This window comes from Hyaena hyaena, unplaced genomic scaffold (genome assembly GCF_003009895.1).
Source record: "Hyaena hyaena isolate Hyena2069 unplaced genomic scaffold, ASM300989v1 scaffold_1, whole genome shotgun sequence".
Classification (NCBI taxonomy): domain Eukaryota; kingdom Metazoa; phylum Chordata; class Mammalia; order Carnivora; family Hyaenidae; genus Hyaena; species Hyaena hyaena.
Window position 1 is genome coordinate 9,552,620 of NW_024080633.1, and position 125,568 is coordinate 9,678,187.

A 125,568-nucleotide genomic window follows, 5' to 3' on the forward strand; every position below is an offset into this window, starting at 1 on the left:
AAAAGAAAAAGTCTTGGTTAAGGAGAGAATACGAATAAAGTGGTTAATTTTGGAATCAGTAATAGGTTCTTACAATTCAAACTCGAAGGTTTCAATGTAATCCAAGTTAAGTTTCCAAACTATTCCTATTTTGTAGCTGTTAAGCATATGGAAGGGAATACAGTCTGGTCAGAAAGGGGTCCAATCTAGGTACTGACCCCTGCTAAATTCCTCCAAAAACATGTTTTTATCAAGGTCACTGTCAGTTAAAGCCGATCTCAGAATAAACACACAGTATCTCTAAAGTGTCCTGCAGTATAAAGAAAAAGTATTTTCTAAAAGATACCTACAAAATCCACATTCACCTGAAAACATTACACAAAAATAATAGGTTCAGACCCAGCAAGGAGGTCTTAGAGAGTTTACTTTTTTACTTTTACTTTTTTTACTTCTTTTTAAAATTCAAATGTTTATTTTTGAGAGACAGCACACATAAGCAGGGGAGGGGCAGAGAGAAGGGGCAGAGGATGCAGAGGAGGAGGCTGTGCTCCCACAGCAGTGAGCCCGACGCGGGGCTGAACTCACGAACCGCTGAGGTCACGATCTGAGCCGAAGTCGGACACTCAACCGACCGAACCCTCAAGTCGCCCCAAGAATTTACTTTTGTAAATGTCTAAACACCAACAAATTTACTTCGAATGATATCCTAAGGCAGGGACTCCTCCTGGAGAAGACATCACGGAGGAGCACAGGGAAGGGAGGGCCCCGGGCGGAGGCCGGAAGCAGGCTCTTGCCCGCTCGCCACCCCCTCCCCTTCACACTGTCCACCTACCCCGAGAGCTTGCACCCCTGGGCTCGCTCCTGAGGGAGTATTTTTGTGTTTGGGAAACAGAGCGACAAAGTTACAACAACTCGAAGCGTGTATGCATCCGCGCGCACGTGCAGCCAGCAGCTGTGAGTCACTGCCGGCGACAGAGCGGCCGGGGCACGGCGCCAGCGCTCCCTGACCCGCCCCACATGGCCGTGTGCCTCTCGGCACCGGGTCTATTGGTTGCTGCCTTAACCGGAAGCAAGTCATGTCTGAAAAACCCTAAGTATCCCCGTTCTCCCTCCAAATGCAAAAAAAAAAAAAAGCCCATCGGAACCCAAATAACAGACTGCACGGATCTGACGGCAGCTTCATCCTCAGCCCCGTGAGAGCCGAGTCCCAGAAGCGCGTGAGGCCGTCAGGGCCAGAGAGACCGCCAACCACGGGGCGCCTTCCGGAAAGGCACACGGGTCTCTGGCCACCGTATCGGAGCCCAGAAAGCTGCCTGGAGTGACAAGATGCCTGGCATCGCCTGAGGGAGCCCGGGGCCCCTGCGCCGCCCGCTCCCATGGGCCCCAGTGCGGCCGTCACTTAGGTGGCGGCGAACACCCTCCGCAGCCCGGGAGCCCGTCCCGGCGCCTCCTCCACACCCCGCGTGCAGCTCGCTCACCCCACGTGCAGCTCGCTCACGCCCGAGGCCAGTGAGAATACGACGATGTATGTTCCGCCGCAGACTGTTCTCTAAGGAGCGGATGCCTTCTGTCCCACACGCACTTTAGTCAGTCACTACTTCAGGAGAAACTATCAAGGAGATGGGACGTCACGACTGCACGTCCCTGTCACCACCCCCCACCCCTCCAAGGTGCATTCCTGCTGCCGGCGGCATCCCCAAGCGTCCGGGCAGAGAGGAGCGAGCAGCTGAGCCCCACACGCATCGGCCACACGTCTGGCAGGTGCTACAGCCCTTTCCTTTCTCTCTCTGGGCCGTGTTCTCTTAGAAAAACCATCTCAACTCTCAAATTACACACTAAAGTAAACTTCGGCCCCCAAAACTCCAGGATCTGGGAGAAAAGAAAGAATGGTTTACACAGAAATTTCCATTTCTACTCCCTTAACCCCAGGTAAAGAGAAGATAAAGAACATGACTTCCAACATATTAAACTAGTCTATAAGAAGTTCTGGGTTGTGTTTTTTTTTTAATTTGAGAGAGAGAGAGAGAGAGAGACAGCGAGCCCCCCAGCATGAGCAAGAGGGAGGGTCAGAGGGAAGGCACAAGGGGGCAGGGAAGGGGCGGGGGGTGGGGGGGAGTCTGAAGCAGACCCCTGGCCCGCACGGAGCCCCACACACGGCTCAATCCCAAGCCCTGGGACCCTGACCTGAGCTGAAATCCAGAGTCAGATGTCAACTAGCTGAGCCACCCAGGCACTCCAGAAGGAAAGTTTTAATGTCTCAGACTTTAATGTAGTAGAATGTGGACGATAATGACCTTCAGGCAAAAGACTTTATAACCAATTTCTGTTTCCTGTTGCTGATTCATTGTGAAATGCAGAGGAAACAGCCAACTAACCCCAAGCACAGGGAGGGTGTGAAGCCGTCCCAAGGAAGGCACGCGAACCAGAGCCTGCCGAGCTCTGGCAAGGTAACAGGATTGAAAATTCTCAGAGACTCTGGCGACACTGATTCTTCAAGGACACAGTTAATAACTGTGATTAAAATCACTAAGAAAATAAACTCAAAAGCAGCCCAAGCCCGCATCACGTGACTCGGGCGCGGGGGCACAAGGTGGCACTCTCGGGGCGCAGGAGTCCGGCGAGCCCCCGGGGAGGGCTGGGGGCTCCCCCGCGGCCTGGCGCGGAGCCGGCGCTCTCAAGAACCGGGGTGGCCTCCGGCGAATGGATCAAACTTCTCAAGCTCCCTAAGATCTGACTGCTAAACCTCGAAGTGCATCCCCTTCCACAAGACGAACCAGGCCAAACGCCCTCAAGTCTCTACAGGCACGAGACGTTGCACACGGCTCCCGCAGCAGGCGCTGCTCCCGGCCCCACCCCAGGTGTGCAGGCTCCCTGCGAGCAGAGAACCAGGGAAGGGACCCCCGCGTCCCGGGACAGGGCAAGCCCCCTTCTCCACCCCGAAAAAGTAGTGCCCATTCAGATTATTCTTTGTGCCCTGATGCCGCTCTAAGTACGGGGTTATGGTAACGAACAAGCCCAACCAAGCGCCTGTCCCCATTGAGTCCCAGCACCTGGCAGCCCCTTGGGGTGAACAGAACCTGGGCGGTGACACGATGACTTCATCAGCCTTCGTTATCTCCGGCTACGACTCATCTCGGAGTCCCCCTCTCTCGCCAGCGGGTCTTGTGCCCACAGGAGCCTCTCGATCAAACAGAGGAGCATTTCGCCGAGTGGCTGCTACGCGCCAGGCACGGCACTAGGCACACTTACCTGGAGCTCTTCCTGTGACCTTCAGGCCGCCTGGAGAAGGCGTCCCGCCCCCGTCTCACGAGTAAAGAGGCTTAGTCACGAGGCCAAGTTAGTAACAGCGAGTGAGGACCGTGCAGGCCCCGGCCGTCATTTACGGACTCTGCACGCGCAGAACAAAACCCTCGCAGGGAAAGAAAGGCAGACGGTCAACACCGACGCACCTGGTGAGCACAGCGCCGCGGGGGCGGACTGGGGAGCTCCACCCTGGTCCAGGCGTCCTTCCGGATGTTGTAGGTATAGAGTTCGTTATACACAAATGTCTGCAAAAGAGGAGGAGGATTTCGTACCTCGAAGGACACCCCGATGCAAGTGGCAGTAAGTGGAACGTGGGACCTCGGGCACTAGCTTTCCCCAGGAAAAGCTTCCTAAAGCCACACAAACCCCCTGCAGCAAGCCTGTGGCCGGCCCCCTGGGAGCCTCTGGGATAAGGACAAAGAAGACCACCCGCCCACCATGCCTGTTAGCACCTGAGATACCGAGACCCCTCACCGCTGCTCCCAAGTCATCTCCTCTCAGAGTCAAGCCTGCTTTTTAAAGTGCATGAAAACTCAGGGTGGAAGAGGAGCAAACGGAGGGAAGGTGAACTCGTGCTTTCCTGTTTCATACTCCACTCCGAACACAGGTCTCTTACGCCCGTTCAGAAGTGAAAATTAGCTCTACCATTTAGGAGCACTTTCTTACCCTACTCAGAACAAGGCTGGAAACCCCCCGCGGGCATGAACCATCAGCCCAAGCGAGCGAGGTGCCGGTGCACCTCCAGCAGGCGCTACAAGGAGTGACCCCAGGGGTCAGTGAAGGGTCCTGGTGGCCTGTCCAGAACAAGGGCGCGTGCCAGCCCTCCAAGCCCAGGAGGCGGGGCCAGCGCGGATTTGATGTCACGGCTCAAAACGAGACCCATGGAAATTTGAGGGAAAAAGAAAAAAAGATATACTTTACTTTTTGGCCATTGAAATATTCACCTCCGAAAAGGATTAATTCATCTTTGTCAGGATGCGCAGAGAGGGAGGCATGTAGCCTGCAAGAGACAGAAGCAGCAGCTGGTGAGCACGCGGCCGGGCCATGCGGCGCCTGGCCGGGAGCCCACCCCCCTTCCCGTCCAAGGGCCACGACACCAGTCTCTGGGGACAGCCCTGCACCTGTGCGACTCACACAGCACTGGGCTGAAGACCAGCGGGCGAGGAGCTAGGAGCTCCTACCTCAGTGCCCAAAACAGAGCAGACCCACACTTTAGGGGTCTATCTTCTTAAATCACAATCACAACTGTTCTCAAAGTCCAGTGTTTGAGCGTTTCAATACGGTACCTCCCACCTAAAAAATACAAATAAGGGTCGCCTGGATGGCTCAGTCGGTTAGGCGTCCAACTCTCAATTGTGGCTCAGGTCACAAGCCACACTGGGCTCTGTGCTGACAGTGCGGAGCCTGCTTCGAGTTCTCTCTCTGCCCCTCCCATTAGTGCTCTCTCGCTCTCTCAAAAATGAACATTAAAAAAAATGTTTAAATGCCAATGACTTCATGCTTATATCACACGAGAACAAAAGAGGAGCTGTAAGGAATCTATACCCACATCCAGACCATCTCAGTAGAAAGTAAGGAAGGACAGTGCTGGCGGTGGGGGGGGGGGTTCCCCGGGGCGCACACTGTGACACTAACTTGTAGGGCATTCTTCAAGGAAAACAGTTTCAAGGTCCAGTAAGTTAGAGAAATTCGGGGCGCCTGGTGCTCAGTCAGTTAAGTGCCCAACTTTAGCTCGGGTCATGATCATGCGGTTCATGGGTTTGAGCCCAACGTCGGGCTCTGTGCTGACAGCTTGGAGCCTGGGGTCTGCCTTGGATTCTGTGTCTCCCTCTCTCTCTGCCCCTCCCCCGCTCACTCTCACATTCTCTCTCTCTCTCTCTCTCTCTCTCAAAATAAACTTAAAGAAAAAAATTTTCTTTCCTGTGGAAAGGTAACAAGCACCCCGGGAAACAGCACCCACGGCAGGCCCAGAGCACACATGGTCACAGGTGCACACGCCCGGCCACAGCTGCCTCCTCGGGCCTGGGCCCGGAGCCCTGAGGCTCGGAGGGAAAGGAGTGTATGGCCCTTCCTTCCCCTTTCAACCACATCACAGCCAACACCTGTGGACACACGCTCACAAAACTCAGTAGCTTTCACGGTGTTCGCTAGAACACGACGGAGAATGGGGAGGTGAGAAGCCGCCAGGGTTAGCGACTGAGAGATCTCCTCGCATCTCAGCTCCGAGCACCGCTCCCTGGGCAGCAGGTGTCCCCAGCCCACCAGGGAAGCACCAACATTCCAGATTATACCCTAACGTTCAACCTGGCTTTGGAGACAACACGACTTTAGAAAAAGCCTGAAAATGTCACCAAAAGTAGGGGGGGGGTACATCCACGTTCCAAGTGGCTCCCCTGGGTGCTGCACATGTGAAGCCTTGAAGACTTGCTTCAACGATTCAAAGGAAAACGTCCATCTACCACATGTGGACATGCTGGCCTCCATGAGAACTTGCCAAACATGGGGAAATAAACCCAGTTTCCTAACGTTGTTTCTCACGTGAAGACAGGAAACCGGCAAGGCGGGGGGCTGCTGGTAGCCGTCTGCGTACCCCCGTTCTGCTCAGGGGCCAAGCGCATGGTCTCCCCGCCTCGCAAGAGCTGAGGACTAACCCCATGTCCCAGGCCAGGCTGGCGGGACCCGAGCCTCGGAGCCGTCGCCTGCGCCTCCCCCCCCCCGAAAAGCTGGACCCCCAGGCCGCCATTCGGGCTGACAACAGCTCTGGAAAACACATCTCGGTTCCAACAAGAGCACAGGGAAGAGCAGTTTTTGTCCTGAGGGAAAGGAAACAAATCATCTCTGAAGCAGTCTCGCGTGCTCGTGAAGTTAACGCAGTATCCCTGCTCTGAGGAAGGCGGGACCTTTTCTAGAGTCATCTGGCCCTTCCTGGTTCCGGACTCCAGGAAGGCAGCATCTTCCCTGCACTCCGTCAGCAGTAAACAGAACCCTAATCAAACCGTAACACAACTGGGATTCAGAAGCCTAGGGGACAGGAGTTGACACAGAAGAGCAAGAAGTCAGAGGAAAACCAAAGCCTGCTCCTTCTGGCTCGCCCCAGAAGCATCTGAAATCCTGCAGAGACTGTGGACTTCATCACGTAACTCACAAGTTCTTTTCAAACGGCATACACACACTTCCGTCTGAAAATCACGCTTGCCATCACAAACAAACGGCAACAGGGACTGTGATTTGGGCTCTAGGCCTGGATGCACACTTCTGAGACGTTTTAAGGACCAGAGAGCTCCCTGGGGCAACGCTCTAGTCCGTGGGCTGTGACTGGCCGGAGAGCGCTCTCGCAGCACAATCCCTGCGGAGCGGCGGAGCCGGGGGACCCCCTTCCGTGTTCCCTGTGACAAAAGAGCGCAAGAGCCGCAATCCCGTTCCGCAGAGGAAAAGTGAAGCACTGCCTTGTGGGAGCTTATCTGGACCGGGAGTGGGCTCTCGTCATGAAAACATCCCGTGTGCCTGGTTACTTACGACAACACGGTGCCAAGTTATTTATTTTTTTTTTAAACGTTTATTTTTGAGAAGGGCCAGGTGGGAGGGGGGGCAGAGAGGGAGACAGAGGATCCTAAGGGGACTCCATGATGACAGCACAGAGCCCAACGCGGGGCTCGAACCCACGAACCGTGAGATCACGACCTGAGCCGAAGATGGACACTTAACCGACTGCGCCCCCCAGGGGCCCCCACATGGTGCCAACCTAAAGTGGTTTTCCAACATACACAGAACCATCAGAGACTAGAACGCAGAGCCCCTGCTCACTTACCTTGGTGAAGGCGGGGGGCACGGTGTTTCCACAATCTGAGTCCTCGCGGCATCTAGTTTCTGGAAGTGCGCAATGAGAGTCTCCAGGTCTTCCTAGGGGCAGACAAGCAGTCACACCTGAGACGTGCTCTTAAACTCTCCTTTTTTAAATGTTTACTTTGAGGGGCGCCTGGGTGGCTTAGTCGGTTAAGCGTCCGACTTTAGCTCAGGTCACGATCTCGCGGTTCGTGGGTTCGAGCCCCGCGTCGGGCTCTGTGCTGACTGCCAGCTCGGAGCCTGGAGCCTGTTTCAGTCTGTGACTCCCTCTCTCTCTGACCCTCCCCTGCTCACGCTCTCTCTCTCTCTCCTAGAAATAAATAAAACATTAATAAATAAATAAATAAATAAATGTTTACTTTGAAAGAGAGAGAGAAAGTGCGCGCGAGCGGCAGAGAGACATGGGGCTCAATCTCACAACTATGAGATCAGGACCTGAGCCGAATCAAGAGTCAAATGCTCAACTGACTGAGCCCCCAGGCGCCCCTCAAGCGTGACTCCGTGTGACCTGACCAGGGTCCAGCACATCTGGGAACGTGAATGTGTTCCTCCCATTTCAAAGACACAGAGTCTGACGTTTGCAAAGGACTCAGAGCTGGGCCTCACAGGCAGTTAGATGCATGCACGCAGCACACACCACCTCATTTCAAACCCTCACCTCCACACGAACAGTCTCCATTCAGACAAGCCCGCTCTGACTTCCTGCCAGCACCTTCCACCGCTTCTCAGAAAGCAGGCCGGGCCGCCCACGAGATGCTCTGCTGTCTGCACAGCAGGGTCTGAGGCTGCCCTTGCTCATTTATTTGTTCCCACCTCCTTTCCACCAAAATAATAAAAGATAAGCTCCAAGTAAGGTCTGTCGGTCTGTTCCGAACGGCGCCTGCATGCAGAGGGTTTACAACTCTCAACTGCAGCCAATCTGGTAAGGAGCTCTTTATGTTTACAACTGCGGAGACACACTTAGAAGTCAAGGTGCCAACGGACCTGGGTGGCTGGGCAGCACTGGAACCTGGCCTTCCTGCTCCCAGTCCAGAGTCTGTACCCCTGCACTTACTGCTGACCCCACACCCCCAGTGTGTCAGGGGGACGCTACCTTCTCTCCTGGTCCTCACCTTGCTCGCGCCGGGATCTGAGACGCGGCCCGCCCCCTTCCCTGCGTGTCTCCCTCCCCTCCCCCACAGCTCGATCCTCCAGTTCCACATTCCGCAACGCAGGCACCTGAACACGCTTCCAGACCATTCTGCCCATTTCATTTCCCACCCCACCTCCCGCTCCAAGCTACAAGGGCTTCCTCTCAGCTCCTTTTATCAGAATGCCTCAGTCCTCGGCCCCCCGCAGCCCTGTCCCCCCACCCCGTGCACCCCCAGGCCCCCAGGAAGTAGCCACATCTGGAACAGAGGGTGCCTTACTATCGAGCACCTGTCTGTACTTTCACCACCGGCAAACATCTCCACGTAAATATTTCATGTCCCTGACGTCACGCTGTGCGCCCTCCTGCAACCTGCTCACGGCCGAAGTCTGACACACTGGCTCCTCCCGCGTCCGCTGCGGCAGAGCTCCCACTCGGTCCGGCTTCTCCACCCACCCCACTGCTCAACGTCTGGGCCACAAGCAATGCTACTGTGGCCACGTCTGTACCCGTGTTCGTGAAGCTGGGAGTTTTCCCAAGGCAAGTACCTGCCATGTGGCACCTTCCACGTCCCTCAGTGAGGACAAATCCGGATTCAAAGGGGGTTCTAACAATTCCCACCCTCACAGCCGTCCACGAAAACACCCATCACCCTGCCGCTTTATGTGAGCAGCTGCCTAAAGGCTGCAGCCCTGACGCAAACCCGCTGTGTTAGCTACGCCAAGACTAGTTACTGACCCGCTGCAACTTTACAGAGACCCGGGTGGAGAGGGACTGCTGGGCGTCACAATCAGCTCAGAGCTCCTGGTCCCGTGTCATTCACCTGAGAAATCATCTTCCTGGAGGCAGAAGGGATGGGGGGGAGGGGGGGGAGCCTGTGTGACACACAAGTGGAGCGGTCCACCAGGAATCTGCCCACTGGGACTCTGTCCGCCAGGGTCTGAGACAGGCAGGATCCCAAGCTGTCCCCTCAGCCCCTGGCCATCAAGGGACGGAATGCGCTCTCACGAGGTTACGTTATAGGACACAGCTGACTTGAAGAAAGGGAGGCTATCCTCTGCGGGCCTGACCTAATCAGATGACCAGTGATCGCGAGGGTGTGTTGTGAGGATTCGTGGCGGCAACATGCAGAGTCCCAGGCCCCAGAGCCGACAGGTTCTCTGCACAGGGAGGCATCTAAGTCCTGAGCAGCAGAGAGATGCGAAGATGAGGGAGCACCTGCTAACAGCCATTGAGTGCCTACTATGTGCCAAGCACTGGCCCCACAAACCGTCTTTCCGTACCACCACCCTACCACGGCACGTGCAGCCACCAGCCCTACTTCCCACGCGAGAAACTGAGGCACAGACGTTGCGCAGATGGGTCGCGCTCCTCTGAGGTCCTCCAGCTAGTCGTGGGTGAAATGAGTCAGACCCGGGCCTGTGCATGCAGAGCCCCTGGGCTTACCCCGCGGAGACCCTGACAGCATCCGAGCCCAACCCCAGTGTGACAGATGAGAGAACAGAACCGTGAATGGCTCAGGAAGGAAATGGGAATGTGGAGCCCAATTACAGCCCCACCGCTTCGCAGCGGGTAACTTGTTAGCTGCGGATCTCCTAACTGCCAGGTGGGCCAGCCAAAGCTGCCTGCCTCACTCGGCTGGGCGGACCGGAGCCCAGGCAGCAGAGCCCCTGGCACAGGGCAACCCGTCATTAGCCACTGTGAATCGCCCAGGCCAGGAAGTCCACGTGCCACCGCCAACGGAGAGCAGAACACTCAACGCTAAGTTCAGCACGGATCCATGTGTAGACCCGGCCGGGCGGACACAGAGGGAGACACAGCGAGAAAAAGAGGGAGAGAGAAAGCTTGAGAGCGGGAGAGAGCGAGGGGGAGAGAGGAGAGAGCGCTGTTCCCGACAACCGTTCTGCAATCCCCGGGTGCACTTGCTCCCACCGACGCTCCCGGCTCCGGGCTGCCGTGAGGGGCACGCACCCCTACTTCTAAGGAAGGGGGGAAGGCTCAGAAGCAGAGGCGCTCGCCCCGACAACACCCTCGCCCGGTCCTCTCGCCCCCGGGCCGCGGGAAGCCCGACGGGACCCGGGACCCCAGCGGCGCGCACGGAGGGGCGGGTGGCTCGCGTGGAGAAGGCGCCGGGCCCGGACGCCGGCCCCGCTCACCTCCTCCTTCCGCGAGCGCTTGGACACCTTCTTCTCCATCTTGGCGGCCGTCTTCTCCGCCCCGCGGCCCTTCTTCTCCTTCTTGCCCTTCTTGCCCATCGCGCCGGTCCGAGGTGGAACCAGGACCTCCAGGGAGGCGGGCGGCTGAGCGCGGGGCGGCGCGCCGGAAGTACGCGCTCGCAGGGGGCGGGCACGGGGAGCGCGTCGCTTCCGACGCGCCACACGCGGGCTTCCGGTCGGCGGCCCGAACCCCCGGAGCCGGGGCGCTGGGGCCCGGGGCACCGGCCTGGGGCCGTCGGGTTGGGGAGCGCGTCGGCCGGACGCTGCGGGCGGGCTCTGGGAGGCCGCGCCTGCCCTCTCCCTGGGGCCCCGCCGAGCGAGCCGGCTGGGCCGCGAGTGTTTCCCGGATGGGACCAAATTGCTTCGCCTCGCAGAGCGACCCGGCCGGCTGACTCGGGTCGGGAGCCACATTTGCTCCTACCTCGGACCCTTTTGCGGGTTTGGTTATTGCCTCGACCTCGCTCCCCGGGCAGATGTTCATACACTCACAAGGGTTTCCAGGGAGGACGGCCCCTCCCCCCGCACGGTATCAGGTGCTGAGGATCCCGTGCGAAACGGGGAAACGCGTCCTGCCGTCCGCTGTCCACCCGGTTTCCCTAGCTGTCCCGCGGTAGAGGACTTGCTGCTTCGGCGGCCGGGGGGGGGGTGCTGATGACCCCCCTCCAAGAGCAGTCAGCGCACCAAGCCTGAGAAATTGAAACAGCCTGCTAGGAAATCGTGCTCTAGGATTTAACGGAAATATCCGTATAAATGAGAGAACCGTTTATTTGAAGGGCATGGAATGCTATGGCTTGGACAGGGTTCAGTGAAAATTCCTAACGTTACTTAGAAAGTACCATCTTTGGGGCGCCTAGGTGGCTCAGTCCATTAAGCATCTGACTCCTGATTTCCGCGTAGGTCATGATCTCAGAGTTCCAGCCCCATGTCTGGCTCTGACAGCTCAGAACCTGCATGGGATACTCTCTCTGTCTCTGTCTCTGTCTCTCTCTCTGCCCCTCCCACCTCAAAATAAATAAACTTAGAGGAAAAGAAAATGTCATCTTTGGGCTTGTGATCAAGGAAATAGAGCGAGGACAAAGACAAGCAAATATTTGGCAAAAAGAAAGCATAAGTCAAGAAATGACCTACCTTCTTCTCATATGAGTGGACTGCCACAGGGCTCAGCCTTAAAGAAATTACCTTGAATCTGTCAATATTAATACAAGGAGACCTCACTAAAATGGGGTGGGGAGGCTAGAAGGGGGAGCCATACCACTCAAGGTCAGTTACAGGAAGAATTGTCAATTATTGACCCTAATGGAAGAATCATCAAGAGGAAAGGAACATCAGTTACAAACACCATAGGGAAAGATGTACATTTGCGTTTTCTGCAAGAAATAGACCACCCCAGCAACTCAGCCAGTGAGAAGTCATCATCGCCCTGGACTCCTGGTTTTCTCCTATGGGCTTTTGTTCAAAGCAACCCCTCCCAGCTTCCTCCTCCTCCATAAAATATGGTTTTGCCATCGCTTGTGCATCCTGAATTGCGATCCTCTGCCATCGCTGAATAAACCCCCTTTTGCTAGTAAAGCAACTGGTTTATTTTTTTGTTTAATGTTTATTTATTTTTGAGAAAGACCGTGAGCAGGAGAGGGGCGGGGGGAGCAGAGGATCCAAAGCGGGCCCTGTGCTGACAGCAGCAAGCCCAATGCAGGGCTTGAAATCATGAACCGTGAGCCCATGACCTGAGCCGAAGTTGGATGCTCAATCACCTGAGCCACCCACGTGCCCCAAGCAACTATTTTATTTTTTTAAGGTTAACAGATCCCATCAATTACTAATCACCGAAAAGCCAGGGCTGAATGCTTTTCCAACCAACCCCAACCCTTGTCCATAAACCTACTTATTTAAAAAGAAAACCGAAGTTTGGGGAAACTACGGGAGGAAGAGGAAGAGCAGGACTCCGGCTGCCACTATGTCCAGCGCTGCCTGTAGGAGATTAGGAGCCCACGTGCGATAATAAGTGGAAAACAGAAGTTTATCAGGAAAGAGCTACGACGTTTCTCAGTGAGTCTCCAGACATAATCATCTACGACAATGAGCTACAAAGGGCCAGGTCCTTACCATTAGCCCCACTTCCCTTCTAGTGCAATATGACTTTAAGAACATACCTAATCCTTCTGTACTTTTCTAAGAATGTCGGGTAACCTTGAGGCCGTGCACTTGAAGCCAAAGGGCCCTTGAGTCGCAGCGCGTCTGTAGGAAATACATTACAGTGGTCCCCTCTTGATGGCTGAGAAAGGGAGAGCATATTCCCTTTTAAGATTTAGAAGGGTCTGGTCGATGCAGGGCTTAATGCTTTTATTATCCAAAAGAATCTTGAAGCTGAGTTGGAAGGCGCTGCGATATTTGTCATGGTGATTTACGTGAGCTTGAAATTCTCATTACCCGGACACAGAGAGGCTAGAACATTTAAAATGAGACCAGAATCCTAAAATAGTGAAAAGATTAACTACATAGTCCTATTTCAGTGAAATCATACTTTCGAAACTTTAATGGATTATCTTACATCTAATACATCATTAGTGGCTAAAGTGTATCTTTTGTGTGGTCAGGCGCCCTCTGCTGTCTTCAAGTTGAACCCCAGAAGAGAAAAAGTAAAAATGGCGCAAACGCATTACCCTCGCAGCAAATAATCAGTGTAATGGGAAAGCTTTCCCAAGTGTGTGGTATAGGTGATGTGGTGCTTTGCATGTTTCCCATCTGGAAAAATGAGAATATTAAACTAGCCCACTCACTACACAAAATTCTTGGGAGAATCAAGCGAAATTACAACAAGAAAAAAAAACTAGAAAAGTTTAGCAAAAAGCAAACTTAAGAGATGCTGTGTACTGTGAAATGATGTTATGAACCTGAGTTGGCTGACAATCATATCATGTAACTGGACTGCAGCACGTGAGCCTTGTTCCAGAATACGAGATACAAAACAGAAGCCACAGCCACCAGCTTGCAGGAGGTTTCGTTCTAACAAGACAGAGAAACATATGATGACGTTCCTCAAATGCTTTGTGAAATGAAGCAAGGGATTAGGAGAGAAAGGGAAATCAACCCATTGCTTCATACATTTGTCCAGTTTTCTAGAAGCCTGGAGGGAAGAAGTAGATCTAGTCTCCTTGGTCCATCGCAGCTGAAAGCAAAATCCTCTCTTCTCTGGCGTAAGGTGTGCTTCTTAATTTCCAAATATTTGGCAACTTTTTTGTTCTTTTTTTTTTTCTAATTTAATCAAGGTATTTGAAATCTCTAAGAGTTCTCAGTCTCCTTTTGATGTCGGTTCAGGTGTATCTTACAGATTGTCATACGTTGTGTTTTGATTTTCATTTAGTTCAAGATACTTCCTAATTTCTCTTTTGATTTCTTCTTAGGCCCCTGGGTTACTTAGAAGCGTGCTATTTAGTTTCTCGATACTTAGAGACTTTTCCAAAGATCCTTCTGGAAAGGTTTTTTTCCCCCCTCTAACTGCCTTTATAATTTCATCTTCATCATTATTGTCCTGCAATATCATTAAGATATATTTAGACATTAATTTTTTATTTCTCTTCCCCTGGGTTTGGTAGTCTTCATGAAGCTGAGGACGGCGGCTTTCCTGTGTCCAGGAATTTCTCTTTCATTTTCTCCTCAGAGGATGCTGCTCCTCTCTTTCCTCTTCTCCTGGAGCTGCAGTTACATGCATGGCATCCCACGGGGCGCCTGTGGGGCTCAGTTGGTCGAGCATCTAACTTCAGCTCAGGTCATGGCCTCGCAGTTCACAAGTTCAAGCCCCACGTGGGGCTCTGTGCTGACAGCTCAGAGCCTGAAGCTGCCTCGGATTCTCTATCTTTCTCCCTCTCTTCCCCTCCCCTGCTTGTGCTCTGTCTCTCTCTCTCTCAAAAATAAATAAAATATTTTATTTTATTTAAAATAAAATTTTAAAATTTAAAATTTATGCATTTAAAAATAAATACACAAATACAGACATCTCTTCCTGTTCCAGGTCTTTTAACTACCATGCCCATTTTCCATTTCTTTGTCTGTTTGTACCATATTCTGGATAATTCTTTCTGATGTATCTACTAGTTCACGGGTTCTTTGCTCAGCTCCATCAAATCTGTTGAATCTGTCCACATAATTTTTAATTATGATTAGTGTATTCTCGAAGGTTCTATTTCTTTTTTCAAATCTAGGTCACCTGTTATAGCTTTTGGTTCTCTGCAGATAGTTTAAAGCTTGTCTTCTATTTCCTTAAATAAAGTACGTATATTAATCAGTGTGTGCTGCAGTAATTCTGCTCATTTTCTTTTTTTTTTTAATTTTTTTAAATGTTTTATTTATTTCTAGGAGGGAGAGAGAGACAGCGTGAGCAGGGGAGGGTCAGAGAGAGAGGGAGTCACAGACTGAAGCAGGCTCCAGGCTCTGAGCTGTCAGTCAGCACAGAGCCCGACGCGGGGCTCGAACCCACGAACCGCGAGATCATGACCTGAGCGAAAGCCGGACGCTTAACCGACTAAGCCACCAAGGCGCCCCAATTCTGCTCATTTTCTTTCGAGAACAGCTTGTGTGTGTCCTTTGGAAGATTTCAGCGAAAGCGTCTTTCTCGAGAGGGGAATTGCTTTAGCTTCTGCCAGAGAACTACGGCCCTGCAGGCTCATGACATCCTGAGCCCGGATTCGTAGCCTAAGATCTTGCTGACAACCCAGGCAATGCAAGTGTAGGCTGAAAACCCAAGGGTGGGCTGGGGTATGGTTATGAAACCTCAGGATCTTTCCCTCCCCCAAGCTCAGCACTGAGGCGACGTCCTTGTGGCCCCCAAAGTATTGCGGGGCAGGGCCGCTCACTCTTAGCAAACTCCACTTAATCTGAGAGCCTCTGAATTCTTTTAGATCCCGTGTGGGGCAGCCTTGGATTGATGAATTTTTCCCCTGCCCTTAGAGGCTGTCAAAACTGACTGTAAACGTGGCAACATTGCTCATGCCTGGAATCAAAAGCCATTTGCAGAACTTAGTTTCTACCCAATGCTTTTGCTCCTAGTTTCTGTTAGGTTCTGACTTCGCAATGCTTTTATTGGCAATATTTTATTTGCTCATTGTTCATTTTGAAATGTCATTTTTTAATGTTTTTTTAAAATTCGTTTCTGAGAAAGAGAGAGAGAGAGGAGAGAGAGAGAGACAGCATGAGCAGGGAGGGTTAGAGAGTGAGGAAGACGCAGAATCTGAAACAGGCTCCAGGCTCTGAGCTGTCAGCACAGAGCCCGACGCGGGGCTCGAACCCACGAACCGTGAGATCGTGACCTGAGCCGATGTCGGGCGCTTAAACGACTGGGCCACCCAGGCGCCCCCCATTTTGAAATGTCTTTAAGAAGACTTGTTTCAACAGTTGCCCATCATTTTCAGTTGCTTGGAATGGAGGATTGGTCCACCTAACAGTCTACCACGCTACAGCCTAGCTTCGTTTTATAAATGGTGTTTTTCAGTATGTCATTTGGAAACTACAGACAGGCCTAAGGCGGAAACTTCAAAGTCCCCCACAGGCTCCCCTCCCGTGTCCAGCCACGCTCAGCGTTTGCAGGTCTTTCCTGTCGACTGATGACGAACAAACCCCGTGTTGCCATTTCCCTCATCTGCGCGCCCCCCTTGCGCGGGACCTCCTTCGTTCTTGCCCTTGGCCTGTCCTCTTTATCACTGGACCTCAGAGGCACCACGCGAAGATCAAGGACGGTTTGTAAGTTGCCAGATACAAAAACTGGGAAGAAGGAAACGCCAAAACGTGGACAACAACACAAAAAAAATGGAACAGAAGACGGGAGCCAGGCTGGATACGGTCACTGCCAGTACGGAGGCAACCTTGAACATGGCATGGATGGCAATGAGTCCGCGAGCAGGCGGCAGTAAAGCCACGGGCCAGGCAGGCTCTTACACGGAAGGTCACTAGTGGCAGCACCTTGAATCTCAGGTGCCCGGCCGTGACGTTAGATGACCCTGCTAAAAACGCCTTCTTCTCAAGAAGGGCTTTCTGTAACTGCTCACCCACGCGGCTCTGACTAACCCTTCGCAGAAGCAGTAGTGAAACCTGAATTCTAGGTACGGACCTCACTCATCTTCTCCCCTTCTGGGTCATGCTTGTGAATGGCGCGATTAATAGAAAACGTGTGCAAGTCAAGGTCAGGCTCTGAGGGCTGGATTCTTTTACGACAATCAAAGACTGACTGGTGAGTTGGTTAAGTGTTGCCCAGGTTTTCAGTGGCATGCCAGGGATAACGCTCGTAGTGTCTGATTTCCAGGTAAATCAAGGTTTCCCCACCAGCGCACTTCCTCTAATGGTTCTGAGAATACTCCGGAAACGCACCGTGTCAGAATTACCCGCGTGCGTAGCTCTCCTCCCTTTGATCTTAACCTCCCTGCCCCCATGTCTTGTTCACTTTTGGGCCCCCCCCTCAGCGAGGTCACGCTGTTCGTTAAATGTTAACAAGTTATGACTAAACAATGAATGAGTGAAGCCCCCTAATGGCTGACGCGGGAGGCGGAGGGCGCTGTGCAGCAGGCAGAGGAGGGCGCTGTCCCCGGACCGCACTCCGTACTGTGCACGATCATCCCTTTCCAGGGACTAAGAACCGCACACGTTTGAAAGCCCAGGCGAGAGGAGACAGGACTTAGAAGGCTCCGGCAGAGGAACACGGGAACCCGCTTTCCTTCCTCCCTTTCTCTCCCACTTTCCTATTTATTTATTTTATTTTATTTATTGTTTGGCCCCAGCCCAAGGAGGAAGCCCTCTAATGGGCACAGGGGAATCGGCGCGATAGGAGACAGCTAACACCGAAACCAGAAACACAAAGTAGGTTCTTCCGGGAAATGGGTAGAAGCCGATTCAAGGCAAATTCCCAACACCAGTGACGTCATGGGAGGCCCTCGCACCCTTGCTCTGCCTCCCAGGGCCTCCCACGGAGCCCCCACTCCCCTCAGGGCCCCTAACCCGCCCTCGAAAGGTGCCCGATGTCCCAGTCTCTCAAACAGCCCCTCTCTGCAAAGAGGCGGCCAGCGAATGACTTTATCCTTAACCTAGATGGCTCCGTGTCACACGTCGTCCTGGAGACGCCAAGTAGAACAAGGAGACGCCACCTCACACCCATCAGAACAGCCAGAATCCGGGGCACTGCCGGTCCCAGATGCTGGGGGTCGGGCAGCATCTTCTCACACCAGTAACATATTGAACACGGTCAAAAAAAAGCAGCAAAAGGGGCCCCTGGGCGGCTTAGTCAGTTAAGCGTCCGACTTTCGCTTAGGTCATGATCTCGCGGTTCGTGGGTTCGGGCCCCGCGTCGGGCTCTGTGCTGACAGCTCAGAGCCTGGAGCCTGTTTCAGATTCTGTCTTCCTCTCTCTCTGCCCCTCCCCCACTCATGCTCTGTCTCTCTCTGTCTCAAAAATAAATCAAGTATAAAAAATTTAAAAAAGGGGCGCCTGGGTGGCTTAGTCGGTTAAGCGTCCGACTTTCACTTGGGTCATGATCTCCCGGTTCGTGGGTTCGGCCCCGCGTCGGGCTCTGTGCTGACAGCTCAGAGCCTGGAGCCTGTTTCAGTCTGTGACTCCCTCTCTCTCTGACCCTCCCCTGCTCACGCTGTCTCTCTCTCTCTCCTAGAAATAAATCAAACATTTAAAAAAAAAAAAGCAGCAAAAGCCTGTAAGACCAGAGCTGGGAGTCAGACTGCAGCGGGTGGGGCCTCGGCAGCCAGTGCCCCCCCCGCCACGGGAAGCAGGGTGAGGGGCACACACGTGGCCTCCTAAAGGCAGCTTCCGGCGGCCGAGCGCGGCCCCAGCACGAGGCCCACCGCCGCCGGGCTGCGCGGCCAGCAGGGGGCGAGGCTGAGCCCTCCCGGGGAAAGCCTTTGTCCACAGGCTCCCACACAGCGTTCACCTTGATTTATATTAATAGGCATAGAAATATAAGATAAAATAAAATAAAAATAAAGTGAAATAAAGTAAAAATAAAAAATTAAAGGAACAAGCAAAAGAGAGAAAAACGTTACCACACTTAAAAAAACAGGGCCGGGGCGCCTGGGAGGCCCCATCGGTTAAGCGTAGGACTTCGGCTCAGGTCATGATCTCGCCGTTGGTGGGTTCGAGCCCCGCGTGGGGCTCTGTGCTGACAGCTCAGGGCCTGGAGCCTGTTTCAGTCTGTGACTCCCTCTCTCTCTGACCACCCCCCTCCTCCCAGCTCTCACTGTCTCTCTCTCTCTCTCAAAAATAAAATAAAATAATCTTTTTTTTTAAAACCAGGGACTGGGGCACCTGGGTGGCTCAGTCAATTAAGCATCTGACTCTTGATTTCGGTTCAGGTCATGAACTCACAGTTTGGAAGTCTGAGTCCCACGTTGGGCTCTGGGCTGACAGCACGGGGCCTGCTTGGGATCCTCTCTTTCTCTCTCTCTCCCTCTCTCTCTGCCCCTCTTCTGCTCACATGCCCCCCCTTTCAAAATAAATAAACTTTAAAAATTAAATTAATAAGTTAAATTAAATTAAATTTTATTACCAGGGACTCTGAACTGGGCATCCCTCCCCAATTCCGACCCTTGGCCCCACCTGGCCCCTCCTACCCCCGTGGGGAAATCACAGGGCCCTGCATTTCGTGCGCCAGTGTTCGTGGAAGTAGAAAGCCATGTCTCATTTTTTCTCAGCATCAGACGTGCTGCTCTGTGGCCCAGGTGCCATTGCACAGAGACAACCTGACCCTGTTCTGGGCCAAGGACGTGGGCAAAAAGGGCCAAGTGACAGAAACTCAGCTTAGAGCAGCAACGGCAGATTGGGCTTCCCTCGATGTGAGCCTAGCGGTCGTAGTGGGCCACCAGCTCCCCCGGCCCTCCGCCCTGGGCTCTGAGGCTGTGGACACAGTGGCCACAACAATGACAAAGGAGCCTGGGAGGTGAGCATCACCCCATCACCCGCACCTCACAGCCCAGTGGCCTTTAAAGGCACCTGCGGGGTGGTGGTGGCCTGGGTCACACGCGACGGGAGCCAGCATGGCCTCAGTTTCCCCAGGCTCCTGGTGGCTGATGCAACACTACTTGAAAGTTGGTCATGAGTCCCGAGCTGGCAGACTCCAGGCCACTAGAGGGCAGTCCCGCCACGCAGAGGGCCTCCAGAGAGCCACGTGCATCATACCCACGTGTGTCGGGTCTAGACACCGTGTCTGGGCATCGGGACGTCTTCCTGGTCATGGACTCAGCCTGCTGTGATGCTCACACCAGAGGTCCTTGGTGAGGGGACCGCCACCGGCTGGCGGTGAGGGGACCCGGCGGGCAGCCGGCGGGGCGGAGGGGCCGTTCTGAGCTCACTCTGACCTCCCAGATGAATAATGTGTTAGAAGCTGCCTTTTTGTTTTCCTTTGTGGCTTAAGGGGGGGCTCAGTGCAGACTTAGCGATCGGTTCACAGGATCAGTTGAGGGAGGAAACAGACCCGGGTGCACACTTGTTAGCCGGCCTGGCTCAGCCGCAGCCCTGGGACCAGGTGGAGTCTGGGAAGAGGACTCCAACCAGGTCCCCGGATGTTTGCGTTCTCTGGCGTCACCATCGCCCAGTGTCTATGGGAACCCATAAACTACTGTTTGATCAACTGTCCTAAAAGCAAACCATGCAGAAAGGACCCTGACAGCTGAGGGGAACAGCAATGGCCAAGGGCTCAGGGCAAAGGCTGTTGATCAGTGATCCTGACCTTCAGCATTATCATGTCCATCATCAAAGCGCACAGTGCGCCAGAGCCTCAGCCATTACCTCCAGTGACTCCCGCAGAGCCACACGCCTTTTTCCGCTGGGCTGGTGATGAGCTTTCCGGCACCTTCCGCCCTCTACCCACCTGCCTGCCGTTCCACCTGCCCCAGGCCCCTGGCACTTTCACCTGTGGTCACTTGGTTTTGTTGGGTTTTTGGTTTTTGCTTTTGTTTTTGCTTTGTCTTTAATCAGACACATTCGCTCTCCTCTTGGAATAATTTTAGATTTGCAGAAAAGTTGCAAAGATAGTTTCAAGAGCTCTTGTGTGTTCAGCTTCCAGGCTGAGGGCGGGTTGGTGAAAACAGAGAAACCTGCATGGGGGCAGGGCTATTAGCTAAACTCCAGGCTTCAGGCGGATTTTGCTTTTCCACAATGTGCTTTGCCTGGTCTCATTCAGGACCCCACGCGGGACACGACACCGCATTTAGATAACGGCTCTCTTCTCGGAGCCCAGACCCTAAGCCGCCCACCCAGCCTGGGGCCTGGGGCTTCCATCCGCTCTTGGGAGAAAACACCCCCGTGAGTGGTAGCCCCAGGGTCTCCTTGGTGCCTCTGGGCTACGGGGAAGGTGTCTGGGGACACCCACTCTCCCTCCTGCCTCCATAACCTTTCTCCTTCCTGTTCAGGGACCACCCGCCTCCTCCCGTAACCTTGCTCGCGAGATTCTATGTATCAGCCATTCACCGCTTAGTGAAAACCACAGGCTGCAGTGCTGAGATATGAAGACAGAGAGTCCTCTAGGATGAGAATCGTCTAGAATCTGGGGTAGGTGTAGGGATTAAAGCCTCTTTGAGAGTCTCGTTACTTCGACAGGGCCCCTCACTCCTGTGGCTGTGGCCCTCTCGGACCCCCAGGATGCCTGGAATAGCATTTCAAAGCATCGACCTACAGAGCCTCTGTGCTAGCTATGCTCCCCGCCTTCCAGATTCTTCCCCAAATCCCACAAAGTGCTGACACGGGACATTTGAGACTCACTCACACGCAGCAGGCAGCGGCTGGCAGGACGAACTCTTTACCGAGGCTGGACGCTCTTTAAGGTCAGTCTCCCAGCCACCCCGATGCCTTTGTGCAGCTGCCCCCAAATCATCGGGTCCGGCTCCAAAAAATCAAAACAAACCCCCGAGTAAGGTGCAGAAATCGACACGTCTCCCAGAAGCGCGTCGAGGGGGACAGGGAGTGTTTGCTCGTCTGGGCGCCCAGCCAGACGGCTGGCCCACCGTGTTCCATCAACCGTAAAGCGGGGCCCAAGCATTTCGAGCCCTGAGCTGCCCGGGACCTGAGGAGCCCTGCTGCCCGGAGTCAGTGACCGGATGCCCGGCGGGCACAGCTGTGGCAGCAGCTCTGAGCCGCTCGGGCACAGGTCACCGCCAGCCCCGCCGACTGGAGAGCGGAGCTGGGCCACGGCGACAAGGGTGAGGCCCCGGAGGAGACCCCGGCGCAGGGCCCTCGCTGCCGGTGCGGGCTCGCGCGGCCCTGCTGGGCGCCGGGGTGGGCAGCCGGCCCCAGCTCCCCCTCATCCTGCGCAGATACAGTTAATTCTGGACAGAGGACAGAGTGCTACGGGCCCCCCCCACCCCCCGCTTGGGCTGCTGCGCCCCATCAGCCCAGGAAGACCTGTACGCGGACCCTGCGCCCAGCGCCCCCTCGGGCTCTGCCCACGGCCACCTCCACGCCCATCCCGTCTCCATCTACGCTGGACCATGAGGCCAGAACAAACACCTTCCTCGCAGGCCGGTGCTGAGCGAGGCTCAACCGCCAACCCGGAGAGAGGAAGCCTGCGGTGGCACGCGGGGCGCGGGCTCCTGACAGCAGGTGCACCGCGGTGGCACAGGTCGCCCCTGTGGGGAGGCCGCGGGCGCGGGGGCAGGGCTTCCTGGGCCTTCTCTGTACCTGCTGCTCCATTCCGCTGGGAACCTAAGGCTGCTCCGAAAGATGACGTTTATTTAAAACAAGGGAAAGCAGGCCTCTGTAGCTCGGCCGGCACCCCTCCCACTGCGGGCTCTGCTTCCTGTCCCCTTGGGGCAAGTGTCCGTGTCCCTGCCCCCGCCAGACGCCACAGGGTCCCTGCCAGCGCGCCCGCGGGGCAGGCGACTTGGTTTATAGGACAGACCGGGGCCCCGCAGCCCCCACATGCAGGCAGGGCCTATGCGGCCACTGGGGGCTTGGAGGACGCGCCCATCCCCCACCCGTATTCATCGGTGGGGCGGCCGAGGCCCGGTGCCCAGTGCCCAGTGCCGGGCGAGGGCTGCAAGGCCGCGGTCAAGGTGTGGGTCGCGTTGGTTTCCTCACAGCTCTGTCCTGGCTGCCCTTCCCTGCCTGTGTGCATCCCAGGGTCTCTGTGGCTACAAATTTCCTCTTATAAGCACCCTAGTGAGATTTTGGATTTAGGGGCTCAGCTTCACGACATTTTTAAAAACATTTTTAAAATATTTAATTTTGAGAGAAAAACAGACAGACAGACAGGCCATGAGCAGGGGAGGCACAGAGAGAGGGAGACACGGAATCTGAAGCAGCTCCAGGCTCCGAGCTGTCAGCACAGAGCGATGCAGGGCTTGAACCCACAGACTGGGAGCTCATGACCTGAGCCGAAGTCAGATGTTTAACTAACTGAGCCACCCAGGTGCTCCATTATTAATTCATTTTAAATACCAAGAATAGGGGCACCTGGGTGGCTTCAGTCGGTTAAGCGTCCAACTTTGGCTCAGGGCATGGTCTCACGGTTCGTGGGTTTGGGCCCCGCGTCGGGCTCTGTGCTGACAGCTCAGAGCCTGGAGCTGCTTCGGATTCTGTGTCTCCCTCTCTCTGCCCCTCCCCTGCTCACACTGTCTCTCTCTCTAACTCTCTCTCTCTCTCTCTCAGAAATAAATAAAAAACATTAACAATTTTTTTCTTAAAAATAGCAAGAATAATCCTGCTACATGTTACCATACACCATCTATTTTTAATGAAAAGCAACTATGTTTCTGTTTAATAAAAAGTAACAACATTTAGTGAGGAGCCGAGCCCTGCTCTGTTTTTGCAAATGTCTAAATGTCCGGCTTCATAGACAACTGATGGAATTTTGAGATCTGCTTGTGCGTTTAATCTGTTGGGCTGAGCATGTCCTGTGGCCTCTGGAAAACTCCACTGCACATTCACGAGAGTCCTTGGGATGTTTGTTTTTCTTTTTAGTTGTACTATCTGATCTCACGTGGGGCCTTTGTAATATCCAAACACTATTCTGCCACCATCATCTCTCCAGAATCCTTCATCGACTTTGTGACGGCAGAAGGAGGTGAGAAATAAGTGAAACTGGAGCATCCTCTGCCAACATGTGCACTTAACATAGCACAGGGGCTCAGCCAGTGCAAAAAAGCGGGGGGGGGGGGGGAAGAAATAAAAGGCATAAGGTTTGAGAAAAAAAATAAACTGTCATTATTCACATACCACATAGTGTAAAAAATCCAAAGGCATTTACCAATAACCTATCCAAAGTCAGAGGTAAACTTAGCTAGGTTGCTGGATACAAGAGCAACATACAAAAACTGGTTGTTTCCTTATATGCATACACTACCAACAGATACTTATATAAATTTTAAAAATCTTTAAAGTTACCATTTACAAGAGCAACAAAAAACATCAAATGCCTAGGAAAAGACTGAGCCGACACGACCCGTGCCCTGGAGACGGCAAAGCACCATGAGGAGAAAACTAGGAAGTCATGCGTATGGAGGGATCGTTCTGAGTAACGAGGGAAGACTCAGTGCTAGAGAGATTTCGATCTTCCCACAAACCTAAAGATTCAATAGCACCTCAACGAAATCGCAGAGGGCTTTCTGCGTGTACGCATGCGCGCACTCACAGACTGACCAGCGGATTCTAAAATCTAACTGGAAATGCAAAAGATTGAGAGGAACAAAGGCAAAATGCAAAGCCAACTTAGATATTCTTTATCATTTTCATTTGGAAAAAAAAAAAAAGACTAACGAATCTTTGGGGCACAGAGCGACGTCAGAGCCGCTGGTGTTCTTTGCTGAGGGGCGGTGCTGTCGGAATGGCCCCCGGGTCTGCACTTGGCAGTTTCTCTTCCTTCTGTACCAGGACTCATGCACACTGCCTGAAATCTTTGGCAAACCATTGAAAAATGACAGCATGAACAATAGACCAGGGGGGAAGTCGGGTTGGTGGGAAGCAGCTCTCCAGGCTTGTTTAATCGTGTTGGGGAAGCCATTAATCCCTTGGAGTAAGAGCCCAGCAATTCTCAGGTCCCTCCGGTTGCTTCATGCCTTGGGAATTAACACACAGGATCCTTCAGGTCTCAACAGACCCGGAGAAGGGGACGAGATATGCCCTGAGCAGCCAGGGCCACGGTCCCAGGGATGAGCAAAGGGGTGCGCCACCCACGAGATGGTCAGCGGTTGGTCTGACTGTACACTGCTCGATACAAACACGGGCTTAATGAGTTTGCAGAAAATCGCTGGACGAAGTGTGGCTGAACAGCTCTGCTGTGAGTGGTGCTGGGGGGGCCTCTGACGGTGAGCTCCCTACAGCAGCCCTCAGCCCACGGCCCCACCCGCTCTGTGTGACCCTGTGGCCCCCTCGAGCCCTTTCCCACAGAAAGCGAGCCGATTACCTCCTCCCTGGGTGTTTGCTTTTGACCTCCTCGCTCTGTTCTTTGGGGGGACTCCGGGGTTCCCTGAGGGCTCCTTCCTGGGGGAGCAAATGAAAATAAGCTCACGGGGCACCTGGGTGGCTTAGTCGGTGAAGCGTCCGACTTTCGCTCAGGTCATGATCTCGCGGTTCGTGGGTTCAGGCCCTGCGTCGGGCTCTGTGCTGACTGCCAGCTCAGAGCCTGGAGCCTGTTTCGGTCTGTGACTCCCTCTCTCTCTGACCCTCCCCTGCTCACACTGTCTCTCTCTCTCCTAGAAATAAATAAAACATTTAAAAAAAAAAAAAAAGAAAAGAAGCTCACATTAGGTTTGCCGTTTTTGTGAACCCAGAGAAGCCTATTGCTTCACTGGCCTTCTGTCTACTTGGCTAGTGGACACATCTTTCCAGCCCTGGGCAAAATCGGGCCATGCTCTAATTCTCCCGGTCGAAGCTCTCGGAGGTTAACAAGCACGCCGGAACGGAGCGGAGGGTCGAGCCCGCTGTGCGGGGCGGGGAGGGCGGGCGTGCTGAGGCCCGGCTGCGCCTGCCCCCCGGGCTTGGCTGCTACGGGTCTCTGAGCATCCGCACCTCCCCGGCTCCCCGAGGCTCTCCCGCCCGGAAGGAGCGGACCAGCCCCCGCTGCCAAGATGCAGCTATCATTTATCTCATGGTTGCAAAGCTCCGCCAAGCGGAGGTACCCTGCCCGCAAAGAGTTATCCTGTGCAGGCCACGGCCAAGGCCGAACTCGGGTTTGGAAGCGGCGGGTCAAACAAGCCAGATTTCCAGATCACGAGCGGGGGAGACCCGACGGGGGGAGCACAGCTCCTGGATTCACTGTGTCATTTTGTGACAGTTGGAAGGAACTTCATCTGCTCGAGCAGCGCCCTGAGTGCCCGGAGCGCCGGGCGCCCCCGCAACACACTGCGGCCTCTGTTGCCTCCGGCCGAGGCCAAGAGCACTTCGTGTGTCTGAATAACTGGCCGGGAAGCGGACAGCAATCCGTGCCAAGAAACAGACGACGGGGCTGGCTTTAACCCCCTAGCGGCTGCCGGAATGCCTCGCTCGTTTTACAAATATTTGCCGAGTGCCCGCGTGGGTCGGGCCTTCTCTAGGCTCACGGGACCCTCGGCCGGGGCTCCGTTTCTGGAGGAGAAAAGGAGTCACAGACGGTTTGGGATAAGACAGGTGTGCGAAAAAAAGAAACAGGGAGCTCGGGGGTTCGTCCTGGCGAGGCCGGGAAGCCTCTTGACGGAGAGATCTGGGTGCTAGGGGCGGCTCGGGTGTAGACGGGGCTGGGCGGAGAGGTAGGGCCCCGTGCTCCGGGGCTGCCAGCACGCGGAGGGGTGTGGATTTCGTCCTAGGCACCGCGGGAGCTGCTGGCGAGTGGTAAGCAGGGGAATGACATGAAGGGGGGACGCTACCTTTTAGAGAAAGAGCACTGTGGCCGCCGTGGGCCGAGGGAAGGATGGCGAGGTCAACAGGGTAGCCGTGTCCTGAGCCTCAGAAGGAATCTGTGGATATGTGACCTTGTATGGGGGCGAAGGGGACTTTGCAGACGGTGTTAAGTGGGAGTCTTGAAGTGAGGGACCATCCTGGGCTATCAGACTGGGCTCGTCATGGGGTCCTTACAACAGGGACAGGAGTCAGAGTCAGAAGGAGCCGGGGAAGGGCCCCTCCTGCCAGCTCTGGACATGGAGGGAGGGCCACAGCCAAGGATGCGGGTGGAGGTGGCGGAAACAAATGGTGAGGAAAATATAGAACAACGGGGGGGGGGCGCACAGGTTCAATGTATTAGAAATAAGAACCCACAGGGTGTGCAAGTGTCCTGGGGCCACCACTACAAATCGCCACAAAGTGGGGGTTTGAAATCCAGAGCTGTCTCACAGTTCTGGGGGCTGAAAAGTCCAAAATAAGGTGTTTCTGGGGCAGTGCTCCCTCTGAAGGCTCTAGGGGGGACCCTTTCTCAACCCGGTGGCGGCCGGTGATCCCTGCGGCTCCTTGGCCTGCGGCGGCTTCATGCCAGGCTCTGCTTGCCTTCACAGGGGCCCCTCTGCGTCTTCATCAAAGGCACCGGTGCTGGTGGGGCAGCCTCTCTCCAGTGTGACGCAGTGAGCTGAAAAGCATCGGAGTCCTGACCCCTGGGCCTGTGAATGTGACCTGATTTGGAAATAGGCCTTTGCAGATGTGACTAGATTACAAAACCCAACAGGGCATAGGGACACAGGTCATGCGAGAGCAGAGGCAGAGGCTGGAGGGCTGCGGCCGCAAGCCCAGAGGCCCCCGGAGCCACCGGGACTCGAAGAAGCAAGAAGTGGGCGAAGAATTTCACGAGCTCACTGATAGTGGGTCAAACGTTGTTCTGAGTGTTTCTGGGAAGATAGTTTTGGACGAGATTAACGTTTAAATGGTAGACAGAGTAAAGCACACTGTCTTCTAGAAGAAGGGTGGGCCTCATCCAATCAGTTGAAGGCCTGAGGAAACAAAACGTAGGCCCTCCTCCGAGTCGGAGAGATTTCTTCCTGCTTGAGGCCTTTGCGCTCAACCTGACACATGGGTTGTTCTCTCGATGGGTCCTGTCCGCACACCTCTTCCCGCGCTGTGTCTCCAGAGGGGGCCTGACTGGGACAGAAGGGCCCTGCCCACACCTGCGCGGCCTCCGGCTCCTCATTCCTGGAGCTCTAAGCCCAGGTGGGTGGGAACGCGGGGTAACACCCCCCAGGTACCTTGAAAACCCCAAGCCAGATCGGAAGGGAGGCCACACCCAGCTCCTGAGCCACCTCTTTCCTGAAGCCGTGCTCTTCCTGGTGCCCATGTGCGCCGCTGACCCCCAGACCGAGGAGCCTCACCCCTAGCCTGCCCTGCAGAAGGCCGGCTGCTCTGGACTCGCCTCTCCCGGCTGCAGGGGAGATGCCGGAGGGACGCGGGTTTGCCTCTGAGGAGAGAAGACCGTCACCGTCATGGTGGGTCCCCGGCTTCTCTACTGTTTTACTGACAGCCTCCCGTGGCCTCCAGGCTGGCGGGGGGGTGGGGGTGGGGGTGGGGGGGAGTCTCTGTCTTTCAGATGAGCGCTTTGAGGAAGGAGCCGTCAGGCGGCCACGGCCACGGCCACAGGCGCCCCGGCGGAGATCAGGGGTGGCGCGGGCTGCCTGCCCCGGGTCGCTGGGCCTGGAGCAGGAGCCAGCAGGAAGCAGGGACATCTGGAGGTTCCCCTGTCTGTGTGGCCCCCCCGGGAAAGTCCCCAGTTCCATCAGTGGACAAGAGCTGCCCCACACGCCCCCACCCCGGGTGGCCTGGGGTCCCACGGAAGTCTACATTCTCGTGGCTGTCTCCTCTCAGTCTGAGAACATTCCAGCAAACAGAGCACAGTGTGGGGTCGTGGGCAGCAACAGCCGACAGAAGGGGACCTTCCCGGGGATGGAGGCCCACCCCCACTGGGGCCTCCCGCCCCCCTACGGCGGGCGGCATTGATCCTCGCTTCCCACGGCATCCGCCACTCTCACGGGCTCACCTCCGCGGCGCCCCAAGGCTCCGGCCTCCTCCGCTGCAGACCCTCGTCGCTGCCTCGCACACGGGAGGCGGCTCGCAGCTGCGCCCTTGACACCGGGAAGGTGGGAGGCTCAGTCCCCCCGAGCCGACCACGCCGACGCCTCGTTCTCCCCGGGCTCCCACCACGGGCCGCCGGGCCCACGCAGCACGAGGCTCCCCGGGCGTGATGCTGTTAACAGCCCACGAGCCCTTGTCCGCGCAAGGCCGGGGGCTCTCGGGGAGCAGGGCTGGGGCTGGATCCGTGGTGGGGGACCCTCCAGCTCCGCGTGCTGGGTCCCGCCACCTGGGGCACGTGGCGCAGTGCGGGGTCGACAGGGGCCGTACCCAGTCCTCCTCGGCCCTCGCATCAAGGGGTAGGGTCAGCGGCTCCGGAGGCCGGCGGCTTCCACTTCCTGTCTCTTGGAAGGGCTGTCCTTGGGGCCCAGAATCGCACGTCACTAGTCCAGCCACGGTGAGACCCGACCACGGTGAGACCGGCAGGCTGCGGGGCCCCTCACGCCAGTCCCGTGGGGAAGCCACACGGAGAGAGATGCCTGAGCAGCCCTCACGGCTCCAGCCCCCCGCCCCCCGCCACCCTGTCCAGAGGCCAGGCGTGTAGACCAAGAGGCCGGGAGAGGATCTAGACCCTCTCTGCCGCTGTGTGTGATGCCAGCAAGGAGCGTCCAGTGGAGCCCAAGTGCCCAGGGCCAGGAGCCCTCATAACGTCTTAAGCTGTTGACTTTGGGGCTGATTTGTTACATGGCAATTGCTAGAACAGGTGGCTTGGTGACAAGGAGATACATTGTTAAGCACGACTTCCTCTGGGTGCCCAGTGGATGGCATTCTGTGCAAAGAAGCAGATGCACTGTCTCCAAGCTGGAGGGCGCCCAGTGAGGGTACACAGGGTGCACACAGAGCACGGGCCAGTGGCACCTGCCTTTGCGCAGTGTACAAACTGTGCAACTGTACTGAACAGCCCTGCATAGAGGCCTTACTACCAACAGGAGGAGGTAGAAAGTGTCCATTTCAGACGGCTGCTCCATCACTGTTCCTCACCACGTCTGGACTGCTGGTCATCGCTCCATCAGTCACAGCAGGCCCCTTTCCTGTGCCGGCCTATTTGGGGGGCTGAGGAGCTCAGCCAAGTAGGGACCTGGAGGGTTGCTCTGACAGAAGCAGGTCCGGGCACCAGGAGAGTGCAGAGGGTGCCCGTGGAGGTGCCGGCAAGGCTCCGCAGCCCTCCGATCGGGACTTGACCCCACCTCCTGGGCACAGTCTGTAGTCAGGCTTGTGCGGCCCTGTGCCGCCCGACAAGGGCTCCTTTGAAGTCTGCTGCCCGGGATGATCACAGGGGCCCTGATCTGGAACCAGGCACCCACCCCCGCCCCTCTAATCCTCGGCCGCCTCTGCTGCAGGCGGATGTGCCTCTCCCGCCTCTTCCCCGGCGATCCCAGCCTGCCTGGAGCCACCCACCTGGCACTGTGGTCCAGCCCGCTCTGCCCAGGCCTGAAGGGACCCGTGCGGCCACCGCCCATGGCCCCTGGGGACCCCTCGGCAGCTGCCCGCTCACTGCCCACCGGCCACCACTTGGTGGTGCCGGGGCCTGGAGGCCTGAGCGGGAGGGAGAGTGAGGCCAGGGAAGGATGTGTCCCTGGCCCCTGCCTGCGGGGAGGGGGCCGCACGCCCCTCCCACGGCTACGGGACTCTCTGGTGCCCCTGACCTGGGCGTCCCGCTCCTACCCCCGCAGCCCCCAGGGCCCTCGCCCGGGTGACCTGTTCCTCCGCACCGCTCCCCGGGGCCACCTGTCCCGCTGGGACCCCGCTGGTGAGGACTTAGAGGGAAAACAGACCGGCTTCCACACCTGGTGAGGGGTCAGTCCCCCCTCTGCCTCAGAAAACCCTGACACAGGAACCTAGGGAGCTCCCCCCGCCCCCACCAAAGACAGCTGTCCACTGTATCCTGTGTCCTGGGGGCCGCCGGGGCGGGGGCTGTCTGTGCGCAGGAAGGAGAAAGCCGCCCCCGGCCTCCCCCACCAGGCTCCAGCGGGCTGGGGTGACCCACGAGGGCCCAGCGTGGCTGTGCCGGGTCTTGTGCGGGGGCCTTGGGCCAGTGACAGGGGCTTTCTGCGCCCCCCCCCCCCCACCGCCGCCCCGTGTAACAAGGGTAACAGACGACCGCATAGCCCGTGTGCCGTGACCACGGCCGCGTCGGGCTCCTCTGAGCACCTTTTCCACGAGGCCTCATCCTGCGGCCTGTCCTCAGGGGCCAGTCTCAGGAGGAACCCGGCTCAGTCAACTTAGCCTGGTCACCCTCGGTGCCAACTGGGTTCCCTCCCCCCGGCCCCCAGGGCACGTGGCCACCGGCCGCCTTCAGCCAGAGTCTGGTTGGGCCCCTGGTCCCGAAGTTCCTCCTGGAGATTTGCATCTACTGAGCCGGACGCCCCCGGGCTCTGAGTCCCCACAGTGTCCCCAGGCGGGCGGAAGTCTCTCTCGGAGCGCTGCGCCCGTCCCTATGCCCCCACCCCCACGGTGCCTCTCCACCTTTGTCTCTACCCACTGTGGCTCCTCGGTTCGAACAACGGAGCCGCACGCGGAGCCCCGCATGGAGGATGGATCTCTTGAGTTTTGAGAGGGAGAGCCTGTTGGGGGTGCCTGAGGTTGTCTTCACACCAGACGGGGCAGGGGCCTGCCCGCTTCTGTGGACCCTGTGCTGAGAGTCCTTCCCCGGAGCCCAGCCCAGCAGAGGCCGCAGAAGTGGAGGCAGGGAGGCCCCAAGGAGCCCGAGGGACGGGGACGTGTGGGTGTGACGGGCTGAAGGGGGCAGGGGGCTGGCTTGCTCAGCATGGGGATCCTGGGGTTGGACTCACCTGGGGTCAACTGTGCCTCCCAGGGGACACCTGGTGATGTCCAAGGACATTTTGGTGGTCGGTACGGGGGGCGGTCCCAGGGCATCAGCAGGTGGGCCCGCTCGACATCATGCATCACGGATGCCGACAGCCCCCACCCCGAGGATTACCAGCCCCGAATGTCGTTGGTGTGGTGATGTGACGTCGTGTGACGAAGGGCACAGCTCCAACCGCTGTCACTGTGGACCTTCCTCCTCCTGGCGTCATGAGGCCGCTAACTTGCCTCAGGCCCCAGACCCCTGCTCCGCGTGAAGCTAAGTGCAGAGACATGGGCGCTGAGCAAACCCAGTGTCAAGGCCGCCTGGGCCCCTGTCGGCGGCGAGGGGCTGCCCACTTACCCCACAACCGCGTTCCGGGGCCTGGCCCCCCCATTACTCAGGCTGTTCCAGGGCCTGGCCCCCCCATTACTCAGGCCGGTGAAGCCTGGAGACACTGTCCCTGTCCCTCTCGGGGCCGCCGTCCCCCCCCCAGCCCCGCCGGGGCCCTCGCTGCCCATCCGGGAGAAGTTCGTCACTTGCCCCCCTGCCTTCTGTGCCCACAGTGCCGTCCCGGTCCTGTGGGCCCCTGGCGGGTGCCCCCAGGCAGAGCCCCTCGCGGGCCCCCTCTGCCACACGCCAGCCACCTGCGGTCTGCGGTCTGCAGTCCCCGCTTCCCCCTCGAATGGCATTTCCCAGTTCCGGGGAGCAGAGCCGTCCCGAGGCGCTTGCATCAGCCGGCGTTTTGCATGAGGGGCGGGGTGGGGACAGAGGGGGAGGCTGTGGGTGCCTCCACCTGCTCCCCCGTTCACTGAGGCGAGGAAGCAAACGTGCCCCGGGGGCTCTTTCCCAACAGAACCTGCTCAGCCTTTTCCACGCAGGCGGCACTTGCGCAAGTGGAGATGGCGGTTGGGCTGCGGTCAGAGGCTCCCTGCAGTCGCTCCGACACCCCCCCTCCGCCCTCACCTGGGGCCATGAGTCACTGATCCCACGGGGGTGGGGGGGTGGGGACAGGGGTCTGGGAGCGAAGACAGTCTGCCCCGTGCGGGGACAGCACAAAGTCTCCCCCCCACCCCCACCCCCCACCCCCGCTCTGGTCAGCAGCCAGGCCCCCGGGGGGCATCTGGGCTTGGTTCTCCGTGGGGGGGGCACTTGGCAGCTTCTGGAGACATTCTGCTCGTCACCGCTTGGACCGGGGGTGGGGGGTGGGGCGGCTATAGGCATCTAGATGGTCCCGTCAGCGGTGCTGTTCACCACCCTTCAAAGCGCAGGTCAGCCCCCCCCACGGACAGCCACGAAGAATGATCTGGCCCCAAATGCCCACAGCCCCCCGGAGACAAAAGGAGCGTCATGTGCTCCTTCCACTGCTCGCTCTGCCCTCGGCACCTGCGCTGCTCACCTGTGACCCCAGACCCGCCTGGCAAACCGTCCCCCCCCCCCCCCATTTCTCTCTGGGCCTTTACTCGACCACCTGTGTGCTGCTGGCCCCGGAGCCCGGGCTGTGGGAGATGCCTGGACCCGGGCCTCATTGCACAACCCAGGTTCCCGTGCCCCGGGGCCTCGTGCAGATTGCTGCTTTCTTGGGATGGCTTCGTACGGGCAGGAGTTGAAATGTCACATGCCTCCAGGGCCCAGAGCAGAAGAGAAAGGATCTGAACGGGCAGGTGGAGGCAAGGTTTGGCGCCCGGCGGGTTGAAGGAAGGGGCAGCTGCTGGGCAGCTCCAGACGTTCCCAGTGCCTGCGGACCAAGAGCCTGCTACATTTTTAAATTCCTTTTTAAATGTTTTTAAACATTTTTTAATAGTTTTTATTTCTTTTTGAGACAGAGAGAGACAGAACATGAGTGGGGGAGGGGCAGAGACAGAGAGAGAGGGAGACACAGAATCTGAAGCAGCTCCAGGCTCTAAGCTGTCAGCACAGAGCCCGACGCGGGGCTCGAACCCACGAACCGTGAGATCGTGGCCTGAGCCGAAGTCGGACACTTAACCGTCTGAGCCACCCAGGCGCCCCCATTCCTTTTTTTAAAGAGAAGTCAGAAATGATTTTTTAATCTGTTATTTCCCCATGTTTAAATGCGAACGCAAACTCTTTGAAAATACTGTGGAGGAGAAAGAAGAGTCAGGGGGTCCAGTCAGCCCCCAGCTGTCCCTTGCGCGGCCCGTGGCTCGTCGGGGGGCGCCCAGGTCCCTAAGTCATGGTGACGTGCACCCGCTCAGGTGACGTCACACGCCCGCCTGTCCCGGGACGCACACTCGGGGGCCGGGGCAGGGGACAACATGGCACGCGAGGAGGGAGGGGCAGGACCCAGGCGCGGGTCCCAGTTGGGGTTTCCGACTCTGACTGCAAACCAGCACCTCCCCACCAGCCTCCCCGCGGTCCCTCCGGGAGCCTGTAAACTCCGGACCCTGGGGTGCTGCCCAGGCCTCGCCAAACCGGAATCCTGCAGGTCTGACCAGGAATCTGTTCTCCAAAACACTTCCTAGTAACGTTTTCTATCTTACTGGGGTGTTGGGTTACTGAGTGTATGTGTTTGTCCAGACTCACCAAGTGCCCTCCTTCCTTGTGTTTAATTTTATACAAAGAGGGACAGGCAGGAAGACGGGAAGGAAGAGGGACGCCGAGGCGATATTTGCATACAAGTCGGACCCACGTCTCCGCCTCCTGGCACCGTGCGCCTGGTGTCCCGGGGGCATCTCAAACGTCGGTCATCCCGTGGTCTCCCCATCACTGTTCTCGGACTCACTATCAAATAGACTTTAAATAGACTCACCTAATGGGAAAACGAGCATACATGTGAGGTAAGTGTCAAAACAAGCACAATGTGACAAGTGCCAGTCCGGGGTCTTTTCGGCTTTTCCCATTTGGCAAAGGATGGTCTATGGACACAGAGAAGGAAAATCAAGAGCGTCCACACCCAATGCAGCAGAAGCCTCTCCTGCACGATTCAGCGTCATTTTACACAGGGTCTGGAGGCCCTGAGGTTCCTTTGGGGATTACCTCCGAGGCGCCGATCTGTGCTTCGGGAAGGGTGCCCTGTGCCCTGCGCCCCGCTGCCCGCCTGGACTGGCCGCTAGCCTGGGAACGAGCCCCCACCAAGCCAGACAGCGGGGGGAAGGGCCTGAGGAAGCAGCTCAGGTGAGCCGGCACTGAGCGGGGGACAGGAGAGTCAGGCGACCCAGCAATTCCACTCCCTGGTGTGCACCCCAAACAGATGAAAAGTGGCGTTCCAATCAGCACGATTCACAACGGCGGAAACAACGCAAATGTCCGCCCACTGATGACTGGATGAAAAAGGCAGAACCTCACCGTGGACTACGACGCAGCCACGAAGAAGAACAAAGCGTGGCATATGCAGATCCACCCTGAAAACGTGCTCAGCAGCAGACGCAGTCACAGGCCGCGTAGTAGGCGAGTCCATGCATAGGAAGTGTCGAGATGGGGCCAGGAGCTAGACCCTGCTGCCAGGGGAGGGCGCAGGCGTGGCTGCTGACGGCCACGGGGCATGTTTCATGGGGAGGAGAATGTTCTAGAAGCAGACAGAGGTGGTGGTTGTACACAACTGTGAATTTACTAAATGCCACTGAATTGTACGTTTTAAAGTGGTCGAATTTATGTTGTGCAAATTATACCACAATTTAAAGAAATCCTTTTAAAAAAAAGACACTGGGGAAGGAGGGGCTGGAAGGCTTGGTGCCTGAGGCTGAGGCCAGACCACAGAGCAGCGGGTGCCCAGACGGGAACAGTCTATGCGAGGTCAGGGGCGCCGGGCTCAGGGGGGCACGGGCGGTGCTCACGCGCGGGAGAGAGGGCGTCCCTGAGGCCCGGGCACCGAGTTCCCAGAGAAAACCCTCCTGCCTCGCACTTGCTCAGGGCGGGGACTTGGGGGTGAGCCCTGGGGCCAGGCGGTCTCTGCCACCCCCTCCTCTGAGCAGCGGCTCGTCCTGAAGGGACCACGGGCAGGGGTCAGTGCGTCTCCGGCCGAGACAGACTCACAGACGCCTCCCAAACCCGCTGGTATCAACGAGCGGACCAGCCATCTGCTGCCTCATGTGAATACAGGCGCTCACTTAATCCCCCTGCCGGACAGGAGCATTAGCTCCATTGGGAAAAGGCACCCACGCGGAAATGAGGAGGGGGCCGGCCCCACGAGGGAGGGGCAGCACCACGCCCACGATGGGCTCCGGCGGAGTGACCTGGAACCGTCCAGACTACCGCACCCGACATGCTAGGATCTGAGTACACATGTCACCTGGAGCCCCCGTTGTGGGCGACACAGTGACCCCCCCCCCCAAATGTACCTCTACCAGGGAAGCTCATAAGCCCATAATAAGCTCTCTCCTTATTTGGAAAGAGGGTCCCTGCAGATGCAATTAGTTACGTTTACATGAGGTTATCCTGGGTCAGGGCAGCCCTAAATCCAATGTCTGGAGTTCATTATATCTGAGACACAGACACAGAGCCTGGAGGCACTCGGTGACCGTCAAGGGCCCGGGGCCGCCAGGAGCTGGGGGAGGCAGGGAGGAGCCTTTGGAGGGAGCGCGGCCCTGAGAGGCCTCGACTGTGGCCTCCGGCCTCCAGAGCTGGGAGAAGACATGTTTCTGTTGTTATGACCCCAGCCTGTGGTCATTTCTGCGGCGGCCCCGGGCCACGGGCGCAGCTCCCCGCCCCAGCCTCCTGAGTGTGGCCCCAGGGTGTGGCGTCCCTCATACACCTGTTTGCTGATGCGAGACGGGCCCCCCGCTCACCCGCAGCTTCTTCCCACCGCCTCTCACTTCCCCATGGGGGCAACAGGTGCGGCCGCGCCCCACGCGGCACCAAGCAGGGACTCGCGGGGCCCGCGACCACGGGAACCGCCGTCCTCGTCCCTCATCACGGAAGCAGCTGGAGCTTGCCTCGGGCCACAGTGCCGTGACGGGGACGCTCAGGGCAGGCTCGCTTCCAGCACAGCCCCTCACAGGAGGCCCGGCTTGGAGCAGCCCGACCCCGGGCAGGGCTGAGGGAGCCCCGGAACGCGGGGAGGCAGGGCTGCCGGAGCGAGGGGGCAGCAGCTTTCCAGAACCGAGTGAGAAGCACCCCAGGACTGTCCTGGGGCCACCGTGGCAAAGGACCACAGGGGCCCCTGGGGGCTCAGTCGGTTAAGGGTCCGACTTCAGCTCAGGTCACGATCTCACCGTTTGTGGGTTCGAGCCCCGCGTCGGGCTCTGTGCTGACAGCTCAGAGCCTGGAGCTGCTTCGGATTCTGTGTCTCCCTCTCTCTCTGACCCTCCCCTGCTCACGCTTTCTCTCTCTCTCGGAAATAAATAAAAACAGGGGCGTCTGGGTGGCTCAGTCGGTTGGGCGTCCGACTTTGGCTCAGGTCATAATCTCACGGTTTGTGGGTTCGAGCCCCATGTTGGGCTCAGTGCAGTCAGCTGGAGCCTGCTTCTGATTCTGTGTCTCCCTCTCTCTCTGCCCCTCCCCCACTTGTGCTAGGTCTCTCTCTCAAAAATAAATAAACCTTAAAAAAAAAGAAATAAATAAAAATATTAAAAAATTAAAAAAAAAAAAAAAAAAGGACCACAGACGGGGCAGCTCAGAACAACAGGCTTACTCTCTCCCAGTCTGGAGGCCGGAGTCTGAGTTCAAGGTGTGGGGGGGCCACAGTCCCTCCAAAGGCTCCGGGGGAGGGTCCTTCCTGCCTCTTCCCGCCCCGGGGGGACCCCAGCCCCTCTGCCCCCGACCTCGCACGGCCCTCCTCTGGGTCTGCGTCTCAGAGCCCCCACCCGGCTCCAGCATGAGCTCAGCATAACTTGATGACGTCTGCAAAGAGCCCATCTCCGAACAAGGCCACATACACAGGTGTCGGGGGATGGGACGTGGCCGTCTTTCAGGGGGGCACAGATCAGCCCGCAGCCACTGTAGAGGAGCTCAGCCACTCAAAGCCACAGACAGGGCAGCCGTGTGTGAACTGCACCCCTTTCTCGTCCTTCCTCGGAGCCGCCCTCCGGTGACCCTGCCTGGGAGCCACGGACAGGGCGCCCGCGGAGCAGTCTGTAGGCTCAGCCAAGGGGAGCACAGGCTGGGGCCTGAGTGCCCGGCGTCCTCGAAGGGAAGGAGGCAAGTTCCCCCCCGCCCCCCCAAGGCCCGTCCCCGAGGCGGCCTGGCGGCAGGGACTCCCACCGAGGCCCGGCCACCTGGAGCGTCCCCGCAGACGGCCCGTCTCCGAGCCGGGCCTCCCCTCCGGCCCCACCACAGCAAGGCGTCGGAATTCCCTGAGGGTTTGAGTCCTTTGACACAAAGCTGCCCAAGGAGGGACGTGGGTCTTCCGGGGTGACAGGCGCCTGGGCCAGGACAGAGCAGGACAGAGCGCTGGGCAGGCCGCGCGGGAATCCCTAGGCGGAGGGCCCCACGGCGTGGCTCGGAATCACGAGCTAGAGGAGTCCGGTCCTCGGCACCACACCCCTCCAGCCAGCCCCGCGCTGGGCTCCCCCCTCCTCCCCCTGCTTCAGCAGTTTCTGCTAGAGATGGAACAGGGACAGTCCCCGGGCAAGATAATTTCTCTCTGATAAGGGCGGTGGGGATGACCTCGGGGTTAGAGGCCCGTTGAGGAAGGCCTCACTGAGAGCCTGTGGCAGACCCTGCGGCAGAGGGGGGGCCAGGGCGGGTGGGGGGCAGAGCGGCCCCAGCTGCGCGCGCTTGGCCCTGCCTGCTGAGGTGCAGCCGCCCGGGGGCCCTCCCTTATCGGGGGGCTTGTCTTAAGTGTGACAGGAAGCCATGCAGTGTGACTGCACGTGCCTGGCCCCGCCCCTACGACCCTGTGAGGGGTCCAGGACGTGAGTCCCACCTCAGGGGCAGCCTGGCCGCTGTTTCGTGTGGGTGTGTGGCTCTGCAATTCAATCACATGACCAATGCTGATCCAGAATGGAAGCTGCTGGAATACCACCGGGGGAGCAGGTCGGCGCTGCGGTCACGGGGGAGCAGGGAGAAAGATCACAGCCACGCAAACCTCCGAAAGTGACCTTTATCCGGAAATGGGGACATAGCACGTGTAACCAACCAGGGAAGAATCTCAGGAAGAGATTGTCCTGGACTCAGATGGGCCCTAAATCCAAGGGACCGTCCTGATAAAAGCGATAGGAAACACACTCAGAGACAGAAACACGGGAGGGGCCACGTGAGGACAGAGGCCACGGTCGGAGGCACGTGGCCGTGGGCCAAGGGTCGTGGAGCCCCCACAGCTGACGGTGGCGGGAAGGCTGGCCCCGGCATCTCCCGAGGGAGCCCGGTGGTGGCCCTGTGGCATCACCTGACTTCTGCCCGCAGAGCAGGATGGAACAGGCCCTGTTGTTCAGCCTTCTGTCCTTTGTTCCCGTGGCCCCAGGGCGCGAACACAGGGACCTTTGGGCCAGATGCCTTCTCACTGAGCGCAAAGCACCTCGCGCGGTGCAGGTGATGGACCTGGCCACGGAAAAGACACAGCGAATGCGACTCCTGACGGGAACACTCTCTGTCGTGGGGGGGTGGTTCTGCCCGGAGCCCCTCCCCGGACGGACCGTCGCACATGGGGGAAAATGTCACCCTCCTCAGGCTCCCTTTTCAAGCAAAAGTCTGTTTATACTGGATTCGTTTGCCGGCATTTTCCACCAGGCCAATCTCACCCACAGCTGTGCCGAGGGGGAGGGGGAGGGCGGAGGTCCCGGGTCAGGATGAGTCCCAGGCCCCGTTCCAGTAAAGAGAGTTATTTATGAGCAGGAGATCCTGAATGTTCCCTCCGTCACAACGTTACACATCTTCACGCCTTCTCGCGGGGGCCGTTTAACCTTGTGACGGCTTAACTGCCATCCCCAATGGCTGCGCCCGGCGTCTGAATCTGTTCTGTAACAGTCCCACTAAACACCTTGCTTTTGCTTTTTTTTTTAATGCTTTATTTATTTTTGAGAGAGAGAGAGACAGTGTGAGCGGGGGAGGGTCAGAGAGAGAGGGAGACACAGAATCCGAAGCAGCTCCAGGCTCTGAGCCGTCAGCACAGAGCCCGACGCGGGGCTCGAACCCACGAACTGTGAGATCATGACCTGAGTCGAAGTCGGACGCTTAACCGACTGAGCCACCTAGACGGCCCGTCCTTGCTTTTGTTTTTAATTTTTAATTTTTTAAAATGTTTTTTATTATTGAGACAGAGAGAAACCGAGCATGAGTGGGGCAGAGGCAGAGAGAGACACGGAATCCGAAGCAGCTCCAGGCTCTGAGCCGTCAGCACAGAGCCCGACGCGGGGCTCGAACTCATGAACCGTGAGATCATGACCTGAGCCGAAGTCGGACGCTTCACCAATGGAGCCCCCTAGGCGCCCCACCTCTTGGCTTTTAAAGCCCCTGGTGGCCGCGCCCTTTCCACCTACTGTGAGGTGACATGTCCTCACCAAGACCCACCCTGGGCTCAGGCATCAGGTCGGGACGCTGCATTTGGCCCAGGGGGGTGGCTCACCCATCTGGATGCCCCTTCTTTGGGGGGCCACGTGGTAGGTAAGGGGCCAGTGGACTAACAGCCTCCAGGACGTCCACGGCCCGACCCCCAGAGGGTGTGCGTACGTCACAGAGCAAAGGGGCTTCGCAGCTGTGATGGAGTTCAGGACCTTGAGTTGGGGCGACGGCCCTGGAGTGTCCACATCGGCACAGTGTCCTCACAAGAGATTGGCAGGCGGTCACGTCGCGGAGCAGCAGGATGCCGAGCTGGTGGCTTTGCACACGGAGGAGGGGCTGCCAGCCAAGGAACCCAAGTGGCTTTCGGCAGCTGGAAGGTCAAGAAACGGATCCAACCCAGGGCTTCCAGAAGGCACCGGCTGTACGGACTCCTGGCCGTGAGTCCCAGCAGCCCTGTGTCGGACTTCTGGGCTCCAGAACCGCAAGATGATAAGGCTCCGTCGAAGCCACCGGTTTCGTGGCCGTTTGTCACAGCAGCCTGGGACACGTGACGATAGGAAAGAACAGGTTTGTATTTTCCTTGAGCTGCTTCCCGCCACCCACTTTGAGGTAAATGTGTCATTGAAAGGGCCGCGCGCACTCAGCACACGGCTCAGATCCGGGGCGTGCGCGGCTCGTTGGACTTCTCAAGGCCACTGCCACGGGACAGACCCAGGGTGCCACCGGAACTCACCTGTCAGAGCCCTCCTCCGAGCATCTGCAGGGGTGAATAGCAGCCCCCCTTCCCGTCTCCTGGGACCACAGAATGTGGTCGTATTTGGAAATAGGTTTGTTACAGACGAAACTGCGACACAGCGAGGCCACGCCGGAGTAGGAGTAAATCCAGCAGCTGCTGTTCTCGGAAGGACAGGAGATTTGGACACAGACACGCAGAGGAGAGGCCTCGTGAACACAGAGGCGGAGACCGAGGGACGCGGCCACCAGCCCAGGGACCCTGGGCCACCGCGAGCTGGAAGAGGCAGGAAGGACCCTCCCCTGGAGCCTCGGGGGAGCCCGGCCCTGCAGGCGCCTCGGCCTCCAGCACAGTGAGGCGATGAGTGTGGCTGAAGTCACTGTCCGTGCGGACGTGCTCGTGGGCACGAAGCCTCACTGTGTGCCCGCCGCGCACACTCACGGATCGCACCCCAGGCTTCAGACGTCCCGAGAACAGGATCAGGCAGCAGGAGGCTCTGGGTGCAGCCTTCTCCCACCCGGACCTGGGTCTGTGGAACCTCCCCCCGTGGCCACACTTAGCCGCAGTCCAGTCCAGCGCCCTCACCAGGACCTGTTATCCCAGGGTGTGGCCACTGCGCCTCCCGCCTGGGACTTACGGACAGGTGGGCGGTTCCCGGTGTGGGTCACCGCGACCAGAATGGCGCCGCGTTCTCGCACGTGCCCCAGGAACGTGTGCACACACCTCTCGGGTGTGGGGCTGCTGAGTCACGGGCCCCAGTAAACACCGCCGAACGCTGCCCGAGGGGCTGAACTCGCTCACACCCCTTCGCAGAGCAGAGTAGGAAACCGGGGAGCGCTGTTGCTACTGAGACTGATGTCCTCTCAGCCGGAAGCAATGAGCAGCACGTAGAGAGAGCGGGGGACGGGGGGGGGGTCAGGAGACCTGGTGACCCAGGGGAGGGTCACCAGAGGGTCGCCCCCTGCAGAGCCGTGCACACGTGCACACGGAACAGGACAGAAACAGTCCGGATTGCTGGGACGGAGGGTGTGTGTGGGTCCATTACAAGGATCAGGGACGCCCCAGGCCCGGCCCGCAGGCCTCGCGGAATCAATGTGTCGGGGCGCCCGCGGAAGCAGGCCCTGTCACCGTGAGGTTCCCGGCGACGGTCCTGAGTTCCCCGCATTTGGTGACAGACACAGTTTCCTTTGGAGGCACAGGAAGGGACGGGAATCAGCCGGCGGCCACAAGGAAGGGGCTGGGCGGCAGCTCCCGGGTCCAGAGAGGCCAGGACTTCGTGGCCCCCCCCGGGAACCCCATCGTATCAGCCCCTGGATTCCCTGGGCTTCCTCAGACCCCTCATGGGCACCACGGTGCGAGGGGGCAGGCCACCTCCCCTCTGTCCCGCGGCCTGGGCGGGCTCCCCGGAGGCAGGCTTCGAGACAGAGGGGTGAGGTGGGGGCTGACTGGGGGCCCCGTGGGGCAGAGGGGGACGTCCGGCTGCATGTGGTCACGACAGAGGCCTCAGCCGACCCCACGGGAGCCTGGGGCTGGGACGGCGGCGGGAAATGTCCCAAATCCTCGGGGCCTCGGAACACGACCCGCCACGGGTGGATGCCAGTCGCCTGCAGAAGGGCGAGTGGACCCTCCGGCCAGGGCACGTCTGCGGGGGCGCCGCGGCGAGCGGTCAGCAGCCACCCTGAGGAGGTGAGACCCGGGCCCGACGGCGTCCTCTCCCGCAGCCTGGACCAAGCCAGGCGCCGGCACTGTCGTCCCGGCGGCCCCTGGAGGCGAGGCTATCGCACGTGATGGTGGCCCCTGCCTCATGTCCCCAGCGTGGCCGGCGTGCTGGAAGCCACGCGGGGGGCTTGGGCTTGGGACCCTCTGCGTCCGGCAGGGAGGCCGCAGCAGCTCGGTCGGCCTCCACTGGAACTGGAACCCAGACGCAGGGTGTCTGTGACCTCTGGTGACCTCCCCCACCCTCCACTCCTCGGGCCCCGCCCTGCTAGGTGGCCTCCCTGCCTCTCTGTCCTCAGCCACGTCCAGAGGAAGGGAGCCCCCTCGGCCCTGAGCCTTCCCCGGGGCCTGAGCAGGCGCTGGGAGGGACTGTGCGTCTGCCCCTGGGCCACTCTGTCCCCCGCAGCTTGGCCGTGGCCTCAGGCTCCTGGAAGGGAAGGCGTTCCTGGGGCGGAAAGCGGGAGGAAGGATGCGGGATAGGCCACTTCTCTGACTCCTCACCACCTACGAGATGGGTGGGCACACCTGTACACCCATATCACAGGTGGGGAAACTGAGGCTCAGAGGCGGGAGCACTGTGCTCAGAGTTGCATCGCTGGAGAGCGGTGGGCGGGGACCCCTCAGGTCCTGGGAGGACGGACAGGACAGCTCGCCCTCCTCTCTAGCTTCCCGCTGAGTGTCTCCAGGAATCTCCAGTATCCAGAATGTTCTTACACACACAAGGAAAAGAAGCCAAAAGGCAATTCACAAGATCTGCATAAACCTTGAGGGGTGAAGAGAGGGCTCCAGGTACGGGGAGCAGCCACAATGCGCCTCGCAGGTGGGAGGGGAGTAGCAGTGAGTAGGTGAGGAGGCAGGGAAGGAGTGACTCTGAGGATACGGCATGTGCAAAGGCCCTGAGGTGTGTCCCAGGCACAGAATGTTCTAGAAATAAAAGAAGGCCACCGTGGACCGGGATGCAGAAGGTGGGGAGGTGGTTCAACAAAGCTGGGAAAAGTAGGCAGGTGGTAGACGCGCCCTGGGAACCCTGAAGGAGCTGGGTCTTTGCCTCAAATGCGGTAGGCACTGCGTCGTGTTCTTCACATGTTTGCTCCTGGCACCTGGCACCTGTTTACTAGAGTCAAGGGTAAAGATGGTGAACAAACAGGGCTCAGGACAGGAACTTGTGGCTGAGCCCCAGGCGCTGCTGGGTCACACACCCGCACGACCGTACTATCCTGCAGCCGGTCTTTCCTCCTGGGCGCAAGGATCCAGGAAACCTTAGCAGCCACCCACCTGCAGCAACCCGTCTGCCTCGGCCCTGCCTCACTGCTCAGCCTCTGCCAATCCAGCAAATCCCCAAAGCCCCCAGCCCTGCCCCAAAGCCCCAGGCCATCACGACAGGCATTTCCAGGGAGTCTGTGGCCCCAGTGATCGCCTCCCTTTGCGAGAGCTCACACACTGTCCTTCCCCCAACAGGCTCTGGATGTTTCCCAGGCCTGAAAGACCCCCTGCGGTGCTTTATGCAGCCCCCCCCCTTTCCCAAAGAGCAACTTGGGGGGCTCTCGCGCTTGTCTTCCCAGGCTCCCAGAGGTGAGGGCATTTCCCTGTCTGGCTGTGTGTACGTGGGAGGCGCCCATCGAAGCCACTGCTTAAGCTCATGACTGAGGAAGTTTTGGGGAGACGGGGAGGTTGGTCCAGAGCCGAAGGCCAAGGAAGAATTCTTGGTGCAAAACCAAAACGGTGATTTCATTACAGCACGGGGACAGGGCGGTGGGCAGGAGGAGCTGCCCTGGTCCTGACGGGACTCACCATACCCCCTCGGGGGCTAGCAGGGCTCAGGGGTAGAGGAAGGCTCCAAGGAATTTGGAAGCAAGGTTTCCAGGACCTTGAGGGGCTGGCTGTTGCCACGGAAACACCATTTATTACTGTTCGATAAAACCTCAGTCACGAGACCCTTCAGACCCTGTCCGGGGCCACAAGCCTGGAGCAGGATTGCCGACAAATACCTCGGAGCAGCTGAGATACAGAAGTTGACTTACGGGAACGGTGAGGTCGGATAAAGTTAAGCCAAGGTTCCCTTTGGCAGCAGCACAGTGTCATCACTCGGGGCTGAGCTCCTGGAGGGAGGTGTCTCTGCCGGTTTCCAGGACTTGTCAGTAGGCGGTCGGCGGTCGGGGAACTTAATTTTTCATTTGCCTTAGTTTCCCCATCGCCACGGCCGGCACTTAACCCGTTCCTTGTTCTCGCGCTGCCGGGAGGGTCCCACGTGCTGTGACCTGTGCTCTCCCCTCCACTCGTCCCTCGCTCCCGTATCAATTACTGTCACTTCATTATCACCACCCCCCACACTGTGCTCTGCACCTTTCTAAATAGGCCACAAGGACCCCAGAAGCCTGGGGAGAGAACGGGGGAGGGGCAGGACACGCGCTGCCTTACAGACCTTGAGTCGTGTGCATTGGCATAAGTCACCTACCGAACACTATGTAACTAGTGAAAACGAGCAGATCGCGGTGTTCCGTAGAGAAGAGAAAATCCTGACGGTGGTCATGCTCTCCGTGGGCCGGGGGGGTCTCCCACTCTGGTGCTCACACACTCTCTGCCTCAGTTTCTCCACCTGTCAAATGGGCTCGGTGCAGCCCTTTGCGATCCTCGCTCACGGTACCCCAGGGACATGGCTGGTCCCGTAGGCGTCTTTGTCATACTGCCAGTGCGTCAAGTCAAACTGCGGTGAGTCAGCCCTGCAAGAGCAAGCCCGGTCAGGGCCGAGAGCCACTCGGGGAGGGCGGAGGGGTCTGCGTGGGGTGACTTCCCGGGACAGCCAGGTGGGGCCTCCGGGCGTGGAGCCCCAAAGCCGCCTGCTGGGGCGGGAGTGAGGTCCTCTGAGCCTCCCTCCCGCAGAGGCCTCGTCCAGAGGGAGGCCGAGGCGCGGAATCCAGGACTGACGGCTCAGACGCATCTGGCTCTCAGTGGGCTCTCAGAGCCGCCATGTGAGGCGCCAGGCCCCGAAGGCAGGGAGGTGGCCTTCAGGCGGCGGTGACTCCGGGACCCTGCGAATGTGTCAATGCCGACATGCTTCTCACCAGCCTGGGGTCTCCGCCAGGACACGAGGGTCCCTGGCCCCTCACCCTGCGTTACCGGAGGCCCCGCCAGCAGCGCGTCTAGCTCCCAATGAGCGAGGAGTGCATGGCTGGAGCTGGGGAGGAGGGGGTGCCAGCACCCTGTCCTCACATGGGGGGTGGGGCCCGCGGCCCGCGGGCCACGCGGAGATCCCACAGCAAGATCGACGCGGATGCCGGGCAGGAAGCGTCCAGCGCACACTGCAAAACCGGGTAGAAAAGGGCACACCTTCTCGGGGCACAGCACATCCCAGAGGGCCTGCCCCGGTGGAAAAGCTACCTTAAAAAGCACTGTGTTTGTGGGGCGCCGGGGGGGCTCAGGCCGTTAAGTGTCCGACTTCGGCTCAGGTCACGACCTTGTGGTGCGTGAGATCAAGCCCTGCATAGGGCTCGCGGCTGTCAGGGCAGAGCCCACTTCGGACCCTCTGCTCCCCCCCTCTCTGCGCCTCCCCTGCTTGTGTGGCCTTTCTCTCTCTAAGAAAAAAAAGTTTTTATACGTATTGTTTTTGTGAATGAGTGAACCGTCCATGTGATTCAAGGCACAGAAGGAAACAAGGGCACATGGCGAGAATCCTTTTCCCGCCACCCCCGGGCACGGGGTTCCTGGCCTGGAGGACCCGGCGGCGGCTGCTGTCCGCAGGACGCTCCCAGAGACACCCCCCCCCCCCCCCCCCCCCCCCCGAAAGCGGCGCCGCGCTCTGCCCACGGTCCGCAGCTGCGCCCAGCCCCGTTCACAGGCCGCACGATGCACCACGTAAGGTGGACACTTCGGTGGCTTCCTGGACGCTTGCTGGCTGTGCCGCCACGGCCACCGCCACCGCGGAGGTTAGGACACGCCCCCCGGGGGGTGTCGTCCCGCCCATCCTACCCTGTGCGCTCCAGCCCTTCCCACAACCAGCCGCCTGTGCTTCCACCGGCGACCCGCGGGCCGGGCCGGCGGCCTCTGCGCCCGCTTCCTGCCTCCCTGCGGGCGCGTCTCCATGCTCCTCACACTGTGAACCCCACACACGCGTGGCTCCCCGAGCAGACGGGAAGCTCCCTGCGACCGCGTGTCCGTGGCCAGCAGGAGCCCCGAGGAAGTGGGGAAAGCGAGGCCGGGATCCGCACGCGGGGGCCGCGCGAGGGGGCGGGCAGGGCACTGCGGGAGGCCATGGGGCCCCCCCCCCCCCCCCGCCCTCATCCGGACCCCGCTGAGGCTCCGCGAGCCCCGCCACCCGGGAGAAGAGCCCCAAGGCGGACAAGCCCTCTCCCCCTCATGTTCTGGAAGCGGCTCACTGCCGAGAAGCCTTTCCCCCTGACTGGAGACCCTCACCCGACACAGGCCCTCAAACTCCCTCCAGATCCATCAGAACAAAATGCCCCTTAACCAAACCGTGGTTTGGCCTCCCTTCCTCCCAGGACCCCTGACCTTGGTCCCACTCAGGGGGAGCCCACAGAGAGCCCCCCACCCCCGGGCCCCCCATCCCCCACCACCGGTGCTCACAAGCTCACAGCCAGGACAGGATTCTCTCCGCAGTGACAGCCTAGCCTTTCCAAATGAAGTCTCTCCTTCCTCAGTCCAGACTCGGGTTTTATTTGTCAAATCCCTCCCTGTGGGACTCACACCCTCCTCGAGGGGCTGAGCCGAGCCCAGAAGCAAACAGGAGCAGTTTCGGTGGGAGTGCGGACTCGGCCCCCAGCCACAAGCCCCCACCCCACAGTGTAGCTCTGACAGCGAGGCGGCCACGCGGCCAGGGAGGCCTGGAGACAGGTCAGCGCAGTGAGAGGAACAGGGAGGGGAGTGGTCACGACCAGGGCCACTGTCCCACTCCCCCGGCTGCCCGGGAGGACAAGGCGCGGCCCTTCAGAAACGCTGGGGACGTGTTCCCTAGTGAGAAGTCAGCTTCAGGCTTGTCCAACACAGTGGGGGTGGGTCGGCCCGGCCAGCCCGGGGGCGGGGGCGACCTCGTCCGGCCTGACCGGCCCCTTGCACTGGACTCGCCCCCGTGCGGCTTTCCCAAGCAGCCTCCCCAGGGGTTGTGTGGGACTGAATGGGGCTCTGGCGCACGGGGGCCGCTTACCACCTGCTCGGACGTGCTGAGACCACCGGGTGGGCAGGGACAGACCCAGGCCTTGACCTGGGGCCCCGAGCCCTCCTTCGAGGGGGGACGAGACTTCCCTGGGGCCACGTGCGAGGCTCCAGACAGCCTGCACAGAAGCCGCTGAGGGAGAGGGAACTTCCAGAGCCTTCCATGCCCTCTTTGACCCGGACGGGATTTGCTCCCCCCCATGGAGCTGGTAGAGACTCGTTCTGTGAGCTGTCCGCTCCCCCCGGGGTTGTGTGTGTTCTCACAGCTTTGACTTTAATTACAGTCGAGCTCCCACTTGCAGGATTAAATCACTCTTGGATAAAAGAGGAAGGTCTGGGTCATGTCTGAACTGGACCTCGAGCAGTGGGGAGGGCTGGGGGGTGAAGGGAGCCGTGGGGAGGGCTGGGAGGTGAAGGGTGGCTGGGCCCCAGAAGGCGTCTCGTGTGCTCAGCCCACATGCGCGCAGGGGAGAGGTTGTGCCTGCTTTGGCTGGGGGCTTGGGCTCCGGGCCCGGCCCCTCCCTCCTTCCCCGTCTCCAGGGGCTCCAGGGGGTTTGCACTCTGGGGGCTCAGCAAGGGTCTTGTCCGGGCGCAGGTGCACGTGCAGGGGGAGCTGAGGTGGTCCCGCCGTCCCCTTCCTGGGGTCCTGACACCCTGGGGCTCCGGAGCTCTGTCACCCGGTGCAGACACCGTCCCACCCCCTCCCACTGCCTGGCCCGGATCCCACGGCCCACGGAACCCTGCACTCGTGGTGGGTCTGGCTGTTCCCGTGGGCAGTGGTGCGGGTCTCGATGCCGCTGGCCTGACACCACCCCCCCCCCGGCCCTGGCTCTGTGGACAAGCCGCTGGTGAATCCCGGCAGGACTCTCTAGGAACCGGGGGCCACGAGAAGCCTCCCGTGGCGGCCGGCACCACAGCCTCCCTGCCCCCCAAACACCCCCCGTGTCACCAGCAGCACAGGAAGAGCAGCTGACCCCTGGGCTGGGGCCACTGAACGGCCACCCTGAGCTTCCCCACGTGCCTCCCTGGGGACGGGGGCAGGACTCGTGCGCGAGTGCGGCTGGGCTCCGGGGGGCGGGTGTCCAGCAGGGGTGTGGGGGGCCGGCTCTCTGGGGTTCAGGGTGCACGCGTGTGGTCGGCCGTGGTGGCCCTGGTGTTCTCGGCGGCACCCGGCCCGGGAGGCAGAACGGAACCCCTCCGTGGCAGCTGCGTGGGCAGTCCCGCCTCACTGAGGTGCAGGCCGCGGCCGCTCCCCAACGCCCTTCCCAGCCTGGCAGACCCCGTCCTCGTCACGCTCAGAATGGAATCTGCCGGAGTCCGGGGAGTGCCGTCGGGGTCCGTGGAGGGCCACGTGGCTCTCAGCCCCGCTCCCCCCGGGGGGCCATCCTCCCGCCCCACCCCAGGCCCGCAGTGCCTGCCGGGCGGCTCCCCCTGCCTCAGTGCCTCCCCATGTGGCCTCCAGTGCCCCCCAAGAGGCCGACCTCCACCCCTGCTCAGCCTCTCTGCCTCCTGCCAGGCCTGCACCACACGCCCCGCGTGGGGCCTCAGGGAGGCCCTGTCGGCGGGCGAATGAACGAGGTGGCCTGGGGGGCGTGGTCACCCCCGCCCCCCCACCCCCGCCGTGGGGGGATGCCCAGGCCCATCCCCACACTCAGAATTCCGCGCTGAAGAAAGGACACGAGACCACCGGCAGCACTTAAGATTCTGATTGTTTTTCTTTAAAAAACAAACGAGAAACCCCACGCACAAAACCCCACGACCCCCACCCCCACCCAGCCAGGTGCAACAGGTTAGCCACTAACGGGAAGAGAAGAGACATTAAGCCACACACGCCATCACGCGGCAGGCGGCCCGGCCCGGAGGACGTGGCCGCGACACCGACAGGGACGCGGACATCGGCCTGACGCGCCGCCACCAGCACCCTCTAAATCAGCGACGCGTCAGACGGGACGAGACAGCAGAGCCGCTAACAAACGCCCGCCGGTCATGACGGGGTTTGGTTCAAAAACAAACTGAGGCCCAACAAACGGGGAGCGCTCGGGGCCCCTGTCAGCAGGGGGTCAGACAGAGTCCCTGTCCCGCCCGGAGGGTCACCACAGAGGCGCCGGGTAGTGTCTGCCAGCTTGCGCGGCGCCTGGGTGGTCCCTGCCTCCCGAGGGGTGCCTGGGCCGGGTGGGGGGGCAGCTCCGGGCACGGCAGCCCGGACCCCAGACCCGCCTTCACAGAGGAGGTGCCAGCCAGATGCGGGGACAGCGCGCTTCAGAACTGCCTGTGACCTCCCAGTCCCCCCACCTCGTGTGACAGAGGAGACGTGGGACCCCAGTCCATCCCTCCAAGGTGATGCCGCCCCAGCTCCCCAGCCCCGCCACCCGCTCCCTGCATCCCTCCCACAGCCCCAGAGCCAGCGCTGCGCTCACCAGGGCACAGAGCAGGGACGGCCACCTGGCCCACTTCTCAGCCTCTGGGTCCAGCCCCGGCCTCGGGACACCTGAGGGCTCAGCTCAGCGCCTCCCTGGGGAGAAGGTGAGCGGGCAGAGACCAAAACAGGCCCACTGGGCGCCTAAGGTGCAGGCCTGGCGGGAGACGCTCCGTCCCGGAGGGCAGTGCTTCCCGCCCTCACACGGTGACAAGCGGTAACTCGGGGCGGCCAGCCAGTGAGGAACACCCCGGCCAGGACCCAGCTGCCGCCCCTGGGGAAGGCGCCTCGGGAACCGCAAAGACAAAAGCCCCCGGAGCCGCAGGTGGAGAGGTGGCCGTGCAGTGGGAGGAAGGGTGGCGGCCGGGCCCAGCGATGTGCTGGGGTGCTGGCCAGCTGGTGAGGCCAGTTCTTCGGGCCCGGGAGGCAGCTGCCTTGAGGGACTCCCTGACCAGGAAGCCCATGAGAGGTCACAGTGTCTGCCTGTCTCATCTGGTTTGTTCTAGAAGATTCCAGGTATGGGGCTTTGCCTGAAAAAGCTGTAGCCCAGTTCCAGTGTTGGACGCAGAGCAGGCCAGAGGTGGTGCTGCCCACGGCCATGTGTGGCAGGCACAGGGGACACCCGCGTCCTGCTGTGGCGCTGCCGTTGCTCAGGCTGGTGTCCAGGGCGGCATGTCTGAGGTCAGAGCCCAGTGCATCCTGGGTGACGGGGTCTAGCCCAGGCTGGACCTCTGCCGGGGGCTCCCATACGCAGCAGACACCAGGCCCGGGACCCGCCTTCCGCGGAGCGGGGCCAGCGTCACTCAGCTGTTCTGGTGACGCTCTCTTCTCTCTTCTGGGGACGGGAGAGGAAATCTACACTTGGGTCTTTAAGGCAAAGAGACCTAAGTCCCGAGATTAGTTTTCGCTGAGCCACTACATCTGCGACAGCAACAACGACAAAGGAAAGCCAAGCGTGTGGTCCGGGCCATGGTCTGTCAGTCAGCGCGACTCTGAGGTCCATGCACACAGCGAGGCCTGACTGTTGGGGCCTCTGCTCGTGGGACTGGAGTGTGTGGTGCTCAGAACCCCTCCCTGCCCGGGGGTCTGTGCCGGGACCAGGCAGGGGGCGGGGGAGGGGGGGCTCCACAAGCGGCCTGGCCCCCCTGAGCCAGTTATACTGCGAGGGCATCAGGGGAACCCTCCCGCACCCCCAAGTTTCTTTAGCAAATAAGCATCTTGGTGGTGTCAGCTTGACCTAAAACTTAAGTTAAAAAAAAATAATAGAAATAAACCAAGGTGGGAAGGAGAAGGGCCCAACGTGGCCCACAGTCCGCGGGGTGCCAGAGCCTCGGCCTCTCCTTGGTCCACCGCTCACGGAGGTAAGGATGGAAGTTCACTTTCTGGGACTAGATTCGTACCAGTTTTCACTGTGGCCCCGGCCCCCGACCCCGGTGGACGGATGGTGTGGGGCGCTCGGCTGAGCTGCCTGGATGATAGGACTGGAGGTGAGGTTGTTTTATCACAATCTTGGTGCGTTTTCTTTCCGGCAGCTTCTTGGCCCTTCTTGCTTACGTCTCCTGGGGCACCACCTGCATGAGCTTCTGGCAAAGGACCGTTGTGGAGACTGGTGGGGGAGGGGACAGTGGAGTTAGGCTGGGGGGTGCCCGGGTGACGCAGGCTGCAGCTCATACCCTGCCCCCCGGGGCCGTGGGCCTCCCCGCTGCTGGGCACCAGCCTACACACCTGAGACTCGGTGCGTCTGCCCCTGACTTCGCAGGGCCCCCGGCTGGTGCGGCTGAGGACTTGGCGGCAGGCAGGTGCAGCCCCGCCCCCACCCTGGTTTCAGGCCCACGGTTCTGAGGAACCACGATGGGACAGAGGGTCCCGCTGCTGGAGGGCTGTGGCGTGCCCTTCCCAAAGATGAGGGCAGACCCCGGGCCTGGCAGCGAGCATGCCCTCCTTGGGAAGACTGTGGCTCGCCTGCAGTCCTGTGGGGGGGGCTACAGGGGTGGGGGCGGCGTGTACCAGGGGCCTGATGGACACATGTCACCACAGGCTCTGGGAGCACTCATTCTGGGTGCTGACACCAGGAAGGAGAGCTTCCTGCTTTGGGCCCTTGGTGTGGCGGGTCCTGAAAGACGACCGACCGAGACCCTGTGGTCCACACTGGAAGCCAAGCTTCACCAGCGTGACCGAAGGTGGGCACCAATGAGAACATGCAGCCCACTGGCACGTGGTGATCACGGCTCAGGCCTGCAGAATGCCGGACTCTTCAGGGGCCCGCCACGTCACAGGTGGTTTGGGTACAGGGTCCAGAAGCTGGCCCATCAGCCGCGCCTGGACGGCGGTGCGGGGACCCTGCCTTCTCCTCCCCCGCCTTTCTGGGTCAGCTGGTGGCAGACAGAGGGACTTCATCACTTGTCACAAGCAGCCCGGTTTTCTGGAATCCCTTGTTCTGAGATTAGCCGCTGCTGAGCGTCTTAGCCCTGAACCACGTGGGCCACATGTCACTGCCACACATGCTGTTCTCCCCACCAGGGACACATCTCTCCTAAGTGGGCCGACCCCGGGACCCAGGACGTTAGGCGCCCCGCTGCTCCTGGATGGTGGGGTGTGTCGGAGCGCCAGGTGGCCCTGCTCCGGGGAGGGGCGCGCGGGGACGGACCATACTCACAGATGGCCCGGAGGAGCCACTTAGGCTTGTTCCTCCACCAGACCCCGAAGAAGTAGACGGGCAGGCCGCTGAGGATGATGGTGAAGCCGATGCCACACTCCACGGGGGTCTTCCAGAAGGACACGGCGATGAGGAACAGGCAGGCCAGGATGAAGAACACCGGCAGGGCCAGGTTCACCTGGGGGCGGGGCGGGGCTCACTCAGGCACCCCCTTCAGCACCCCGCGGTCACTGTCCCGGGCCCCGTGCACCCCGAGGAGAGTACCGCATCCACTGCGGCCTCGCTGGAGGCACCCCCTCCTGTGGCACCCCCCGCCCCCCCCCCCCCGGCTGAGGACGGCTCCAACCTCTGGGGCCCATTTGAGCTTCTGTCGGCCTCGCATGAGGCTGGGGGCTCCTGAGAGACCTCGCCTGGCTCCCCCTCCCTCCCCCCTCCCCCCCATGCGGTCACTGCTCTAAGCACAGAGGGCGCTGACAGGCCAACAGAAACAACCAGCTTGGGCCCTGGAAGCTTCCCAAGGTCAGGGAAGGTCAGCCTCCTCAGTTCCCATGTCACAGGGTGGAGACCCTGGCCCGGCACCCCTCCCGTGGTCACCTGGGGCGGGCTCGGCGCTTCTGGAAGGCTGCGGCCGTCTGCTAATAACACGGCAGCACCTGCCTTCTCAGAGGGCCCTTTGTGGACAGGCCGGGCCGTGGTCGGCACAGCGCAGGGCAGAGGAGCTGGGCCGGCGGCTCCGGGATGCTTCTGCCTCCCCCGTGCCCTCTGCGGCGCAGGCTCGTCCCCACGCCGTAGGAGACCCAGGGGACCAAGGATAAACAAGGGCCTCACTAGGTCAGCCCATGCTGCACCCCCCACTTGCCTCCATGGGCACAGAGGCTACCACGGGCCCCAAAAATGCAGGGACAGTGGCCACCATGGGCCCCAGAAAACACAGGGACAGCGGCCACCATGGGCCCTGGCTAACCCAAGGACAGCAGCCACCATGGGCTCCAGAAAACACCGGGACAGAGCCCACCACGATCCCCGGCTAACCCGAGGACGGCAGCCAACCCTTGTCCAGGCTGACGGTCAGGGCCCAGAGGGTGCAGGGCACTGAGGTCCCTGGTCCCCCCGGGAGAACCCCTCCTGGACCCTGCCAGCCTCTGCAGGACCGCCGGCTGGGGAGCCAGGGAGGAGGCTCGCCGACAGGTGCCGACGGCCACGTGCCACCAGCGGGCCACGACGGGAGTGTCGGGGCTCAGCAGGCGCCCAGCCTTCTGGTTCCCCTTTGAGAAGCCAGGTCACTCCTGGGAAGGTGACAAGGCAGAGGAGCTCCTGCCTTATGCCGGGCCGGCACCTGGCTCTCGCCCGGGCAGGCTGAGGCCGGGGTGGGCGCCATGAACAGGCAGACCTCGGGGGGGGGGGGGGGGGCGGCAGCTCCAACTCCACCCTGCACGGCACCCCCTGCCCCCTCCCCTGGCCAGCCTGTTCAGTGCAGCCCCAGGCCAGTCGGGGCCTCGCCCACCGGGCACTCAGGTTGCTTGCCTGATGCTTCTATCCCCCACCCGCCCCCTAGGGAGCTGGGGACTCAGGGGTCAATTCTGTCCTTGGATGAACCCCAGCACCTGCAGTCATGTGACAGCACTTAAGGGGTTCCCAACAGTCACCAAGGGAGCGAGTTCCCTCTCAGTCGAGAAGTTCACGTTCACCTTGCTCAATCCTAACCAGAATGCTCCAGAGAAGGTGCCCTGATCCCTGGCTCGCAGAGGGAAGTTGGAAGCTCAGAGAGGGACAGCAGCTGACGCGGGCACGTGCCAGAGGGCACAGAACCGACTGGTTCCAGCCCAGGGCTGTCGGACACTCAGACCCTGTTCCCAGGCGCCAAACGGCCGAAGCCCCGAGTAGCCCCGGGTTGTGCTGTAGCCCTCCCCCCCACCCCCCCGCGGCCAGGCCCTCACCTTGATGGGCGGCTCCCTTCCCAGCAGCCCTGGGTCATGCCGCAGGCCTGTGCTAGCCCGCCCCCCCCCACCCCGCCCCATGCCCACAGCCCTCCCGCAGCCAGGCCCTCACCTTGATGGGCCGCTCCAGCTCAGGCTTCTTGTAGCGGAGCCACAGCATCCCGATGATGGCCAGGGCCACACACAGCCAGTTGAAGAAGCTGAAGAAGTTGATGACGGAGAAAATATCTCTAGAGAAGGCGTACAGGAGGGTCATGACGCACTGCAAGCAGAGAAGCGGCCGCGGTGAGCAGGGCGGCCGGGATGGTGCCTGGACTTCATTCACAGCAGAGGCACGTGCGCCACTGGGAGCGGGGGGGGGGGGGGGGGGGGGGGGGGGGGGGACGACACGCCCATCCCCCCCTCGCTGCGGCGTTACCGCCACACTGTGCGGTCGCTGAAACAAATGTGGAGCAGCCAGGCTGCGACCGCCATGCGGTGGTTTCAAAACCGAGATCGACTCTGCAGGGTGACTAGGGGCGCCTGGGGGCTCAGCCGGTTAAACAACCGACTTCAGCTCAGGTCGTGATCTCACGGTCTGTGGGTTTGAGCTCCGCGTCGGGCTCTGTGCTGACAGCCCAGAGCCTGGAGCTGCTTCGGATTCTGTGTCTCCCTCTCTCTTTGCCCCTCCCCTGCTCACGCTCTGTCTCTCTCTGTCTCTCAAAAATGAATAAATATTAAAAAAAAAAAAAAGTCCAAAAATCACTTGACCCTTTTCTCTCCGAGAGGCCGACCTAAGCCCCATGCCTGAGTCGGGCTGGGCCTACGGACTCACACTCCTGACACAATGTGTCAGCAATGACGGAGCGGGACTTCTGAGCCCAGGTCACAAAGGACGTGGCAGCTTTCCCGTCGCCGTCCGCTGGCTCGCATGCTCCTTCCTGCGGCTGCGTGGGGAGCCACCTGAAGAGGCGCTTCCAGCGGCACGCAAGCCTCCAGATGGGACAACAGCCTCACCTCCGCCTGCACGACCGTGCTGCGGGGAACCCTGACCGGGGACCCTGAACCAGGGCCGCCCAGCCACGCTGCCCCGAGCTTGAACCCGAGAAACTGAGCCAACACACGCTTTCTGTTCCCGTGTCCTGCGGCTGGGTGGCCGGGGGGGGGGGGGGGGTTGGCCCCATAGCGGCAGGGAACTCATCACCTAGGGAGCTGCCTGTCAACAGCAGTCTCCTGAGACAGAGCTTTGGCCTCACATGCTTCAGACTGTTCTGAGGCTTTCTGTTTTACAGCTATTATGCATCATTTCTGGAATTAAAAAACCTAGTGCCCTTTGGTGTTCAGTGAAGCACAATGTAAGGAAACACTCGCGTTAACTGTTTGTGTCTCCGTGTCCACCTCCCGTCTGCAGCCAGCAGAAGGCAGGCGAAGCTGGAACAGGCTTCGTGTAGAAGGAATGTGCGGCCTCTCGCCAGGGAGCCCCCCAGGGTGGGCCCCGAGGGCCGCGCCAGCGTCCCATTTCGACTGGGGATGGAGGACGGGACGCGGGCGGCACCGCCCACCTACCGTAAACACGAGGGAGGGTACAGGCGTCAGGTGCTGCGGGTGGATCATGGAGAGGACGGAGGGCAGGTGACCCTCCCTGGACCCCACGAAGAAGAGCCTGTGGACCGAAGAGCGAGCGTTCAGCGTCCTCCCCATGTGCTCCCAGGCAGGGCAGGGAGCGGAGGGTCATGCCAAGCGCTGGGCTCCCACGTGGGCTTCTTGGGGTCCCTGAGGGGCACAGCTGGCAAAGAGGAACCTTCAGCCTTCCTCACATCCATTACCCGCCGGCCATCCGGCAGGGTTTGAAATGAACCCATGGAAGATTCCAGAAGGACACAGTTCAGTGTTGCCTGTGGGCAGGGGCCAGGGGGCAGGATGGAGCCCACCGGTCCCCTATTTCTGTATCACTGGGAGGTTCTGACAGCTACGTGTCCCTTGATGGGGAAAGAGGCGCTAGAGCACGCACTGGACAGTGGTGTGCAGGCACCGCCCCCCATCCTGCCCCCGCCCCCCACAGCCTGGGTGACAGGAGGCTGGTCCTGGTGTGGCCCCACCTGGAGGATGTGAAGAGGGACCCGTTGACGGAGCCGAAGCAGGACAGTCCCACGAAGACGGGGATGACCCAGGACATGACGCCGAGGTGATAGTTCCCGAAGTCCTAGGCAGACACGGAGCCTGAGCCCCCGGGGCCCCACGGCACCTCCCGGCCCGGCCCCTCCTGTCTGACCATTTCCTACATGCCCGTCTGACTTCTGCACAGGGAGGGAGCCCCTGGGGTCTGGACTGGGGGTGGGGGGAGGGGGTCCCAGGGGCAGGTCCTTGTCTGGCAGGGGGCCCTGGCCCCTACTCTCCATCCATACCTGCCAGCACTTTCCTCGGGCACCTCTCACGGGCACCCCTTGCCCCAGGCTGGCCGTGGGCATGGCCCCCCCGTCAGCACATCTGCTGCCTCCGGCTGGCCCCCCACCCCAAGTCCAGAGCAGGACTTGGTGTTTATTCAGAAGGTAGAGATGGGTGGGCGCTGCAGGGGGAGACCACCGGCTCTGGGGATCCCCCTGCGCAGTCTGGGGGCTGACAAGGTACTCAGTTGGCCGCCTCTGTGGGACCTGGAGATGCTGTGCCCCTCCTCTGAACCCAGTGTCCACGATGGCCAGCAGTGGCGGCTCCGGACACATCCAGGCTGTGGGTGTGGGAAGGCTACGCAGCCCCACCTCCCCGCGCCAGGGCTGGAGGCCTCGCTTGCCTGGCACTGAACCTTCCAGATCACCAAGGTCCGCAAGGACCCACCTTAAACCCCAACCCCGTACCCAGCTTTAAAAATCACCCAGTCCAGGGGGCGCCTGGGGGGGGGGGGGTTCAGTCAGTTAAGTGCTTGACTTTGGCTCAGGTCACGATCTCATGGTTTGCAAGTTCGAGTCCTGCGTCAGGCTCTGTGCTGACAGCGTGCAGCCTCCTTGGGAGTCTCACTCTGTCCTCTCTCTGTCCCTCCCCCACTCGTGTATTTTCTCTCAAAGATAAATAAACTTAAAAAAAAAAAAACCCAACTGCTCAGGCTGGGACCACCACAAACATGATGACAGAACACTGGCCAGGGGGAGGTTGGGCACTGACTTTCAAAGACCCCACGAGCGTCCCGTGAGCCAGGGTTAAAGACCCACCCTCACTCTTTCCTCGGGCTGAGCAAGACCCAGCCTGACCCCTCTGAGCAGGGTGCACTTCTCGGATGAGGGGCCTGATCTGCTCAGCCTTCACGGGCTCAGAGCCGGCCCAGTGAGCCTCCGTGACCCGGCCGGGCTGGGGTGGGGGTGGGGGGGTGGGGGGAGGGGAGGGCCCGTACCACGGCTACAGCCTCTGACGTCAGCATCTGCTCTGTGGACAGCGTGGTGAAGTAGGCCAGGTTGGTCAGCACATACACCAGGGTGACGATGGGGAGGGAGATGATGATGGCCAGAGGCAGGTTTCTGGAAAGAAAGAGAGGGCACATCATCAAAGTGCAGCCCGTGGAGCCAGACTGGGTGGCAAGGAGCTGGATGCCCTTCCCAGCACGTGCTGGCCAGGTCCCAAGCCTCATCGCACAGGGAAGGGCCAAGCGGCCACACGTCGCCAGCACGGGTAAGTGGCTGGAGGCGGGCCCCTGCGGTCGGTCGGCTGCATGACCCCAGGCTAGTGACTCCACGTCCCCCCTGGCAGCCTTGAGCCCTGGTCCGTGATGCAGGGATTCCTGCCCATCCTGAGGGGGACCTTGTTCGAGGTCACCACGTGGCCAGTGTGAGGCTGGACACCAACACCCACACCCCCGCCCCGCACAAGCCCTGCCCCCGAAGCCCGCCTGCCCTGTTCACACTCATACCTGTAGGGATTGATCATCTCCTCCGTGACAAAATTCAAGTAATTCCTAGAATCGAGAGGGAATTTAACTATACTTCCCTCCCACAATCATTAGCAGATTCCACGGGGCCCCCTCCTGGCTGCTCCGGGCCCCTGGGGACGAGAAGGTCCCCACACCCACCACCCGGGACCCCCCTTGCTGAGCAGCTGGGGACATGGGGGTGCCTACTGGCACGGAGGGAAATCAGTGCCTCCCCCTCGCCCCCAAGCAGCCCGTCCTCCACCCATTCCGACCCCCACCGCGGGCAGCCAGCACCGTCTCTGAGACAGGTGCACGGACCAGCCTGATGGCAGCGCCCTGGGCACCTCCACCCGCCCTGGCCCGCTTCGTGTGTGGATGTGAATGTCCACGCCACACACTCAAGGTCAGGCTCAGGCCTCGTGGAAAAAGATTCAAAGGCAGCCCTCGTGGGTTTGGTGTCCGTGTTAATGGTGCCACGCCACCGAGTGTGCCCCGAGGCACCCTGTCCACTGCCTGACCCTTTCCAGCACCTTCCTCACCTGCCTGCCCAGCGGCCTGCCACACAGCAGCCACTCTGTGGTGCAGTACAGCCTGGCCCGAGGGCAGGGGCCTCAGCTGAGGACCCGGAGGGATGGAAGGCACCAGCAAGGGATCAGACAGGCTCCTCGCTCCTGGTGGGGAGGCCGAGAACCCCCAGCTTGGTGCTCTGCCCAGGGCTGCTCCGGGGCCCTCTCCCTGCTCTCCTGGGACACAAGGGGCCAGCAGCGGCTCCCACAGGCTCTCCTGCCACTCCCCAGAACAGCGCTGAGGGCCCACCCAGCCTGTGTGGCCCCAGACCCCGAGACCCCGACAGTCTGGAACCTACCATCCCCCGTAGGCAAAGAGGCCACTGTACAAAGCCAGCACGATGTTCCCCACGTCCAGTTTGGTGCCCTCAAATGAGGACTTGGGATTCAGATTGGACACATCACCTGGCAAAGGCCAAACAGAAAGAATGCTGGGTTACAGAGCACTATGGAGACCACACCGCAAGCTCCAGAATGTTCCTGGAGCAAGATACCTGCCAAGCGACCTGACCCACACAGGATTCCCAAACAGCCCAGGGCCAGGAGCGAGCAGGCGGAGGTGAGCACGGGAGGTGAGCACGGTTGTGCTGTGAGCCAGGGGCCCGGCCGCCAGGAGGCCACGAGCCCACTCGGGAGGGGCGGCAGCTCTGCAGAGCCCGGGTTGTGCACGGTCCGTGTGCCCAGATGGGCGGGTGCGGGGAGTCAGCCCCAGTCACCCCAGAGGACACTCCCCACAGAGCCCATGGCACGAGCCCCGCATCAGGGGCGCCTGGGCCCGACTCTGTGCTCTCCCCGCTTCGGTGCTGGGAACGGGTGCCATCAGCAAGTGTCAGCAGGGACTTCCTGAAAATGACTTGGCTGGGTCCCCGGACCACGGCCGCACTTGAGACACTGAGCTGGGAGAGGGGCCACCGCCTCCACGAAACACGCCTGCCCCAGTGACAGGGCAGCGCAAGCCCCTTCTGGACAGCTGTCCTCGGGGGCACATCAGCCTCGACCTGCGACGTGGACACAGACCGGGCTCTGGGCCACTTCTCTGACCATTTCCACCTGGAGTGGCCCAGGTGTCCCTGGCGTGCGGCCACGTCACTCCAGCGTCTGCTCCGTGTCTGACGAGGACGCCTGCGTCACAGGATTTCCCCCCCGATGGTCTTGTCGCTTTCCTTCCCTGAGATCCAGCTGCAAGGGCCCTTCCTCTGAACAAGGGCAGTCACAGGCTCCAGCGGACGTGGGTTTGGGTCCACCACCCACCCCGGCACACGCAAGGTGAAACGTGGGGGTCCGGAAGGGTCTGTGGCTGCCAGGGCCCTTTACGAGGCTCAGTTACGGTATCCGTAAAACGGGCCTGCACGCCCAGGCCCAGAAACCCTTGCTCCCTGAGGAGGGCCACAGCCTGGCGGTCGCCCCCCATGCGTCTCAGATACGGAGACAAGAGCAAAGGTCGCAAGGGCCACAGCTGGTGGCTCAGCCCACCTGACAGTGGCCTGCCTGCTGGAAGAAGGACGTCCTGGGCTGGGTAGTCTGGGGGCCATTACTAACGATTCCTTGTGGGTCTGGATGTGAAGGTCTGTGTCCCCAGCCAGCTGAGGCCGCCGAACCACATGACCCGGGGCTACACAAGTGTCAATGTCACCCACAGCCAGTGGGTCTGCGGGCCCCCGGGGGATGGGAGGGTGGAGGGCGCCAGGGGAGCCCGAGGTCCCCAAGGGACAAGGTGAGTGCCTCAGTCACCCCAGGAATAGGATATGAAGACGGGATGGGAGGAGGTTTGCAGAGGGGGGCATGGCAGGGAGGTTCCCATAAAATCCATCCCCCCCCCACGGAAGCCTGAACCTCAAAACAGCAGGGGGTTTCCTGCACAAACACCGTGGCGAGGAGGGGGAGGGACCCCAGTTCCTGTTTCTGGATCCATCTTCCTACGGTGACCTGGTCTCTGCCCGTGGGCTTGTGCGTCCTGACCCCCAGGGGTGCTGGGCCTTTGCTCTTCAGCCTGGGCCGCGAGGTGCATGTGGGATCCTCAAGGCGCCTGCCCGGCCCCCGCCCCTGCACCCAGAGGAGGCCATGGTCTCGTGAGGAGACGAACAGGCCCCAGGGCGGCTGGCGCCGCACCCAGCCCACTGCCTGCGTGTGACCGGTGTCCGAGGCCCGCGTCCTGGGACTGCCTGGTCACAGGGTGGTCAGCAGGCCGGGCAGGCGGGGGCGGGGCGGAGCGCTGGCTCGGGACAGCACACCCTTCATCTCTACCTTACCAGAGCCTAGAGCCCCTCTGGGTAACCCCCACCCCCCGCAGCGCCCCAGTGGAAATGTTCCGGAATGTGTTCTCCTTTACACCTGAAGAGCTCTGCCACATCCCACAGCCTTGTCCACGTACTTTTGCTGTCCAACAGCTGGGGAAACTGAGGCTCGCGCCGCCCGCCCTGGGGGTGGGGAACTGCCAGCATGCAGGGGAACCTAGGATTGTGAGGTCTGACCTCAGGGAGTGCGTGTCCACACCGCCCCACACCTCCCAGAATGCCATGGCTGCCCCCGAGAGCCTGGGGCAGCCCGATGAGATGGCTCCTGGGTCCCACAGAGACTTCCGGGACATTGGTGCTCTTTTACAATAAAGGCTCCTCACAAGTACTGCAGGTTTGTCTCAAACCTGTAACTCTCACGTTATTTTGCCCAGTTTCCCTGCTAGAACACACCTCTCTGTATCCTGGTTATTACTGGAGTTAAATTTCTGTTTGCACACGCTGGGGTACAGGCTTTGGTGCAGGTGTGAGGCCCCAGCTGAATTAGAGACACTGTGTGTGTGTGCGTGCGCGCATGTGTATTCGCGTGTGTGTAACCTGTGCACAGCGTGTGTGCACGTATGAGCTGGAGACGCCCCATGTGGGGGTGGGGGAGGGGGGACTGTTGCCCTGGAGACCAGCAAGCACCCAGCCCGGTGCAGGACATGTGAAGTGTGGGTGCTCAGGAGTCCTGTGCACTAGGGTTCAAGTGCGAGCACAGGGATAAAAGTCAAGGCTCGAGATACAGCTGAGAAGCTGATGTTTTCAGTCCCAGGCCCGTGTAGCCTGAGGTTTCCATCAAGGGCTCACACACTGTGTCACCGGTGCAGCGCTCTGACACGCACACACGGTCAGCTCCCCGAGACGAACATGCCGGGGAGGAATTCCTGACGTAGAACAGTGTCTTCTGGGATTTACAGGCTGGATTTTGCAGGGTCTACGATGCCAGGAAAATACCGGCTGCCCTGACCAAACAGATTAAAGAATCTCACCGGGGGCCTCGCCAGGCCTCTCCCAAAGAGCCCACAAGGCTTCTATTCCTAGGACAAGTGTGGCCGGGCCATCTGCTGGACCCCCTCGGCCGTCCGTGGCTCCACCCGGTCTACAAAGTGCCTGAGGTCCCTTGGAGGAAGGAGGGCACCCCGGCGGCCCCAGACCCCGCAGCGTGGAGTGTGACCGGCAAGCCCCCGGCCCGAGACCCCGTGTGGGGTGGGGTCTGCAGTCAACCTCAGCCAGTTCTGGGCCGTCTCCCGCCCCATCACTGCCCTGTCCCCTCCCGCAGGCACCGAGAGCCCCACGGCACAGCAGGGACAGAGGGAGGGGTCGCAGACTGAGCGGCCCTGAGAGTGGCCGGCACGCCTGCGCCCCCGGCCCAGCTCCTGGCCGTGCTCGGCCTGGGCCTGTTCTGGACACCGGCCCAGAAGGGAGACCTGTGGCTCCTCCAGGCTCCTGACCAAGTGCCGGCCAAGCCTGCGGCCCCTCCTTCCCGACAGGCATCGAGGAGCGGGCGCTGGGCCCGCTGGCTCCGGGTGGCACTTGGCCTGGGCGGCCGCGTGGGGACACCAGCTGTGCCTGCCCTCACTGTCCTGGTGTCCTGCCGGGGCTGGAGCCCTAACAGCAGGCGTTCTGGAAGGAGGCTCGGAGAGCTGGCGGGAGGGCCGCCTGCCCGTCTCCAGAAGCGGGCGAGGCAGCCACCCCTCCAGTGGATGATGTGTGTCGGCAGCTGCAGGAGCCAGGCAGCGATGGTAGTGGGCGGGGGTGGGGCGCAGCAAGGAGACACGACTGCCCTGGGGGGGAGGGCAGATTCCCCCACGTGTGGTCTTAAACACTGAGCTGCCCACAGCAACCAGGGGACGTGCGGCCGTGGCTGGAGAGCTTGGGGCTGCCATGGCTGGGGTGGGGGCTCCTGAGGGGGTGGGCCCGCAGGGGCTGTGGGCACCCTGGCCACGCAGCCCCCACACGGCCACAATTCGGGGACAGACGCCCGGCTCACACGCCACTGCTCCCGTCGCTGGGGCAGACACCTTCCCTCCCTCAGACCCCACACTGGGGCGCACTGGACACGGGAGAATAACGACAGCCCCCCGGTGGTCACTGTGCTCCAAGCTGCCAGTCAGGCTCTGTCCCCACCGGGCCCCAGCACACCCTGCGAGCGGGAAGGCTGACGGCAATGGACGGACAGACAGCAGGTCCTGTTTCAGGCTCCAAGTGGGGGGAGGGGGGAGGCGGGAACCCCGGGACCCACAGCTTCCTGGGGTCCCCTGTGCCCGCACCCCTCTCTGCAGACCTCAAAGCTGCCTCTACCTGCTGCCCCCAGGGACGGCAGCATCCCACCTCGCTGGGCCCGGCCCTCCACTCGTCCGTGCTGCATGCCAGCCCCGGGAGCCCCTCTGCTCACGTCTGCCTGTCCCAGCCCTAAATCGCGGCCACTGCCAGTACCGTCCCAGATGGGCCGCGAGGAACATGCATGCCAGCACACGGCCAGACGTGCCCGTCGGCAGGCTGCGATGTCACAGCGGAGCCAGCCTCCCACCCACTGGGATCCCCTGAGGACTGGGGTAACTGGGGGGGAGGGGTTGCTCAGAGGCCCCAGGGAGCTGCTCTCAGGGAAAGCCAGCCCAGGTCCCTGCGTCACTAGGACGCAGCCATGGGAGCCATTGGTGTCGGGTGGGGGAGGGCACCCGGTGGCCTTTCTCCCACCAGGGAAGTGCACTCCGCCTGTGGCTCTGGACTGAGGACAAGCACTCCCCACAGGCCCTGCGTCCCCTGAGACCCAGCGGCCTCTGCGTGGGAGGGAGGCCTGGTCAGGCACTCACCGGGCCTCTGGGGCCCCGGGGGCCTGTCAACGCCCGGATCTGGAGATGGGCAGTAGGAGGCAGCTGCAGAAAATGCCAGAACCCCACGGCTGACCAGGCCCCGCCCCCACCCAGCGCTTTCCCACAGCTGGACCCGCCCGGGGCACCCCTCCTGGGACGGGGACACCGTGAGAAAGTCATCCCCAAACTGGGGAGTGTCCACCATGCTGGAACCTTCTACCTCTGGTCCCACTTTGTTCCTCTGGGGCTCCAGGGGCGGCCATTTATGTCAAGAGCTGTGCTGAACGGGCCCCCCCTAAATTCATGCCAGCCCAGACCCCTGAATGTGACCTGACTTGGAAAAGGGTCTTGGAAGACGGAATTAAGGTAAGGGTCTCGAGAGGAGACCGTAGGGGAGGGGAGTGTCCTCACAGGACAGGGACACACAGAGGTGCGGGGAGAGGCCGCGGGGAGGGGGCCGAGAGGGCAGCACGCTGCAGCCGCGAGCCCAGGGGCGACAGAAGCTTGAACGGACAAGGAGGAATCCCACCGAGTTTCAGAGGGAACGCAGCCCTGACTCTGGACTTTCGTCCCCCAGAACTGCGAGGGGACGACAGGACTCACTCCGCCTGGGCCAGACTCCCTGGTCTCCACTCTGTGCCTCATGAATGTGGCTGGGACAAGCTGTGGCCTCAGGCTCCTGCTCCGTAAAATGGGCTGTCACCCGTGGGGCCACCAGACCTCCAGGCTGCGAGTCCTCCATGGTGAGTCAGCTCTGCATGACCGCAGCCCTTAGTGGGCCTGGGGACAAAGCAGCGCCGGGTCCCCAGCTCGGTCCACACACCAGTGTCCTCGGAGAGGACGCGTCCAGCTGGTCACTCGTCAGGCTCGCCCGCCCGCTGCCCCAGCCCGGGCACGTCCCAGGCGCCGGGTGCCTCTCCTGCTCTGCCTGAGGTCTGCGAACGGCAATGGAGCAGGAATCTGGGTTTGGGGAGGCTGGGGGGCCGGTGCCTGTTCACCAGCGTCTGTCTCAGACGTCCCCTGTCTCTTACCGCCACCCCCCCCCCCCACCGGAGGAGCTGGCCCTCGGCCTCGAGATCCGCTGTAAACCTCAAGTCCCAGTTGGAAGGGGCCTGCTCCCCACCGAACAGGCTGCGAGAGGCCCCTGGGAACGGGCTGTGCCCCGCGCATGGCTCGGTGGCTGCCACCCCCCACCTCCCGTTCTTGCCGCAGCTCCATCCGCATGGCTGGCCTGTCCTGCCGGAGGGCGGCCCAGGCAGGCCTTGCGAGGTCATCTGCTAGGGCTCTGGGTGCTGAGTTAGAGGCCTGCAGCCTCAGAGAAAAGGCCTCAACTACAAATCATCAAAGAACACACACAGGAAAACCCACCGAGCCTGCCTCGCTGGTAGCTTGTCTTCCCGTGGTGGCCCCGTGACCCGCGGCTCCCGACGTTCAGTGAGGAGCGCATGGGCCACAGGCACCGGCCCCGGTGACGGCCCTGCCCCGCCCGCAGGTGACCAGGGCAGCGTGGAGAACCCACCCCTAGCCCTGCATGGCCCGTCAGTGTCCTGCAGTCCTGGCCCGACCCTGAGCCCCGCGGAAATGGGCCCCGAAGTCCTCTGTAAGGGGAGGCCAGGCTTGGGAACACTGAGGACGCCTGTCCCCTCCCTTTGAGGGGTGACAGCGCACTTCACGGTGCTGCTCGCTGCCAGGGGCTTGCCCGTCTGCCGGGACTGCCCCCACCCGAGACCCCCGTCACTTTGGGACGATGCCCAGACATAGGAGATGGTCTACACGGGGGCCGGGAACCTCCACTGTGGTGCCAACCACAGACAGGTGTCCTGGCAACTGGGGCAACCGTCCCAGCAGCGGGGTGAGCTCCTGTGGGCTGCTGGAGGCTCGGAGGGGGCAGGGGTCCGGGGGCAGGACGGCCTGGGGCACGGAGACTGCGCCTCCCATGACCTCCCCCCGCAGGGGCATGTGTGCAGACGCCAGAAGGAGGAAGCACTTCTATCGGTACAACCAGGCCGTCCACACTGGCCGCTCCCCCCCGACCTCCCCGGCACACCGCAGCCCACACGAAACCACAAGGGTCCCATTGTGTGCCCTCCGGGAGGGGCCCAGACACAGGGACCCACCCTCTGCACCAGCTCCCACCTTCTGGGCTTGGAAACACCCACTCGGCTTTGGGAACAGCCTGACCTTGGCGCCGTGGCCCCTGTGGGGTGTCCCACGCTTTCTGCGGCAGCTGCTGGGCCTGAAATGCTGACCTGAGTTCCATCTCCCCTGAGGACGCTGGGAGCAAATGCAGACACCTCCCCTGACGCTGGGCCTGCATGCTCGACTCCCCCCACCCCTCCACCAGCCGCAGGGTAGCGAGCTGCTCCCACACGGAGAGCTTGGCCCGGGGCCCCGCTAAGCAGTCCCTCTGTTCTGCTCTGTGCCCGAGTCCAGCCGCCCCCTCCCGCCCTCAGCCCTGGTCTGGGCTGGCGCCTTGTCCGCCCGTCCGCAAGTCTCCCGTTCATGTGCTGTCTGGGGTCCCCCCCCCACAGCCAAGCTCTGGCCAGCAGGGGCCACCGGTGCCAACAGAGTCACACTCAGGGCCTTGGGAAGTTCTCCTGAAGGACAAGGGCTCGCAGGTCCCGAGGTAACGAGCCCAGCAGGGGCCCCGGCCGACCCGTGGCCAGCTGGACTCAAGCCCCTTCTGGAGGGGGATGCTGGGGAGGAGCAGCGGCGGCTCCATGCCCGATGGAGCGGGGCGCCCAGGGCCCGCATGAGGCTTGAGCGCAATCAAACCACCAGCGTGGGGCCCAGGGCCTCCGCTGCCCGAGGGGAAAACAGTCAGACCACTGACTCCAGTGTAGAAGGGGATCAACGTCTGCAATGATGGGTCCCTGAGAAGGGCAGGCATTCATCAGGGAACAACATAAACCCTCAAAAAAAACCAGGAGACAGAAATTCTGCACACGCTGCACCGTTTCCCAAGTTCAGAAAGGAACTGCTCTGGGGGGCGGGGGGGGGCAGGGACGGGGAGTTGTTTTCAAAAGCAACACAATTATAAACATATTAGGGATTCTGGCTGAACAAAAGCCCTTTGCTGTCACCACTGAAATTTGTTTTTACAAAAGTCAGGTCGCCCCCTCCACATTCCTCATCATACCAGCCAAGCAAGTACCTCCACAGGCAAGTCTATCGAATGCCACATGTCCCGGCCACACAGGCTGCTCGGCTGCGTCCCACTGGCACCGGGCCAAGCTCATCACGAGGCCACAGAATTATTCAGCCCCGGCCAGGGTCCTCGAGACCCGAGGAATAAGGAGAAAGCTAAGGTCCTGTCTCAAAGAAGATGCTGGAAGCCGAGTCCCAGGACGGCTCCTGGAGCATTGCGGGAGGGGCCAGAGCAACAGAAGCCAGCACTCAGGCACGACCCAGCCCAACGACCCCCCTCGGGCTCACCCAAGGGTGGGTTTCCCAGGTGATCTGACATCACTGAGGCCGAGGCACTGGCGGGACACGCCCCCAGGAGGAAGTCCCCTCCAGAAGCAGTGGCCTGCCTTCCACAGCAAGTGATCTATCTGGAAACCAGGGGCAATTTCCCCTTCGATGCCGATGATACCGTAGCCCGTGGGTGCTGAGGGGTTCACTAGGTGCCCGAGCCACACTGAAAGCTCCATACATGGTAACGTGCTCGATAAAGACGATCTGCCCAAACCATGTGGATTCTCGCTTCCATGTTACTAGGTCAGTGTGGACCAGCATGTGGGCTTACCTTTACCCCAAGAAGAGGGCCCATGAGGGCAGGTGCCGTGGCAGCCACTGTAGCCCCATGTGCACCCAATTCTGCTGAATCATGTGCACCGCCTGTACAGGCCCGCGGACTCTGGATGCTGGGTCCCCATAAGTCGCGGTGCCCGGCGTGGCCATTATAGGGAGGGAGACAGGAGAGTCTGGAACCACCAGAATGAATTTCTGGGTATCACAGCCAGAAGCCCAGGGGATGCGGCAGGTACAGGGCCATTAGGGGTTTTCTACCCACTTAACACCCAGCTGGCCAGCACCAAAGCGTGTGAAGAGGGTGGACAAGACGGAGCTGCCCGAGGTGCCCACGCGGGGTGTCACACTGGAGAAGACCCGCACGGGACTGCAGCCTGGTGCCGGCGCAGGGCCTTGGACAATGCAGACCCGGCCGAGTGGAGCGGCTCGGAGACGCCCCAGGGACGAGACGAGTCAGGCTGCTGCCTTCCCGCACCCCAGCGCCCTGAGAGCACGCAGGGCGAGACCAGTGCAGAGGCCAGGGACACCAGCCGTGCCTGTGTGCCCAGCGACCTTCTGCGAAGGCCCCAAGCTGCCCTGCGCCAGCCCCTGTGGGATCTCTGCTGCCCCCCCCCCGCAACGTGTGACGGGGCAAAGTGCAGGACCACGGGGGTTCAGCAGGACAAGGCGCGGGGGCCGGGGTGCCCCACATCGTCCCTGGGCCGGCTACACTTCAAACGTGCCCTTAAGATGCGTGCTCCTGCGTGGGAGATCCGCCTCAGCAGCAGACCGACCAGAAGAGCCCCACCCGCCGCGCCCGCAGCACCAAGGTCACTCTGCGAACCCCCGCATCACCATCCGACCCCTGCCCTCAAGGGTGGGCGGGAGAGGGTTGGGAGGGGAGGGGGTGGGTCCGTTTCTCCCCATCGCTCGGGGCGGGTTTAACTCGTGGGGTGACATTCAGTCTTTCGCTCGAAACCCTGCCACCCGCTGGCACAGCAGACGTTCCGGCCCAGGGCCTGCGGGGACGGGGGCCCAGGTCACACTCACCCTTCCCGATCTGGATGAAGCCCAGGAGGATGATGAGGGCCAGCGCCAGGAGCTTGGCCGCAGCGAAGGCGTCCTGGACCCGGGTGGCCGCCTTCACGCTGTAACAGTTCACGGCCGTGAGCAGCACTGTGGAGAGAGGGCAGCAGTGAGTCCTGCGTGAGGCGCCCCAGAGCCGCAGGCTGAGGAGGGAGCCTGGTTCCCACACACTTGACACTCTCCAGGCCCAAGGTCAAAGGCTGAGAACTGCACTTCTTGACTCTCAAAAAAGCTACAATCCCAGGGGCGCCCGGGTGGCTTAGTCGGTTAAGCGTCCGACTTTCGCTCAGGTGATGATCTCGCGGTTCGTGGGTTCGAGCCCCGCATCGGGCTCTGTGCTGACTGCCAGCTCAGAGCCTGGAGCCTGTTTCAGTCTGTGACTCCCTCTTTCTCTGACCCTCCCCTGCTCACGCTGTCTCTCTCTCTCTCTCTCCTAGAAATAAATAAAAAACATTAAAAAAAAATTAAAAAAAAAAAAAAAAGCTACAATCCCACAAGCCCCTGGGCTGCCCTAAAGGATTTTCAAAGGATGAATTTCAACCACCTATGGGAGGCCACCAGCCCCCCACCCACCTGCTGCACACCCGAGTGGCCCCGTCTTCAGAGCGTAGGTGACAGATACATGTTTGCACTTGGAGGAGGCTGTGCTCACGGGGTGCACCTCTCATGGGTTTAGCATAATTTAGATGCCCACACAGCCCACCTAACTTCCTGGAGGCAAAAAACTAACTTTCTGCAAAGAGAACCTTCTAGAATCCCAATGAAGAAATAGGTGAGATGCTAGCAGCACGAAACCATTTGACAAGTCAAGTGATGGCATCATGGGGCAATTCTGACACATGAAATGGGGACTGAAGGCAAGGCCACAGCCCAGGGTCAGGCGGGTACAGCTGGGCCCCCACCCCCGCCTGGAAGGGAGGGGACATGGGCTGCTAAGTCAGGCTCCACAAACTCGCCGGACAGCCGCACCCAGGCTCTGCCAGATTCCCCGTGAGACCCCAGCTCTGAGCCAAAGTGGAGGCACCCGTTCACTGAGACACGCGGGGGTGCAGGAGACACGGGTAAGTGCTTAGGGGCCTCACGGCCCCTCCATAAACTTAGAGCGGAACAAAATTATACTAAAACACAGGAAACAAATACATACTCGCCACCCAGGCCTTCCGATTCGCTGTTTCTAACTCACACACGCTCAGGTGGTCTACACCGCATACAGATGCGCTAAGGGCGAGTGCGTGGCGCTCCGGTCCCGGCTCCGGGCACAGCACCCTCACGCAGGCACTTGAAGGGGGCTGCGCGGGGAGGATTCACACCAGGAAATCCTGGGAGCACAGGGCTGGTCCTCACACACTGACCGGCGGGGCTGGAGCTGGGAGGGCTCCCCCCCCCCCCCCCCCCCCTTCTCTGAGGGCTGCAGCAGAGGAAGCTCTGGAAGGGTCTGTCCAAGCACGTTTTCTCTTTTCCAGTCACGACTTACCCGGGGCCAGCAGACCCCGGGGGCTCCCTTCCCAGCTAAAGTTATTAAACGTGATTTTACAATTCGGGGAGTAGGACCCAAAGAAATAAATCTGTGCCAATTAAATGGATGAGGCGGTTCAGTTGGAAGAAAAACAGGAACTCTCCCCGGCGAGCTCTGGAGAAGATTAAGCCTCCCGCTTCACCCGCCACCTGCTTATCGCTCCAGGAAATTAACTGACACCTTAACAGCACCCTCCCCCACGCCCATTTTCCTTCGCTGCTCTGAGCCCTGGCTGATGCAACGGCGGCCAACCAAGACGGGGCCGTGCGCTAAGGGTCCGGGTGGAAACCTGTTCTGAAAGCAGGTGGCTGCCCTTCCTAAGCTGAAATACTCAGGAGTTGCCTGCTCTGGGCGTGATGGCAACGAGCTGTGACCTCTGAGCCTGGCACTGGCCCCGGCCGAGCCCCCTGGGCTGCTCTGGTTCTGCACCTGCAGCGGCCAGGCTCGCAGGGAAAAAGAGCTGCCTCGGGGGGTGGGGCGCCCACATCACAGTCCTGGAGTAGGAGCCCGGCCGAGATGGGGGACCGATGTGTGCACAGGGCAACCAGCACTGGTGACCTTCGCCGCGTGGCCCCGGGGAGTGGGCACAGGCTCCGTCCAGGCCCTCAGGTCCAGCAGGGAGGTGGTGGTGGTGTGTTCACCATGTCAGCACCACCATTCTCAGCACAGAAGACAAAACAGAGGCTCACAGCGGCCTCCTGTGCCAAGATATCAGGGGCAGACCCCCGCACAGACTCTCTGGGGCCCTTCTGACCCCGCCCCAGAATCACAGTGAAGGGCAGGGCCAGGATGAATTCCCTCTCCCCGCACTTCCAGGGAAACGCTTCAGTCCAGTGCTCACTAGTACTGGCCGAACTGCCGCGTGGCTGGGATCCAGGACGAAGGGCCCTGCAGGCGAGCCCGGGCTCAGGGCTGCTGCTTCCTGACAACGGTCGCAGAGAAGACCTGTGCACAGCGAGGTGGGGGGGGCCCGGCAGGGGCTTTTCTGGGACTGCCTCCTGCTTCCTCCTGGGAGAGTGTGACCACCTGCCGGCAAAGGGCAAAGATCTCGGCGCTTCCTCAGGGGCCCAGCAGCGAGCAGTCCCAGGGCGCGCATTCGGCAAGAGGCCGGCCCATTGCATCACTCCTCCATTCATGCCCCGGGAGGGGGAGGTGTGGCCTAGCGGTGGCGGGAGCGGCTTCTCCTTCCGCCAGCCCTGCCCCCTCAGCCGCACCAGCTCTCGATGGAAACCGGAACGGCACTGCCAGGCAGAGCGCAGCCGGCATTGGCCGCTCCACTCGCTCCTCTGGGGTCTCCCTCCCCACGCCTCCCCCCACTTCTCAGGCTCCAGGACGGGGAGCGGGCTCGCCCAGAGACCCCGGCGGGCGCTCGGGCCGTACTACTGCGGCGTCCTCTAGTGCTGAGCCGGTCTCGGCAGTCACTGGGGCAGGAGGGAGCCCTGCCCGCGGCCAGACCTGACCCGCTGCTCCAGCTGGAACATCCTGAGCCCCCCCCGCCCACAGGTGTCAGAGCCTCACTTCCCAGGAAGGCAACTGGAAGTCACATTCAGCAACCGCAGGCGGAGGGGGGGCCGGCGGCTGCGGGCTGGAGGGGAAGGGATGGCTCCCAGAACAAAGGGGACCTTGTAATACTCACTTCTCTTAAATAAAGGACGGAAGCATCTGATGAAATTTTCATGTTCACTTACTTTGGCCAATGAGTAAAAAAATGCTTGAGTATCCTCTGTAGCGTTCATTTTTAAAAAACAGTTTCAAAATGAAATATAATCTTAAGTAAATAAACGAATTCATCCAGGACCCACTGTCCTGCGGCCTTAACAGAAGCAGCCCCGGGGTGGGCTGGCCAGAGGGCTGGCCATGCGTCTCGGCCACCCTGCCCTTAAGCGCCTCCGCCTTGACGAGATGCTTCCGGAAAGGGGGACGTGGGCATTCTGGGTGCGGGAGGGGAGCCCTGCAGGTTAGCTGTGCTGTCCCTGTCCCCACGGGCCTGCACCCTCCCTGGCCGGGCGAGGACAGGTAACCACGGGGCACCGCCCAGCAGGCCGGCTGACAGGCAGATGCGCTGTCGGGGGGCTCCTCACACTGGCACCCCCAGATAGGCACGGCGGAGCTGGAATGCCAAGACGGCTGGGGCCGGGGAGATAAGCAGGCTCTGGGCTGCCTGACAGCCAGGAGTGCATGGGCCCGGCCGCGGGGGCCGCAGCCACCCCGGGGGCCCGTCCACACCAGGGGCTTGTCCTTCAGGGACGTCCGTCCCATCCTCCGTCCTGTGGTGACCTGGGCCACCTCACAGGCCAGCAGGGGCCCCACCTGCAACCCCAGCTCATATTCGGATGCACCTCGAGGGTGGGTGGTGCTGCTCAGCGAAGGGGGAGGGTCCCGCGGCCTCACAGGACACCAGGACACCCGGTCACAGTTTGAGTCCCCTCCCGCCCCCCCCCCCAGCCTGACTGACAAGGTGGCTTCCATTCCTGTCTGCAGACTGCCTGTCCCAACCCCAAGCACAGTGTCCTGGGGGTGGGGCCGCCCTCCTCCTCTGCTTCCCCATCTCAGGTGGGGACCCCTGGGGCCGTGAGTGGGGGACATACTCACCACCAGCAGGCAGGCCACCTGCCTCCTCCGGGCCCTGGCCTCCACCCCTGGGAGGGGGTCATCTGAGCCGGACCCAGCCTGGCCCCACCTGACTTCTGGAAAACAGCCTGTTAGATGTACTGCTGGCTCGTTCAGCTGTTCAGCTCGCTCGGAGGGGAGGGTCAAAATGCAAGGGGAGCTTGTTTTCGTTTAAAAACACCAAAAGGACACAGGAAAAAAAGCACCCATTGTGGGTCAGGTGCTGTAGGATTTATCAGGCCCGGTAACCAGGGCTATACTTCCTGAGGTAACAACCGGCAAGGATCCTGATAACAAGAACGGTGTATGAACACCTGCTGTATGCTCAGCCTCTATCACTCGGGGCCCTCAGCGCACAGACCACCCACCCCCTCCGCTGACTGGAGGTCAAGCACACCAGGGGGACGTCATGAGCAAGCCCAACGGAATCATCCAGAAACACGGCATCTGGCTACTTGCCTGGTACCTGCTGATCAGGAAATCAGTCCGATGTCCCCCCAGGCGGCTACAGTGATGGACCGACCTCGTTCCTGGCCCAAGGGTCTGAAGGGACTGTCCACCCGCCCAGGATGGAAGGACCCAAGGGTCAGAGCCCCCAGCCTAGACCTTCACTGCTTGAGTCCCGCCTCAGAAACCCAGGCTCCTCCGGTGGGTTTCTCTAAAAAGAAGGTGCTTTCTGCACACGGTTTTCAGGGCCCGGATACAAAGGCCCAGTGCTGGGGGCGCAAGCGGCGCGAGGCCTGTGAGCACCACCACCTCACACAGGTGGGGGCCAGCTGGCAGGAAGCGGCCAGATGGCACAGAGACGCCAGGCAAATGAGCACTGTCTGACCGGAGCTCCCCGGGCAGGCGGGAGGCAGGAGGGGAAGTGGCCGTCAGGCTGTGTCAGTTCCAGGAAGCTCAGCCAGCCTGGTCCCCCGGGGGTGCGCCCAGGGCAGCACCGGGCCAGGGAACAGAGCGGGCCTGAGCCTGGGCCCCGGCAGCCGGCCAGCTGTCCCTTGGAGCCTGCCCTCCCCACCATCAACATCACGGTGTTCGGTGGGCAGCTCTTGGGGCTGCAGGAGTGGCCGCAGGCAGGCTCAGGCACCCACCCAGAGGTCTGATGTCCGAAGGGACGCCGGCCTCTGTGCGGGTGTCGCCCTGCTCTGCGGTATTTATGCAAACCCACCCGGCACGCTCAGGGGCCCAGAGCTCAGCAGGTGCTCAGGGAGTGCGGGGCTTGCTCAGGTCCAGATGTCCCCAGGCTCACTGCCAGCACCCCTTCCCGCAGGCCTGGCGGCCGTGGTCACCCGCCCCTCCCCCCAACACTTCCTAACTGTCTCATCCCTGCCACCACAGAGAGCATCTCAAAGCGAGTCAGTGCCCCCCGCCCCCACTCCCGAGCGGGAGACTCCGCATTCCTAACCGCTCTGATCCAGAGATCCCACTTGGAGAACCCGAGAACGACTTCACCTTCTTTGGGCTCTAAGAAAATGAGTATGTGGGACACCCCAGGACCATCGGAGGCCGACCTCACCCTAGAATGTGCCAGAACACTGAGCCAGTTTGGTGATAGCCTGGCTCCAGACCCACCCCAGGGGGTAAGGAGCTGTTGAGCCGGGACTCAGGGATCCCTATGCAGAGACCGCTGCCTGCGGGGGGAGGCCGGGGTGGGGGGGACACCTGCTCTCAAACCCCGCCCCCAGTCTTGCTGATTCACTGCTTTTCTGTGAAAAGAAATGACCGATAGGCTAATATTACATTTTCACAATTCCCCAGAACACTTTCAGATTCCAACAGTCTTGGAATACACGTTTCCTTATTTTTTTCCTATTTTTAACCAGGGCTGGGTGACCGCGGACCTCACAGCTGGGCGGGCCGGGGGTAGGCGTGTCGGGCAGCCTCAGGATTGGGGCGGACACGTTCATTTCCAAACGCACCAGCAAGAGGCACATCCAGTCAGCTCGGAAACCCGCCAGCGCCCCTGGCAGACAGCGCCTGCTCATGTTGGCCGGCTTTTCTGCAGCTTGAGTCCTGGAGAACGGGGAGTCCTTGAGGGCCCCCCGCCCCAGGGAAGCTCTCGCTCAGCTCTGAAAGCATCCCCGCGTTCTGACACGCTGTGTGATCTGGGCCAGGTCACTCCGCGTGTCTGGGCCGGTCTCACAGCCACCGGGGGCGGATTAACAGGCGGCACTCCACCAAGGTCGCCGCGGGGCGTGCGATCTGCTCGGCACAGACCCGTGCTTGGCGGCCTCCGCAGCGGCCTAGGCACCCCCACCCCCACCCCCTGGTCCTCCAGCACTTTTACTAAAGAAGGAAAAGGAGAGAAAACCTGCCACAGGTACAATACCTGAGGGTGAGAACACAGTGGAGTGTCCAGCCCGACGTCCTCACCTGAGAGCTGGGTAAATGCAGCTCAGAGAGGTTGTCTGACCTGCCACAAGTCACACAGCCATTACGAAGGGAGTGGAGGGAGACACTCAGGTCTCCCAAGTCCAATCCCGTGCTCTGGCCCCTCGACCGAGGGCTTCGATCCCGGCTCCGCATGAGAGGCACTACCCAGCCCCCCAACCTGCTGACTCTGACGCCCAGTCAGGCTGACACCCACCGGCGGGGGCAAATCCCACAGGCACCACGTGCACGTGCCTGAGATTCAGGTGTGCTGAGCACCCTCTGAAGGGAGGGGCTGGGTGGGTGCGGGACAGTGTCCTGCGCTGGTTTAGACCAGAGTCTGAAGCAGTCCGTCCCCTCAGCGTGGGGCCTCAGACAGGTGTCTGCCGCTCTCCGGACGAAGGGATTCGCACGCAGGCCCTGCGGGAACTGTGCCCAGGAGAGCGGCAGCCAAGGGCATCCTGGGGGGGCACCCCCGCTGCATGCCCCCCGTTAGGCAACAGGGCCTGCCTGGAGCTACAGACGTGTTTACACGTGTCTCCCTCCCACGGGGTAAGGTGGCCCGAGGACAGGGTCCAATCCCGACTTTGTTCTCTGGCCTCCAGCCCTGACCCCGCAGCCTGCGGTCTTCACCGAGACCGGACGCTGAAGCTCCGCGAGCCCCGCCACCCAGGAGAAGAGCCAAGGCGGACAAGCCCTCTCCCTTTGTGTTCTGGAAGTGGCTCACTGCCAAGAAGCCCTTTCCCCCGTGACCAGAGACCTTCCCCCGTGACAAGGCCCGACACAGGCCCTCAAACTCCCTCCACCCCACAGATCCATCAGAACAAAATGCCCCTTAACCAGACCGTGGTTCAGCCTCCCTTCCTCCCAGGACCCCGACCCCGGTCCACTCGGGGCTGGCCAGCAGACGACACCCCCCACCCCCACCCTCCCGGGCAGGCCGCCCTCCCCTAGCCCTGCCCAACCGGGCCACTTTCCCCCAACACGTACGCGGGACCCTTCCCTCGGCACTGGGGGGGCCTGAGATGACTGCAGGCAGGACCCCCCCTCCACAGTGTGCCCGGGCACTGTTAACGCGTGAGTGCTGCTGCGTGGTGTGCCCAGATCAGAGGTGGCTCCAGCCAGGCCCCACCGCCCACTGCTGCAGCGGCAGGACCCTCCCCCCCCAGCCCGACCACCTGTTCTGTCGTCTTTCATTTCCGGACAGTCCCTGTCACCTGCCCCTGCTCTGAGCTCTGAAACGGGCCCAGAGAGCCCACGCACCCAGCCCCAGGGACTCACAGAACTTGCGGGCCGTTCTCACTCAGGCCTCTGCAGCAGCCCTGGGCCGTCCAGATAGATCGGGCTGGACGTGACCGTGTCTGTGCCCGCCTCAGGCAGCTCGCACAGACAGGGACAAACACTAGGCCGCCACAAGGGCGTAGGGGCTTCAGGGTCACGTTTCTGGTGCCTCGGTCCTACCCTGGCTACATTTTGAGTGACTCCCGAGAGTCCCAAACAGTCGGCTGGGTCTCAGCAGCGCCAGATGTCCACCAGCAGGCAAGGTCAGGGTGACTCAGAGCCCAGATCAGATTGCGAACATGCTCCAGGAACAGAACAGGAATCCGGTGTCCGTTCTCACCTAGCGGGAGGGGCGGGTGCGACCCGGGCCCGGAGGGACAGGGAGGGACAGGCGTGCCGTGCATCCTCCAGCCTAAGAACCCAGAGCCGATAAGCTGCTGCGGGCTGGGCCCCAGGCAGTGGTCGGGGTGGGGCAGGGCTAGTCCTGGGGGTGGGCAAGTGCCCCCGGGGCCAGCACTCAGGGAGGGTCCCGGAAGGGGGGCTGCTGGGGGGGGGCGGGGCACGTGCCGCTGACCCACCCATCCTGCTCCAGAAGCTACTGTGCAAGGTAAAGACGTGCACAGAAATGTGTAAGGCTCCCTAGCTGGCTCCGCATCTGGACTCTGGCACTCTGTCACCGAAGAGTCTGGGCCCACGTCTCCTGACCCCAGCTGACCGGATGCCTGCACGTGGTGACCCTGGCATCTACCACTCTCCCCAAAGATGTGACCATGTGTCCCCCCACACACGTGATGAGAAAAGGCAGCTCAGCCCGCACAGAGCCACAGCCCCAGGCTCTCAGCCCACCTCTGCCTCAGTTTCCTCGGCTGTATGGAGGAAAAGAGAACGCTGGTTTCAAAGGCTGCGGGGGGGGGGGGGGGCAGGAGCACGTGAGGTGTGAGTTCACGCACGTGCCGGCCAGGACTGTCAGATCCACTTGTGGGCCCTCAGGCGGGCAGGGGCGTGAGGGCCCCGTGACTGCGCGCACTTGGGAGTTAATGCGCCTGCTACGCGTTTCTGCCCAGAGCCTGCACATTCCACCGGATTATCAAAGGGGTCCGTGACCCGGGGAAAACAGGGTCAGAAACGCCCACCCCGCGTCGCCCACTCCCCTCGAGGTCACGCGCTGTCTTGAAGGACACCACCGCCTGGGCTCCAGCCCCGTGATGTGGCGTGACTCGCTCTGCGGCCGGAGCACGTTCTCGTCTGGCTGTTAAAGTGCTAATGACTGGGCTGTCGTCTGCACTTAGCTCACAGCTTGCGACTCTGGGGAACAACAGCTCCCTGGAAACACCCAGAAGCCTTTGCCTTGTGCAGAGAGATTCGGCCCTGGCCCTGGAGGCCCGCAGGCATTCAGACGCCCCGAGGCAGGGCGGACGCCTTGTGTAGGAGGGGTTCCACACCTCCAGGAGCGGGTCACCGCCCGGAGCTGATGCAGAAGACTGGAGGGGGTACAGCCATGGCCTCCCCTCCCCCTCTGGTCATCACCCCAACGGACTTACCCTCAAGTCAGCAGGCCGCAAGCCACAGCCAGCTGTGGGACTACCCCTTATCTGTGCCCTTCACCTACTGGAAGGCCGGTCTCCTGCCCCTGAGGCAGAGAGGGACGTGTGAAGGGCTCAGACCCCAGGCCTAGAGGGGACGCTAGAGGTTCACCTCTGGCTTTCTCCTGCCTTCTCTCCATTTCCCCCCCTCCGCCTTCTGCTAAACTGGAACAGACCAAGTCCCAGGGCAGCTCGAGCACTGAAAGGTGAACGCCAGACAGAGGGTGGTGTTGAGAAGAAGCTGCAGCCGCCGTGTGACCGGGGTCCTCCTGTGCCGAGCTCATGAAATACCAGGCAGGCCCGTGACCCATCCCCACTGCACAGATGCGGAGTCAGACTGGGGGGTCCGAGCGGCTCTCCGGAGACAGAACCCGGGTCTGCTCACGTGCAGAGCACAGCCGCCCCCCGCCGCACACGGGTCCGCCCAAAGCGCGGCCACGGTGGGGGGCTACCTGCTCGAGGGAGCCCTGGCAACCCCCGGTGTCTCCCATGAGAAGGCAGCCAGAGTGCTTTCCGGACCCCACAAAGGGCCACCACCCTGCAGGGGACCACTCTTCTGAGTTCCCCAAGCATCTGGCAAGTCTGTGTGCCCCCCACAGACACCCACTGGGAGAGGGAGAAGAGGGTGGGCACCAGACACCTTTGCGTCCAGGGGTAGGGGTGACCACGACTCAGCAGGGGGAGACTCTCCCTTGACATAAAGGACCCAAACAGGTGTCTGGATCCCAGGCCAGCTCTCTCTGTGGCCTCCTAGCTCTGGGCTCTCTGGACACCACTGGACCCATTTAAAAATTTTTTTTAAATTTATTTAGTTATTTTGAGAAAGAGAGCGGAGAAGGGGCAGACAGAGAGGGAAAGAGAGAATCCCAAGCAGGCTCTGCACCATCAGCATGGAGCTGGACGGAGGACACACTCAGGAACCGTGAGATCATGACCTGAACCTTAATCGACTGAGCCACCCAGGTGCCTCCCCCACTCCCCAGACCCATTTTACAGAGAAAGCCCACACAGCGGGGTCAGAAAAACTGCCGAAAGCAAATCGAGGCTGGTGAGAATCTCAGCTCTGGTCTGCGTGACTTCTGCCCAGAAAGAAAGCCCAGCAGCATCAGGGTTTCAAGCAAACACCACCCAGAGTTTGTGAAGCGAGACTGTAATGCTAGACTCAGGCCAGATCCCACACGGCCATTGGGACAGGTGGCCGCAGATAGTTCCACTCACCTCCACGACGCACCGAGAAAGCCCAGAGCCACACACACTACGGAAGGGCCCCATTTCCGGTCATTTTGGTCAGACCCACAAGAAAAGGGCTTTTATTCCCACTTACATCTAGAGCCGGCATGACCAGTCTAAGCACCTAGGCCAACCTGTTCAGAACACCATTTTTTTTTTAATGTTTTATTTATTTCTAGGAGAGAGAGAGAGAGAGAGAGACAGCGTGAGCAGGGGAGGGTCAGAGAGAGAGAGGGAGTCACAGACTGAAACAGGCTCCAGGCTCTGAGCTGGCAGTCAGCACAGAGCCCGACGCGGGGCTCGAACCCACGAACCGCGAGATCATGACCTAAGCGAAAGTCGGACGCTTAACCGACTAAGCCACCCAGGCGCCCCCAGAACACCATTTTTTAAGAAGCAGAAAGCAACTGTGGCGGGTGTGCCCAGGGCACCGAAAAGACCAACCAGCAAAACGGAGAGCTTTGCTCCAGCACCCAGGACACACTGCTGGAAGGAACGGGCCACCCGGCCTTTCCGTGGGGCGCCCCTCGGTCCTTCTGCGGGGCGCCGCAGGGATGTGCTCCGGGAGGGAAGCCATGCAGAGTGCCCTTCTTCTTAAGTAGAAATTCTACAACCTGGCCTTTGTGGGATATTTGAAGAACTCAGAAACTTTCCGTGGCTTTTCCCTGCCTTGTCAGATGCCCCTATAAGGGCTGGCCTACCTCCCTGGAGGTCTATGACCTTCCTCCCTACTCAGTTCAGGGCAGGCCGTGCCGGGCAGCTCTGAGCTCTGTGAGCCTCGGAGGAGCCCTCATCCCTTTCCCGATGGAGTGAGGCTCTAGACTGGTGCCCCGCTTGCAGCGTGTCCTTTTCTGTGATGGAAAATCCTCTTTCCACGGGAGAAAGCCACCCACACCCACCCACAAAGTGGCTCAGAGGAAAAGAGCCCCCAGGGCCGACTGCCGCATGGGAAACGCCGTCCCCACTCACAGCTCACAGGGGCAGTGACACAGGGGGCACCGGGGACCCACCGCAGCCCCCCTGCAATCCATCCACTCAAACCCAAAGGCTTAAAAAAGTAAGCACTCTTTCAGTGATTTAAAGATATCACTTATTTCATTACGTGCTAGGCCCACACGTTAAATCATTTGGTAGTAACACCAAATCATAGAGCCCTCCTGCCTTGAAGAGGGGCTTTCTCATACGCGGCCCAACGTGCTGTCCCATGAAAACCCTCATCTCGAACCTACCAGAAGCCACGGTTTTCTCGGGGTCCAGGACATCAACTCTCACGTAACTCTCCCTAGATTTAGACGCAAGTTTTTTTAAAGCTGAGATCCACATCACTGACTGAAACCGCCCCAAAAAAGGCAAATAACGCTCCTGCAGCCGGCGTGGCTGCTCTGTTCAGGGCCTCAGGGAAGCGTGCGGTGTCAGGCGGCCGAGCAGCGCTGCACGTGGGGTTCTGCCCCCTGGACTCCCCGCTTCAGCAAACGCGCCTCCCCCTACACCACAGCCTGGCTCCTGTGGGAGTCCTGGTCCACACACTCCAGAACCCCCACAGCATGTCCGAGTCTCCTGGCTGGGACCCCAACCCTAAATGCCCAGAGCCCTGTTCGCTCTGGGCAAATCCTCGAGTCAGGTGGCAGCTCTGAACGCCGGACGCTTCCACCTTGCGGGGCTCCTCAGAGGGTGGCCAAGGGGTCGGCGTAAAAAGCACCCGCAGCCAAAACAGAGAGGAAAATCACATGGCATTTGGTACAAATGGTTTCTCCTGAAGTCCACGGGAAGACTGTTTTGTGAAGCACTCGTAGGTGAAGAGCGTGCCCGGACTGTGCCCACCAGCATACCGAGACCTTGCCCAACATCAGGAATATGACCGGGGGCTGTTGCTCTGCACCACTTGGGACCCCGAGACCCACCCTCCACCCCAACGCACAACAAATTTCATCTGCAGCCAACTCCCTGTTTTACTACTTACTTCCACACTGCTGCCCAAACCAGCAACGCGGAACTCTGTTCCTACTGGTTTTGTACGAGCCAACCTCTGCTGACTCCTGATAAGCCGGTTTGGAGAGCAGAAATGAATGAAAATTTTTTTTTAAACTACAATTTGATAAGCAGCCAGCACCGGGAACCTGCAACAGGCAACGTTTTCAGACCCCACCCGGAGCCGACGCTATTCCAGACGCGGGGATGTGTGCTCCGGCCTCTGAGTGAACGGGCTGAGGAAGCGGGGCGCCCAGCGACCCCGAGGGCGGGGACCCTGCTGACTCACCGCTGAATGAATGAGACCCACGTGGGCTCTGGGAGCCGCGGCTCGGGCCGCCCCCCCCCCCCCGCCCCGCCGCCCCGAGGTCGGTACTCACGCACGCAGAGGCAGGCCACGAGCTTGGCGGCCTCCTCGGGCACCGGGCAGGTGGGGAAGAGCGGCTTGAGCAGGTAGGTGGCGAAGACGAGCGCCACGATGTACTGCGAGGACGGCCGGATGATGAGCAGCTCGATCCAGAGCTTCAGGAAGGCGGGCAGCGAGCCGTAGACCTCCAGCATGTACGCGTAGTCGCCCCCCGACTTGGTGATGGTGGTCCCCAGCTCCGCATAGCACAGCGCCCCCACGATGGAGAAGACCCCGCACACGGCCCACACCACCAGCGCCAGCCCCGGCGAGCCCGCCTCCTTGAGCACGCCGGTGGGCGTCACGAAGATGCCCGAGCCGATGATCGTGCCCACGATGATGGCCACGCCGTTGAGCAGCGTGATGCTGCGCTGCAGGGTCACGCCCTCCGCGCCCTCCGCGCCCTCCGCGCGCCGCGCCGCCAGCATCCGCTCCCGCGCCTGCCGCTCCTCCTCCGCGGCCGCCGCCGGGGCCGCGGACGCGCGCCGCTTCGGGCCGGTGCCTGCCATGCCGCCGGCCGGGCCACGAGGCGCGCGCGCCGCCGCCCAGCGAGGACCCTCTGCCGGCGCTGCGTCAGGCCCGGCCGCTCCGCCCCCTTTATACGCCGCCGCCGCCCCGCCCCCCCGGCCCCGCTCCCGTCCCGCCGCGGACGCGCGGCCCCGCCCCCGGCCCCGCCCCCGGCCCGGCCCCCGGCCCCGCCCCCGGCCCGCCGCCGTGGCGCGGCCCCGCCCCCGGCGCTGCACCTGCGAGCGGCCGCGGGGGGCTCCGAGGGCCGGGCGCCCCGGGCTGCGGCTCAGACAAGGCCCGCCTTCCCACCCGGCTGGAGGGCGCTCGGGCCTCGTGGGCGCGGCGGGAGGCTTGCCGGTCCCAGGCCTGCCCTCCTGCGGGAAACTAGCTGTTGGCCCGGCTTGGGCCTGGGGACCGAGTCATGGGGCCGGTGAGTGGGGCTCAGGGAAGAGGGGCCCGGGAGCCGCTGGGGAGGCTCAGCCCGTTGAGCGTGGACTCTTGATCTTGGCTCAGGTCATGATCTCACAGTTCGTGGGTTCAAGCCCTGCGACGGGCTCTGGGCTGACAGCACGGAATCTGCTTGGGATTCTGTCTCTCCCTCTGTCTCTGCCCCTCCCTCCCTCCCTCCCAAAATAAATAAATAAACAGAAAAACAAAAAGAGGGAGCCAACGCCACGTCCTGAGCCCCTTCCTGGGCTAACAATTTCCACTGTGTCCTAAGGGGAATCTCCCTGCCAGAGAGCAGAGTCGGGCTGCACGGCTTTGAGAAGCGGTGACTCGGACTTTGGGAAACCAGCAGTCTGCTTAGTTGACTGGATGGGGGCTTCTGGAAGGAGCATCCTGACGACCCAGCCCCCAAATCCCACGGGAATTTAAAGGCAGGTGCAGGGTGAAGAGCCTGGAGTTTGTAGGTCCTGAAGACCCCGAGAGGCACCTTAAGTAAGAATGGCTGCAGGGTAGCTGTCAGTCAGGCGTGGGAAGGATGAGTCACGCCAGGCCTGGAAGCGGGAAAGCATTTAACTGACATGCGCTCAGGGAAAGGATGTAGCATCTTGTCTTGGGGGGTGGGGGGGGAGCCAAGGTGTGTTTGTGGGGGGGAGGTTTAGCCAAGGCTCTGGACCATTCTCACCCAGCCCCCCAGTGGGCCCCCCCCACGTCAGAACTGAAGGAAATCCCAGCCGCTGACAGGTCACACAATACAAATATTAACTAGCAAGATGCTGCCCACACTGGTAGCTTAGGGGAAATAAAACAGTCTCTCCACTCGTGCTCTTCCCGCTGTCCTTCCTGAGCAGGAGACCTGACCACCAATGGCCGAGCAAACTTACTGAGCCCATAGGAGGCTCCAGGCACAGTGCCGAGGCCTCCGCGCACACATTCTGATTCAGAGCCAATTTGTAGCTGAGAGACAGGCTGGACCGGGTTATGTAAGTTGTCTGACCAGCAAGTGGGCTGGGACCTCCCCTTCTGACCAGCATCGGGTGCTGCCCTGGGCTCCAGGCACATGGCGGTGGGGGCCTCCTCCAAAAAGACAGAGGCGATCAATAATCACACACAGAACTGTAAAACTGCAGCCGTGATTAGGCAGACGGCGCTACCGGGACGTGGAGGGCTGGTCAGGAGGAACCAGACCATTTCAGCTTTCCCGGGATTAACAAGAGAGATTAACGAGAGAATTAACCAGGGAGGCAGAGGGACCCACGTGTGCCCGTGGGCGTGGGAGACCTTCATAAGCCGAAAGGGTTGCAATGCCCCGGGAACGGCTTTCAAGCTCCCCCAGGATTCCAAGACCCCACTGTTACTCAACACTGTCCATTGCTTTTCATATAAGGTCCTCGATTTCCTCCTGCAAATATGCTTTGAAATACGCATATCTCACAGCTCTCTGATGCAACCCGGATGAAGTCTTAAAACACCTTTCTGGAAGTCTGACTCTAAAACCTTAGCAAAGAGTGCCATCTACTGGTGGCATCATTAAGGAGCTATTTATTCTACGGATTCAAAGGAACCACTCACCCAACAGTGGTGTTTCCAGGGCCGGCCAGCGCTAGCTTCTGATTTACTACAAGCGGGGTTGTTTACCCTCACGAGGGCTGGTGGGGACATTGAACATTTCTATAGAGGAGAGTTCCGGGAGTTTCTCTCAAAAGCCCTAAAGCCGTGCACCCTCTACCCAGTAAATTCCCCTCCTGGGAATTTCTCTAGAAATAAGGAGTGTGCTGTATTTTGGGCTACAGAGCTGTTTATTCCAGCTTTAAAACATAATAGGCGATGGAAGTAAACCAAACGCCCACCAGACTTGCTGCGGTAGATGTTGCTGTGCCCACGTGGTGGATGTAGTGTAACTATTAAAACTCAGGATGTGGAAGAATCTTTTCCTGGCACAGTCTGTTCTTGATTTACTGAAGAGGAGGCTGCGACGTAACACCCCCAAACCCCATGGGGGCTGCTCTGGTTAACCCGGGGCCCCGCTTCCGTATTCTTGAGATCTGGGAGGCCTGCCATTTCGGAGGAACGACAGTTCGCTCCTCAAGTGTAGGGTGTAACAGGCGTCAAGGCCACTGCCTCTGGTGGGGAGCAACGTTCCCAGGGCCTCGTGGAAGATGGAGGGTTGTCCTTGGAGAAGCGGAACCGCCCTGGAGGGAAAGTCCACGGTGCTTCACGGGACAGAGCTGCGGCTCCTGTGGGCATTGTAAATGGGGACCCCTTCTAGGTGGCTCCTCAGTCGCGCTGCAAACTTTTTCTTCCTGCTTTCTGAACACTCTCCTGTTCCCTCCGAAGCTGCCCCTTGGTGGCAAACTGAGGGCTTTGGGGGAAATGGGGAGTGGGGAGGGACAGGGGGAGAGGGCAAGGGAGGCAGGAGGCACAGACTCCGAGCTGTACGCGCCGGCGATGACATGGGCGGCAGGGGCTGGAGTGAAGCAATCTGGTATATTCGAAAGTTGCTAAGGAAGCAGATCTTTTTTTTTATTAAAAATTGTTTTTAATGTTTATTTATTTTTGAGAGAGAGTGCAAGCTGGGGAGGGGCAGAGAGAGAAGGAGACACAGAATCTGAAGCAGGCTCCTGGCTGTCAGCACAGAGCCTGACACGGGACTCAAACTCACAAACCGTGAGATCATGACCTGAGCGGAAGTCAGACACTCAACCAACTGAGCCCCCCAGTAGGGGGGGCAGGGGAGGGGTGGGGCGTGACCACTGATGGGGGTTTCTCTTCTTCAGGGAGATGGTGGTTGCACTGCAGTGTGAATGTGCTAAAGGCCCCTGGATGGTGTACTTTAATTTTTTTTTTAATGTTTTATTTATTTCTGAGAGAGAGAGAGAGAGAGAGAGAGAGACAGCGTGAGCAGGGGAGGGTCAGAGAGAGGGAGACACAGACTCCGAAATAGGCTCCAGGCTCTGAGCTGTCAGCACAGAGCCCGACGCGGGGCTCGAACCCACAAACTGTGAGATCATGACCTGAGCTCAAGTTGGACGCTCAACCAGCTGAGCCCCCAGGCGCCCCGGGACCTTTAAACCCCCAGCGGCCTGATACCCAGTTGGTGTTACTGGCAATGGTCCCTCCCCAGCCTCTGTCAGTTAGCCGCTCAAACCAGCCAGGCCTTCCCCCCAAACAAGAAGTTTGGGTTTGGGACTCAGGGCTTCTCCTGGGGTTTATCCCAAGGGCCCGGACTGACACGTCAAACACTGGTTGGACGTTTGGGTCGCAGTCTGACTTCTCCCTGCGGAGGACACGCAGCCAGGGCTGGGCGTGTATCCCGTACCTTCTCGCACAGGCTCCCCGTCTGGGAGGTGGCCCCGCCCGATTTCAGGGACACGGGCTGAATTGTGTCCCCCTGTAAACAATGGGTAGAAGTCCCACCCGCCCCAGGACCTCGGAACGGGGCCTTCGCAGAGCTAACCGGGGAGGATGAGGCCATCCTGAAGCAGGTGTCCCGACCCAGCGTGACGGGCGTCCCTGCGAGGGGACCAGACACAGTGAAACGGAGGCAGAGGCGGGACTGAAGGTCCGGGCTGGCCGGGGGCGCTGGGGACACGAGAGGCAGGACGAGTCTGGAAGGGCCCCCCGTCCTGGCTTCAGGGGGCGCAGCCCCGAATGAGAGAACGCGCTGTGGTGGAAAGGCCCCAGCGCGCTGCCTTGTTGTGGCCCTAACGCCGCCCCCGAGATGCCGCAGAGACTGCGGATCTCTGCACGGGCCCATCTGGCCCCGCACGCCGCTCTGTGCCCGCGACACCCCGTGGAACCCTCACGTCACTGAGCTCGTGCCCGTGCCTGTGCCCCCAGCCCTGAGGAGCCCCGGCCCCTGCCTGGGAAAGCGCGTCCACGCAGAAGCAGCTTCAGGCTGGAAGGGGGGACAGACAGACGGAGGTCGGTCGTGCTGCCCTCTGCAGGCGCGGGGGCCCCGCCCGGCGGCCTCCATGATGGGGACCCGTAGACGCGGATGTGAGCCCGCAGGTCATGGGGACACAGGGTCTCCTTCCTCCTCAGACTGGCCACCTCCAGGCCACCTCACACCTTGAATTTTCCTCGGTCTCGGAGCGCAGGGGTGGGGAAGGAGGTCACTCCCAGTGGTCAGCCCGGCTCTGGGGGCCGGCTCGGGCCCACAGGAAGGAAGGGCAAGGAGATCTGTCCTGTTCCCGTCACTAATCGCATCCTGGGGACACGGACAGTGCGGGAAGGTGTGGGCTGCCTCTGGCCCCCGGGCACGGGCAGTTAGGAGGACGCAGGCGGCCTCAGGACGAGGTCCTGCCCACCGTCCGGGAGCCGACACCATCGCCCCAAAGCCACTCCGCTCCCCGAGGCCCACGGGGCTGCGCCCGCCTGCTGAGGGTCTGAACGCCCATCACTTCCACCCTTTCCACTCAGCAGTGCAGGGCACGCGCGCGTCTGTTTCCCTGCACTTGGCCCTTCTGAAGTTCTAGAAGTGAGTGGGCAACGGAGACACGGAAAGGCGGATGGAGAGTGTAGCTGACCCAGCTGGAGGCCACAGAAAAAATGCAGGCAGAGCTGCAAGGCGGGGGTGGGGGGAGTCCTCACCCTCACCCCCACCTCTGCCCCAGGCTTCCAGGCTGAGCTGTGCACCACTGCCCCGACCTCACCCTTGACACCCCACTTTCTCTGGTGCTACAGCCTGGGGGGGGGGTGCTGAAACCATGGAGCAAGTGTCTCCCGCCCCCGCCGCGTGTGGTTCACCAGCGAGCCGCGTCTGTGCCCTGCCTGCCGCACTCTCTCTCTTCTCCCCTCAGAGCAAAGCCCCATCACGTGGCCCCAAGGCCCGCCTGAGTCTGGCCCCATCTGATCAGATCTCTGCCCTTCCCTCCCTGCTGCGTTGCCCTTGCTCACTTCATCTGGCCACGCTGGTCTCTCTGATGCTCTGGAACTTTCCAGAACCATCCGCCGGTATCTGCAAGGCTCACCTCCTCACCTCTTGCAAATCTTAGCTCAGATATCTTTGCTCAGTGAGGCCCACTCTGACCCCAGCCCCCCGCTCCCTGCCCTCACTCTGCATGTTTTGGAGCCCGGTCCCTCTGGCGCATTCCACACTTACTCCACCCCCACCTGTGTGGGGCCTTCCCTGCGGCTGCAGGCTCTGCCGGGGCTGGGCCTGCTGTGCCTTGTCGTCTGGCTCCCCGGTGTATCCCATCTGCCCTGCGCACTGACTGGAACGCGGTGGCGGGAGGTGATTGATACGCAGTCGCTGGACCTTAATGGGAGAGAAGCCGTGTGCCTCATCAGGCTGGCACGGATGCACACGGAAAGCCTGAATGATGTGCCTGCCGTTTGATGTCTATACCTTTGATTGGTGTTTGTGTGTTCAGGGGCCTGGAACACCTGTAGGGTGGCCTTTCTGAATTTCCAGAATTCAGCAGAAAGGATCAGAAGATTTTACTCCACTTAAAAATAGTGTCTCTATAAAAAAAAAAAAAAAAAATAGTGTCTCTACCTCAATGCTGCTATAAAAAAAAAAATTCCCACACCGACACAGGAAATTCTGACAGAGAATAATTGAAAAAGGACACAGCTTTAATCTTCAATGCAACGGTCTGTGAACACAATCTTAAGTTTGGGGGAAACAGAAGAGCTTTTTTCCTGTTGACATACATCCTGACGGTGCCCCGGACCCGGGCCAGGCCTTTCTGCTGCTCGGCGTCGGGCGTGCGAGCTGAACGCATGACAGTCGGTGCGTGGACGGGCTGAGCGTCACACTGACCGCGCTCCCACCCTGCCCTGCTCGTCGGGAGAGCTCAGCCAGCTCCCTACGGCCGGGCGCTCCGCCGTGCGAGCGCTGGTGTGTGCGCCCTGGGAGCGGCTCCTGGGATTCTGCAGGGTGGGGGAGACCCGCGCTCGAAGCCACGGTTTCCAGGGCCCCTCGCTCAGGCTACCGGGCTCTCCCTCCCACTTTTGGGCAGTGTGGCCGCTGGGCAGATGACACACAAACCGAGTCAGGGAAAGGACTCAGAGCTGAAAGGTGGATCTGGGGAGGTGAGGATGTAATTCTGAGCCCCAGAAATCTCTAGGAGATTCCTCACCACCCTACACGATGCTTCCTATTGTGAACGCCAAGAACGTGGGCTGCCCCAAGCGGTCTACGCTGTTCCATTCTACTCCACACTGCTCCGTGCGGTTCCAGGCTGCCCCTAGCTGCTCCGTGGTGTTCCAGGATGCTCTGTGCCTTTCCATGTCTGTTCCACACTATTCCATGTGGTCCGTGCTGCTTCATGCTGCTCTATCCTGCTTCACGTTGTTCCATGCTGTTCCATGCTGTTTCATGCTGTTCCATGCTGCTTCCCACGACTTCATGCTGCGTCATGCTCTCGCTCCCTCACTGTCACAGCCACACCCAGGACACGTGGTCGCAGGGGAGGGAGAGCTCTCTGGGGAGGTGCTGAGGGAAGAACCACAGCAGAGGAGGCCCTTGGGCTGAGCCTGCTGATAGAAGTTACTGAGCAGAGGCAGAAGGGAAGGGCATTCCCAGAGAGGGAACAGCATGCCCGAAGGCGCTGAAACAAGAGCACTCACGGCCGACTGGGAGACGGCACGCAGCACCTCGCTCAGTCTCCGCACAATGAGTGTTCATTCTGGGCTGCGAGTCAGCGAGTAGGTGGGCATGCCGCCCTCGCGGGGGACACGCAGCGGACTGGTGGCCCAGCACGAGCCCCGCAGGCGGGAGGGGTGCCCCGTCCGGGCTGCGGGGAGGCCCGTGGTCAGGGCAGGGTAGAGGAAGGGGAGGACAATGAGGGTCCGAGCTGCGAGGGCCCCGCACACACACGGGAGGGCCTTGGGGTGCGGGCCGCACAGGGAAGAGCTTGTGCTCAGTTCCGAGGGTAAAGGAAGCCGGCGCTGGGAGGGGAGGCCTGGGGGCTGTTGCCAGCCTGCGCCGTGGAGAGAAGAGTGGACGGGTGTGAGCGGGGGCGTCTGGCCAGAAGGGGCGACAGGGAGAGGCTAGCGGCACGACTACCGCCACAGGTGAGGCGGCCAGGGGGCAGCGACACAGAACGCGGGGGACAGTGAGCGCATCTGGGACACGTGATGAGCGAGGGCGCCACCTGCGGGCCGAGGCCTCACTGGGTGCGGGGAGGGGGGCAGGGCAGGGGCTGCGGGGGGCCTCCCCGAGGCTGGCCTTAGTGCTGGGGGGGTGGAGGTGCCCTGGACCGAGATGGAGTCGGTGGGCGCCCACAGAACGAGGAAGGAACCCAGGCGCGGTCCGGGGGCTCTGGGGGCTCCACGGCCCAGGTGTTTCCGCGGGGGGGGGGGGGGGGGATCGTCCAGGCCCCAGGAAGGGACACGGCGGGGGGCGGTGGGCAGGGGCTGCATAAGAACCCCTGGCGGGTCTGTTCCAGGGGCACAGAGGTGGGGGGAGGGCGCCTCTGATTCTGGGTCAGGAAGGGGAAGGGGAGGGCGGGCGGGTCCGCTGTGCGCTGGGAACCGGCGCTTCTTACACATCCGTGTTGTAAAAAGTGACAAAACCTCAGGAGAGCCCAGGGAGGAGTCTCTGGGCTTTAAAGTCGGGGCCAGAGCTGGTACAACACAGGCCTCAGCCACAATCGCGCCACACTGGGAACCTGGCCCCCAGGCCCGCTGACCTTGACCTCTGCGACCGCGGCCGCTCAGGACAGGGAGCAGGGGCGTCTGTGTTTGTTTTTTGTACCTTGGCTTTGAGGGCCGGGATCAACAGTGCTTCCTGTGGGCTGTTTGTGGTTTGAGTGCAGTGTGTCCCCGCTGGCTCCGCGTGGCTCCCGGGAGGGTCTCCGTGTCTCGGCGGGAGCGCCACCATTTAAAAACAACCGACAAAAGAGAACACCTACCAGGAGACAAAGGCGCGCCCGCCCGGAGAGGAAAGACTTACGTCCGCATGAAACGTGAGGAGGGAAACCCCCCCGCCTGCTCCTGGAGCTCTGGCTGGGACACGACGTCACCGCGTGGCAGGTGGGACCGAGCCCGGGCGCCGTGGCCCTTTCTCCCTCTCGCGAGGCCCCCTCTGGACACCGGGGCCTTCCTCTGCCCCAACGTCCCTGTGGAAAGGACGCCCCCCACCCCACCCCGACTCAGAGACCCCAGTCTCCAGCCACCTTATCCACGTGGCCTCCTTATCCGCCCACGCCATGCCCAGAAGCCGCGGGGGGTCTCAGCAGGTGCCTCTCCGGAGGGAAGCGCCCATCAGAACGCGCGTGCGGGGCACTGAGGACCGCGATTCCTCGCTGCACCGGGGGGTTCGGGGCCGTGTCTTTCTGACGTGAGGCTGCGCTTTTCCCTGTGCCGAACCGCACGCGTCAGAGGCGGCGAGAGCGAACCGCGGCACCGGCCCTGGACGACCACCTCCCCTCGGACGGCGGCCCTTCCTCCCGCCTCTGCCTCTTCCTGGCCGGGAGTGAGCCTCACCTCTCAGGTGAGCCTCAGTGTCCCCACTCAGACCTGGGGGCGACGTCCCAGAAAGTGCTATGGGATAGCCCAGTTCTAGGACATCTCATCATCACAGGATGCGCTGTGGTAACAATGAAGCTCTGGAACATTCCATCATCCCAGAAAATACCATAAGACAATATAGTTCTAGAACATTCCACCATCACAGAATGTGCAATTGGACAGAGCTGCTCCGGAGCATTTTCAGCGTCCCCTCCCTCCCACCCCTGCCGTTCCCCCGGTACCTTTCCCAATCCACCCCCTCCCCCCACCTCCAGAGGAGACCAGTCTCAGGGCTGCTCGGCTGAAGCTGCCACCGTGCGGTTCTGCATATGCCCCGTGGACGGCTAATAATGTCCTTGTCCTAATCCCGGAGCCTGTGGATGTATGACCTCACACGGCAAAGGGACTCGGAGACGAGAGGGAATGAGTCTGGAGGACGCCGGTGGCCCCGGGGACTCGCAAGCCCCCTGGAAGGGAAGAGTCAGAGTCAGAGGGGCTGTGTGATGAAGGCTGGTTGCAGCGCCCAGCTTGGAAGGTGGACGAGGGGCCACAAGCCGGGGGCCACGGGCGCCTCTGGCGGGTGGCGAAGCCCGGAAACAGCTCCACCCGGAGCCTCCAGCAGGGACCTGCCCGCACCCTGACTGTGGCTTGTGAGGCCGTGCCTGACCTCTGCCCTCCTGACTGTGAAGCAACAAATGCACGGTGTCAGAAGCCACGGAGTCCGTGGTTTTGTGGCACCTTGTGTGGCAGCCACAGGACGCTCTGCCCGTGGGCGAAGCTCACCTCACTGAAGACTCAGGAGTGGTGACATCTCCCCAGGAGACAAGAAGTATGTTTGGGCCAAACCAAACCTTAAACTGCCTTCTTCCCTCCCGGACTGTCCGTCCGGAGCCGCCCCCACGTAGCTCTGCGCCGAGGCTGACAGCCCCACCGCGTGCCCATCGTCTCTGCGTGGACCTCCCAGGCGCCACGAGGGAGGAGCACGTGGCGGGGAGCGTGGGACCGCTCTCTCTGTAGCGGGCGCCAGAACCTTGCAGAGCCCGAACCCCACCGCAAGCCGTGGCCGCCTCAGGACGTTCTGAGGTTGGGGGACCGTCCACTTTGCCAGAACAAACCACATCCGTATCGTAGGCTCTCCGTGATTTGAGATGCTATTTGCAGACCGGCATCAGTCGATATATTCTGTTTCCCCAAAATGGGATGCAGTTTATCGCCGCCTCTCAGCAGGCAGCCCAGCATATGTCTGTCTGTGCGTCACTGCACCTGCCACCAAGGACATGCCGGGGGGGGGTGCGCTGACTGGGTCATCGGCACAGGCCCGTCCCTGCCAGAGGGGCATACCCGTGATGCTCCGAAACCACAATGCCGTTATCGGTGAGGATGTTGCCTAGGGAGGAAACTCCGACGCGCTCTGAGTGGACCAGTCACAGAAGGACAGACGCTGTATGACGCCAGTTATACTTTATTCCTAGAGCTGTCAACATCTCAGGGACGGACGGACGGACGCCGGACGGGTGGCTGCCAGGGGCTGGCAGAGGGGGAGTGTGTCCCTGGGCAGAGCTCCAGCTTGTACGATGTACAGATGAGGTCGGGCGGAAGGGGCGGCTGTGCAACCCCACAAATGTGCCGCAAAGCACAGAACTGTTCGCTCGAGGTGGGTAAGATGGTCACATGTCCCTGTGTCTCGGCACAATTAAAACCCAAAACCCCACGGGAGGAAACCGTTACACGCCTTCCAGAACGACCGTGAGGCGGCAGCGGGAGCTGACCAGCCGCCTGGGAAAGCGCCCTGCTCTGAAGGTGGAGGAGGGGCCGTGGGCCAAGGGGGACAGGCAGCCCCCAGACGGTGGGCCCGCCTGCAAGTGGGGGACCCAGTCCCGCCCACGCCTTGAACGTGGACTTCTCGCCTCCAGAGCTGAGGGGCAACACGTGTCTGTTGTTCTAGCCCCTCTGGCTTGTGGTCACATGCTACAGCAGCCCCAGGACATTGACACAACCCAGGAATCTGGAGGCGGAAAAGACGCATGTGGGTCCCGGGCGTGCGTCATCCTGGGAAGCACGGGGCGGCTGTGAGTGTGGAGAAGCAGAGAGAAGAGAGCACGGACCGCCAGGGGCCGGGTCAACGGGTGCCTTCTGGGGTGCTGCCACGGGCCCCGAGATACCCCGAGTCCCGGATTTCCGCTCCCAACCACGCTTAAGTTTGTTTGAAGTGATTTCTTTTCCTTGTGACCGAAAAGTCCGTTGACCGACACAATGATGTCTTTCTTTCTTTCTAACTTCAGAGGTTGGAGCCGATCAGACCGTGAAGCGTGGGACACAGTACTTCCTCTCTTAAAGGCCCGTTCTGTCCGTCGACTTGGACGCCGCGCACTTAGAATCTCGTGCCCTGTTCCGTAGCCGGGAAGGACGAACGGACTTTCCGGTTCATTAGGGCTTGAAGCGGGCGGTAGTTGTTCACCATCGCCTTCTCTTCTTCCCCGGGCGCAGAGACCAGGAGGGTGCGAAGGGCGGCCAGCTGGAACGGCAGCAAGCAGGGTAACTGGGCGCAGGTACAGCGTGAACCAGCTCCCAGGGCCCCTCCTGCCTCGCGCAGCCGCCCCCCTGCACACGGAATCAGGGGTGGCCCCACGTGACCCACACGAGGTGGCGGAGGGGACTCCCGGGCTGGGTCAGAAGACACACTGCAGCTTCCGTCTCGCCCTCTCGCATCCCTTGCCCTGGAAAAGCCGGCCGCCATGTTGTGAGGCCCCCGGCCACTTGAGTGAACCACTTTCCAGCCCCACTGAAGCTTCCAGAGCACGGCAGCCCCCATGGCCTCTGACGACCCCGCCACGGGCGAGCCCAGGCCAGAAGCCCCCACGCTCTGACCCACGGCAACTCGGAGAGACCATAGTGGCTGCTGTGTTCTCAAGCCGCTAACTTTCGGAGCTGACACATGGCATCAGATGCACACGCGCACGTAGGCGCCCCCAGACACACCGCGATCCTCCTTCCTCCAGCTGGGGACCTCCTGCCACCGTCTGGGGGTGCACCCCCCAGGCCCCCCCGGTCAGGGTGAGGGGCCTCACATCACCATGACTCTGTTTCCCCCAGAGGGCAGTGTGCAGACTGTCCCCGCTGCCACCACCCGCCTCCTGCCCTCTTGGGCCACAGGCCCTGACGCGTCACGGGTGGTCGTCGCGTGCGTGCTGAGCGACAGGAGGGTCTTGTGACCAGGGTCCTCCGCGTGCCTCTGACAGGCCTGGTTTGGGAGGGGAGTGGAGGGCTCTGCCTCCTGAGGCAGACGGGTCCTGCCAGGGTGTCGGCGAGAGCGGGCCGTCATGGAATCGCTCTGCCAGAGCGACAGCCAGAGCGCACGTGGCGGGCGCCATGGGGCAGGCCGCGAGCTCGCTGTGTGTCTGTCCTGACACAGACAGCCTGTCGCCATGCTCGTGAGGGTCCCAGAGGAAAGGACACACCAGTGTTTAAAACACAAGCAAGTAACATCTGTCTCCTTACTGTAGGGAACGAACGGAGCGCTTGCAGGAGGAGAGGGAGGAAATTAAATGCGCCGCGGAACGCCGGGGCAGCCGGTCTACTGTGGCGGGCGGGGGGGGGGTCCGTGCGAGATGTTGGGCATTGCTCTCGGGACGCTCACTCACCTCCCCCTGCCACGCCCGCTTCAGCCTTCCCTGCTGGGACCCACCGTGGCCGACGGGACGTGAGCAGACGCAATGACCGCAGCAGCCTCAGTTTGCGCCGGTCACGTGCTCATCTTCTGCGTGTCTGTCGGCCCAGCTCTGGGGACCCACTGACCCAGGACGCATGAGACACAGAGGGATCAACCCGGCCCCCAGCCACCGTGCCATCTGCGGCCTAAAACAGAGGCTCCCTAGCCACCCCACGGACCTGAATGCGGGGAAGTAAATGCTTGCTGTGGGCCACTGAGGTGTGGGTGCTTTGTTATGCAGCATTATTGTAGCCACAGCTGACTGACGTATCCTTCTGGAACATTCTCCCAGCATATATCATGTCTTAAGGCAGCACGTGAGAGGGTGCTTGGGTGGCTCAGTCGGTTAAGCATCCGACTTCGGCTCAGGTCATGATCTCACAGTTCATGGGTTCGAGCCCCGCGTCGGGCTCTGTGCTGACAGCTCAGAGCCTGGAGCCTGTTTCAGATTCTGTGTCTCCCTCTCTCTCTGACCCTCCCCTGCTCACGCTGTCTCTCTCTCTCTCTCTCTCTCTCAGCAATAAATTAAAAACATTAAATTTTTTTTTTTAAAAAGGCAGCATGTGAGAGAAAGTTCTGCAGCCTCGACTGATTACTGTTCTGTCATCCAAATAAGCAGGACAAACCCTACAATCTTCTCTCCTCCAAAGAGCCTACTCCTTACGGCTTCCCACAGTTAGTCAGCGACTTTCCTTTCTTGGTGTATCTGTCACCTAAAAATACCCCCTGAGGTCCCATTCTGGGCCAGGACCCAGGTCCCAGTTTCAATGGCACCTCTGTTCCTGTGAAGTGACTGCAGCCCGAGTCGCACTACAAAGCCAGCCTTGAGCCCGTCCCACCGTCCGTCATCAGCGTCCCACCGTCCGAATTCGAAGCCGCTAGAGGCGAGGTACGTGTTTCCTGACGCGTAGTCCCTCCCTCCCTCCCTCTCCCTGCCTCTCATTCTCCACCTCTGTCTCTCTCGCACACAATTATCCCGGAGTCAGAAGAACGGAACCGCCTCCCGTTTCAGTGGGAAAATTCTTCTTGGGGAAGAACGTCCCAAACACAGCGGAGACGGGCGCCTGGGGGCTCAGCGGCTCAGGTCAGGTCAGGACCTCACCGCTTGCGGGTTCGAGCCCCGCGTCGGGCTCTGTGCTGCCGCTCAGAGCCTGGAGCTGCTTCGGAGTCTGTCTCCCTCGCTCTCTGCCCCTCCCCTCCCACACTCTGTCTCTGTCTCTCTCTCGAAAATAAATAAACTTTAAAAACAAAAAAACCCAGCCACGCCAGAGTCACGCCCACGACCCTGGCTCACGGCGCGTTGGCGGCCCGAGCGAGAGGCGCGGCTCACCTGGTTCCGAGCCACGTGGACGGGCTCCCTCAGGATGACCCACGTGACCGACTCGGCCAGCGGGGCCGTGGTGAGGGACCCCGCGTAGGTCCAGTAGTCCCGGCAGGCGGGCAGCAGACACGACGGCTCGAAGGCGCCCACGGCCGCACGCGCGCCCTGGGGAGGAGACCACGCGTCGGGGCCGGGCTGCGACGGGGCGAGCCCGCGGGCAGGGCGCGGCGCCCCGTCTGTGCCCGAGTTCGTTCCCGGGATAAAGACGGGGGGACGGGGGGGAGCGGGCACGGGGATGACACACGCTGGCCCCTGGGGAGGGAGGCCTCCCTGCTGCCCTGACCCTTCCACCCAGCCGCCAGACACGGGCGCTAGGGGCCCAGGCGGCCCGGCTGTACCCTAACTGCAGACCCCCGGTCAGACACGGAGCCCTTAGGTAAGACGTCGGAGGCGAGGACGGGAGCGGCTTCACCCCTGCTGTCGGCTACCACTGGGGGGCTGTGCTGGCTGCGCACTGTGCGAGCAATTGTCTAGTTAATGTTTAAGAAACAGCAGTTGGGGCGGCCCGGGGGGCTCAGTCGGTTAAGCACCGGACTCTTGATTTCGGTTCATGTTACGATCTCACGGTTCGTGAGTTCAAGCCCTTCGTGGGGCTCTGTCCTGACAGCACGGAGCCTGCTTGGGATCCTCTCCCCCCCACCTCTGCCCCCCACCCCACCCCACTCATGCTTGCTCTTGCTCTCTCTCTTTCTCTCAAAGCAAATAGACAAAACTTAAAAAAAAAAAAAAAGAAGCAGCGGAATTGAAATACAATTCACAGAGCCCAGAACCCACACAATTACAGCTCACGGTGCTCTGGCTTTCCGTGTACTCAAGGTCGCTGCCTGCAGCCATTACTAGTCAGCTTTAGAACATTCTCCGCACCTCAGCAAGGAACCCCAGTAAATGCTCTGTACCGATCACACCCCCTAACCTTCCCCCACCACCCCCATCACGAATGTGCTTTCTGCCTCCACGGATTTGCCTGTTCCGGACATTTCCAACAAGGAATCCTATCCTGTGTCGCCTTGGTGACCAGGTTCTCACTCAGCGTCGTGTCTTCACGTCTTCCCAGCGTGGGGTGCAGAGCGGGGCCGTGGGGGCTGGCGGGGGTCCCCTCGCGGCTCCACGACTCACAGGCTCCCGCTCTGCAGGCTGGCGTTTCGTCTCCTAGGCCCTCACTCTTACGTCTCAGGGGAGGAAACTGAGGCCAAGGACAAGTGTAGGGGCAGAGGTGAGGCCCCAGGCCCCCTCCTCCGTCACCCCTGCTGACACCACTTCTCCCAAGTGACTTGCCCACCAGGCTTGGCCCGCGGGCGGGACGGGCTCCAGAGCGTCCGGGGAAGGGAAGCAGACCCCAGGGTCTGTCAGGCACCGCACAGCCAGGCCCGCTCTTTCCCACCAAGAGGTGGAGGCCACGCCGTGTGGGAGGGGGCGCACGGGGAAAACATCCCGGGTTTACTCTGGCTGCGGACCAGCAAGGAAGAGGATGCTCCCAGCACCGTGACCTTGCGCAGTTCCTGAGCTGGGGGACGGGGCAGCAGGGGGCGGTCTGGTCCTGGTCCCACGAGGCCGGCCCGGAGGTCAACATCAAGGGGAACGTCCGCCCACATCAAACGGGCCCTGTGACTCGGCGAGGAAGGGCTGGCCCCCGCTTTCATGTGGAGCTACTCTTCTCATTGTCACCGCAGGCCCGAGCCCATCCGTCCAGGGGCCACGGTGGCTCCTTGGGTCTCAGAAGTCTTTTGTTTGGTACTGAACAAATAAACTACGTTTCTTTGGAATTCCCATTTCTCCATCAAAGCCCTTTCTCAGCTGTCGCTGGAGAAAAGCTGCATGTTGTCCCTTGTCTTCTTGAGCTGAAGGCAGCAAGGTGCGCACGGGGCGGGCTGGCGAGACTTTCCCCCGTTCCCATCCCTGCCGCCCCCTCCCCCCCAGGACTGTGCGTGCGGGTGGACACTCTCACACGGTAACCGTTAGGCCCTTGTTTCCATCGGTTTAAAACCAACGTTATCCCTGGTAGATGCATCGGCTGGGCCAAGGCTAAAGATTTTTAAAAACTGATCAGTTTAAGGAAAAATACTAAGTCACTCGTAGTACCTGTGGCAGGTGGACGTGGCAGAAACCTTCAGATGCTGCCTGAGGGCTGAATTTTGGGAAAGCTCAGATCGAGTTGGGCACCCCCGTTGTACTGAGGAGGGCGGGGTCCACGGGGACGTCAGAGGGTGAGCCCGCCGGCCACAGGCTGGCATCAGCCCTGGGGAGTCCCATCCCCAGAACGGGACTTGGGCCTCCCCCACCCCCGCCACGCCCTTCCACCAAGCTGATCTTTAACTCTTGCAAGCGATCGTTAATGAAGCAAATTTGCTTGTCTGCTGGTTTCACATCGCGTGGCCTACCTTATGCTTGACTTCCGGCAAGACTTCTAGCAGCTTCTGCAGCGGCTCATGGTGGGCCCCCAGCTGCGGGCACAGACAAGAGAGGCTCGTTTGAAGAGGCGGCAGGCGGGACGGCGGGCACCGGCCACTGTCCAGGGACCGGGGCTGACAGGCCACGTGCACCCGCCTGGCTGGGGGAGCCGCCCGAGCCACGTTACCTGCAGGAACACGCCTATCACAGCCACACCGCTCTCCCCCAGCACAGCTTCCTTGTAACTCCCGTATTTCGTGGAATTCCAGTGAACCAAGTGCAGCTGAAACAGACGAGAAAGGATGTACGTTCACTCGCTGCGGCTGAAATACAGCAGCGGCTGCTCCCTCCCTGGGGCCGACGGCGCGTCCCGTCCGCACTGCTAGCGAGTCGGCACAGCCGCCGGAGCAGTGCCGACCGGCCCGTCTGCAGCTCCCGGGCTCGGGGCAAACCACGGGCAGTAAGGGCCTCAGCACTTCCGGCGAGAGAGGAGGCCCGGTTTAACGTTGCTGGGGCGGTTGGCTTCCTGTCGCCAGATCGGCTACGGGACGCTCGGTTAAATCTGGATTTCAGATAACCAGCGAACAATTTTTAATGTAAGCGTGTGGTCCACACTGTATTTTCCCCCCTACATCTGTCACTTCGTCTATGCCTGTATTTCACATCCCTCCCTGGGTTTCCCAAGTCCCATTTCGCCATCAAGATAGGCTTTAAACAAGGGGCAGAGGACGAGCTGGGGACACACGCTCTCCTGGGTCGCTGGCGAGCGGGAGGCGGGGTGCCGGGGCCTGGCCAGGGCTCCGTGTGATGAGAGCTCATGGCCCTGCCTGTGCTGAGCTCGGCCCAGGCCCAGGAGGAGCCTGGGCACGGCACGTATTTCCTGGCACACTGGGGGCCTTTCTGAACAGTGGCCCGAGCCCCAGGTCCACACTGACAGACTCCAGAGCCCGTGCCCATGCAGGCCTGGGGCCACGCTGCCGAGGGCGCGGGGTCCACGTGTGCCCAGACAGCCATGGGCACTGGGGCCACTGAGGGTGGCCTGACCTCTCCCCGCCCGTCTGGCTCACCTGGAATCCCCTACCTGTTGTCCCAGGTCAGCCTCCCAGAAATAAAGACAGCCTGGCTCAAGGCCCCGACTGCAAGTGCTTCCTTCACGGACCCCACCACTGAACTGGATTTGCCACCCAAACCCCGACGGGAAACGGACGATCCCACAGGGGCGGGAGGCCCGGCCAGTACGGGCCCTCAGCCCCTGCTCGGCTGGCCCAGGGCAAGCCCCTGGCGGACCCTCACTCTGCTCTGGCTTCTAGACAACAACCTCTTCTGCTAAATCATCTGCTCATTAAAAACCACGTGCAGACACATAGTTCCCAAGACAGAAGACGTGCTGAGTAAAATGAGCACGTTGTGTCCGTGTTATTACAACCAGAGATGTAACTTCCTGTTCCTAATCTGTCCCTGGAGGACTGGGTGTGGGATTACAGGTGTTTTCATGTTCTGGTCTGACTGGATGCTGTTTTAACTAGAGCATTACTTCCATCATGACGGCAGCAAAAAGTTCAAACGAAAACAGCCGCTAACTTGAACTGCATCAGGAAGTCAGGGGGTCGGCGGGTGGACCGAGGTGTGATGAAGTGAATTCGGGCAAAACGCCCGTCGTAGGATCAGAGCTGCAACCTCATGGGCTCTCACCGTACAGACGTGCCGATGACTCCGTATGTTGGGAAAATTTCATAATAAAATATTGGGGAAAGTCTATAAGGCACCACTTACTGCCCCACCACACCTACAAAATCCAACTCCTGACATTTATCTCTACTCGTTTTCTTTACAGATTGCCATTCGAGGATGTTGCAAATGTCTCACTGTTTCAAGAAGATGATCTCTGTTGTGAAGATTTTCAGATCTCAGTAGAGGCCCTGAATGCCTTGAAAGACAGGAAGCTTCTAGTCCATGATCCACCGGCAGCGAGCATGTGGCCGAGTGCGGGGCTAAGAGCGCAAACTCTGTTCTTGACTCCCAGCTGGCTGATTTGGCAAGTTACAGCTACTCAGAACCTCAGTCTCTTCTTCTGTTAGAAGACAGTGTGAATAGTACCCTCGCCCAGGACAGCCATGCGGTGGGACAGGCAGGGCGCCCAACTGCTCCAGTTCGAGCTCGGGGAACCCCGTGTCCCAGGAACCCTCTTTCTGGGCAGCCGGGCTTGTCGGCTGCCCTGCGAGCAAGCCTGGCACATGGAAAGCACCCACGTATGTGATGTAGGATGGCATCTACGAACCTCTGCTGGGTACACGTGGCCGTCCACCGTGTGCTCCGAGCCGCACGTGTCCGCTGCTCCCCAGTGGAAGTGGAACTGCTTCAGTCTGTAGTGGTTTTCCAAGGGGCCACCGCTGACTCCTGGAAAGAGAAAGCCGCAGACTCGTGCGTTAGCTTGTCCGCTTGTTGGACCGGGGCTTGCTGTGACACTGTCCACGCTGAGGCCACACAATTTCGCTCTGGAAAGCCTGATGTCCTAATGAAATGACAAACTGGAAGGCAGGCCCCGCGGGGGTGGCGCCTTGTCTGTTCACCCCTGCCCCGGTCACTGAGCCCGCAGCTGGCCCACCACGGGCTCACCGTAAACGCCAGAGTGAATGCAGAAGCCAACACTGCCACCAGGTGGCAGCAGAGAGCTCAACCCCTTCGGTGCAGCCTTAAGGTGAACAAAACCGTTTCTGAGTCGTACGCCAGTCCTAGAAGACTTCCAGACTTTTCTTTAATTAAAAAAATGATATCTTTTGAATGAAAAAGCGGCAGCTTAAATCCCATCACCAAAGCTAATGCATAACGAGCGGGATGCTCACGTAAGCAAATCCTGAGACACAACACACTACCGACCCCGTCAGGCTGACCTGTATGCAGCCCCTGCTCAGTCCAGCCTCACCGTATGACCAGGCTTCATGGGCACACTGCTTTCTAAGTCACCCTGAGACCCGCATGGCATCTCCAAGAGCTGTTAGCATGAGGCTCATGGGCACAGACGGGAGGGCCCCTCATGGGGGGGATCTGGCTCTAAGCTGAGGAATTGTGGCACCACCCCGAGTCCAGGGAGGGGGCTGAGAACCCAATGCCCCCGGGCTGGCCGGTCTCTAGCTCCACTTTGCTAACAGATTCCCACCAACAGTGGCTGCACGGCTTGCTTTTAACCGAAGTGAGCGCACACTGCTGGCCTGGAGACCCCGGCGGACCCCAGGGGTGGCCCTGCCTGCATCACCTCTGCGGGGCAAAAGCAGGGAAACATTTAGTGGCGTGACAGAGGCCATGACGGCGTCAGAGGCTACTGGCTAGAGGTGCTTTCTCTCCTGTTTTTGCCATAAAAAGTATACGGAGCAGAAAGTGCTAACCAGATTCAGTTCACGATTCTGCCCTCAACCAGATGATAGAGCTTCTTGCCGTGTTTCTTCACTTGGAGATGACATCACGAGGGCCTCACCTTGCTGAGAAGTCGTATGGTTCATGAGGCGATCTGCTCTCCCGAGCACACATGTGAGCGAGATTGCAATTTTTAATAACACACAGAAATAAGCACATAAAAACACCGTAAGTCACCATGTCTGAATATACAGGTGCCCACGGCACTCGTGGCGTCAGGAGCCTCTCTGCAGGCGGGAAAGCGGGACGACGCGAGGACCCCCCACGGCTTTAATGGAGATTTTCTGCAGCTATAAGTACAAAGGGGGACGACTTCTTCCCTGGAGGGGACACGGTTTTGTGTCCTGGGGACGTGGGGCAGGTTGCTGGAAAGCGCAGCAGGAGGAGCTAGACTCGAGCCTAGATCTCACGCCAGGTCCCAGCCTTTCCCACTCTGTCCTTCAAAGCCGAAAACACGATCTGAGGAAACCGCAGGCCACAAACTCGGGCGTGCTTGTTCCCGCCTCTGCCCGTGGCGCCAAGGGCGTCGGAGCACCGGCCAGCCAGAGACCTCGCACCACCAAAGCGCAGCCATTAGTGACCAGGAGGCGAGCCTGAGGGAGAGGGTGCACCCCGCCAAAAGTCTCTGCGTGGAAGAATCTCCCGCGTTGGGAACCACGGGGGGACCAGGGCTGCGAAGCCGCTGGGTGGGAGGGCCCGTGCGCACCACCGCTACTCCCTCGCGGGTGAAGAGCTGCAGACAGACTTTCTCACTCTCCGCCCATGGACGTGACCCCCCCACGCTCCCCCAGAATTCTGTACCGCAGCAGCCTCCCGCCAGCCGGCTCCTGCGTATCTGCTTCCACCGGGGATGACAAGGGAAGCCCATCCTTTGGGATCCTGGCGCTCGGGCCACGTCAGAAAAGAAAGGTCCTTTTCAGCGGGGCCTCGAGGACAGGTATCTCCTTCACGCTGACACCTGACGCTTTGTAGGTGAACGACACTGTCCTGGCCCGGGGAACAGGCGGGCTCCTAACAGCCCCCAGCAGCCTGCGGCGCCTCCCTAGCCTTGTCACGTGCAAACACAGACCAGGAGATGAGCAAAACGTGAGCTGGTCTAAGGATAAGCGAGGGGAAGGAGGTGCGCGCAGACACAGGACACGTTACAGCCGGGCTGGGCCTGGGGGCGGGGCCTGAGGGGCGGGGCACCCTGAGGCCGGCTGGTGGACGGTAGTGGAATCTGGTCCTTTTGGCCAACGCAAGACCTGGTCTCCCTTTCGGCCTTTCAGTGCACCTCAGGAGAGCAAAGCAATAGGCCAGGAAGCACAACTTCTATATTCAAGAAGGCCCTAGGTCACCCGGCGACCCCAGCCCAGGCCTGCCTGAAGGTGCAGCCCCTTGGCTGTGTTGCCAAACTCCGCACCCTTCCCTGCCAGGAAGGTCGGGAACTCAATTTAAGGCCGCGGCTCTGGATAAAATAACTTCAAAACGGCTTTTCGTAATGACAATGCACAATGCACTGTCAGGGTACCTCTGTTTAAGAAAACAGTTTCAGAGGGGCACCTGGGTGGCTTAGTCGGTTAAGCGTCCGACTTCCGCTTAGGTCATGATCTCGCGGTTCGTGGGTTCGAGCCCCGCGTCGGGCTCTGTGCTGACAGCTCAGAGCCTGGAGCCTGTTTCAGAGTCTGTGACTCCCTCTCTCTCTGCCCCTCCCCTGCTCACGCTGTCTCTCTCTCTCTCCTAGAAATAAATAAAACATTAAAAAAAATTAAAAAAAAAAAAGAAAACAGTTTCAGAAAGCAAGGCTAATTCGTGAGCTGGGGGCCTTGAGCTTGCCCAGCCCGCACGCCCCAGACTCGGGCGTCAGTGGGCTGTTCTCCACCCAGCTGTCTCCATGGGCAGGTGCACTGAGACATAATCGGGGAATTGCACCGGCAGCTGCCAGACCCCCTTCCCCCACCTCGAGGAAGCCGACCCCAGGCTGAAATTTGCTGTCCGCAGATGCTGTGGTCTCTGTGCTTACAGCAGCCACTGTTAAAAGCCATCTATTTGTAGTTTGGTGCTTTTACCAAGATAAGCAGGCTTTTGGCAGGCGCGGTTGTTTTAAGGCTTAAAATAAGTACGAGAGAAGTTTGAGATGCTCTAATTAGTTAAAACTGAAAATAACACAACATCGCCAAGCATCAGCCCGTTCTTGCTGCCACCCTGGGATCTAACTAACATTCCGAAGCTGTGACACCCAGGAACCGAGCACTTGTGTGTGTTGCCCAGACCAGGAAGGCCTGTCACCCTCTCAGCGAGTGCGGCCGCACCAGCACCGCTACCACAGCACAGCCCACCTCCTAGGATCCCGCAAAAAGGGGACCCAGATTCCTCGCTGGTAGTTATGCTCTAAGATCATCACATATTGGCTCCAGTTTTATTTTTTTAATTTTTTAAGGTTTATTCATTTTTCAAAGACAGCGTGAGCAGGGGAGGGGCAGAGAGAGAGGGAGACACAGAGTCCGAAGCAGCTCCAGGCTCTGAGCTGTCAGCACAGAGCCCGACGCGGGGCTTGAACTCACAAAATGTGAGATCATGACCTGAGCCGAAGCTGGATGCTTAACCGACTGAGCCCCCCAGGCCCCACTTGGCTCTAGTTTTAAAGCCAGGCGGACTTGGACTTGAAGTGCCTTCATGCACTTTGCATGGGCTCTTCTCTCTCTCTGCATCTCAAGACAAGGACACCTACTTTGTCAGAATCCGGTGAGCATCCAACACTGCAACGCTGACAGAACACTCCGGACACGGCCCCTGGAACCCATCAGGGCTCCGCTAGTGGGTGCACTTTCTGTTGTTATTACTAAAATTATTACCATCATCATCGTCATTAAAGCAGAGCTATGCAGAGACCTGAAGCCGCCACTGTTACTTCCGAGGTAGCACCTGCACGCATAGACACTGAAGGGCAAACGCGCCTTAAGAAAGTGTCCGTTAGAAGGGGCTGGGCCAGCCCCGGAAGCATAAGAGAGGAGAAGTCCTTGCTCCTCGGCCGCACCACAGCCTCCACCAAGCACTGGGGATGGAGAGGGAGGAGTTCTGCCTCTTGGAGCCCGGACTCAGCAGGGACAAGCAGTCAGAAAGTGCGCAGTGGGTGCGTGGTCGGGGCGCTCTGGGGGCCCTACCCCGAGCACCGCAGCGGGCCTCCCTGAGGACGTGGGGCTTCCATTGAGCCCTAAGGATGGAGAGAAAGAAGGGCTCTAGGCAGAAAGCGACAAGAGGTACAGAGGACGGGTCGGAGAGTGAGCAGGCCCCCGAGGCAGCAGGACGGAGGCCGGGGCGGGCGGGCGGGCGCACAGGGGCAGTGCGGCAGCGGCCGAGCCGGGCGCCTTCATCAGCAGACCAAACCTTCTTGTCCTTGAAAGTGGACTCGTCACGCAAGGTTTGCCCAATGCCATCAGGTGTTTGATTCCTCCGCTGCCGGGGCCTGACTCCAAACTGTCCTCTGGGAAGGTGTGAAGGGGACGCGTGCCTGGGTGTGGGCTCGGAGCCCCTTCCTGGACGGCCTCGGCCGTGGCCGGCAGCACGGAGCGGCGCACGGCCGGGACGGGGGAGCCCGGGGGGCGCGGCCCTTCCCGAATGTGTGCCAGGGGTCCACTCGCTCAGAAGGGCCTGAAATCATCTTCCCGAGGGCTCTCCGTGGCTCCTCGCAAGACCCTCCCCTTCCTCCCCCCTCCCCAGGGGTCTCCCCCTGACCTGTCCCCTCCCAGACGGTCTCCCCTCCTCCTCCCCCCCCACACCCCCCAGGCCGCACACTGCATCCTGGCTACAACTGACCCTCTTCCACCTCGAGAAACCTGTTCTGTTCCACATGCCCCTCCTTCGGCTGCCCTGTCTGGGGGCCGCACAGGGGCCCGGGAAGGGTGCCAGCCAGAGGAGGGCGCGTGGGGAGGGGTGTGGGGCGGGTGGGGGCTTGCACTCCGCACCTGTGTTCCCTTTCCAATGTCCCTCTCTGTGTATGTCCCAACTTGAGATCTTGCGAGTGCGGACGGCGTCTCGGCCCTTGGCGTTCACCAGGCGCGTGGAGACCTCACCGAAACTTTGCGGGAGAAAACGGCGTGGCTTCTCTGCCGCAGACGTACAGCCTAGCTTCGTGGGCGGAGCAGGAGCAAGAAACCCCGGGCGCCCTCAGAAGCGTGGTCAGCGGCCCTCCCGAAACGGAGAGACGGAGAACAGCCACTGCCCTGGGCGTTAGGGCGACAGGGATTTGAGGTGGCCGCACGAGGTTCCCCTCCCATTTCTAGGCTGAGGCCTGTTAAGGGGAGCGTTTTGCCAGACAACGGGCCCGGACACCAAGGGCGAGGCCGTGACGGACCCACGGGGGCGGTCGGGGAGGGCTGGACCAGACAGGGGTGAGCCCCCCTCGGCCCCTGGGCCCGTGATCTGTTCCCAAACCTGAGGAGCTGGTGTTCCGGAGAGATGCAGGGAGGAGGCGGAGGGGAAGGAGGAGGGAGGCAGGAGGCGGCCCCAGCCCTGTGCAAATGGGTCTCAGTCTCAGGGGAGGGAGGGTGTGTGGGGCCCCAGGGCGAGGTGGGGGCCGGGGACCAGTGAAGGGGAAGTAGTATGAGGGCAGGGAGGAGAGGGGAGGCTGGCGCAGGGGAGAGGAGGAGGGGAGGGAGGAGGAGAGGCCAGAGAGACGGCTCTGGGCCTTCCCAGGCAGGGGCTCTCATTCCCACTGAGCCACAGGATCAAGCCCGGAGACACTGCCTCTGCGCCCACGCTCCCCGTGCCCAGGACCCGAGGGAAGACGAAGGTGGAAAGGCAGTTTTAGGAACCGTATAGACAGCCTGCAACTTTGCAGGACAAAATAGCTGCCCCAGGACACTTCATCTCCATCAAGGCGAGACTGTGGTCGGTGCGGCCACACGCCCCTTCGTGAGGCCCAGGATCCCCTTCCGGGTCCCACCCCCCAGCAGAAGCTTGGAACTATGGGTGCCCCTCCCAGCAGGAGCCTCGCTGAGGCAGCAGGCGGAGGGCCCCCCGGGACTCGGGTCCCAAGTGGGACGGTGCCGGGGACAGAGAGGCGGCAGAGCGGTTCCTGAGCGACTCCAGGCCCCGTCTCCCGCCTGCCTTCCCGGGAGGGAGCCCCCGGATTCTTCCGGCCAGCTCCGTGTTGGCTGCTGTGACTCGAGGCAGCTTCTCTGCTCACACCTGACGATCCCCACGATCCCCACGGAGGGACTTGGCCATCACCCTGCTGGGCGGGCGGGGCCGTGTGCACCTCTCGGTGCGGATCTCGGTGGTGAATGGACTCGCCATTTGTCCTCGCAGGTGAGGGACCCTCTGCACGGGCCGCTCACACGCCAGGATGGGGCCTCCCCGCCTGCAGTTCCCAGGGTTTCTCCATCCGCCGGTTGAGTGGGTCACGCCGACACGCCGAGTCCTCCATTGTCCCAGAAAGGGAGACCCCGCCCGGCGGGCAGCTGCTCCTCTGCCTTCTCGGTGCTCCCTCTAGTGGAAGACATTAGAAGAACACATGGCCAGAGCCATGTCGGGAGACAACTACCATCGAATTGTCTATTCAGCTCACAGGGTGCTAAGTGCTTCCCAGAGCCCTCCTGAGTTCCTCCAGAGCCAGGCAGATCTTCCCTTTACAGAGGAGGAGACTGAGGGTCAGAGAGGACCGAGGGTCAGAGAGTTGAGGTGACTTGATAGAGCTGATGACCTGCTCTGCACCCTTCTCACTCTCTCCCCCTCCCTCCCTGTCTCTCTCTCTCTCTTTCTGCCCCACAGCGGGACCCTCACCCCATGCTGTACTCTCCCTGCACCTCAGGAATACTTGAGTGGCCTCTGCGTGCAGAGACACGGCATAGCCCCCACAGGGACCCGTCTAGCGTGTGGGACAGAGGCGATGTGCCCTCTGCGGTCTGCCCCCCACCACTCCCCTACGCAGGTGGACGGGGTGGGAACAGGGACAGGGTAGCCGGGCACCTGGGCACCTGGCTTCAGGCTCTCCCCCTGCAAGGCTGCAGAGCGCGGGCCCCTTTCCTGTCGAAGGGGAGCAGCACGTGGGATTTGGAAACGGCCCTCGGCTGAATATTGGGTGAGGACGTCCCCTCTCCACGTGCGGGAACATCTTCTGTTTCTTGGGGTGATTGTGAGGATCAAAGGGGGTAAAAGCCGTACCCCGCTCAGCACACAGCTGTGCCGCTCGAGGGGGACCCGCCACGTCCAGCAGCCGCAGTGACTATCAGTCAATGACCATGCGTCTCCTTTGCGTCGCGCGGCCACCCGGAGGCGGGTCGGGCGCTGTCACCCCTTCGGGAAGGGGGCCAGGGGCTTCCCAGGAGAGGTGGTGTGGGCGGAGGGGAGTCTGCCTTTGCCTACTTTCCTCCCGCACTCCCTCCGCCCTTAGGAAGGTCCCTCCCCACAGCGCCCCTGCAGCAGCCCGCTGGGCCCTGGCGCCAGCTGCTTCTCCAATGCCGCTGAAAGCCCCTCTGCCTCCCCCTCTGTTATTCGTCATCCCTGGCGGGCGCTAATCTCCAAGCGCTCATATCCCCTGCTCCCTGGAAAAGAATGCTGGAGCCTCCACGCTGACGGAAAATGTCCGCCGCCCCCTGGTTACGTTTCTCTCTGAGATTCTGGTCACCCGTGTGCGTAGCCGGGCCTGAGTGATCAGAGTCGGCAGAATCACTTCTACCCCAGGTGCCTTCCCCGCTCACTCCCCTTCCTGCCCGCGAGGCACTTCCTTGCCGTCTATCCTGTGTTTTTTGTATTTTGTGTTTTTTTTTTTTTGAGTTATGGGAGTGTCTCCTTTTTCTCATTTTCTTGCTGCAAACGTGTTTTAACGGGCTCCAGTCTTCAGCTGCGTTTTTCATTTCCTTTGCTCTTGGCCGGTCCCGATTTCCAGTGGCGCTGAGCAAAGAAGAAGGGAGATGTGGAAACAGGGAGGGCAAGCCTGGGAGTCGAGCTGGGGCGGGGGCGCGGGCATGTGAAATTGAGTCGGAGACAGAGAAAGGAAACTGGGTTTTTGGGAAAATGACAAGTAAAGTAAAACCAGATTGGCCTGTGTGGACACGAGCCACAGGGGGAATTATCTAGCAATTTATACGGCCAGGGAGAGACACCCAGATAATTCTTTCGGTCTGTGGCCGGGAAGGGGTGGGGAGTGAATCCCTTTGAATCAGATTGAGAAGCGGGTGCGGAGGCCAGAAAGTGAGGGTCAGGCCCAGGTCAGCGCACAGGCCTGGCTGCATCAGGGCGCAAAAGTCCTGGATGCCGACGGCCACCTGAGCCGGGGGTGGGCCGCGGTCAGCGCAGGGCCAAGAGCAAGCTCTCCGGGCCCTGGGGCGGAGCTCGGAGCAGCCTCCCGGCCCGGCCCCGACCACCTCACTTCTGGGCACCACTCCTTGCTGCAGGGCGGGCTCGCCCTCAGTCCCCATGATGGGCTCCGCGACCACCTGGGCTTCGGGGGTCAGCCCCTGGCCTGGGGCTGCTGGGCTTGCCAGGCAGGGGTGCTGTCCCTCCAAACCACTCAATCGGCAGGGTGAGCCGGAGCGGCAGATGCCACCTGTGCTGCCCTGGGGAATGGCCGGCTTGGGGTGACCCCGCCAGGGGCAAGCAGAGCCCCCCGGGGGGACTCAGGCTCCTTCCACCTTCCCTTCCATTCCTTCCATTCCTTCTGTGCTCCCTCCATCACCTGACTCAGCCACACCCTGGGCTTTTCAGGATCTGAGCCCATGCGTTTCCTCTTCTTTGCTGAAGCCAGTTTGAGTTGAGATTCTGCCACATGCAACAGCCTCAGCCAGTACAGGGAAGGCCTGGCCTGGAGAGCCCGGGCGAGCTCAGAGGCAGCAGGGCCTCGGAGGGAAGAGGGCCTGGGACAGTGACACGGGGGACCGACCAGAGCTGGCTCCTGGGAGGCAACCGTCTCCTCCCCACCTGGGATCAGTGACTGTTGGAGACTGAGGCCGGCTGTGTGGGAGTATTTACACCAGGGAAAGTGGCTTCCCATACCCACCCCGAACCCCAGAAGGCCGCCTTTCCCTGCACCACACTAGCCAGGCTCGCCTGGGCCCTGCTGCCCCGAGGCCGGACCTGGGGTCTTCAAGCCCCGGGGCTCCGACGCCCAGCTCTGTGGGTGGAGTGGGGGAGGGGGACCCAGCCCTGGGGCTCAGGACCCAGGCTGCCTCTGCATTGCATTTGAGCAGAAAGCGAGAGGAGGGGGCCGCTGGTTCCCAGGTGACTCCCTCCCTCCCGTTTCCTCTCTCTCAGCTTGATCTTCTGTATTAGGGCTCTTGGAAACGAGGCAGAATTATCATTAATCAAACTGACTTAAGCAAAAAAAAAAAAAAAAGAAAAAAGAAAAGAAGAGAGATGTATCAGTCCAGGGGCTGGTCTGGCCTCAGGCACAGCTGCATTTCGAGGCTCCAACAATGGCTTCGGGCCTCAAGTTCTCCCCACCTCTTGGCTGAAGACCAGCGGGTCCGGCTCCCAGCTGCCCCCGCACAACACAGGCAGAAAGGGATTCTCTTCCAGCACCTTCCAGGGGACTCTGGTGCTCAGCGGTCTGACCGGAGTTGCACGCCCGCCGCCGGGCAGACCTCAGAAGCAGAGACAGGCCGGTGGGGCTGGCCATGCCCAATTCTGTGAGTTATACTTTGGGTAAAAATTCAAGAGGTTGAAATTCTGGGCTAATTAAGATCTGTGACAGCCTAGTGTGCCCGCCTCAGATCTGAGCCTGAGCCCCAGAAGATTCAGGAACCTCTAGAGCCCAAGTCCCACATGCTGTTAGACGCCCAGACGAAAATAATAGTAACGACTTCGCCCTTGAATTGCCACAGAGACGGCCCTCCCCAACCTGCCAGGGGAGCCAGGCATGGGCTTCTTGCTGGTGGCTGAGGGGTGGGTAACCCAGGCCCCAGGCCTTCCCAATGTTGGACATGGGCTTGGCTGGCACCCTGAAGGTGCTGGCCCTCTGGGGACCTGACCACAAGCCCAGTACCAAGTGGGGTCAGCGCCTATGGCTTCACGCCTGAGCTCTGTGGATGCTGGGTGCAAATTTTTTCCATAGGGAGGTCACGCTCGTGAAGTTCCCTTCTTTGGAGAGCAGAGAATCCCGTCCTGAGGGCTCTGTGACTTCTGGCCAAGAATGTCTCTGAGCCTCATTTTTCTCATCTGTCAAATGGGAGCCAACGCCCATCTCAGCAATCGTAAGGAGTAACTTAAGCTTCTGCAAGCACAGCCTTGGCAAGGAGAGGGGCCAGTACACGGCGGACGCGATGACTCCATGTGGGCTTTCCAAGCAGCAGGGACTGGGGTTGAACCTGACCCTCCACTCGCCACCGCTCGACCCTGAATGAACCACTTCTCTGGGCCTCTGTTTGTCCTTGAGGAGAAGGAGGAGACAGTCGCTGTCCGCTGTGATGTCTGTTTAGGGCCGTGCTGCTATTCATCAGATGGAGGTGCTTTTTAAAGTGTGTGTTCGCTTGTCCGTGTGGGAAACCTTCCACCTTCTAGAAACGGCATCACGATTTACCTCGGGACCGCGGCTTCCCGAGCACGTGGTCTTGGTGAGGCTATCGGTCAGCGTTACAGGCGCTCCACCGACCAGCCGCTGACCAGGTGCCGTGCTCAGCCACCACGCCCTTTCCCCCGGGAATCTGAACGATTTTTGTCAAATGTGTCCTAACAATACACAGGAAGAAGTCCTAAGTAACTTTCAAAGCTTTTTGTATTTTATGACTGAAAGGAAAATAAATGTATTATGTAGATATGAGTAAGACCCATAACTATGCATAATAATTATATGGGAGGAGTATGAATTCTAGAGTAACTCATCCTGTTATCTGTTTTTCTCAAAATTATTAGTATATTCACGTAACTATTAATCAAGCAATTAAAAGCTCAGAACCATTATTCTTTATCTGATCTTTTAAAGTTGCTGCATAAGGAGCACCTGGCCCTGTCTATAAGTAGAGCATGAAGCTCTTGATCTTGGGGTCGTGAGTTCGGGCTCCACATTGAGGGTAGAGTTTACTTAAAAAAATGGGGGCGCCTGGGGGCTCAGTCGGTTAAGCTTCCGACTTCGGCTCAGGTCATGATCTCATGGTTTGGGGGTTTGAACCCCGCGTTGGGCTCTGTGCTGACAGCTCAGGGCCTGGAGCTGCTTCAGATTCTGTGTCTCCCTCTCTCTCTGCCCCGCCCCTGCTCACACTCTGTCTCTTTCTCTCAAAAACAAACATTAAAAAATGTGTTTAAAAAAATAAAGTTGCTGCATAAAAATTTTTTTAAATGGCACAAAGCACATTGAACCTGAAAATCCAATCTTAGCTGCTCCCTGGGAAGCCGGGCTTGGAAGACACCAGCAAGGGCAGAGACGAAGTCGGCCCACCGAACGGGGAAGCACGTTGTGCCCGGCAGCTCCGGCGCCTTCTAGGTCTGAGAATGCGGCTTCCCCGGCTCTCCTGTGAGCCCTTCCCAGAAGTCCCTCTGTGCGGACGCTGGCCAGAGTTGGCGTTCCGGCCCCCAGCCCTCAGCGAGCGCCGTGTGGGTGGCCTGAGGGTCATGGCTAAGACCGACTCGCAGCAGCTGTGAGCAGGTCTGGGTCCTTCCTGCCTGTGAAGGGGAGAGACCCCCGGAAAGGTGAGTTCCGCTGTCCGGGAAGCGCTTCCCAGGGCCTGGCTCGGGGAGAAGCCCCAGCCCTGCAGCCTCTCCCTCCATCAGAGGCAGGCCAGTGGAGGCTGGGCCTCCGCTCACCATCCCGCCCCTCCCCCGGGGCTCTCGGAAGGCCGGCGCGTGGGCAGCAGTTGGCTCAGAAGCGGGTGACCCAGAACCGCAGCGTTTGCTGTGGTGGAAGCAGGGGCACAGGAGTCACGACAGAGGGGACGCGGGGCTGACGCCCCCAGTGACGGTGGGAGCAGGCTGACCGCTCCAGGGCGTGCGCTCGGCTCTGATGAAGGCTCCGCACCCGCCTGCGCCCCTGCAAGGCCAAGCCCGCGAACCAGCTCCCGCCCGGTGTCCTGCGGCCGGTGGCGCAGGAAGGTGGACTCCGGGTCAGTGGCCTTGGAGGTGCTCTCCCCACCGGGGGAGCAATGGAGGCTCACGTGCTCCTTAGCTTTTCATTCGCTGCTCACCCCCCAGTGATGCTCAGTGTGAACCAGAGGTCCCGCTGTCCTGGGCTGGCGTCCTCGCGGGGCGACGATGCGGAAGAAAGGTGACTGGGCTCACGGAAGGGGCCGGAGCGAGGGCTGGCCCACCAAGGACCTGGGCCTGGGGGCTGGGCCGGGGGTCTCCGGGTTCAACGACTCCCTGGGGGGCTCCCAAGACTCAGCATAGAGCTGTACGCAAGGCTAAGATTTATACAGCGAAATGACGCAAGCAAAATCTGCAATAGCGGTGTAGACGGCGCTGTCCGGGGGAAACCAGGCGCCGGCCTCCAGGGCCCTCTCTCGCGGAGCCAAACAGGACACGCCGGGTCCCCCAGCAATGAGTGGTGACGGCACGTGGGAAGTCGCGTCCACCAGGGAAGCCCGTGAGAGGCCTGCTGCCTCACGTTTCCGCTGTGGCTGGTCGCCTAGCGCCCTCTGCCCGCTCGCACGACGGCCCCCTCCCAGAAGGACGACAGTGTGCGGCACAAACAAGGTTTACGATGACACTAGCAGGTGCTGAAGGAACGCCAGACGGAACCCAGCGGCAGTCCCGACGGAAAACAGGGGCGAGGGTCCTGGCCAGGCTCTCAAGGCAGGGTTCACGCCAGGCCCTCGGCAGGGTGCTAAGACCCCACAGGACCCGAGGTGGGGGTCAGGCGCTCACCGCCTCGCCTGCGTTCCTGGCCGCTGGCCGCCTGCTGGATCCCCGCTGCACCCCTGGGCCTCACAGCCGCTGGGTGTCCTCCGGGCAAGAACCGGGCACCCGGCTCTGGATGCCGGGCCTCGGCGTTGGTACAATTCCGTTCTTCCTCTGCTTGCGGACCCCGCCCCCACCTCGCCTCTCTCCCCCACCTGCTCTGTTCTCTGTGAGCTGCCGTACATGTGAGTTTCTTCCCCACCAGCCCCGGGATGTGCAGTGAGGCTGTGCGAGCGTCGGGCGTCGGCATCATCGTCCTTAACGTGTGCGTCACCTCCCCGCCCTGCGACCCTGTGATGCCTGTTCTTTGCCCCCAAACACTGTGCGTCAGCAAAGCCCCGGTCCCCTTCTCTGCCCGGCCCGTGGCCCTGCTGTCCGGCCGTGACAGCCCCGGCCCCGCTCACCTGAGCCCTCGGTGGAGTCGTCGAACTCCACCTGGACGAAGTAGCCGGTGTTCCAGACGTAGAGGCAGCTGTCCGCGGCGTAGGAGACCCTGAGAGGCTTCAGCCGCGGGTCGTAGATGCAGTCGCCGCAGCGGATGTTGATGGGGGACTGCCGGGTGCCCCCCGGCACAGAGAGCGGGCCCTTCCAGGGGGGGTGGCCTGGGGTGGAGAGGAGGAAGAGGAGGCCTCTGCTGATGCATCGGAGTGATTAGCGCCTCAGGGGAGGCCGCCTCATCACACACGAAGAGCCAGGCCTCCGGAAACTGGCCCAACACGGAGCCCGGGGGCCCCCAGAGCTCAGCAGCTCAAGCCCGGCTCCTGCACGTGGGGCCCGGGCTCCACCTCCTGTGTGAACCACCCCCCATGTGGCTTTCCCGCATGGCATTGACTTGGTTTCGATCCGTGGTCAGCGTCACAGTGTGGTCACAGGAAGTCCGTGCCTCCCTGGGCTCCAGCCCACAGGGGCCACAGGAAGTCCGTGGTGGTTGTCTGGGCTTTTGTCCACACGTCCCCGTCCTGGCTCCCTTCCACAGCCCTGGTCTCCCGTCGTCCCTTCTCACCCCGAAGCCCCACCAAGCGGGCACATGTCATCACTGCGTCTGATGGGAAGTCACGTCTAACAAACAGGGCGTTTCGGGAACCACCCTCACCTCCATCTTCTCTTTGGGGAGGAGGGGATCTCCCGCCACGGCGTCACGGCCCAACGCGTGCATGGAACTCCGGAGGGGCTCAGTGTCGCCGAGGTGGCCCTCATGCCACGTGGAGACTGAACTCAGCCCCTGACACGGAGATGCGCCGTGTGGAAGAGGGGGTGTGTTCAGGTTACACTTGCTGAGCCGCACAAAGGGGCTGCCAGCCACGTGGACACGGTGTCCGTCCCCAGTGAAAGGGCGTTGCTCGTGACCGCACGCAGTGAGGGAGGCTGCCCGGATCCTGAATGCGCTCGCACGCCTCGAACCTGGCGGCCGGGTCGTGTCCCCCCGTGTGAGGGCTGCGCGGCAAAGTAAGTCTTGTCTTCGCTAACGCGGGTGTCTGATGGCAAGTAATACAAGTAATACAGTATCTTCTTTTTTTTTTTGCCGACTCAACAGGACTTACCGCGCTCCAGCCATGGGTCAAGTACCGGCCCAAATGCGGGAAAGACGCAGAGAACAGATCTGGACCCACCCTGCAGCCCAGCCAAGCCAAATGCGGGAAGCCTCGTGGATGCTCGAGCCAGAAGTGCCCTCTCACGTGCCCAAGACCTTGCTGCGGTGTGCTGATAGGCGTTAGCACCCCGCCGTCCTGAGGGGCCCGCGTGGGCCATGCCTGCCGTGGCCATGCCTGCCGTGGCCAGGGTGCAATGCTCCCGCCAGCACGGATGTCACCAATCTAGCCTGGGGAAGAGACGCACTCGATGGGTGAAAGGTAACTCCCGCGGGTCCTGGAGTGTGGCGGGAGAACACGCGATTGAGATGATTCTGGAACATTTTATAATGCTGTCCGTCTTCTCTCTAGGCCGAACCACTAGTGACTTTCAGTCACACAGAGGTCCCCTCATTGGCCGATTCTCTGTCTGCGGTTTCAGTGACCAGAGGCCAACCGCGGTCGGGCAGCGGGTGATCCAACTTCTGACGCGCTGTCAGGTCACTGATGGCCTAACGCTGGTCACACACCCCACTGCACCTCTTCGCCTGGGCGTTTTATCATCTCACGCACGTTGTCTCGGGAGGTGAGTACAGGGCAGTGAGGCCACACTTACGTAACTTTGACTACAATGTTTCAGTTCTGTTTTATCGTAAGTTCCATTGTTCATCTCTGCGCCAAATTTATAAATTAAACGTATTATAGCTGTGTGTTTAGGAGAAAATGGTCTACAGAAAGTTCCATACTTTCTTTGAAAAATCCGAGGGGCTCCTGGAATGGCCCCCGGCTCCAGATAAGGGGGGGGCGGTGTATCTAGTCACAAACTCTCTTTTTCCTCCAAAGGAAGTGTTCCGTCAAATACCAACGTGCAACACGCTAACCTGAAGGCACAAGCCTCTGAGGGAGCTCCAGCCTTCCTGTGGCAGCGGGGACTGTCCAATGCGGCGTACTGAACCCCCCGCGGAGCCCTGGGGTCCCCCCGAAAGTAGTTTGAAAACCACGGTCCTTGACACAAAACGGCACTCTGTCCTGCACACGGGTGTGAGGGTGTGAGGATGGGGTCGGCAATAGTTAAAGACTGAAGACTACGTCATGTTCCCCAAAAAGGAAATGGTTAAATACAGGGGTGTCCACGTGACGGCCCAACGTGACAGTAACAATTAGTGCCTGGGGCGGTTTGCAAGGCCCCAGGCCTGTCCATTCCCGACCTCGTTTCTGCCTCCCCCGGCGCGGGGTGACGAGTGCCGTGACTACCTGGGGTTGAAGAGGCCACGGAACTGCCCAGGGGCTGCCAGCCCAGAAGCGGTGGGGCCAGGGTTCCGGTCCAGAGGGCCCGACGCCCCTCACGGTCACACCAAGTGCGGAAGAAGGGACAGTTGTGAAGTTGTCTCCAGTTGACTAGAGAAAACCCAGTTGCCGATCGACATGTACAGCGGGGTCAGCGCCTGTGTTTTTTGAGCAGTCTCGCGAACGCGTAGGCACGTTTCCTGTGCAGGGAGGAAAGCGTCCGCGGCTGGGCCCTGACGCAGACCTGGCAGTGGCCTCTGGGAGTTGGGGTCGGGGGCAGTGCGGGTGTGAGCGCCTTTCCGCGTGGTTTCAAGTTTATGTGCAGGTCTAGGGCAGGGCCCAGGGTTTTACTTCTGGCTCCGCCCTTCCGGGCACCCGCTCTGAGTACGAGTCCGGAATGTTCACTGAGAGCCTGCTGTGCACCAGGCTTTCTACATGTGGTTCCATCTCTACGTGGACCCTGTGAGACGATCAGTTCTCCCATTTTACAGATGAGCAGCCTGGGGCTCGGGCTGAACGCAGCCGGCCCCGCTCTGACCTCTGACAAGAGGCACTTGTCCCCAGTGCCCACGCTCGGGACCCTCTGGTCCTGAAGCCCAGGCTCACCCCACTGGCCAAACCTGGAAGGTGAGGATATTTCAGGAATAAAAATCAGAAGTGGCCTCATTAGCCAGCCTTTTTTTTTGGACAGGGGAGAAATCTGCGACCCACGAAGAAGGAGCATTGAGTCCAAGGTCACAGAGCGTTAAGGACACAGGCTGCCAGGGTGCGGGTGACCTGGGGCAGTCTTTGGACAGAGCTGGTTGGACGATGGGTTTGTTGCATGTTTGCAGAGAATGTTCTGGAGCTCTAACGGCTGGTGGTGGGGCTACTTTCTAGGGGGCTGGAGGGTCCCAGCAACACCCCATCCTGGGGGCTGCTTGCTACCTGTCTCCTGAGGATCTCACCCTCCTGACGGCCCCGCGGAACGGAGGTTAAAGGAATCGTCCAAGTTTAGCCACGGGAAAGGAGGCAGAGCGGAAAGCTGAACCCCAGCAGACCGGCTCTGACGCCGCCCATTTTGGAAGATGCTACACAATTAGCCAGACATCAAACTGCACCTGGGGAAGCCCAAGGGTCTACTTACGAGCATCGGTCTGATTTCTCTGCGCACAGGGACCCTGCGAGGACCTTCGCTCCGGCCTTAGCGGATGACTGCGGAGGGTCCCCCACATCTGCTTGACCAAGACCGAGAAATCGGATGACTTCCCAAGGCTCCTGCCCAGCACCGGGCTCCTTAGCATCTTGTAACTGCTCCCCGCAGACCCCAGTAAACCCAGGGTGGTTTTCCTACTCTCTGCTCCCACTTCGGTCGGGAAGAGCACAGGGTGGGGCTAGCCCACCTCTTTTTGTAGAAACGTACCCAACCCTCTGATCTCAGGGTTAAATTTCAACCCATGCCTGCTCCAGCCTCCGGATGACGGGCAGTGTGGCGTAGGGGTGGCGCCCCATGACAGACCTGTGGCCTTCACTGTAGCTGGCCCCTCGGCTCACTGAGCTTCGATCTGGTAAACAGCAGCGTGTGCCAGGCGGTTAGGAGAACCCCGTGGAGGGCCCACTGCCTGTGCTGGAGGGAGGGCGGGAGGCAAACAGGAGAGAGCAAAGGCCTCGCTCTCGGATGTTGACCCCCGGTTTGGAGCCGTGTCGTACGCCTGTAGGGCCAGGCACAAAGCCGTGCTGTGTGCGTGTGAAGGGAATGACAGGTTCCAAAGTGTGGGGACAGGAATTAGGCAAAGCTCTGCCGGGGTGGAGGGGCGGCGGGCAGGTGACCCCCTCTGCCACGGCTCCCGGAAAAGCAGCCAGTCCCCATTTGCCACGAACAGACATGGCCTGGTACCAACTCGTTCTGCCTAAAGCAACATGTCCCGGCTGGTCCAGGACACTCCCAGGTCACCGCGTGGTCTCGGCATGGATACGGTGCCCCCCTTTTCACGGACAGAGTATCCACATTTCGACAGTGAATCAGGCGGTCACCCTGACTACACAACTGGTAATATTCTCAGGTGCCAGATAACAACCCTAGTTTGCACTAAACAGTAGTTTATTCCCCCTGACACTTTTTACTTGCGGAATGGAGACTTCAGGGTGAATTTACAGTAATTTTAATTTTGTTGTGTGTGTGGGGGGGGTAGTTTTAAGCTCACAACCTTCAAAGGGCCGGGGATGTCATGACTTACAGAGTCCTGGGCTCTGCGATCTGGAAATCCCCACAGAACAGGGGTTCGGGACCTTGGGTCCACGTGTGGGTTCCCGCGAAGCCTGTGGGTCAAGTGCACAGAACTCTGCCCTCTTCTCTGGTGGCCCCTGAGTCTGCCTGCCTTCCTTGCTCCTCTGGAATATGCGTGCTCGTCTCCCACAGAGACAGTTTACAAAGGTGCCTCCCCTTGGGTAGCTTCATTCATTTGTTCATTCATCCATCCATCCATTGATTCATTGACTTTTGCCCCCGTTCCCTCCTCGGTAAGGTAGGAACTAACAGCACTCACTCTGCTAAGTCGCCCTCAGTTTCACAAATCGGTGAGTAAAGCACTTAGGAGAGAGGGATCCCTGTTACGGTGTGTGCTGAGCTCAGCGCTCCAGGCACTGGCTGTGTCCGGAAGGAAAGCACGGTTCGCCGGCGGCCAGCACTCCGCAGCCCCGTTGCCCGTGGCCGTCCCCAGCTGGCCCACTCGAGGGAGAAGGCTGTGCTGGCTGTCCCCACGGTCCTGGGGTCTCCCTGTCTTCCCTGTAGCCACACGCAGGGCTCTGCTTGAGCAAGAAAGTCCCGCCACCCCAGCCTGCCCCGCACGCCCCTCCGCCCTGACTCAAATATCATTTCAGTCGCTATCACAGTAGAAACGGAAATGTCTGCCATTAAAAGGGACAGAAAAACCATTTACATACGTGTTATGAAAAATATTTGAATCAGGTCAAAGGTGAAAAATGAAAGCCTCTAGTTTTTTGTGAACTGCAATCTGATAGCAGTTTCTTGAGGCTCTTTCTGGAAATCTCCATGACATAAAATCCTGTATCTCTCTCTCACTGTTTTTAACACAGGAGATAATCATCTCCTATATAAAGGGTATATGTGTGTGTGTATGTATATAGATACAGATATAGTCATTTGATAATTATCACGAATAAGTTTTTACATCCGTGTTTTTGCTTTTTTTGAACTACAGAATATTCTGTGAAAAGATATACCGTAATTTATCAGATCGCTTCCCTTACAGAAGGCCTGTTGTTGTTGTTTTGTTTTTGTTTTTTGTCTTATAAATAACACTGTACTGAACATCTTTGAGTGGAATTCCTACTTTTGACAACTGTGGGTCAGGGTACACATGTATTAAAATAGTCGATGCAAGTGCCAACTTACTCTCTTGAGGGAGTGCACCACATTCTGTTCTTACCCACTTTCCTTTTATTTTGAGCCAAAGAGCCTCATGTTTATCTGATGCCTTCTAATTCCTCTCCTTTGCACATAAAACACCAATCAGTGCCCTTCATATGATGTGTAATCATCTGCAGGAACTGAAAGTTTCTCACATGGAGTTGTGATGGTTAATTTTCTGTCAAAGCAGCTGAGCCACAGCCAATATATGTTTGGTTGAATGTTATCCTGAATGTTTCAGTGTAGCTGTGTTTTTTAAAATGTTTCTTTAATTTTGAAAGAGACAAAGCACAAGTGGGGGAAGGGCAGAGAAAGAGAGGGGGACACAATGTGAAGCAGGCACCAGGCTCCGAGCTGTCAGCACAGAGCTTGATGAAGGGCTGAAACTCACAGACTGCGAGGTCACGACCTGAGCTGAAGTTAGATGCTTGACCGACAGAGCCACCCAGGTGCCCCTCAGTGTAGACATTTTTTGGATGTGATTAACGTTTAAATCAGTGGACACGATCCACTGTGGGTGGGCCTCATCCAATCAGTTGAAGGCCTGAACAGAACAAAGACTGACCTCCCCCGAGCAGGAGGGAAATCTGCCAGCAGTCTGCCTTTGGGCTCTGTAGGTCTCTGCCAGGTCTCCAGCCTGCTGACCCCCCACCCCCACCCAGCCCCATCAGATTTTGGACTTGCTAAGCCTCTCAGTCACATGAGCCCACTCCAGACTGTCCTTCAATGTGCAGGAAGAAAAGATAGATAGGAATTTTTACCGTTATTTCATCTCTCACTGGTCATAATTTCTATTTTACATGTTTCATGGAGCACACAGTACTTGTACCGAATACACAGAAATGATTTATTCGTAAATACACACGTGTTGCGAGGGCATGCCAAAAGCTTTTTATCGAGCCAAGTGTGCGATCAAAGTGTGGAGCTCGCTGTTCTGCGAGGCGCTTTGGATTTCTTGGCATCACTCTCCAAATAGGGCTGTATTCTTACATGATAGAAATTCAAATTCATTCCTAAATGCAACTGAGTGCTCTCCAAAGCACTTTAAGATCCCCAAATGATACATACCCTGTCCATAAAGAAATTCTGTTCTAGTTGAAAAAAAGAAGAAGGAAACAGGAAAAAAATGCCGATTGGACAAAAATCTTGAAAACACATGCACGTTTCTACATGCATTTTGTTCACAGTCATCTCTTTTGTTCTCCAGGGATATTTTTATAGTACAATTTTGGACACACACTTTTATTGATTTTATGGGTTTATAAATCTACTTCCCTGACCTGAGCGGCCAAGGGGATACTTTGTGGGGGAAACCTCTTGTTCTTAAGGGTGTTAACACCCGGCAGTGCTATTGTGATGTTCACCACCTGCCCGACTTAATTATACCACGTCCTGAGTCAAATGAAAATCAACGGATCAAGGACGCCTGGGAGCCCAAAAGAAACATTTTCTCCTCTTTGCTGCAACACACTCAGCCTTTTCTTCTGGAAAGTATGAATCAATAGCGTCCGGGAGAAAAGAAGCAGCACTGGCCAGACGTCGATGTGAACATCACTGCTCACCTGTGCTTGGGTGCCTCTTTGCGGTCTCATGAGAGCCCTGGGGCACACGTGCTGGGGCAGATGCCTGCTGACACCCGGCCCCCCACCTGGGTCTCCCCTGGGACGCTAGTGCCCCCCACTGTGGAGGTGAAGAGTGGCAGGGCTGGGGCGGGGAGTGATGGATAATGGGGATACAGCCTCCTTTTGGGGATGACAGAAACATTCTGGAACAAGTTAGTGGTGATGGCTGCACACCTCTGTGAAGGTGTGGGAGCGTCCCCTCCCTAAGAAAGAAAGAAAAAAGAACATCTCAAGGCAGCCTTGCTGTTCGTGTACGTGACGACATTCCTCATGACCGTGTCACACGAGACCGTGTTAATCAGACCGTATGTTTGCGTGTTACCATATATGGGAGACAAAGAAGTAAAAAATATATATAAAAAGCCACGCCATGTGGTGTTCGGGGTTTGGTTCTTTGGGTACGAACCCTACTGAGCGGCGCCGGCTGGAATAAAGTTGCTCCCTGGAAAGAAAAGCCTCAGTGTCACGACTCTGTGCGAGAAACCTGCTACATAGGGACTTAATAGCACTGAATTGTGCATTTAGAATGGTTAAAATGGTAAATGTTATGTGATGTGTATCTAACTACAATAATGAAAAAAAGAGAGGTGAGGGAAAAAGCAGTCAAGCGGGTTTGGCAGAGTGTCGACAGACGAGCGGCTTATCACGTGATCCAGGGAAAGGGTGGCAGCTGTGAGTGTCCCATTAGCAACGGTGGCTTCCAAGTCATCTGCATGGATACAAAGTCTGACAAAAACATCAGGGTAAGCGTCCCCTTCGAGCCAGATGCTGTGGTGACCGATGCCCATGGTCAATTTCAAAATTCAGAAACAACTCTGCACAGGAGATTTTATGGTCCCATTTTACAGATGAGGATACTGACGCCAGGCATGTCATGTGACTGGTCCAGAGCTGCACAGAGGTAATGACAGCCGGGAGTGGAGTCCATGTCACAGTCTGACTCAAAGGCACGTCTGTCACCAACCCACTTTCCAGGGGCAGAAACGAAGGCACAGGACGTTTCGGTAGCTTTCCCAGATTCACAGGACATCCTATCCGTGCAGCAGGGATTGAACAGAGTTCTCTCCAAAGCCTTGAAAAAGATAATTTATTTTCCAGCTGTATTGAAGTGAAACTGACAAACATAATGACAATTTTGTGTGTGTCTTCAACTTAAAACTGGAAGTCTGGGGGCGCCCGGGTGACTCAGGAGGTTAAGCGTTCGACTTTGGCTCAGGTCGTGATCTCACCGTTTTTGAGTTCAAACCCTGCGTCGGGCTCTGTGCTGACAGCTCGGAGCCTGGAGCTGCTTCAGATTCTGTGTCTCCCTCTCTCTCTGTCCCTCCCCCGCTCACACTCTGTCTCTCTCTCTCTCTCTCTCAAAAATAAACATTAAAAAAAATTTTTTTAAACTGGAAGTCCATACAGTTTGACCTGTACATCCCATCTCCCCCACCCTGGCCCTGAAAGCCACTCTACTGTCTGCTTCCGTAGGTTTGCATTTTTTTTTCTTACTGTATTTTATTTTATTTAAAAAATATTTATTTATCCATTTTTGAGAGAGAGAGAGGGAGAGAGAGGGAGAGAATCCCAAGCAGGCTCCTTGCTGTCAGCACAGAGCCCGACGTGGGCTCAAAGCCATGAGCCGTGAGATCATGACCTGAGTGGAAGTTCGATGCTTAACCTGCTGAGCCGTACGCGTGACTTTTTCAGATTCCACACGTAAGTGTCTGTCTGCACGTTAGCGTGATACGCTCCAGGTTCACCGACGTTGTCACAATTGGCAGGATGTCCCTCCTTCTTGCGACTGAAGAGCAGTCCATTTTTTATCTATGCCACACCTTCCTCACCCGTGAGCGGACGCTCAGCCGCCTTCCACGCCTTCCTATCGAGAAGGAAGCTGCGGTGAACAGGGGAGCGCGGACGTGCTTGCATTTCGCTTGGACGTTTTGTCAGAAGTGGCTGCGGATCACGTGGTAGTTGTATTTCCAATTTTTCGAGGGGCCTCCGTGCTGTGCTCCACAGCGGCCCCGCCGGTTTGCATCCCCACCAGCAGTGCACGCGGGTCCCTCTTGCGTGGATTCCTTATATATTTGGAGTACTGGTTATCAGATATACCAGATATATTTGGTTTGCAAATATTTCCTCCCATTCCGCTGGCTGACTTTTCATGGTGCTGCAAAAAACCTTCATAGTTGGTTGTAGTCCCACGTTTTGTTTGTTTGTTTGTTTGTTTGCCTTTGTTCCTGTGTTTTATCCAAAAAACTATATCCAAAGACCCATATCAAGGAGCTTTTCCCCTATGTTTTCTTCTAGGAGTTTTATGGCTTCAGGTCTTGCATTTAAGTTTTTAATGCATTTCGAGTTGATTCTATGTATGGTATAAGATGGGGGTCAAGTTTCGTTCTTGTGCACGTGAATATTCACTTTCGCCAACACCATTTATTGAAGAGACCATTATTTCCCCATAGTGTGTCCTTGTCCAGGATTAGTTGACCAAATATGCTTGACTTCTGGGCTCTTTATTCCACCCCATTGGTGTGTGTGTCTGTTTTTGTGCCCGTAATGTACAGTTCTGACGAGGATAGCTTGTAACAGACAGCAGTTTGGAGTCAGAAAGTGTGACGCTTCCAGTTTTGTTCTTTTTTCTTAGGATTGCTTTGTCTATTCAGAGTCTTTTGTGGTTCCACATAAATTTTAGAATTTTTCCTTTTCTTTTCTTTTTTGGTGGAAAATGCCATTGGAGTTTTGTTAAGGATTGCAGGGAATCTGTAGACTGTTTTGGGCAGTGTGGACATTTTAACAATGTTAATTCTTTTGACCTGTAAACATGGGATGTCTTTCCATTTTTTTGTGTCTTCTTCGTTTTTTTGTTTTTTTTTTTTCATGAGTGTCGTATGTTTTCAGTGTACAGATCTTTTACTTCCTTGGTTCAATTTATTCTTAATTTATTTTATTGTTTTGGTGCTATTGTAAATGGGACTGTTTTCTTCATCACTTTTCCAGATCGTTCATTGTCAGTGTACAGATTTTTGCATGCTGATTCTATATCCTGCAACTTTACTCAATCTGTTTATTAGTTCTCACCCTTTTTTTGGCTGTCTACAGGCTTTTTAGATCATGTTATTTGCAAACAGAGACAATTTAACTTCCTCCTTTTTGATTCGGAGGATTCTTATTTCTTTTCCTCGTCTAATGTCTCCGGCTAGGACTCCAGGAGTGGAATAGGAACGGGCACCCTTGGTTTTGATCTTAGAGGAAAAGCTTTCAACCTTTTCTCATTGAATGTGATGTTACCGTGAGCCTGTCATACATGGGATTTATTATGCTGGGGCTTATTACTGTGTTCATGGCTAACGTGTTGAAAGTTTTTATCGTGAAGGGTGTGGAATTTTGTCAAATGCTTTTTCTGCATCTAATGAGATGATCATGTGGTTTTCATTGTATCGATGTGGTGGGTGGGTTGCCCTCCGTGTCACTGGGTGGATGGGGCTGCTCCTGGCTCACAGGTAACGAGTGGCCGGAGCTGGGTCTCAGGGCTCCTTCAGGCAGGGCCTTGGCCATGGATGGCTGTAAGTTATTGCTACTGAGGGAGCAGGTGGCGGGGGCCCTCCTATTCCACCATGTTGCTGACGTACTTCCTGGCCCTTAATTCTCCTGATGGACCAGAACAGGTGGCTACTTCCTGTCTGTGTCTGGCTAGAATCCATGTTAGTGGGGGCTGGGGTGACTGTGCCTGCCGAGTGTTGCTTGTTCCCCTTTTCCTTGAGGCACCTGTGGACTCTATCTCCAGGCCTTCAGTTTACCCCCACATTTCATCTCTTCCCAGCAGGTGCTTTTGTGTGAGGCAGAAAAAGGTGTCCTGGGGTAGGAGAGGAATGGCAGATTGTCCCCTGTAGGGGGACTGATTACAAAGAGGCACTGTTCAGGGCAGTCTCCGGAGCCATGGGTGGTGGCCGGTGGCTGGCAGTGCCTGGAGCTCAGGGAATG

General features: G+C 59.8%; 3 protein-coding genes across 3 annotated transcripts in view; all 3 read right to left on the bottom strand.

Annotated features, from left to right (window-relative positions):
- The window catches only part of KLHDC4 (kelch domain containing 4), a 43,649-nt gene extending 33,088 nt beyond the window's left edge, over positions 1-10,561 (bottom strand). The window contains exons 1-4 of the mRNA XM_039226248.1: positions 10,411-10,561; positions 7,091-7,182; positions 4,204-4,282; positions 3,429-3,527 (exon numbers count right to left, since the gene is read on the bottom strand). Coding sequence (XP_039082179.1) covers positions 3,429-3,527; positions 4,204-4,282; positions 7,091-7,182; positions 10,411-10,509 — 369 coding nt within the window. The 5' untranslated portion in view covers positions 10,510-10,561. The remainder of the gene's footprint in view (positions 1-3,428; positions 3,528-4,203; positions 4,283-7,090; positions 7,183-10,410) is intronic.
- Positions 10,562-51,093: 40,532 nt separating this feature from the next.
- SLC7A5 (solute carrier family 7 member 5) lies at positions 51,094-82,141 on the bottom strand. Its single transcript, XM_039226260.1, has 10 exons — positions 81,583-82,141; positions 68,609-68,734; positions 59,037-59,142; positions 58,172-58,216; positions 57,659-57,782; positions 56,376-56,479; positions 55,843-55,939; positions 54,410-54,559; positions 52,361-52,538; positions 51,094-51,310 (listed from the first exon to the last, which is right to left on the bottom strand). The coding sequence occupies exons 1-10, from the start codon at positions 82,115-82,117 to the stop codon at positions 51,255-51,257; spliced, it is 1,521 nt and encodes a 506-aa protein (XP_039082191.1). The 5' UTR covers positions 82,118-82,141; the 3' UTR covers positions 51,094-51,254.
- Positions 82,142-92,463: 10,322 nt separating this feature from the next.
- Positions 92,464-117,908, bottom strand: CA5A (carbonic anhydrase 5A). Its single transcript, XM_039227809.1, has 7 exons — positions 117,695-117,908; positions 114,118-114,315; positions 100,776-100,894; positions 98,685-98,780; positions 98,488-98,550; positions 96,059-96,214; positions 92,464-93,534 (listed from the first exon to the last, which is right to left on the bottom strand). The coding sequence occupies exons 1-7, from the start codon at positions 117,849-117,851 to the stop codon at positions 93,391-93,393; spliced, it is 933 nt and encodes a 310-aa protein (XP_039083740.1). The 5' UTR covers positions 117,852-117,908; the 3' UTR covers positions 92,464-93,390.
- Positions 117,909-125,568: the final 7,660 nt, after the last annotated feature.

What these genes read in the sequence shown, in the direction of transcription:
- SLC7A5 (XM_039226260.1), bottom strand. Translation starts at nt 82,117, where the DNA reads ATGGCAGGCACCGGCCCGAAGCGGCGCGCGTCCGCGGCCCCGGCGGCG. An exon ending in CTTCATCCAGATCGGGAAGG is followed by an intron (nt 59,143 to 68,608) that starts GTGAGTGTGACC and finishes GGCCTTTGCCAG; the next exon opens with GTGATGTGTCCAATCTGAAT. An exon ending in AGCTGGAGCGGCCCATCAAG is followed by an intron (nt 52,539 to 54,409) that starts GTGAGGGCCTGG and finishes CCCCGCCCCCAG; the next exon opens with GTGAACCTGGCCCTGCCGGT.
- CA5A (XM_039227809.1), bottom strand. Translation starts at nt 117,851, where the DNA reads ATGCTAAGGAGCCCGGTGCTGGGCAGGAGCCTTGGGAAGTCATCCGAT. An exon ending in GCCACGTGTACCCAGCAGAG is followed by an intron (nt 98,781 to 100,775) that starts GTTCGTAGATGC and finishes CGTCTGTTTCAG; the next exon opens with CTGCACTTGGTTCACTGGAA. An exon ending in TCCACGTGGCTCGGAACCAG is followed by an intron (nt 93,535 to 96,058) that starts GTGAGCCGCGCC and finishes CTGCCGTTCCAG; the next exon opens with CTGGCCGCCCTTCGCACCCT.